Genomic DNA, 144,179 nt, shown 5'->3' on the forward strand with positions numbered 1-144,179 from the left:
AGGCAAATAATAGAACAGCTCGAACAGTCTGGTAAGTTCAAAAGAGTACATCACTTTACTGTAATGCAGCCTTTAAAACCAGGAAAAGACACCACTTATGTCATATCACGATATTACAATATCCAAAATCTAAGATGATATCTAGTCTCATATCACGATATCGATATAATATCGATACATTGCCCAGCTCTACAGCCAATTATGTCTGTTGGACACGGGGTGAAAAAAAAGAACATGTGTTCCAGAGTCTCATCAGCCATCTCACAAAATACACACGGGTCTACCTCAAATTTGAATATTTTTCAGAAAGGCCGTGTTATAGAAAAAAATATAAAAATTGACCAGCGTAGCATATATTGGCCTAGAGCACATGTGTCAAACTCAAGGCCCGCAGGCCAAATCCATCCCCTCACAGATTATGATCCGGCCCGCATATCAATTTAGCTTCACAATACAATTTGGCCCAACTAAATTCTGACATTTTTGTCACTTTTTCCGACATTTTTGTCCCTTTTTCTGACATTTATATCACTTTTTCCGACATTTTTGTTACTTTTTCCGACGTTCTTGTTCTTTTTCCGACATTATTGTCACTTTTTCCGACATTTTTGTCACTTTTTCTGACATTTATATCACTTTTTCCGACATTTTTGTTACTTTTTCCGACGTTCTTGTTCTTTTTCCGACATTATCGTCACTTTTTCCGACATTTTTGTCACTTTTTCTGACATTTTTCCGACGTTTTAGGGCGCTTCTTTTCCTATGATGCCTGAGGAACTTTTCCCTGACTTCTTTAGGACCTTAAGTGGGCCGAACTGTGAGCGAGAAGACTATATGACACGTGCAATAATACAGTCAAAGATATTTGACTTTTTCGATTAAATAAACACACATGTCACATGTCTGGCCCTTGATGTGATTCTTATTTTCCAGCGTGGCCCTCTGGGAAATTGAGTTTGACACCCCTGGCCTAAAGTCTTTTTAAATGGTCTGTGATTGCCTACTGATAGGGAAATTACAGTAAGTTGCTATACATGTAAATGACCAGCAGGGGTTGCGGTTCTCCTCTTTTTAGCAGCAAAAACAAACCTTTCAACTCACGGAAAGGAGGGATCGAGGAGGGAAGTGTGTGTGAGTGAAAAAAAAAAGAAAAACGTGCCTCCCTGATTTGTTGACATGCCGACTGTCTTCACTTTTCGGATCTGCGTCTCGTACTGAAATCACCTTTTTTAATCAAAGTGTGTGTCACTCCCAGCCAAGCGTAATGCAGAAGTTATGCGTATTTAACTTTACAGACGTTAGGAATGGATGCGGACAGTAACAGTTAAGCCAGGGTGTCGACAGGTGACCGACTCAAGAAAACGGGACTACACCTTTTACCGTATTATTATTATTTTTGTGTATCCCTTTCTTCGGTTAGACCTCTCCCCCCGGTCGCAGGCGCCTCTCCTTGTCCCTCTCCCCGGACTCCTCTTCGGTGTTTAGCCTACCTCGGCACAAGACATGGAGGAAAAACCGGATTTTCCCAACGAACTGCTCGGTAAGATAACGTTTAAGTTACTGTAACTGTCGACGAGGTAGCCCCAGTTTAACTTTAGCTAACTGACTGAATACACTGACGTTGCTGCTGTTATTGCTCTCAACTAAGTTAATAAGTTAGTTAAACTTATGTATTGTCAGGTAAAATCTTTTATTTCACCGAAAACAACATTAAGCTCACGAATAACTCACGTTAGGGGTATTAAAAAATAGCTACATCGTAGCACGCATTACTGTAAAGCATGACTAAGTTGTCACAAACTCACTATTAAAGCCACTTATTTAGGAATAAAATGTATCATGGAGCTACAGTTACAAATAAGAATTTTGTAGGAATACTGGAGGAATAAAAGCACATTGGAGGTTAAAACGCCACATCAATAATTACACGAGATAACATCTCACTGGAGTAGCCTATTGTAGAAATGCTAAAGTGATACCACAGAAGGTACAAAATGACATTTACATAAATACGGACACACTATCCTCATTATGGGAGCATACTGCTGTGTTTCCCTTTAATAAACTTGTAGGCTACAAGTGCCATTGTTATTCATATACGTGTTGCTGTATTGTTGCATTTCAGTAAGTTATTTTCATGGCTTGAGGGCAAGGCGGTACACCTGAGAGTTTCTCCTCTGCCACTTCCTTATCTGAAGTGGGGGAGAGAGAGGGGGAGAGAGAGAGAGAGAAAGCTTTGGGAAAGGGGTGTGTCCTGTGAAATTCCTTTGGATTGTGAGATATTATCATCACAGACTTGCCTGGATGACTGAGTGTCAAAAAGGAAAGAGGGGAGAGAGGGGAAGAAAACTATAAATGAGTTTCTGCTAGAGAAAGAAGCCTTTAACTGTTGGCTTTAAGTTCAACGTGGCACTCGCACAGCCAGGATTTGCTAGAAATCTGCCCCTCTTAACCCTCCTCTTGTCCTCTGGTGAAATTTGAAATTTCTCTCAACCAGATTTTCATAAAAGGGTAACGTGGATGGTTCCCTACAACGCTCCTCACAAGTAAAATGAATGATGAGTTCACTACTTTTATTGGATTTGGGGGTTTTATTAAATTTTATAGCATTTGGAGAAAAAAAATGATAAAGGAATGTTGAAAAAAGTGACAAAAGTGTAGAAAGATAAAAAAAAAAAAAAAAAAAAAAAAGTGGGACGAAAAAACACAAACACATGTCAAAAGGTGCAGAAAAAAGTGACCAAAACGTTGAAATAAGTGACAAAAACATCTGGGGGGGAAGCGACAAAAGTGTCGAAAAAGACAAAAAAAAAGTTTTCAATTTAAATTGAGTAAAGCTGCCAACATTATTCAGTTAATTGATTAGTTTTCAACTATTCAATTAATTGCCAACTGTTTGTTTTTTTAACCTTTTTCCAAGTTATTTTCTCTTTCTCTTTTGCAACGACGACCTGATCACATTGACACAGTTCCACATTCATACCTGGAAGCTGCCCGGTACAACCACAGCCTGATCGGCTGGCCACTCAGTAGCTCCACTGGAGCGGTTGGAAGTTAAGGGCCTTGCTCAAGGGCACCTCAGTGGTGGTAATGAGGGAGGGGACAAGCGCTGCTCTTTCACTTTCCCCACCCAGATTTTATCCTGTCGGACTGGGGATTGAACCGGCCTCTTTAACCTTTAGGCCACCATTGCCTGCGTTTACATACTCCAATGATCAGTTTGAGTTTGTGATGTCAGGTTCTTGAATGTGAATATGTCCTAGTTTCTTCACTCCTCTATGACAGTAAAGTCAATATCTTTGAGGTGGGGACAAAATGAGACATTGGAATAGAAGAATGGGACGGTTGGGTTTAGGAAAGAAGAACGGGACGGTGCCTTAATTTTAAAAGTGGACAGGCAACACATTCTCACTCCCATCGAGTAAAATACGGACGCTTGGTCAGGTGCCTTTGGCGTTGTTATTGATGCAAAAAGTCTCCTTTAGCGTCATATCTAAACGCGCTTGGTCGGGACTATTGGCGCCACTTTTGACGCAGTTAGGTTAAGGAAAAGATCGTGGGTGGGCTTGCGTTTCCGTGACAACAGGACAGTTGGGTTTAGATAAAGAAGAACGGGACAGTTGGGTTTAGGGAAAGAAGAACGGGACAGTTGGGTTTAGGAAAAGAAGAACGGGACAGTTGGGTTTAGGGAAAGAAGAACGGGACAGTTGGGTTTAGGAAAAGAAGAACGGGACAGTTGGGTTTAGGGAAAGAAGAACGGGACAGTTGGGTTTAGGAAAAGAAGAACGGGACAGTTGGGTTTAGGAAAAGAAGAACGGGACAGTTGGGTTTAGGAAAAGAAGAACGGGACAGTTGGGTTTAGGGAAAGAAGAACGGGGCAGTTGGGTTTAGGAAACGTGACACGGGGGACACAATCCCCGGTCTCCTGGGTAAAAGTCCTGTGTTGTTTGACCCATAGGGTTAGGGGGTTAGGGTTCGACAAAATTAATCTAAGTAAAATAAAATAAATAAAAGTAAATAATCGGTAGTCGCAACCCTGGTTAGGAGTACTTAGAGTTTGACCTCCATTGACTGTTGCAGGGTGATATTTCTGGACCGAAGCGGTTGGCATCTGGTATTTTGGACCAATGGCCCAATGGCTTGATATTTGAGTAGTTAAATGGACCAAATAGCACAAATAACAAGGTAACGGCAGGGAATTAACATACCTGGGTGTAACTGCTGTGTTCACAGCTCTCTCTCTCTCTCTCTCTCTCTCTCTCTCTCTCTCTCTCTGTCTGTCACTGGACCCGCTGATGAATGGGGCTTTTTGTTGCTTTTCAAAAGGGCAGGCCGACCTGACGCTACTCATCAGCAGCATTTGGAAAAAAAACAAAAAAAACAAAAAGAAAGACCTTATCCAGGGTTTGTCCTTCATGTGCACAGAGGCACAGCTGGTAACGAAAAGTTACGATGGTCAGATGGTGCCTTTGAATCTAGGGCTGTCCTCGACTAAAGAAATTCTTAGTCGACTAACACTTATAGGATGTTGTCGACTAATCGATTAGTTGATTTAATCGACAGAGCTGTGCGCTTTGAGAGGTGGTTAAGACTAGAAACGCACAATATAAATGTAGTTAATTAACCATCTGTAAAACTGAATTTCTCCACAATAAATCCTGCAAAAGCACCACTTTAAATCTTGTGTTTACCATAAAAGTGCTCAGAAGTTTCTGGGAAATAAATAATCAAGCATGAATAAGCATAAAAAAATGACCAATCGACTAAAGAAATCTTAGTCGACTAAAACCAAAACGACCGATTAGTCGACTAATCGACTAAGAGGTGGCAGCCCTATTTGAATCTGACCTTTGGCAGAAATACTGAAAACTAGAAAATATTCACTTTTAAGAAGCTGCAATCAGAGATGTTTTTCCCCCCCTTAGAAAATAACTCAAACTCAATCAATGATCAAAATAGTTGGCGATTCAATTTAAGAGTCGACAACTAATGTATTCATCTAGTAGTGGTGACTTAAACGTTTATCAAAGGGATTGTCTCCGCACTACTTTATAGCAGCAGGTCATCGTTACAGGACAAGCACTTGTTGTGTGAGAAAGCTGGCGATGGAATCCACATTAGTTCACTCGGTCGGTGTGGCGGTTCTTACAGGACAGTAATTAGCCGGCTGGGAGCTCCTTGTTTTCTTATGCGAGCTCCTTGGACGCAGGGAGAGCTCCATGTGTTTCTGATCAGCCTGCACGCCGCTTCCTGCTCCAATGTTTTCATCCTCCACATGACCTCATCATGTGTCTGGGCACATCGAGGAGGACGGCATGATGTCATGGAGGGCGGCCTCTCCTACTCGTTAACAGTCTGTCTTTGCTGCGGCGCGCACACACACACACACACACACACACACACACACACGCACACGCTCTCGCACTTTTTGTGCCTCAATGGGTCTTAAAAGTCTTCAAAATGTATTGGATTTAATATTCCAAAATGAAGGCCTTAACCCTTTCTGTTGTCTTCTCGGTCGACCATGCAGCTTTTTAGTTTTTCTGGGTCAGAATTTGAAAGCGAAAACGTTTTTTTTAGGGCATCTTTTTCAACACTTTTGTCGCTTGATCCCCCCGATATTTCTATCACTTTTTCTTTTTCTTCTTCTTTTTTTTAAGATTATTTGGGCATTTTAGGCCTGTATTTATATAGGACAGCTGTAGAAATGAAAGGGGAGAGAGAAAGAGAGAGAGAGGGTAAATGACATGCAGCAAAGGGCCACAGTTTGGAGTTGAACCTGCGGCCCGCTGCGTCGAGGAGTAAACCTCTATATATGGGGGCGCCTGATCTACCAGGTGAGCTACCCAGGCGCCCATTTTTATCTTTTTTTTTCACCGTTTTTGGTCACTTTTCCCGACATTTTGAAGCTTTTTTTCCACGTTTTTTGAGTCATTTTTCCCGATGTTTTTGTCTTTTTTTTTCTTGTGGCTTTTGACATTTTTGTGGGGTTTTTCCCTCCACTATTTTCCCCACAATTTGACCCGACAGGACAACAGGAGGGTTAGAAGTCTTAAAATTCTGTATAAATGTCTTAAATTTAGTTCACAAATGTCCTAACTCCTTAATTGCTTCACCCAAAGCATGTATGTATTGAGTAATACAATAAAATGTTGTATTAAATTGAATCCTTTCTGAATGCCGTAACATCCTCTATACGTTTGCCAGTATGGCCGTGAAGTTGGTATTGAATTTAATTCTAAAAAGGTCTTGGAAAAAGTCTCAAATTGAACTTGTGGTACCTTGTTTACCTCCTTTCCTTCATCTCAGTGCCTTCTTGTTTTTCCGTCTCGTCCTCCTTCTCCTCTCCCTCTCATGCTCTGTTTCTCTCTTTCTGTTACTTCATCCTACTTTTCCATCCTCCCCCTCTTACTCCATCTTTTCCTGGGTTTAATAAAAAACCGAACAGCTTCACGATACATCCAGCAGACCTTTTGCTCGGAGCAAAGACAGCCCAACAAACGCGGGAAGACTCAAATCGCTCTGTGCCGAAACGCGAAATGTTTAATGTTCCGTGTCGGTGTTTGGAATGGAAAGGATATTCCCTACAATACAAGGGATTGTTAAAATGCAAGACGCACTAGAGCCAGTAGGCTATACTTTCCGCACTGCATTCAGACTGTTTATTATAGAGGCTTTACAGTTTCGTGTCAGACCACCGAGGAACCACAGCTGGCCCCATCGTGGGGATAACACCAGGATTCAAATGGGTATTTATTTCTAATGTTTAAACGTCCCATGGCATGAAAATGTCACTTTATGAGTTTTTTTTTTAACATTAATATGAGTTCCCAACAGCCTGCCTATGGTCCCCCAGTGGCTAGAAATGGTGATAGATTTAAACCGAGCCCTGGGTATCCTGCTCTACCTTTGAGAAAATGAAAGCTCACATGGGCCGATCTGGAATCTTCCCTTTATGATGTCATAAGGGGAAAGGTTTCCTCCCCTTTCTCTGCTTTGCCCACCCAGAGAATTTGGCCAACCCATGAGAGAGAGAGAGACATCATGGCTTTCAAACGAGCAAAGTGGCAGTTGGTCAAGGCCACACCCCCACCCTCCACCTTGCCCCCCCTCCCCCCCTCTCTCCTCCTCAATAGCTACAGACACAGAAATGGCACATCCTAAGGAAAGCTCATTGTGGGACTGGCTCTAGTGGCTGTAATTCTGCACCAAGGCTGAAATTCGAGAAAAGAGACTTCAGATACAGTATTAGGGGACCACTAAGGTCTATATATAAGAGACTTCAGATACAGTATTAGGGGACCACTAAGGTCTATATATAAGAGACTTCAGATACAGTATTAGGGGACCGCTAAGGTCTATATATAAGAGACTTCAGATACAGTATAAGGGGACCACTAAGGTCTATATAAAAGAGACTTCAGATACAGTATTAGGGGACCACTAAGGCCTATATAAAAGAGACTTCAGATACAGTATTAGGGGACCACTAAGGTCTATATATAAGAGACTTCAGATACAGTATTAGGGGACCACTAAGGTCTATATAAAAGAGACTTCAGATACAGTATTAGGGGACCACTAAGGTCTATATAAAAGAGACTTCAGATACAGTACTAGGGGACCACTAAGGTCTATATAAAAGAGACTTCAGATACAGTATTAGGGGACCACTAAGGTCTATATAAAAGAGACTTCAGATACAGTATTAGGGGACCACTATATAAAAGAGACTTCAGATACAGTATTAGGGGACCACTAAGGTCTATATAAAAGAGACTTCAGATACAGTATTAGGGGACCACTAAGGTCTATATAAAAGAGACTTCAGATACAGTATTAGGGGATCACTAAGGCCTATATAAGGGAAACCAGATACTAGGGGACCACTAAGGTCTATATAAAAGAGACTTCAGATACAGATAGGTCTATATAAAAGAGACTTCAGATACAGTATTAGAGGACCACTAAGGTCTATATAAAAAGACTTCAGATACAGTACTAGGGGACCACTAAGGTCTATAAAAAAGACTTCAGATACAGTATTAGGGGACCACTAAGGTCTATATAAAAGAGACTTCAGATACAGTATTAGGGGACCACTAAGGTCTATATAAAAGAGACTTCAGATACAGTATTAGGGGACCACTAAGGTCTATATAAAAGAGACTTCAGATACAGTATTAGGGGATCACTAAGGGAAACTTCAGATACAGTATTAGGGGATCACTAAGGCCTATATAAAAGAAACTTCAGATACAGTATTAGGGGACCACTAAGGTCTATATATAAGAGACTTACACAACACAAAGAGTGAAATCCGGATAAGATATAGACCAAGGATATAGACTAAATTTAATCATGCATAATATACTTTTTTGTCTTTCAAATTTTCCAAAATCACAGGCAAATGCATAGATTTCTGCCAAATAAGGTCACACAGAGTTGCCTTTACTGGGTCAAGCTTCCTGTTTTACCTATGGTAAGTTCTTTGAGTGTTATTCATTTGTTATCCGCCCTAGCTTTTCCAACCTTTTAGACACCGATATGATGATAATAAAGGTCCAAAACGATGCGAAAAAGAGACGCAAAACTACCACAAAAAGGTACACAAACCGACTGCAAAGAGGCGTCAAATGACCACAGAGACCCAAAACGACCCAAAAAAAAAAACCAAAAAGAGGCACAACATGATTTCAATGAGACGCAAAAACCCACAAGGAGACACAATCCCACAAAGAGACACAAAATATATAGGGAAATTGCATTTTTTTTTTAAATTGAAAAACCTATGTCTTCCTCAGAGCTAGGGGAAAACCCCCCTGCATTGTGTAATATGTTGCAACGTGAGCCATCCAGCTGTTGTGACGTTAACTGTCCGGTGTCGTGTAACCTTGTTCCCCCCCCCCTCCCTCCCTGTGTGTTGTAGAGAGTGTGCGCGAGGCGGTGGGTCCGAGGGTGAAGCTGACCCTGAGGCGCAAAGTCCAGCTGGAGGGCAAAGGTGACAAGGTGGAGAACAGAGTTCTGGTGAGTGACAGATGTGCAGTTTTCTTCTAAATACCGCAAATACAGCGTGAATGTGAATACATGTGGACTCAAGTCAATCCCTTCCGCTTTCGGTTGGAGTGGGTGTTGGCGCTGAAATGCTCGGTGCGACTGTGAGCGCTGACGCCTCTCGAATAAAACGTTACAGGAACAAACAAGTCTGGTTCAGAGGATCGTACAGCGAGTCCCTGAAAAAAATGGCTGCCCAGCTTCCACAGGAAAGTTAGTCGGCCGGTTGATTTATTACACGAGTGAATCATTTTTATTGCTCCTTAAGGGGATAGAAATCCAAGAGGCTGCTTTTGGTGTGGGCGTATTGCCACAGGTTACAGGTGAGAAGATCAAATATTAAACTAGGATGTGAAGGTTTATTAGACGCCGAGACTTACAGAACAAAATAAACTTCTTAGAGGCAGATTTGATTACCCTAAAGATACATACAGTCATAGATAGATAGATAGATAGATAGATAGATAGATAGATAGATAGATAGATAGATAGATAGGTCGCACATATTGATAGATAACGGGCACACATATTTTGTACTTTGCTCAGCAATTCAGGCGTTCTGGCAAAAGGTAATGAGCGATATTAAACCTCTACCTGACATCACAGTTCCACTGACACCTGGAAATATTTTGGGTATTAATGCAAACCTTTAGATCAATGCTAGGGACAGATGCCAGTCCCTTCCAGAAAAACGCGATTATGCGATCGCATCATTCAACGCATAATCAGCCAAAGTCTGCATATTTATGCGGGGGGGAGGGGGCATGTTTTTCAAATACGCCGCACTTTCGCCGCGTAAATTGCCGATTTCCGCGCAAAAATACACGGGGCTTACATGATTTCACAATCCCCGCATTTTCGTGGGTAAAAAAGTCCCATATATCTTAGCAGAAAGTTGAAAAATGTTGCGTTTACATCACACAAGAGCAGCCATTTTCCCCTGTTGCCATGGGAACGTTACGAAGTGACGTAATTACGCGACTTGAACATTGTCAAAAAGCAGGGTATTGGGGGGATCACTTTTTTTTTCTCTTTTTCATCAAACTGCAGTTTTTGCAAGTTCATCGCATAAAATTGCATAAATATCATATAGCATATTCCATCGCATTTTTTAAGAAAACGTGCCGCATAATCAAGGATTTTTGCCTGCAACAATCATAAAAACAACTCTGGAAGGACTGAGATACAGATTTAAAATGGTCAGCTTAACGGCACTGAAGCAAGTGACCAGGCTTTTGGAAACAAGCCAAATCCCCAGCTCTTCAAGCATGGCACAAGGCAATAGAACAAACACTGGGAATGGAAAACCTGACTCTAACTGTCAGAAATGAAATAGAAAAATGGAATAAATTGTATCCAAAGCATATAGTTAGAAGAATAATTACACTTTCTAATAAGTGCATACTGTAGATCAGGGGGTGTCAAATTCAGTTTCCCAGAGGGCCAGACTGGAAAATGAGAATCACACCAAGAGCCAGACATGTAGAGATTATTGACATTGTGTTTATTTAAGAGAAAAAGTCAAATATTTGGATTTTATTATTGCATGTCTCATATTCTGTTGTCTTCTCGCTTACATTTTGGGCCTCATAAAGCCCCCAAAACAATTCGGCAAAATTTTTTCTCAGCCAGCGACAAGTATGTTGAGAAAAGCGCCAAAGAAATTGGAAAAAGGCCAAAATAAACCGTCAAAATTGTCTGGAAAAAGTGACAAAAACATCCTAAAAAGCGTCAAAAACGTCCGAAAAAGTGGCAAAACCTTGAGTAAAGCGCCCTAAACGTTAAAACAAAGTGCCTAAAGCATTGAAAAAAGCGCATAAACCGCCGGAAAAGGCGTCAAAAATGAGGGGAAAAAAAGCTTAAAAATAAAATAAAAGCACCAAAAATTTCGGGAAAAAGTGACAAAACTAGGTGGGCCTAAATTTATTGTGAAACTAAATTGAAATAAATGCGGATCCTGCATTTTGGCACGGTGCTGTTGTTGGTCTAAAATGGCCTTGGTCTTGGCCTTGGCCGTTTTGCCGCCCATAGAGCACCAGCAACAGTGTTCTTCTCTGGTCGAGCCGTCTGGTTTTATATTTTTATAGTTTTATATTTGGTTATATACTGTGTGTGTGTGTATATATATATATATATATATATATATACAGTGGGGGAAATAAGTATTTGACCCCTTGCTGATTTTGCAGGTTTGCCCACTTACAAAGAATGCAAAAATCTACAATTTTAATCATATGTACATTCTAACAGTGAAAGACAGAATCCCAAAGAAAATTCCAGAAAATCACATCATATGAATTTATTAAAATTGATAACCATCTGATGAGGAAAAACAAGTATTTGACCCCCTGGACAAACAGCAAGTATTCTGGCTCCTACAAGCCAGTTAGTCTTTCTTTAAGACACAGCCCCAATCCGAACCAATTATCTACATCAAATATACCTGCCTCACCTCGTTACCTGTATAAAAGACACCTGTGAACACCCAAACAACCAGCATCCAACATCACTACCATGGGCAAGACCAAAGAGCTTTCTACGGACATCAGGGACAAGATTGTTGATCTGCACAAGGCTGGGATGGGCTACAAGAGAATCGGAAAGCAACTTGAGAGAAAAGATCAACTGTCGGTGCAGTTATCAGGAAATGGAAGAAGCACCACACCATCGCCAACCTCCCTCGATCTGGGCCTCCACACAAGATCTTGCCTCGTGGGGTGTCCCTGATCATGCGAACGGTGAGGAATCATCCCAAAACCACAGGGGGAACTGATGAATCAACTGAAGGCAGCTGGGACCACAGTTACAAAAGAAACGGTTGGTAACACACTACGCCATCATGGATTGAAATCCTGCAGCGCACGCAAGGTCCCCCTGCTCAAGAAGAAACATGTACAGGCCCGCATGAAGTTCGCCATTCACCACCTGGACGACTCAGAAGAGGCCTGGAAGAAGGTGATGTGGTCAGATGAGACCAAAATAGAACTTTTGGCCTCAACTCAACTCGTCGTGTTTGGAGGGCAAAGAACACCGAGTACAACCCAAAGAACACCATCCCCACCGTCAAGCATGGTGGTGGCAACATCATGCTTTGGGGGTGCTTTTCAGCCAAGGGGACGGGACAACTCCATCGTATTGAGGGGAGGATGGACGGGGCCATGTATCGTGGAATTCTGGACCGACATCTCCTTCCCTCAGTGAGAGAGCTGAAGATGGGTCGAGGATGGGTGTTTCAGCACGACAACGACCCTAAGCACACCGCCAAAGCAACAAAAGAGTGGCTGAAGAAGAAGCACATCAAGGTTCTGGAGTGGCCTAGCCAGTCTCCAGACCTGAATCCGATTGAAAATCTTTGGAGGGAGCTTAAAATTCGAGTTGCCAGGCGACAACCTCGGAACCTGAATGATTTGGAGGCTGTCTGCAGGGAGGAGTGGGCCAACATCCCTGCCGAAATGTGCACAAACCTTGTCACCAACTAGAAAAAACGTTTGACATCTGTGCTGGCCAATAATGGCTTTTCTACAAAATATTAACATGGTGTTTGTCCAGGGGGTCAAATACTTGTTTTTCCTCATCAGATGGTTATCAATTTTAATAAATTCATATGATGTGATTTTCTGGAATTTTCTTTGGGATTCTGTCTTTCACTGTTAGAATGTACATATGATTAAAATTGTAGATTTTTGCATTCTTTGTAAGTGGGCAAACCTGCAAAATCAGCAAGGGGTCAAATACTTATTTCCCCCACTGTATATTTTATTTTTTTTTCTTTTTTTTTTTTTTTTTTTTATCGTCCTCGCGACATTAACTGGCGCAATAAACACATTGCGAAAGGCTGCGACATCTCGTGAAAGACACTCCGAGATTGTTTGCGGTAGCTGAAATAAAATATCAGATTCTTTTTTTAGTGGTGCCTTTTATGTTCAATTCAATGTTCAATTTTTTTTCAATAGAAGAATTTTGGACATTTTCTTTCATTTGTTTTAAATCCAACAAGCAATTTGTTGAATTTTAGCAGAAATGCAGAACTGAGTACACTTTACTAATACACTGTTTGTGTGCTGCTGCGCTTCCCTGTGTGTGTGTGTGTGTGTGTGTGTGTGTGTGTGTGTGTGTGTGTGTGTGTGTGTGTGTGTGTGTGTGTGTGTGTGTGTGTGTGTGTGTGTGTGTGTGTGTGTGTGTGTGTGTGTGTGTGTGTGTGTGTGTGTGTGTGTGTGTGTGTGTGTGTGTGTGTGTGTAACAAGCATAGTGTGAGCGCGCTGTGCACGAGCCTAGGCACATTTTACTTATGCGCTGTTACAATAACAATGAAATGCTGTGCTATTGACTTTAGACCAGGTTATTGTTGGTCAATGGCGCGATCAGTTCCCGTTGCCCAGAATACACCTGAACACACCTCCCTGTAAGACCGGCACGCCCATGGGCGCACGGATGGGCGCAGGTGCATTTGCTATTTAACCCCTCCTGTTGTCCTCGGGTCAAATTTGACCCCTTTTAAAAGTGTCTCTATCAGAAATATGGGTTTCTTTTTAACCAAATTACCACAAAAAAAGGATGGATTCTATACAATTTATCACTTTCATTGAATTTCGGGTGAAAATTTAAATGGTTTCAAATCACTAGCCTGACTAAACTCATCCACTCCACATACTGTACGTTCCTCTGATCTTAACTGTTAGTCAAAATAATTCATCATTTCTGCTTTTTTAGCTCAAATATTAGGCATAAGTCTATATAAATGACTTGGAATTCCGGGGTTAGGTTAGGCTCCTTATTTTCGTTCCGATGTGTTTCCTGTGATTTCTGCTGAGCTGGGCACGGAGTCTTTGGTCGACCCACAGAAAGGCTGCACGTGGTTGTTAAATATTTCAAATGACTGCGGCTACAGTAGCCGAGTCTGAGAGGAGCAGCTGTGAGTCACTGTCTGATGCCCTGTGTGTGTGTGTGTGTGTGTGTGTGTGGGTGGGTGGGTGTGGGTGTGGGTGTGTCACACCAGTGCTTCCTTGTTTTCCTCTGCAGCTCTTACAGATGCAAAGGTTTACAAAACCAGCTGACTCACAGTGTCTGCATTTTCATCCCTTCTTCCACCCCACAAGATTTCGGAACCTTGGCTCCCTCCCATTCATCCACCAGCGTTATTGAGCACTGACGCTGGGTGACAAAAGGGATTTGCAAGCACTGTTTAAATGCAGATCACTTCGTTTAACTACATTTGTCGGGTCCAAAAACAGGGAATACACTATACTGTACTTGTGGGGTCCCGACAGCTTTGTGGGGCCAAAATGCTGGACCCCACAACTTTAAAGGGCTGTTTGAGGGTTAAGACTTGGTTGTAGGGATAGAATTAGGTTAAGGTTAGGGTTAGGCATTTAGTTGTGAAGGTTAAGGTTAGAGTAAAATTGTATTTATTTACACAAGAAATGGCATAGAATACTAAAAGGTTACATATATTTATTGAATGATCGTGAATATAGGGAATGAGTCCTACCCCAAGTGAAGAATTTGTTCGCGAGTGAGGCGACAATGGAGCGGGAGATTAGTCGGAGAATCGGCGCTGCGTGCGTGCGTGCAACTGGCTCTGCTACCGGAATTGGCCGGTTTTCATGTGCTCAGCCAGGTTAGTCTGACATATGGCGTTTTCATGCCGGTCAACGCTAAAATTAACTGACAACATAAGTTATACGAGTTACAGTTCTCAAGGACGCACGCACACACGGATGCCACGTCTCTTTTTCGTTCTCTCAACTTTTCCGCCGCGTGTCGCGTGTATCCGCTCGCGGTGTGAAGTGTTTGTCGGCGCTATTCTCGCACATGTAGGGAACCTCGTGGATTAACCTGCAACATGTCAGCTGTTTGGAAATTCTTCAGCGTGTGTGCAGAAGATAACAAGTTTGAAATATGCAACTCCTGCAAGGAAAAAGTAGGGCGTGGAGGGACGAGACCAAAAACCCCAAATCACATTTTTTTTAATTGGATATTGGATGTGAAAAGAAGGAAATGGTTCTAACATTGCACTTTGGATGTGTGTGAATTTCCCACACCAGGACAAATTTATATAGTTGTATTTTATAGTGATCCATTATCTGTTCAAAAAATGTTTCTATGTTCTGTGCAAAATGTTCTATTAAAGAAAAGATAGAAAATAAATATCTGTGTGTGCTGTAAAGTAGGGGTGGGAATCACCAGAGGCTAACCCTAACCCTAATGATAAAATATCATCACGATACTTATGTCACGATACGATATTATTGCGATTTTAAACATATTGCATATATTCTGCGATATATTGCAATGTATTACCTTTTTTCCAACTTCAAATTTTTCCCAATTTCAAATGATGTCCCCAAAGGAAAATGTTATCAACATCTGTTTTATCGAAAAAAGATACATTTCTTTTGTTTGTTCATCTCACTTCAATTTTATTGCTGCAAAATGGGATTGTCAAGCAGACAGACTGACCAACACATATATCATAAAAGATCAATACTTGGCGTCTGTGTATCGACACAGTATTGCCACGAAAAATATTGCGATACTATACTGTATCGATTTTTTCCCCCACCCCTACTGTAAAGTGGTTAGAAAAAATGAAATCGTAATCGACTAAAATCTGTATCGGCTGGCCTAACTCAAAGAAAATCGGAATCGGCCTAGAAAGTTGTAATCGGTGCATCTCTTATACTTTAGTAGTTAACAACAATCGATGAATCGCTTCATCTTTGCAGCTCTACAAGAAATTGCGACTATGCAGGGTCCTGCCAAGAGTCATCCGTTAGAATAAAAGGATGAGTATATTAAGACAACGTTGCGGATACAATTGAATGCATCATTGTGTTTGTGTCTCATCTGTGAGTTGTTCAGAGACACTGGGCTTTAATGCAGCGGCACACAGTTGGGAAAGAGGTGGGTGTTTCTGTGGTTAGCGTATCTGGTTTCATGTAACTGCAGGTATGTGAACTCCGTTCTCTCTGTGTGAGCATGTGAATGACACGAAAGAGAAGAGAAGTTCCGACTTCAACCTGAGACCTTCTGTCTGCGCTGAACCCTCCTGTCAGCCCTTAGCCCAGGGTGTACCGTGAAACACATTTTTTTATTTCAGATTTTTCGCATTTCTTTCCTTTGACCACATACCACGGCTCTGCAGAATGGGACTGCAACTCCTGTCAGGACTTGACTGAGGCAACCCCCTCACAGCCACAGGGTGTTGAGACACACACACTCACACACTCACACACACACAAAGGTTTGTGGCACTATCCTTGTGGGGACCCGTCATTGACCTAATGCATTCCCTAGCCCCTTGCCCTAACCTTAACCATCACAACTAAATGCCTAACCTTAACCCTTACCCTCACCCTAACCATAACCTAATTCTAACCCTAATCCTAAAACCAAGTCTTAACCCTCAAACTGCCCTTTAAACTTGTGGGGTCCAGCATTTTGGCCCCACAAAGCTGTCGGGACCCCACAAGTATGCTGTAGTCCCGGTTTTTTGGACCCCACGAATATAGTTAAACAAGCCCACAAAAACACACACACATACACACACACACACACACACACACACTGGGGCGTGCGCACACGACATTCCACAGCTGTAGACCAGAAGATTAAAAACCCATGTCATCATTTCTAAAAATGAGGCGAAACCCACTAAAACGTTTCATGGCGATGTGTCAGGGAGATTTGTTTTCATTTAGTTTTTTAAAGAAAATTAAGTACAGATTGTTTCCTGGACCGCGTCACAAGAAAAACAGAGGAAGGAAAACTGCTGAAAAGCAAAGTGTCTCGAGCTAACTCAGCGGACACCTATGTCAAATAATAATAATAAAAAAAAAAGCACTCCAATATGAGGAATACAGATTTATCATGAAGCGGCCCTTTTCGCCATCGTTTATTAGGCTCGGTCTGATCCAAACAGCGACCTAGAAGCTAGTGATGGAGCACCTTAGGCCATGATCACACTTGGTGTCTTTTCTACTTAAAGGTACATTGTGTAGTTTTTTATATGTCCTGCTGAGAGGGACATAAAGCACTATCCTACCTGTCTAGCTAATCCACGGCACGTTTTCGTTCGGAGCCAGCGTCACCTGACTGAAACCAGCTGAGACGGAGAAGGAGATCAGCGAGAGGCGCTTGTCACCGCCCCGGCAAATTTGAAAGCCTGCACTGCACTTCAGTTCAGAATGGAGGATTGCACTTATGCCGAGCCACACTATTGGAAGACTTGTTGTCATAGCTTCTTGGTACGTAACGGCTACCGTAGTTGCAACACGCATTTGAAAAAACGAGGCGTGTGAGAGAGCACTTTTCGTTTTGAATGCGAAATACAATTTTGCCGCTAGATGGGAGAAATTCCTACAGTGTACCTTTTTTTTTTTTTTTTTTTTTAAAAAAAAAAAAAAAAAAAGAAGAAGAAGAAGCTGGCATTGTTTTGGTTCTAAAAAGCAGCCGAGAGCTATTTGTAGCTACTGCTACAGCATCCAAGAGTGCTACGTGAAGCAGTGCTAAACAAAGCGGCCGAGCAGTCCATCCATCGGCACATTCTCCATTTTATTCTTTTCAAACGACCGGTCTCGCAACTCCGCTTGGCATTGGTCAAATTTTTTTTTTTTTTTTTTTTTTTTTTTCAGAAAAGTTGAACACTTTCTTCAAAACGTCAGACAGTAGTCGGCGGTGGCGTTTAAAAAGCGACGTGATAAGTGTTAACACCGCCGAGGTCAAATTATTTCATTCAAAAATAAACTATTTGGGGGGTCGTGAAATTGTATATTTCTGGCTACAATATTTTACAAAAATGATGATGAGCGGTGAACCTGAACTCCAGGCTTTCAAAAGTCCCTTCAGAAACCTAAAGTCTTATCATTACCAGCGTTTCCCACAGTATAATGAACTGAGGAGGACACGCTGTTGGTTGCTGTCCTCCTCTCCTACTCTTTCTTCAGTGCCTAACAAATCTCTCTCTTTCTCTCCCAGTGACCCTGTCTTTCTGCTTGAGCAACACTGGTTGAAGCCTGAAAATATTGTAAACAAATTAATAACATAACTATTTCCACTGGTGGGACTGTTGAGCTCTATTTCAGACTGATACCTCCGGTTCAGGCTGATCCTCATCCTAAACACGTGCCTTTTTCAGTGTAAGAGTAAAAAAAATGACATAACATTGTTTATAATACGTTTATTTGATTCACAGCTGCTAATTATAGTGTTTTGACCTCGACAACCCAACTGCATTTTACTTGCGACTTAACTTTCTAAGCGGGCGCAATCGCTTGTTTGCTAAGAGTCGGGTCGGGACTCCAGCATTAACACACTGACAACATTTTATTCAGAATATAAAATATTTTTATCGGACTTTTTAATGCGTGAATGTTTAAAGGTGTTCACGAGATAGATACCAACCTTTCGTGAACTTGTGAATTTCGGCAGCCGTCTTTCTCTCCTTTAGGGAAACAAATGCTGTGTGTGTGAGAGAGAGAGAGAGAGAGAGAGAGAGAGAGAGAGAGAGAGAGAGAGAGAGAGAGAGAGAGAGAGGACAGCAGGGAAAGGAAATGCAGCTGAAAAATTATAACAATAACGAAGCGCAATATGTGGCAGCCGGTGTTGATTGTGTGGCGTGCCGCCACAAATTAGTCTGTGCGTGGGGAAACGCTGATTCCATCGCCTGAATCGAGACAGTCGGCAGTACATCAAGCAGTGCATCGTGGTCCAGATATCTCACTGTTAGTCCCTCTGTTTTCGATCCCACCGTCTGCCAAAGTGGACTCAGTCCCAGCTCGCTCACACAAATCAACCTGCACTCCCATCTGTGAGACACCTGAGCCGGGATGTTTCCAGACTTCATAAAGAACTAGTAGAACTAAAAGAACAAAAAATTGCCGGTGCAACACAGATGTCTTCTTACTTAATAGTTTTATTTCTTAAGGTGCATACCAGTGACTAACGTTTCAAAGTAAGGTTGCATCTTCATCAGAGTCCTTGGAGAGAATGGACAATGAAGCCCTTAGTAAGAATAAGAATCATCAACAGGTGTGATTGTACGTAAGAGGGACGTTGGCTATCTGAAGATACACCCATCTCAACCAAGGTGTTACACTCATTAATCAGTCATTAAAGGGCAAATGCCCACAAACGGGTCAAAAGTGATAAAAATGACATAAAAATGTTCACAATACAATGGGAATAAAAGTATATTCATCTTAAATACTATACTTTAACATACTTTGACATTAGAGAACTTTAGAACCTCTAGGTTTAAATGAAGAATTTAATCTGACTTGCTTTCTCTAATTTCAGGATATACGTCTTTTTTAAAAAATATATAGGCCCATATATTGGAATAAAGGATTTTTAAATCCCCAAATATTTGTATCATATCAGCCTTAAAAATCCTTTATTGGTTGGGCTCTATTATTAAATAATCAGGAGCCCCAGGAAGAGTGGCTTCTGTTCATTACAGACAGAAGCTGATGGGGATCGTAATAAACTAACTAACTAACTTAACAAAGTGAAAGCAGGTCGGCAGATCGCTGTTGATTTGTACTGAAGCTTCAAAGCACAAAAAATAGTATTTGGGACAGCTAGTTATGTTATTGATTGATCGCGATAGCTCCAGAAGGCAAAACTAAACCCAATATAGCATTTTTTTCCCTCTCAATATTTAGCAAGTTATCAAGTCAGTCTCAGAGTCTCACAAGCGGACAAGTTGGTCTATCCGTCGGGTTTGTCTCAAGTCTAGGGCTGTGTTATCGATTGAGATCATCCCTCTTTCTGTCTGTCTTTCTGCCTGTCTGTCTGTCTAATATGTGTCCTCCTCTGTCCTCAGGCCCTGGCATCACATCGAGCCTATCTGCTGACAGCACGGGTCCCTTCCAAGGTTAGTAAATCTAATCTTCGTTCTTTCCCTCCCTCCAGACAGAAAGAAAAGTTCATGTTTCCTTCTCATCCAGTTCCACCACATGTTTCTCTAATCTCTATATTTCTCTTCTCCTTCCTCCTCATTCCCTTCCTTTCTTCCTCTCCTCTTCTTCCTCCTTTTCTTTCTCCTCGTTGGGAATGCCTCTTTGGTCATGTCAGACATGCAGCTGCTTGTTCCTCCAGAGTCAAGTTGCTTTTTTTTCTTCTTCTCTTTTCGTCTCGTTTTCTACATTACCACAACAACTTTCCCTCCTCCCTTTCCCGACACCTAAACTCTCTTAAACGTGGAAAATCCGGTGAATAAGGTGTTTCGGCATAGGCCTAGGGATGGCTACTGACTTTGGTGATCACTTAATTATTATTTCGCGCCAACATGAGTTTCATGTTTGTGGGTTTGGGTGGAATATCCCGATAGCTCTGGCTGCATATCGGTACCGGTATTGACCAAAATAATGGTAAGTAGCAGCACGCGCAACTGCAAATCTTGAATGGTGTATCTGGTGCACAGTAATGGCAAGGATTACAGAATGAAAACACAGGCACTCAAATAGTCTTAGCCTATTTATTGCAGGAAATAACAAATGCATTTCAGCTAGAAGCTGTTTCTTTGATTGACCAAAATAACCCAATACCAAGTAGTATCGTTAGTAAAAACTTCTCCAATGAAACGATATTCATATTTGGATCCAGATCTAGAAAAAATAAATACAAATTTGTATGAGTTTTCTCTCAGCCAATCACTGCACGCGTTGGCCGGTCAGCGTGCCGAGAGGCTTCCATTCACAGGACAGGTGTCACAGAGCTGCGGAGGAAGGTCTGGCGAGTCCACGCAGCATTCCGGGATGGGAGAAAAACGTGCTCTGGTTTATCGGCATTTCTTTAAACAATCGTATTGGGTGGCGCTAAACGCCGGACAGAGCCACGGAGCCGCTGAAAAATAGTCCCGGGAAGGAACTTGTTTTGGTGGAACATGTGTATGTTCAAAAGTTGTTTTGGTAGTGCAACAGAAAACTCAGATTGGATAGTCTAGCTAGCTGTTTGGATTTACCCTGCAGAGTTCTGAGGAGCAGTTAACCATAGTCCTCACAAATCCATTGGCGTTTGAATTCCAACACCAAAGGAAGAGGACGGTAACAGACATCCGGCCTAAATGAGGGACATCCGGAGGAATTTCTGGCAGCACTGGAGCAATCCCAGAAGTGGAACTTTGTGGATATAGATTAGATATCGAATTAAGTAGAAAATAAATAGAGGTATCAAATGAAATATACTCTATTGGTATCGGTATCACTTTAAGAGTACTGGTATCGTAATTTTTTTTAAACGATACCCAGCAGGGCTGCACAATATATCGCCGCGCAATATCGTCATCACAATGTCAGCTGGCGCAATAAACGCATTGCGAAAGGCTGTGACATTTTTTTGCGTTAGTTGAAAGAAAATATCATCAGAAAAATTGCACTTTTAGTGGTGCCAATTTTATATTCAATTCAATGTTATTACCGATACCCAGACCTATCAATAACTATTGGATGGATTGACATTAGGTTTGGTACACCCATTCATATTCCCCCTCAGGGTGACTTCTTATCACTTGGGTGACTCTGGTTTTCGGGTCAAAAAGGTTTGTCAATTACTTGGGTTTGTGACCAAATAGCTGCAAAACCAGTGTCGTTCATTTCCCCCTACTTGTCCTGTCACTTGTATTTTCATTTGAACGTATTTAGCCTTTTAACCTCCTTTCAGAATGCTTTTTACGCTTTATCTCTTCCTTTATCGCTGCACTTTATAAACCCATATCGGTGCTGTGTCCGTATTTATTCCCCTACTTCTTCTTCCTAGTTCTCCATTTGTCTGACTTAATATTGAAGTGTCTCTTTCCCCTTCTCTCTCTCTCTCTCTCTCTCTCTCTCTCTCTACGTCTCTCTACCCACATGCGAAAACACGTCCCACCATATGGAGACATCTGATAGTTTTACCCACAATGCAGCTGTGAGAACACAGCCTGTGGGAAAGGAAAACAGAGAGAGGAAGAAAAGTTCAACCTGGAGGGCGAGCAACCGAGACGGAGAGACAAACAAGCTTGAAATATTAAATAAATGAAGACGAGGAGGGCCCTTATAGGAACTTATAAACTCATAAAACTCAGTGTAACAGTTAATCTTTCCACACTTTCAAGGGTTAGTGAGTGGGACGATAACCCATCTCTAGATTTCTGTGTAACAGAAGAGCTAAGAGACTAATTACAAACACCTCAGATTTAGGGGTGTAAGAAAAAACCGATACACTTGAGTATCGCGCTATTTTATTTTGCAATACTGTATCGATTTTCAAAAATGCAATATTGATTTTTTTTTTTTTAGTTTACGTGCAAAAATATTCATGTAAGACAGTGGTTCACATTTATGTTGTGTTTAAACCCCCTACCGCTAGATGGCTATGCTGAGACGCACCACTAGTGTCCTCGCCTAACTGTGCCTAGCAGAGCCTTGTCACTGCCCGATGTGAGTCAGTTGCAGATTTAAACGGTTTATGGCATACCCGATGTTAGCCGAGTCAGACCGACTCTGGTCGAGTGCAGATGCGAGTCGCGCACGCTCAGATTTAAATGTTTTACTGCAATTTGTGAAATCCATAAAATAATAAACATTTCTCTTCACATACAATAACAGAAGATGGAAGTCATTTCAAAAGCGTTTTAGCTAATCTATGATTGTTAGATTGCTAACGTTAGCTCAAAACACCATTCAAGTGACAGCCTTTGTTGTGTTTGATTGCTAACTTGTAGCCAGCAGCAGTAGTCATTTCGAAAAGCGTTTTTTAGCTATGATTGTTTGATTGCTAACGTTAGCTCATAGACTGTGCATTAGCTCAAAAAGCCGTTAGCATCTTGGAGGACACTTGTCGCAAAGTGACACGCGCGCAACTCCCATCTGCACTCGTCGCAAAGTGACGCACGCACGACTCAAAGCTGCGCTCGACTCACATCGGGCAGCGACAGCCTGACTTTTTGCTAGAAGCTAACAATGTAGTTATGGCTGAACTTTGGCCTACTTTAGCATATCAACATTGGCTCACTAAGAACCTGGGAACCACAATCGCAAGTTTGATTTTCTGTGTACTGAATTGTTTACCTAAAGTAAACTTCTTTGATTTTTCTGAACATCATGTCTTTTTTAAATATTAGTTTTTCTAAAAATAATACTTTCAAAACATCCCAATATATCGAAATATATTGAATCGTGATACGTATCGTATCGCCAGATTCTTGCCAATACACAGTCCTACTCAGATTACAAGTCACAAAAAAAGAATACTGCAGTAAACTTCCTGGTTAACTGCTTTATAAATGATGTGTCATCGGAGTCCTGTGTTATTAATGGTTAAACATGGCTCTAAAATTACTCTCGCTGTTTCCTTTTTTCTCAGCCTCTGTTTTTAATGGCTCTCTGGTAACCCTCCAGGTTTTTGGCGTCTGACTAATGAGTTTGTGAATCAGGCCAGACCACTTGTGAATAAGCGTGATGCAGAGTGAAACCGGGCTCTAGAGTTTGCTCATAAGGAAACTAAAGCTGTGATTTGATGATTCTGTTGATTGTGTTCCACTCATTCAACCACTCACTAATCCCTATATAGAGTTTTTTAATAGTGAACTATACTCTATATCAGGGGTGTCAAACTCATTTTCACTAGGGGCCACACTGGAAAAAGAGAATCACACCAAGGGCCAGACATGTAGAGTTTATTGATGTGCTTTTGTCACTTTTTTAAAAACATTTTGGTAGCTTTTTTTCCCTGATTTTTGTTGTTTTTGTTCCGACTTTTTTGTGGCTTTCTCAGACATTTGTCACCTTTTTGTCAATTAGTTGCTTTTTGTCGCATTTTTGTTGACATGAAGCCCTACAAACGTTACCTCCCCTTTCTCTGCTTTGCCCGCCCAGAGAATTTGGCCCACCTATGAGAAAGAGAGAGGCATCATGGCTTTCAAACGAGAAAAGTGGCAGTTGGTCAAGGCCACACCCCCACCCTCGACCTTGCCCCCCCCTTCTCTCCTCCTAAATAGCTACAGACACAGAAATGGCACATCCTAAGGAAAGCTCATTGTGGGATGGCTCTTGTGGCTGTAATTCTGCACCAAGGCTGAATTTCGGGAAAGAGACTTCAGATACAGTATTAGGGGACGACTAAGGCCTATATAAAAGAGACTTCAGATACAGTATTAGGGGACCACTAAGGTCTATATAAAAGAGACTTCAGATACAGTATTAGGGGACCACTAAGGTCTACATAAAAGAGACTTCAGATACAGTATTAGGGGACCACTAAGGTCTATGTATAAGAGACTTCAGATACAGTATTAGGGGACCACTAAGGTCTATATAAAAGAGACTTCAGATACAGTATTAGGGGACCACTAAGGTCTATGTAAAAGAGACTTCAGATACAGTATTAGGGGACCACTAAGGTCTATATAAAAGAGACTTCAGATACAGTATTAGGGGACCACTAAGGTCTATATAAAAGAGACTTCAGATACAGTATTAGGGGACCACTAAGGTCTATATAAAAGAGACTTCAGATACAGTATTAGGGGACCACTAAGGGCTATATAAAAGAGACTTCAGATACAGTATTAGGGGACCACTAAGGGCTATATAAAAGCATCCAAAGAGCACCATGTCATGGGACCTTCAAGGCAATAAAGTCTGGAAAGTTAATTACACAGAAATTACATTTTTAAGTTAGCAAAAATTATTGAATTCTAAATTCCTGCTTTATATGTCTGTACGTCTATCCATGCATTCATCCATTTGCTTAACTGATGTATAAAAGTTGAATTGCTTCCAGTAGTTTGTTGTTAACGAGTTGATAAAAATAACTCTTAATAATATATCTGTTAAGAAATGATTGATAGACTTTAGATAATTGCGAAAGTTTCACTGTTCCCAGATGTTAACAACCTTGCTTGTTCACAGCCTGCAGGCCTCTTACTGTGTATTTAAAAACGTTAAACGATATAATAATGAATACAGTTCTCAACAGAAATACTCACAAATGAAATTTACATAACCCTGGGATACAAATCTGGTAAACCCCGCTCTGCCAGCTGACCCCTGATCTGTTGTTTCAGAGTGCGCCAGCAGTTTTTCGTGTGTGTGTGTGTGTGTGTGTGTGTGTGTGTGTGTGTGTGTGTGTGTGTGTGTGTGTGTGTGTGTGTGTGTGTGTGTGTGTGTGTGTGTGTGTGTGTGTGTGTGTGTGTGAGTGAGAAACAGAGGGTGGTTTGTTCCTCAGTGTGTACTGTCCCGGCAGAGGGAGAGAAAAAAAAAAAAAAAAAGACAATGGAGGAATTTAACAGCTGGCAAGGAAACGGAGGGGAGGCAGCACACTTCTCTTTCTCTGCCCTCTCGTTCTCTCTCTCTCTCTTTCTGTGTTTTCCGTGGATAAAAGTCCACAACCATATTCCACCTGTTTCCTCCTTCTCTATCTCTTCTTTTATCCCTCCTATATTTTGACTCTTTCATTTCTATCTCACAATGTTATTCATCTTTCACTTTCTTTTTAATAACTTATTCATCTTTTAATTTCTTTTTAGTAACTCCCCCTTTTATTGCCCCCCCCTCTCCTTATCTCCTCCCGTCTCTGTTCATTTCCCTGTTTTCCTCCCTTTCTCTCTTTTCTTGGCAGCGAGTTTAATAAGTTTCTTATTCTTTCTCTTTCCTCTTCTCTCTGGATTCAAAGGGAAATGTGCCCAAGGCTGTGATTCCACACATTTGTTCTGCAGCTCGTGTTTTCACATTCCTATTGTCTCTGTGATTTTGTTCCTTTTTTCGCCACTTCCCGTTGTCATAATATCCATAATCATCATAATTCAGCAGCCCCGCACAGCGTTGCATCACAACCCACACCATTTTCTCGCAAAGGAGCATCGGACAGATTTCTCATCGGAGAAATGTTGATGATTGTACAGTGTTAATTCTATTAATGAAAGCCTTTTGAAGTGAGTTCTCTGTTAAGGAAGACTTGTTTCTAAATGAAGGTCATAGTGACGCAGAGAACACTCTTGTCTTAAACGCCAAACTAGAACCTGTCTTTCCAGCAGATGTTGTAACCTGGCTGTTACCTGTAAAGTCTTATTTTCTTCCACCCAGCAACAACAGGCATTAGATAGGTCCAACACTGGTCTAGATCCACGACGTTCCACTTCCGGTATTGCTCCGGTGCCGGCAGAAATTCCCCCCGGATGTGCTTTTTTTCCGCTGGACGGATGTTAGGTTACGTTCAAAGGTTGTTTTAGTCGTGTGACAGAAAACTCCGATTGGACAGATAGTCTAGCTAGCTGTCTGGATTTACCCTGCAGAGATCTGAGGAGCAGTTAACCATAGTCCTCAGAAAACAACCTAGAGATTGACATGGGGTACTTTTCATAAGATCATCTCTCAATGCAAATCAAACCAGCTATTAGGCTAACTGAAATAAAACCATGCCAATCTCTAGGTATGGTGAAGGGTATGTGATGATGTGGGGGGGGCTATTTTAATTCCAAAGGCCAAGGGAACTTTATCAGGATGCATAGTATCCTGGAACCATGAAATAACTGGCCTTTAAAAATAAAAAAATAAATAAAAATCTGCCTGCCTCTATGGGAATTTAACATATCGGTGTCTATACGTATGCCCCCTGTATTTTAAGGAAGCACATTTATTTCGTTACGATACATTATTCATTCACAAAGAAAATTGGTGTCCTTATAGGTTGCATTTTTCCTCACTTTTTTTTTAATTAAGGCATTAAGATCAATTTCCAAAAGATGATTTTTTTTTTATTCCCCTTTTTAGTCCACTTTAGCATGGGTTCCTATATTCATGAGCAGCACTGTACAACACCTGAGATCTCTCTGCATCCAGTTATTGAACGATTTGACGTGCACTCTGTCTGTGTCCGGGAGCTAAACGTTTTCCTGTGGGAAAATCCTCCGGTTCTCAGGAAGAGGCAAATTAACCAGTTTTAGATTATTATTTTAATCTTCCAGAGAAGTGTTCACACTGTGGAGAGCGAGTTCTCCTTTGGGACACAGAACTTTCCATTCGTAATTTGTTGAAGCAAAAATAAAAGCCAAAATGCTTTCCCAGAACTCAACATGTTGCCCTGGTAAATGCCTCTGTGAATAATGTAATATGTCGAAATCCAAGATTAACTTGATATATTTACTGCTGAATTTCATAATCTGTCTCCTCCTTATTTTTTTTTTGCTTATTTTAGGTTGAACACTCCTTCAGCTACCTGGATATCCAGGGAATCAGCAGCAACAAGCCCACTCAGGTACACAGACATGCAAACAATCATGCAACCATCACATTTATGACATACAAACACACCTGGATCGTAGCTTAAACGTTACACAAACCCAGATAACACTGACGTCTCTCAACACCGTTTATGTTCCAGGGAGGATACAGTAAGGAGGGATATTAAAGACTGATTGATTGGCTAAATTCTAGAGCTGCACAATGGATCTGTTTTTTTTTTTTAATCGTCATCGCAATATCAACATGCGCAATATACACGTTGCGGAAGGCTAGGACAAATCGCCAATGTTGTTTTGGCCCTGGAGACCCTGGCTGTTTTACAGCTTCTGCTCTTAGTTGGTTTACCATTTCTTATTATTTTGGTTTGCTGTAAATAAGGGTTAACACAATTGTTACACTGCAATCTTGCAGTGTCTCCACAGTTGGCTTACTGGTGTCCTGGTTTTGCTTTTCTTTCAGACTGATCTCAATAAGTAGCGTATGTATGACACGCCAATTCGTATGCCATTTTGGCGTGGTATAAAGATGCATAATCGCTTTTTAGCGTGTTTATCAACGCCTTACATTACCCTGCGATAGCGTGTCAATTTACGCCATAGCGAGTAGTATGAAAGCCCAAAAATCTGCGTAGGGAGGTTGGTTAGGGGGGGTGGATGGGTCAAACAACACAGGACTTTCACCCAGGAGACCGGGGATCGTGTCACGAGTGTCACGTTTCCTAAACCCAACTGTCCCGTTCTTCTTTTCCTAACCCCAACTGTTCCATTCTTCTTTTCCTAAACCCAACAGTCCCGTTCTTCTTTTCCTAAACCCAACCCCGTTATTGTTTTCCTAAACCCAACAGTCCCGTTCTTCTTTTCCTAAACCCAACCCCGTTATTGTTTTCCTAAACCCAACTGTCCCGTTCTTCTTTTCCTAAACCCAACTGTCCCGTTCTTCTTTTCCTAAACCCAACTGTTCCATTCTTCTTTTCCTAAACCCAACAGTCCCGTTCTTCTTTTCCTAAACCCAACCCTGTTATTGTTTTCCTAAATCCAACCATCCAAAAAGCGATTATGCGTATTGATAACACGCCAAAATGGCATACCGATTGGCGTGTCACAAATATGCCACTTATTGAGGTCAGTCTGCAACCCGTCGGCTGTATACGGCGTAGACAGACACGCGGATAGCTCAAAATGCGTACAGATAACACCCATAGACACCTAGACGTAAACTTAAAGGCCGTAACAGACACTCAGAGATTTCTTTTTTGTGTTAGTTGAAAGACAATATCAGTAGAAAACTGCACTTCATAATGTAACTATCATTCTTTTTTTTGTTTTTTTAGTGCTGCCTTTTATAGTTAATTCAATGTTCAATTTGTTCAATCAAAGAATGTTGGAAATGAATGTTTTATTTTAGCAGAAGCCTGCAGAACTGAGTACGCTACTGTTTATTTATCGTAAGTAACATCTTTATCGCGTCCTTACATTTGGCGTTGCTTTGTGTGTATGTGTCGCCCCCTGCAGCTGGTGTTGGAGTATGAGCGCGGCCCGTGGAGCCTCCGGCTGGGCTCGGTGGAGGAAGTGGATGAGGTGATCGCTCACATCGGCTGCTGTCTGACCCGGATCTGCCCCGCCGGCTCCCCTGTGTAGGTAGCAGACAGGGAGCCCTTCAGGGGCTCCCAGAGGGCTTGGGCCGGAAAGGAAACTGTTTACGCTGTAGGTTTTACATTATATCACGCGAGCGCGTTAAAACGTGCTCCACGGGCAAATTATATTAATTTACACGCGCAGACATCGGTCTTGGCGCACCAATTCAACAACCGAGAGATGTACAGGCAGCTCTATATATGACATAATCCTGACATAAGAACATGTTTGGACTGTTGGTCAGACAAAACCACCAATTTGGCTCTGGGAACTTACGATGGCCATGTTCACAGTTTTTACACATTTCATAGACTTTTTAGATTCTTAATCGGTCATTAAAATGAGCAAATGAGCTTGGATAAGTTACCATTTGTTAATTGCAGTCCATTGCATTTAAAGCTATAGTGCGTAGTTTCTGTCGCCCCCCCATGAGGAATTCTAAGTAAAGACAACAAAAAAGCTGTCAAAAGCTAGAGACACATTCGATTAGCATGAAAACAGATCCCAGAGAACGGTCGACTCGCTAACCATTTGTTATTAACCCCAAGGTTCATTTTGCGCCAGAATTGTCCTTACGCAAAAAGTTACACACTAAAGTTTTAATATAATTAATAATTTGGCTTCTCGAACACTGATCCCCTGCTTCTTTTGTCTCTTCGGTTACACTTCACTTGCTCAGTTGCACTTTACTTGAAGGTATCTACATAAGAGTGACATGACACTATCATGAACGTGTCATAAATATTATAAACAGTCATAAACGTAAAGACATAACGCTTTAGTAAGTGTTATTCGGTTTTTGTCATGACAAGTTATGGTTAGGGTTAGAGTTAGGGTCCATGTGCATTGACTGTGTCATGACAGTGTCATGTCATTCTTATGTAGATACCTTCAAGTAAAGTGTTACCCTGTCTTCTCTCTGTGAAACACCCAGTTTCTCTTTCGGAGATTTAAGAAGTTCTTTTTTTTTTTGGTGTGTGTCTTCATCCCTCTTCTTCTTCTTCCTCCCCCCTCTCTCTGTAAGGAAGGAAGGTGATGAAGAAGCTGAGTCTGAAGCCTCCGGAGAGGACGGCGTCCCTCCAGGCCATCTGGGACGAACACAGCTCAGCCGATCAGGGACCCTGCGGTAAATCAGCCTCAAAGAGAAAAAAAAAAAATGACATCCTGGCAAATGTTTAAAAGTGCATTTAAGCGCTCAAAGGTGTTGTTTTGACTCTTTGCAGGCGGGTTTTCTCATCAGTACTGGTGTGTGTGTGACTACCTGGGCCTGCCGTACAGAGAGGAGGTCCAATGGGTCGGTGCTGTTGACTGAAATCATCATTCTTTTTTTTTTTTTTTTTGCTGCGTCTCTTTTCTCTTAAATCTATTCTTTATTGTCTTTGTATAAGTTTTTCTGTTTTCTGCCTTTTTGTTCCTAGTAAGATTTTTTTTATCTGCTGCTGTTATGGTCACTTTTTGTGGTTTTTATTCTTCTGCCTTTCTTTGCTCCTACCACTTCTTTCTTTGTCTGCTAAATGTGTGCTTGTTTTTCATATAATTATTCAACATTAATATGTCATTGTTTGGCCTTCTGCTGCTTCCTCTTGATAGTCTTTTTCATTTTGTCCTCCTATATTCCCTCTGCTTCTTGTTTTTTCTTCTGCTTTTTTTTTTCCTTCAACCTCTTCATCTTCCACGTCTTCCTCTTTTTCTTTTCTCATCTGTGACGGTACGTGTCCATATACGCGTTGTTTTCACCGCACCCCCCCCACACACTTCTCAGCATTGCACGCTAGTGGGCTTGCCCTCAGTTTCTCCTCACTGACCACTGACTCAGTTTCTCCTCACTGACCACTGACTCAGTTTCTCCTCACTGACCACTGACTCAGTTTCTCCTCACTGACCACTGACTCAGTTTCTCCTCACTGACCACTGACTCAGTTTCTCCTCACTGACCACTGACTCAGTTTCTCCTCACTGACCACTGACTCAGTTTCTCCTCACTGACCACTGACAAGCAAAGAAAACTCCAGGGCCACAACCTCCTGCAACCGCGAAGGCTGCACCCGATTGGACGATTGGTCGCTATGTCTTTCTGCTCCCGTATTTCCAAAACCGACCATAATGGTGGCTCGTTTGCAATACGATCTATTATTTTATAAAAATAGTTCACTAAGAAATAAGCTATGCAATTGCAACAACAAAGGTCGATTAAAAGCTATAGTGCGTAGTTTCTGTCGCCCCCATGAGGAATTCTAAGTAATGACACCAAAACTGTAGGCGCGTCCACATGATACAAGCCTTCCGTGATCGCAAACGCACCACCACCCCCCCTCCACACAGCTGTTAGTAGCCAAAGAGGACACGGAGGTCATTATCTTCACTCGAGTTTCTACGTGGGAAAGTCGCCAAACGCCACAATCTTCTGAACACAGTCATACTGAGAAATCCAGAGAGAGTTGTGTGGAGCTGATAGTCTTAATTAGCTTTATAGCATCTCATTTGGCAACGGCTTGAATGTACCAGACGTTCATTAATATCAAAAAGTTATGCACTAAAGTTTTAAAAGATTTTCATCAGCTTTTGAGAGGCGTCGAGCCGGCCGCTCCTCATTTGCATAAAGTTGCCTGGATTCTCCAAAGTCCCTGTGTGACGCTACCAGAATGCATTGAACGGGAAGCGTTGAAATGACTCTGACAATGGACGCACACCATGACTGTTTTGATTTTATTACTGCTAAGTTGTACCCTTCTTCCTCTGCTCTTCAAGCTGCATCGGTTTACCTCCATTTGTGTTTCAATTGTCTTTGTCCGTCAGAACATTTTTGTTTTGAGTTTAGCTCTGTAATGTACCTGAACACGCCATCGTGAAAACCATTTCCTCTCATGTTTAACCACAGGATGTAGACACCATCTATCTCACTCAGGACACCAGAGAGCTCAACCTGCAGGACTTCATTCACCTGGAGAACAGGTATGTACACTTCTATCGCCTAGAGCTCATCACAGAAAGTTTGTGGGACTCTGACTAGGGCTGCGCAATAAATCGTTTGTCATCGTCATGGCAAATTGAACTGCCGCAATAAACGTATCGCGAAAGACACTCAAGACTTTTTTTATTTCATCAATAGAAAACTGCACTTTAAAATGTAAATGTCATTCCTTTTTTTTTAGTGGGGCTTTTTTTTATTCAATTCAATGTTCACACACACAATGTGCACAATCACAGAAGGCTTGTATCATGTGGACACGCCGACAGTTTTGTCGTCATTACTTGGCATGGGGGCAACAGAAACTGCGCACTATAGCTTTAACGAGAGGAAACATTTTATTAGTGATTTTAATCAGCATTGTGTTTTATGGTTTATATTTTTATTTGTTAATGACATTACTTAGTGGCAATTTTTTTGAAGAAAAATGAAGTTCATTCTTATTATCACTCTGTGACGGCTGTATCTTGTCTTTTCTCTGTAGGGACCTGGTGGCGATCATCGCAGCTCTGGAGTACAACCAGTGGTTCACTAAACTCGGCACCAAAGACTTCAAACTGGTAACCCAAATTCTAATCACAATTATGTTGTTCAATATTGAAATCACGATTATTTAATACGATTACTCATTGACTTTTGGAAAGATTTGCATTTATTGAAGTTAAAAATCACTTGGTCTATATCCTTTGCGTTCCACTTCCAGGATTGCTCTAGTTGCATGTATTTTCCGTTTCCTTCCGCTTTCTTTGTGTTGGAATTTAAAATTCTGTGGCTTTATGTATATATATGTATATATATATATGTGTATATATATATATATGTGTATTATATATATATATATATATGTGTGTGTATATATATGTGTATATATATATATGTATGTGTATATATATATATATATATATATGTATGTGTATATGTATATATATATATGTATATGTATATATAGATATATAGATAGATATATATATATATGTGTATATGTGTATATATATATATGTGTATATATATGTATATGTATATGTATATGTATGTATATATATATATATATATATATATATACACACATACATACTACCGGCTAAATGTTTGGGGTCAATTATAGACCGAATACCAGCTGAGATCAGTTGCATTTGCGTTTTTTACCAGGGCAGCAGTTTTACATTATTTTAAAAGGGTTCTCCAGTGTTTTCTCAGTTAGCCTTTTAAAATGATATCAGATTAGTAAACAGAATGGGCCTTTGGAACATTGGATGAATGGTTGCTGATAATGGGCAATGTAGATATTGCATTAAAGATCAGCCACTTCTTTCTGCAACATTCAACCCTTTTGCAATTATGTAAGCACATAATGTAATCGGAAAACTGCTGCCCTGATTTAAAAAACAATACAACTGATCTCAGCTGGTATTCTGTCAGTAGTACCGGTCAAAAGTTTGGGGTCACTTAGAAATTTCCATTCCACTCCATTATAGACAGAATACCAGCAGAGATCAGTTGGATTGTTTTTTTTTAAATCAGGGCAGCAGTTTTCAGATTACATTATGTGCCTACATAAGACTCTAATCACTCCAACAAAAAATCACTGCCATACAAAATACGTTAATCTAGTTTTGTTTTTGCTTCTTCAAAATCTCACTCAGATCAAATGAAATTAAAGGCCCGGGCGCCTGGTTAGCTAACCTGGTAGAGCGCACACCCATATACAGAGACTTAGTCCTTGACGCAGCGGCCGCTGGTTCGGTTCCAACCTACGGCCCTCCTTTGCTGCATGTCTTTTCCCACTCTCTCTCCCCTTTCATGTCTAAGCTGTCCTATCAAAATAAAGGCCTAAACTGCCCAAAACATCTGTGTGTGTGTGTGTGTGTGTGTGTGTGTGTGTGTGTGTGTGTGTGTGTGTGTGTGTGTGTGTGTGTGTGTGTGTTTCTGCGCTCCAGGCGACAGATGTGTGCGACCAGATCCTCAGAGTGGTGGCTCGGTCTGGCCGGCTGGAGGAGCTTGTGCTCGACAACACTGGACTCAGAAGGTCAGAGGACAAATAGTCTATATCCACGACGTTCCACTTCCGGGATTGCTCCGTTGCCACCGGAAAATCCGCCAGATTTCACTTGTTTAGGCCGGATATCCGCTGCCTTGGGCTTCCATTGTGTTGGCATTCTAAACTCCGGTGGATTTGTGAGGACTATGGTTAACTGCTCCTCAGATCTCTGCAGGGTAAATCCAGACAGCTAGCTAGACTATCTGTCCAATCTGAGTTTTCTCTCACACGACTAAAACAACTTTTAAACCAACGTGACATCATGACTTCGCGTAAACATACACGCCCACTTTTCTTGAGCCAAGTGGCGTGTTATCTGTACGCATTTTGAGCTAGCCGCGTGTATGTCTACGCCGTATACGGCCGACGTAAACATACACGCCACTACACTACACCACTACACGCTACGGAGTAAATTCACACGCAATCGCAAGGTAATGTCAGTCAATGGAGGCCAAATGCCGTTGATAAACACGCTAAAAACGCGAGTATCCGTCTTGATACATACGCCACTTCACAAGATCAGTCTGTTTAAACGTACACATGTTCCGCCAAAACAAGTTCCTTCCAAGCCTATTTTTCTCCGGTGCTTAGCACCGCCCAAGACGATTCTGATTGGTTTAAAGAAATGGCAATAAACCCGAGCACGTTTTCCCTCCCATCCCCGAATGCTATGTGGTCTAGCCAGACCCTCCTCCAGTGCGCTTTGGAGGAGGGTCTGGCAAAGCGAGACTAGAGGACAAATAGAACCGATGTCCCGTGATTTTCAACTGATCAGCCCATACTAACGTTTGCATATTTATTTTTCCTGATTTGATTCCTACTTCTCTTCATCAAATGAGAGCATTAAACTTTGTTTGTGACCAGAACACGAAGTCCATGTGGGATATTGAATGCATGTGTGTTTGGTTTATCGATTGTGCGTGATGAAAGGTGAGAGGTTATCGCGTTTTGATCACATCACGTAACTCGCTAACCCCCCGGTGGTCACTGAACGTCTCACTGTGTTTCACGCTCTTTCTCTCCTCTTCAGTGATTTTGCTCAGAAATTGGCCAGCGCTCTGTCACACAACCCCGCCTGCACGCTGCACACACTCAGCCTGAGCAACAACTCACTGGAGGACAAAGGTTAGAACACGTGCCCCCCCCCCCCCCACACACACACACACGCACACACACATCCTGTACACTGTTTTTATTGTCTGGACAGGTTTTGGCGTGCAAAATGAGTCATATACATGTCCCTAAATACAAACCGGGGGAACTATTCTTCTTGATATGGCATATCATGTTTCTTCTACAGTGTTTACAAAATATAATTGATTGTATTAATTGTTATTTATATTAATATGAATTGATTCTCATTCACATAGTCTCTACTACAGACTGGGCATCATTCCCATTGACAAGCTGTTGTAGTTGTTACTGCTATCTGTCACAGAGAGCTCTCAGGTGTAGTCGCGCGCCCTCTGGTGGCCACGTTGGAGCCCGTCAGCTCGAAGATAAGATAGACTTTATTGATCTTACACTGGGGGAAGTTCCCTTGTTACAGCAGCTCCAAAAACATCCACACACATCAGAATAAGACAAATACACATTGAAGGGTGACTACTGTTTTTTTTTTTTTCAACCTGGAAAACCCTATTTTCCTATGTTTTTGTGTCCAAGTGACTGATGGGAACAACAATCTCTGACATTGGTCCAGTATTAAGCGAGATCGCTGCAGTCGGCGAAATAAGCTACAATGTAAGCTAAAAGGGAAATTGTGCAGCTTGTATTTACCTTCACAAAAGTGCTAGGTTTGCCACTGATTGTTGTTCCTATCAGTCATTTACACACAAAAAACATAGGAAAATAGGGTCCACGTTGATATCCCTTTAAACATAGGAAAAATATATAAAAAGGTATTCTGTGGGTTAGGGTTAATATGTGCACTATAAACACCTCTGCTGTATACAGACAGGTAAAACATTTACAGATGTACAGATTTACAGATTAGATATGGTGCGAATGAATAGAATTGACCTATTGCACAGTAGGGGGTGACTCAGGGTAATACATGAATAAATATGAAAACATAAAGTTCTCATCGACTGGGGCTGAGTACCTAATTTAATGCTTTTTAGGCACAGAGCAAATTGTATCGAGTATCCAAAAAACGCCTCATCATTCTATAAATCAAATCAAACTTTATTTATATAGCACTTTTCATACACACAAAGGTAGCACAAAGTGCTTTACATATAAAGATAAAACAAAAAACAAAGCAGCCACGCCCCACACACACACACACACACACACACACACACACACACGCACACACATATCCACAAGAAGAGCAGCAAATGAGTAAATCAATGTGAAACGTGGAATCAATGAAACCGCAACTAATAAAATCCAAACTTGAGGAAATGCTATCCTACAAAAACCTTGAGGAAACCTTTAGGAAACGCCTGAATGCCGAACCGAAAGGATCTAAGGATCTATAAGTACCTAAGGATTAATTCTCGTCATCGTCAGTGAGCCAATCAGCACGCAGCACGCTTCTACCAAGATCTAGTCATGTCTGTCTAACGCTACACGTCGTAGAAAAACTCAACGTTAAGCACAGATGGTACATTGGATACCCGATACCCAGCGCTAACAGTGCTACTTTCTGCAGGTGTTGCTGTTCTGAGTGCCCAACTTGCCAAACTGCCCATGGGCCTAAAGCACCTGAACCTCTCCAGGACCTCCATGTCTCCTAAAGGTGAGCACAGATAACGCAAAGATGTCACAAATTGTCATCATGATCCTGAATTGTTGTTTCAGGAGATTATGTTCAGGGGGTTTCCTCCCGATGTATTGGAAGCCTGGTGGCCCACCGGGACTAAAGGCCCAAAACGTACTGGACGCGATTTTTGACGCCCCTTCAATTGTGCTTCTATGGCGCACCGCGGGCATCACCGCAGAACCAGCAGTATTTTAGAAAAGGTCGATCTTTAGGCAAATGTTTTGTACGTCACATATACACCTACCAGCGGGGGCATATGACTTAAAACGTAAAACCTCTGTCAACCCTGCACACTTTTTTATCACGAAACAGATGATTGATTTTTTTCTTCTTTTTTGCAGTGACAGCGCAGGTCACTAAAAACATTACAAATATGTAGTTATAATATCAATTTTGATCCGGATTACATTATTACATAGAGTGTAACGGTTACTCTCTCCAAACATGTACTGCGGCTGCAGAAAAAAACAAAACAGCTTTGGTCATGCTGGCTCCTCATTTTGACGCTCCAAAATCGCCAATGACAAAAAATGCGTGTGTCAGACGCTTTCAGTGCATTTTGGGCCATAAAGGGTAACTACCGCTTTTTTTCAACCCTATTTTCCTATGTTTTTGTGACTGATGGGAACAACAATCTCTGACATTGGTCCAGTGTTAAGCAAGATCGCTGCAGTCACCAGCAGCGAAACAAGCTACAATGTAAGTTAATAGGGTAATTGTCCAGCTTGTATTTCATATTTTAAGTGTCTGACAACATTATGGAAAGGATTTCTAAGGAGGTCGACCTTTCTGTTAAAGAGTAAGATCCTTTTTTTAAACATAAAGACATCCGCAAAATTGCATTCGCTAAACCCACCAGACTCCATGTAAATAAACTGTTATTTTATCATCGTAAAATACACTTCATTCATAGACGACAGAAACAAAATAAAACTGTGAAAAGCCATTTTGGGTCATCCTTCCACTTTTCCAACCATCACAACTCTAGTTTAGGTTGAAATAAACACATAGTTTACTGATTTACTTGTGACAACATGTTGGCTCTATACACATTTAAAGTATTGCTTTTTTTAAACGGAGTCTGGTGGGTTTAGCGCTAGCGACTTCAGAGATGTTTCTGGTTAAACAGAAAGGTCTCAGAGATTTTAAAGGTCTATCTCTGAAGGGATCCTTTCCATAATGTTGTCAGACACTTAGAATATTAATCTGAGTCTGTCAGTGGCAAAACAAGCCCTTTAGGTAAGGTAAATACAAGCTGGACAATTGTCCTATTAACTTACATTGTAGCTTGTTTCTCCTCTGCCGACTGCAGCGATCTCGCTTAATACTGGACCAATGTCAGAGATTGTTGTTCCCATCAGTCACTTAGATACAAAAACATAGCAAAATATAGTCTAGGTTGAAAAAAAACGGTAGTTACCCTTTAAATCTCTGCGATTTGTTTTTTTTCAAATGTATTTTTTGGACGTTTTTTAAAGTACAGTTACAGTGGGGCGGCCCGATTGGACACTTAGACGTCATATTTTCAAATCTCCAGTTAGCTTTAAGCACTGACTTAATGTAGGGCCCTATGGAATCTGTCTTTTAGCTTTTTTTAAATTCACATTTTTTGCGATTGCAGTCCATGATTCTGTCATCACAGCCAGGCCCAAGTCAGAAAAAACAAAAAAAAAGACACTTGCTACGGGGCTGAAGAACTTTTCTGGGAGGGAACCCTGATCTCTGTTGTTTCTTGCAGGCGTGAACAGCCTCTGTCAGGCTCTGTGTGCCAACCCGGCCGTCGCCACCTCCCTCACACACCTCGACCTGTCGGGCAACTCGCTCCGAGGGGACGACATGCCGGTACGCTTTCCACCCTCCACTGCCGTCCCGTGCAACTTCAGGACAAACTCTGCAACCCCCACAGCTTATTAAAGCTTCTAACAGTACAAAACCTTCTTTTTGAAATGACAGCAGCGATGTATTTGTGTGTTTTTTGTTTTAGAACCTGCACAGCTTCCTGAGTCACCTGAACTGCCTGGAGACTCTGGATCTGTCCAACAGCGACTGCTCTCTGGAGCAGGTACTGGAAAAGCAGCTCATGCACAAAACTAGAGCTCCAAAGATAAATCGATCACTTGATTAGTTGTCAACTATTAAAAATAAAATTCGGTTTAAGTGACAATTCTCTGATTGCAGCTTTTTAAATGTGAGTATTTTCTAGTCTCTTAACTCCTCTGTGACAGTGACGGAATATATTTAAGTTGTGGACAAAACTAGTGCTGTCAGTTAAACGCGTTATTAACAGCGTTAACGCAAACCCATTTTAATGGCGTAGATTTTTTGTATCGCGAGATTAACGTTCTTTTTGGCCTAGCAAACTTTGTAGTTTTTTTTCACATGCTGTTGCAACAACTAGTAACGTTAGAAAAACTACAACACCACACCGGATCTAGCTAGACCGGAAACTAAACAACAGGCACGCCGCACAAAAGAGTAGCAGGCTAACGTTACGTTTTGAGTGGATGGCGAGCGTGAGACGCCGAAAAGGATTCTGATTCTGAATGGAAAGTTCACTTTTAAAAAGTTGCCAAATGGTTCCATTGACAAGACCAAAGTGTTCTGTGTGTTTTGTCGTTGTGAACTGAAGTCTGAAATACAACTTGATGGCCGAGCACACCGCTGATGGCCGAGCACCCAGCTGATGGCAATTCTCCACCCCCCATTAAAATGAGAAAAAACTGGGGACCTTTAAAATAGATAAAAATGTGCGATTAATTGTGATAAATTAAAATAACTATGACATTACTGCGATTAAACATTTTAATCGTTTGACAGCACTAGACAAAACATCTTGGGCTTTGGAGATTTTTCTTACATTTTAGAGACCACACAACTAATCGGTGAATCAAGAAAAATAACCACAGATTAATGGACTTTGAAGTTGGCTGAAGTTAGGAACTTTTAAAAATATGGAATACAATTTGCATATACAGCCTCTTTCCAATAACCAATGCAAGTTTTCTGCGTCTGCACTTCTAACCTATATCAGAGTAAAGTAAATAATACCGTGTTTGTATTTCTGTGGATGTTTTTGTACAGTTTGTTACAGCCTTTTTTTTTTTTTTTTTTTTTTTTTTTTTTTTTTTTGCTGAAGTTGAGTTTTCTGTTTTTCAGGTGTGTGCGTCTCTGCTCAGAGGATCTCTGAAGCATCTCTCCGTCCTTAACCTGTCCAAGTCAGTCTTCTCTCACAGGTCAGAGATTAAACATCACGCCCATCCTTCTAACCGCAGACAACTCCTGAACAGATATATTACAGACTACGTTACAGTCTGTCTGATTTTGGACTGGCAGATTACTTCTCCCAACAAATACCACTATTAAATAAGTTTAAAGGTACACTGTGTAGGAATTTCTCCCATCGGTGACATTGTAGGCCTATTTTGCATTCAAACGAATAGTGCTCTCCAGCGCCTCGCTTTTTCAAATGCGTGTTGCAACTACGGTATCTCCTTCTCCGTTTCAGCTGATTTCAGTCACGTGATGCTGGCTCTGAACGAAAACACGTTGTGGATTAGCTAGACAGGTAGGCTAGTGCTTTATGTCCCTCTCAGAGATTTCAGTTTTTAGCCTTCTTGGACTTGCCCTTCCAATGTAAAGATATGATATGAGATATGAAATTCTTCGCTTACGACGATAAGTCAGATCATTGGCAGAGGTCATTTTACACCAATGAGGACATATTTATGAATGAAAACATTGATTTTAGCTAATAAAAATACTTAAAACACAACACAGTGTACCATTAAATGTACATTTAACATCACTAACAGTTTGCGATGTACAGTAGTCATTGTGAACAGGGCTTGAAATTAACACCTGCCAACCCAACCCAAGCTACTAGCCATTGGCCGGTGATGATTGAAACAAACTCTTCGTCAGTTTGAATCGGCAGGCTGCAGGAACGATGCGACGGGTCAGCGTTGCCCGATTAGTCTGTTTTCCGCCAAGAAATCTGGGCGGGCTTTAATCTGTAATCTTTATCTGGCAACACCGTGTCGTGACGTGTCAAACAACCGTTGGCTACGTGTTTTGGGATTGATTGCGAGCTAAACGGTAAAACGGAGAAAATGTACAGAACGGCGCAAAACAAACCAGAGGGGCTGAAATAAAGTAGTGAAGTGAGTTAGGGAAGAAAAAAAAAAAACTAACGTGGAGATATTTTTTGGGGGTTAAGAAACCAAAAGAGGAAGACTGCAGACACGGGGCGATGAAGAGTTTGTACGCAAATACCGAGCAGCCGACCTTTTTAAGTCACATGTGTCGATCTCAAGGCCTGAGGGCCAAATCCGGCCCCTCGCAGGTTTTGATTCCGCCCCGCATTTCAATTTAGGTTCACTATAAATTGAGGCCCACCTAGTTTTTGTCGCTTTTTCCGGTGGTTTATGCGTTGTGTTTTTTTCAATGCTTTAGGCACTTAACATTTAACGTTTTGGATGCTTTACTCAATGTTTTGCCACTTTTTCAGAAGTTTTGGGCACTTTTTACAATGTTTTTGCCACTTTTTCAGACAATTTTGATGCTTTTTTTTCTGCCTTTTTTCAGCATTTTTTCTGCCTTTTTTAAACTTTTTTGGCGTTTTCTTCAACGTATTTGTGTCTGGCTGAGGAGACTTTTTTGCCGACTGTTTTGGGGCTTTATGAGGCCAAAACTGTAAGTGAGAAGACTACAGTATATGAGACATGCAATAATACAGTCAAAATATTTGACTTTTTCCTCTTAAATAAAAGCATGACAATAAACTCTGCATGTCTGGTCCTTGATGTGATTCTCAGTTTCCAGTGTGGCCCTCTGGGAAACTGAGTTTGACGCCCCTGTTTTAAGGTGTTTCTACATGATTGTTTAGAAAATAAATGTTTTTTTAAACATTTTAATGTATATCTGCCGCCCAAATAAAAACAATTTAAAGAAAAATTGATGTTTAAAGGTGCTGACAAAATTTGAACATCGACAACTTCTCATCCCCCTTTCCGCTAAAGCTCAAAACGGTCTCCTTAGCCCCTCCCCCCACAAGGGAGAATGAATGCGTGTACATGAGCAGTGATTGACACGTAGACACCCCCCCCGATTGGTGCATCTGAACAGGGAGAGGAATTGCACTACAGGCTGGAGGTGGTGCCAGAGGAACTGGATTTCTTTTTAAATTATGTGCTTCAATGTAGTTCTACTGGAACATAGGGGCAGTTTCAGCAAATATGACAGTATAGTTAATATGTATTTATAATCTGTTTTATTTTCCCTGGAAAAAGAAATGTGGCTAGTGGAAAATCTGATCCAGCTGGTAACTTTGAAACTCTACTAGCCATGTCGGCTGGTTCACTTTAAAGCCCTGATTGTGAATGCATATAACTGATTTGAACACGTCTCTCCTCACATCCACACAGGAAGTGTAAAGAAATCCCATCGTCCTTTAAGCAGTTCTTCAGCAGCGCTCTGGCTCTGAGCTCAGTCAGTCTGTCGGGAACCAGGCTGCCTCTGGAGGCTCTGAAGTAAGAAAATAGCCACCGAAACCTGCAGACGCACAGCAGTTCACTTCCTGTAGGCCAACAACACAATCAGAGAAAGAGTCGGTGTGATGGATTGGTACACATGAACTGTGCGAACGTTGCATTTTTTCTTCTTCTAATTTTGGCTTGTAGCTTTTGGGAATAATAACCGTCATACTGTCCTTTGCTGCTTTTTCCCATTCATAACTGGTTATATTTATAGCGTGCAGAGTAGTAGTAATAGTAATAGTACAGCAGATAGCTACTAGCAGAACATGTTCAATAGAGAGAGAGAGGGCTTCTTTAAGGAGTTGCCTTATTGCATCAACGTTCAAGTCTTACGTGGAGAAATCCATTAAAGACGAGGACACAGAATAATTTTTCTGCTTAAGTTGGAGGAGAGAGACATGAAAAACAACGCAGCCACAGTCTGAGTAACAGGAATTATGTTTTGTTCTACCTTTTTAGTTTTTTAAAAATATCTAATAGCTCAAGCAATGCCATTGTTTTCTGTAAGCTGCTGTTGAACTGACTTCTTTTGTGTCTGCAGAGCGTTGTTGTTGGGACTCGGCTGCAACCCGAACCTCAGTGACGTGTCTCTGGATCTCAGCTGCTGTGAGGTAGAACTGTTTTCAACCTTAAAAGGTAACTACCGTTGTTTTTTTTTCAACCTGGACCCTATGTTCCTATGTATTTGTGTCTAAGTGACTGATGGGAACAACAATCTCTGACGTTGGTCCAGTATTAAGCGAGATCGCTGCAGTCGGCAGCGGCGAAACAAGCTACGATGTTAAGTTAATAGGGTAATTGTCCACATTGTAATATATTTACCTTACCTACAAGTGCTCGTTTTGCCGCTGACACGCTCAGATTAATATTCTAAGTGTCTGACAACATTATGGAAAGGATCCCTTCAGAGATAGAGCTTTAAAACCTCTGAGACCTTTCTGTTTAACTAGAACCAGATCTGAATTCGCTAGCGCTTAACCCACCAGACTCCATTTAAAAAAGCAATACCTTTAGCGTGTGTAGAGCCAACATGTTTTCACATGTAAATTAGTAAACTGTGTGTTTATTTCAACCAAAACTAGAGTTGTGATGGTTGGAAAAGTGGAAAGACGACCCAAAACGGCTTTTCATAGTTTTATTTAGTTTCTGTCGACTTTGAATGAAGTTTATTTTACGATGGTAAAAATACAGTTTATTTACATGGAGTCTGGTGGGTTTTTTATGTTTAAAAAAAGGATCTTCCTCTTTAACAGAAAGGTCAACCTCCTTAGAAATCCTTTCCATAATGTTGTCAGACACTTCGAATATTAATCTGAGTCTGTGAGCGGCAAAAACAGCACTTTTGTGAACGTAAATACAAGCTGGAAATTGTCCTATTAACTTAACATCGTAGCTTGTTTCGCCGCTGCTGACTGCAGCGATCTCGCTAAATACTGGACCAACGTCAGAGATTGTTGTTCTCATTAGTCACTTAGACACAAAAAGATAGGAACATAGTGTCCAGGTTGAAAAAAAGGGGTAGTAACCCTTTAATGCCCAGTTTAGACTAAAGATTCGAGACACAAAGGACACGAGACGGCGTATCGTCTTCATAGCAACAACTCTCTGTACTTCCATTTTAACTTCTAGCTTTTCAGGCTTTTTTCTGGCTGGATATACTTTGTAGCGTCTTTAAAATAGAATAGAATGCTTCATTGTCATTGCAAGTTTACATACAGCGACATTTTCCTGTCTCTCATAAAAGAAAATCTGTTCTAATTCACACATTCACATACTCACACATTACAATTAGGGCTGGGCAATATATATCAATTTTATATTGTTATCGTGATATGAGACTGGATATCGTCTTAGTGTTATCTGTCCCTGGTTTTAATGGCTGGATTACAGGAAAGTGATGTCATTTTTTGAATTTACCAGACCAGCTTTTATATTATTTGCCTTTACCCACTTAGTTATTATATACACATTAATGATGATTATTTATTGGAAATCTCACTGTGTAAATATTTTTTTGTAAGCACCAATTGTCATCCCTACAAGATCGACGCAATATCGATATTGAGGTATTTGGTCAACGATATCGTGATATTTGATTTCTCCATATCGCCCAGCTCTAATTAAAATACAAAAATAGCTGTTAAAAGAGGTAAAAATGTAAGATAAATTGCTCTAAGATAAAGTTCTTATGTGAAAATATGAATAAGGATAGTGAGAGTGAGATACCTGCTACACTTCGCATCGCCAGACCTTCCCCCACAGCGCTGTGGAGGAGGGTCTGGCTAGTCCACACAGCATTCAGGGATGGGAGAAAAACGTGCTCTGGTTTATTGGCATTTCTTTAAACCAATCATAATCGTCTTGGGGCGGAGCTAAGCGCTGCTTGTTTTGGTGGAACTTGTGTAACGTTCAAAGTTTGTTTTAGTTGTGCAACAGAAAACTCAGATTGGACAGATAGTCTAGCTAGCTGTCTGGATTTACCCTGCAGAGATCTGAGGAGCAGTTAACCATAGTCCTCAGAAATCCACCGGAGGTTAGAACGCCAACACAAAGGAAGAGGAAGGTGACGGACATCCGGCCTAAAAGAGGTGCATCCGGCAGATTTTTCGGCAGCACTGGAGCAATCCCAGAAGTGGAACATTGTGGATATAGATTCAGACCGCTGCAACTTTTCCCTGCAGTGTTTTAAAAAGGTTTTGTCTCTTTGCAAATCTTCGGTTCTAAACTGGGCTTTTCACAATTTAACCCCGTTTTTGAACACACTGTCGGTGCAAAACACCAACAGATTATCGAGCAGCATATTGAGATCTGACTTTTTTTTACTCTCAGCTGCGTTCAGGAGGCTCTCAGATCCTGGAGGGTTGTGTGGCTGAGATTCCCAACATCTCCAGTCTAGACATCTCTGACAACGGTGAGGACTAGTTTTACATTTGGGAACATTTACGAATGGCGCTCTGTTGACTTTGATTGCAGCCCGTTCAACGTTTATGTGCTGCTTTTTTTTTCCCCCATCAGGTCTGGACATGGATCTGACCACCCTGCTGGTCTGGCTGGCCAAGAACCGCTCCATCAGACACCTTGCACTGGGCAAAAACTTCAACAACATCAAGTCCAAGTGGGTGACAAACGAACCAGGGCTGCACAATGTATTGTTTATTTATCTTCATCGCGATATCAGCTGGCCCAATAAACACATCGCGAAAGGCTGCGACATATCGCTAAAGACCCTCATAGCCCGACCCAAGCTCATGGCGTGAAGCGCCTGGCACAGGTGCGTTTAGGGGTGTGTACTGTTGTGGAAAATCTCTTTGGTGTTCGATGATGAAGCTGGAGAATAAGTTTGTCTGACAAGCTGGAGTTCTCTAAGTTATTTTCTTTATTCTTTTGCAAAAGAAGGAGACAGTTTAACAGACCGACAAGCAATCTGAGAAAGTGTGTCAGTGAACAAAGAAACTTCAGGGTTTTTATAGCTGAGCATGAGATGGGAGGGACTGTTTTCCTGCCGACACTGCTTCTTTAACTGCTGAGTCTTGAGCTTTTTGTGGAAGGCTTCTTCAGGTTGCAGAAAACCTCCTCATGTAGAGCTGAGCCCTGAGGCTTTCTGTGGGAGGTTTCCTCTAGTTGCGGAAAACATATTCAGCCCTCTGCTTCATGTAGAGTGTGCATGAGGGAGACAGAGGGGGCCGCATAGGCTTGCATGACAGATACAGGAGAAGCTATGATCACTTTTTTAGAATAATAGAGTACTATACTAAATCTTTATTACTGATATATTATATAAAAACAGTAAATATTGTATAGTATAAAGTTAATATATATAAAATGATGAGAATATAAAAAACATGGAGTAATGGATAAAATATGAAAGAAATATCACACATCAGTCAACAGACAGATAAATCCACTTTTTCTAGTTTAACGGTGAAAAAAAGGGTCCGTGCTCCAGGCGCATGGTTCAAAAGGGTTGTACTTAGTGTCTTAATTAATTCATAGGTGTGTTTTGGGCGTAACATGCAATAAACCAATCAGAGGGTCATCTCCCATTCCCTTTAAAAGCCAGGCGTGTTTGGACCTTGGAGCATTGCTATTATGATGGCAGATTTGCTGAGCAGAAAGGAGAGATTTTCAGGAGAAGAAACTGATCTGCTTGTGGGTGAAGTGAAAGTGCGCGAGCAGATCATATCATAATACTATTTCACATTGTAATATTTTTATTTATATTTATATTTGTCTTTTGCATGTTTGTATGCCGCTGCCTGTCCCTGTGTGTGTAACAAGCACAGTGTGCACGCACATTTTACTAATGCGCTGTTAAAATAACAATGAAATGCTGCGTTATTGACTTTAGACCAGGTTTTTGTTGGTCAATGGCACGATCACTTCCCGCTGCCTCGATGATAGCACTACGCCCAGAATGCACCCGAACACACATCCCTGAAAGACCAGCACGCCCGTGGGCGCACAAATGGGCGCAGGTGCATCTGCTATTTAAAGGATGTGGGCGCTGGACGGGAAATTAACGACTGCGTCGGTCTTAAACTAGCAAAGACACCTGCGTTGGGCTTTGCGCTGCGCCGGGTGCAAGATAGGGCCCTAGGAGATTGTTTGTTAGTTGAAAGAAAATATCAGCAGAAAACTGCACTTTATAATGTCATTCTTTTTTTTTATTGGTGCCAATTTTATTTTAAATTCAATGTACAGTTTGTTTAATAAAAGAATGTTGGAAATTACTTCATTTCTTTTAAATTCAATTTGTTGTATTTTAGCAGAATACTGAAAAGCAGTTTGTTTATCACGAGTAATATGGTTATCGCGGTGTTCAACAACGTGATTGCATATTATCCTGATATTGTGCAGCCCTAAAACAAAGGAAGAAAAGTCTTCCAGCCTTAATGAATGACATAATCTTAATCATGCATCTGTTTGGTGCCATATACATTTAAAAATTGAATTACTCAATACATTGGTTTGCCACTTAATCACATAAGTGTATGTTGACTATTTCTTTCTCCAGAAATGTGTCTCAGGTCCTGGACAACCTGGTTCACATGATTCAAGAGGAGGAATCGGTGAGTGAAACTTAAAACATCCCATCATGTCAAAAAAAAAGAAATGTCTTTAAGGTTCTTTCTCGTAACTTTTTTTTTTTTCCTACCCGTCTCTTTCCGTGTGCGTCTTCTTCCTTCTTTCACCTCTCTTATCCATGATTTTTGGGCATTTATTTTACAATGAAGCGTGCATTTGACACTTTGTTTAAAAGGATTCAATCGGCACTTCATCATATTACTATAGTCAGTTAAAATACACAATCACGGAAGGCTTGTTTCATGTGGACGTGCCAACAGTGTTGTTGTCATTACTTAGAATTCCTCATGGGGGCGACAGAAACTACGCACTGTAGCTTTAAAAAGGAAATTAAAAAAAATTAAAAAACACATTTTGGAGCATCATATTTGTAGAATGCCATAGATTTGGGAATCTTATGTTTTTATTTTTATTTGGACTCATGTTTAATGTCAGTTTTAAATGTGGACCCCCAGGATCTCATGGGGGATCCTAAAATAAATTAAACTGAACAACCTGCCGTTGCAGCCGCTGACCTCGCTGTCCCTGGCTGACGCCAAGCTGAAGACGGACCTCTCCATCGTCCTCAACGCTCTGGGCAGCAACACCTCGCTGACCAAACTGGACATCAGTGGGAATGCCATGGGAGACATGGGGGCCAAGATGCTGGCCAAAGCCCTGCAGATCAACACCAAACTCAGGTGAGCAAGGAGACAGGATTGTCTTGCACGGAAAAGGGCTCATATTATGCTTTTTGGCTTTTCCCCTTTCCTTTATCGTGTTATATCTTTTTTGTGCATGTAATAGGCTTCCAAAGTAAAAAGGCCAAAGTCCCCCCCCAAAGGGACTTACCATCTCCAACAGAAAACACTGTTCACCAACTACTCCAAACAGCTCTATTGTAGTCCAGCCTTTACTTCAGAAACAAACGTGGGTCACTTTGTAACACACGTTATAATGCTCACCTAGCTGCTAGCGTAGCACGCCCTCATACTCTGCTTCTGACTGGCTAGTAGTCCTTACCGAGCTACTGTCAGGGCACGCCCTCATACTCTGCTTCTGACTGGCTAGTAGTCCTTACCTAGGTACTGTCAGGGCACGCCCTCATACTCTGCTTCTGACTGGCTAGTAGTCCTTACCTAGGTACTGCACAAGTGCGACTCCCAAAAAAGATGTAACAGAAGTGAGATGTCTCACTCTGTAGCTAAAACAGAGAGCTCAACACACAGGGTGAAAAGAGGAGCTGCAGAAATACTACAAAAATATGGTGTTTTTCGAAAATGAAACCATGTAAACCTATTCCGATGTAACCCCTAAATATAATTGTAAACCTGAAAATTAGCATAATATGAGTACTTTAAGAAACCTTCATTTTGGGAGCTGTTAAAGCCGTGTGACTTTCAGAGGGAACTGTTAGAAAACGTCTGCAAAGTGATCTCTGTCTGGATCTGAGACAAGTATTTACTCATGTATTCTGTTCGCTTGAAATGTCAGCATGTACTGCATGTAATTTACTCATTGTTTCCTCTTATTTCACTCCTGCTATTATTGCTCTCAACAGCGGCATCTCGTAACCCGTTCTCCTTTGTGCTACGTTTTGTTGCTAATCGTTTTGCTTCTGTGCTGTGTCCTGTTGTGTGCTAAGTTTTGCTTGGCTTGTGTTGTCTTTCTTTCTTGTTGATTTATATTTGAAAAAGCCTTTTTTTAACATCTAGGCAAGGGGACTACAGATGAAAAATAGCCTTTTGGCTAATTCTGGCATTTTTAACCCTTATACATCATGCATTTTTATTAATATGCACTGAAAAAAGTGAATTGAATCCGAACAGAAGAGAAGAAACATCGGCCCAGCTCCCTCTGGCTAAAGTCCTCCATTACTGATATTAGGGATGATGGGTAGAAAGAGGACTACAATATCCTTCTCAAGTTAATGTAGCGTGAACGGATTTAAAAATTTGAATAAATAGGAAGTGGAAAATACGTAGCTTTTTCTTTCTTTTAAGTTTCTGAAAGATCATGCTATGAGTAACACACAAAAAGGAAAAGGGAAAAAAAGGAAAAAAAAATTCCTAATTTAAACCCTGCTGTTGTCCTTGGGTCAAATTTGACCCGTTTTCAAAAAGTTTCTATATCAGAAATTTGGGTTTTCTTTTGACAATTTGGTCGAAAGAAAACCCAAATTTCTGATATAGAAACTTTGGCTTGGATGGTTCCGTACAATGCTCTTCACAAGTACATTAAATGATCAGCTCGCTACTTTCATTGAATTTGAGTGTTTTAGTCAATTTTATAGCATTTGGAGAGAAGAAATTGATAAAAGAACGTCAGAAAAAGCGGCTAAAAAATCGGAACAAACATCAGAAAAAGTGACAAAAAAACTAAAACATCAAAACAGTGTCAAAAAAGACGACCAAAACATGGAACAAAAGTTAAAAGTTTTACACAGAAAAGCAAAGTTGCACGTCAGATTTACATTTACCACATGGTAACAGTTCCAGTCTGTGGCCAAGACCAAAGTTCTCCATTCCCAACATTCCCATTTTTTGTAAATATAATAAGAACACATTGGGTTAAATGTTTTTTTAATCTCCGTGGTTGGTGCCTGTGTGCAGGACGATAGTGTGGGACAGAAACAACATCAGCCCTCAGGGTCTGCAAGACGTCGCTGCTGCTTTGGAGAAGTAAGTATGAGGCCGTCCGGTAAGGTAACATGTAAGAGGCGGGGGTTGTTGCATGCTGACTCTGTACTAGCATTGATTCTTATTTACTATTTTCTCAGGAACTACACCATTCGTTTCATGCCCATACCCATCATGGATGCTGCTCAGGCGCTGAAGGCGAGCCCAGAGAAGACAGAGGACGCCTTACTAAAGGTTGTCATCCTGTTTTTTGTTTTTAAAGAGTACTCAATCTTTCCTCTATGTTGATTTTGTAGTGGCGGCCCGCCATGGCAAAATTTCTGCCGCCACGGTATCAGAAATAGGGCAGGCGCATAATGTACTATAGTTGTTGTTCGGACAGACCTGCCCCCACTGCTAAAAAAAATCCGAAAGGAAACACCGGTACTCCATAGCCTCCACTGTATTGCGTTAAAAGTAGGGCTGTCAATTGAATATAATATTTAGTTGCAACTAACTCGCACATTTTTATTTGTTCTATATGTACTTTAAAAGGGATATTTTTCAATTTTGAAATGTTAAAGTTGTATTTGAGACTTGACTCTGGTGGTAACTCTGTTCACATCGACAGTACACTTTATTCCCGTGGAGAGAACCATCTGAAAAGGCTTTGAAGCTCAACTTGCCATTCAAAAGACCCTTTCCTTTATCCATTTCTGCTCAAGAAAGTTTCTTTTTCTTTCTTTTTTGGGGTCTTGAGCTTGAAATCTTTTTAATGATCACTGATATAAATTAAAATGTAAGTAATAAAGCCTGTTAGTCAGAATGGGAAGTCTGTCTTTAGATTAAGTACGTGGCCCTTAAAACAAACCGCCTTTTATTTGAGTCAGTATCAGGTTTAACCTCCAAAGCGTTAATCGCGCATCAAAAACATTAGTGGCATTTGCGCTAACTTGTTATTATCGCGTTACTTTTGTAAGCCCTAATTAAGCGTATTGAAATGTTATCCAAAATCACATTTCTGAAAGTCATTTTAAGAGGTGAATTTGAGTTTGAGGAGTGTTTTGTGGGAACCAATTGGTGGGATTGCTGTGGACGAAGTACACACAGCAATATGTAGGGATACCATCCATCTAATTTAAATAGCTCACGTTACTGTATTGTGTGAACAGTAGGCTTAATATTTGAATGAGGCTTTTTCTTAAGCGGGGTACAAATGTTCCACCAAAACAACTTCCTTCGTGAGATTATTTAGGAGAGCCACCGTCACTGCGTCCGGAGCTTAGCTTAGACCATTGTGATTGGTTTAAAGGAATGTTTTGTGACCCAGATGGAGCAGTACCTGCTGAGGAACCATGAGACGCGGAAATACCTGCAGGAGCAGGCGTACAGGCTGCAGCAGGGAATAGTCACCACCACCACGCAGCAGGCAAGGGCACACACACACACACACACACACACACACACACACACACACACACACACAGGGAATAGTCACCACCACCACCACGCAGCAGGCAGGGGCACACACACACACACACACAGGGAATAGTCACCACCACGCAGCAGGCAAGGGCACACACACACACACACACACACACACACACACACACACACACACAGGAATAGTCACCACCACCACCACGCAGCAGGCAGGGGCACACACACACACACACACAGGGAATAGTCACCACCACGCAGCAGGCAAGGGCACACACACACACACACACACACAGGGAATAGTCACCACCACCACGCAGCAGACAGGGACACACACACACACACACACACACAGGGAATAGTGACCACCACCACGCAGCAGGCAGGCACACACACACACACACACACACACACACACAGGGAATAGTCACCACGCAGCAGGCAGGCACACACACACACACACACAGGGAATAGTCACCACGCAGCAGGCACACACACACACACACACACACACACACACACACACACACACACACACACACACACACACACACACACACACACACACAGGAATAGTCACCACCACCACGCAGCAGGCAGGGCACACACACACACACACACACACACACACACACACACACACACACACACACACACACTCAGGGAATAGTCACCACCACCACCACCACGCAGCAGGCAGACGCGCACACACACACACACACACACACACACACACACACACACACACACACACACACACACACACACACACACACACACAGGGAATAGTCACCACCACCACGCAGCAGGCAGGGACACACACACACACACACACACACAGGGAATAGTGACCACCACCACACAGCAGGCAGGCACACACACACAGACACACACACACACACACACACAGGGAATAGTCACCACGCAGCAGGCAGGCGCACACACACACACACACACACACACACACACACACACTCAGGGAATAGTCACCACCACCACCACGCAGCAGGCAGACGCACACACACACACACACACACACACACACACACACAGGGAACAGTCACCACCATTACGCAGCAGGCAGAGACACACACACAAACTCACACACAGGGAATAGTCACCACCACCACACAGTAGCCAGGCACACACACACACACACACACACACACACACACTCACTCACTTACTCACACTAAACTAGCAGCCCTTTTGATTTGAGTCTTGTTGTTTGTCGGCTGACCCCTAACCTCTCTGTGACGCAGATGATGGACAGGATGTGTGTAAAGGTGCAGGACCACCTGAACTCTCTGAGGTTCACAGAGACCAGCTCCATCCAGGAGGACATGAAGGCCGCAGGGAACCTAATGAAAGACGCCAGGAACTCCAAGAGAGTAAGAAGACATGATTCGCGGAAACGAGACCATGTTTAAAGTGGAACTTTTATGCTTTTCCGTATTTTCCTGTTATATCTATAATGTCAAATGGCCAAAGTTGGTAATTTCTTGACATTACTGCAGGAACATGTCCGGTTGTGAGACTCGCGGACATTTCAGAAAACACGCTGGCCAATCAGAGCAGACTGGGCATTTTCAGGGGGTGGGGGGTGGGGGAGCTTAAAGAGACAGGCGGTCCGTCTCATACAGAGGGTGAATACAGGTGCAGCAGCCATGGGCAGTATGAGAAAAAATAATACATTTTTTTAACATTAAAGCATGTAAACATGTTCTAGTAGAATCACAGAATTACAAGTATGAACCTGAAAATGATATATAATAGGTCCATTAACGCCTCAATCCACAGACTCCCATAGCTGGCAAACCGAACACACAAAAAACACCCCCCGCTGCCTGGCACACAGCACACAAAGCAGTGGATCAAAGTAATAAAAAGTTTTTTTATCTCACTATCCTCATTCATATTTTAAAGTGCTCATATTATGCTAATTTTCCGGTTCATAATTGTATTTAGAGGTCGTACCAGAATAGGTTTACATGGTTTAATGTTCAAAAAACACCATATTTTTGTTGTACTGCACACTGCTGCAGCTCCTCTTTTCACCTTGTATGTTGAGCTCTCTGTTTTAGCTACAGAGTGAGGCATCGCAATTCTGTTTTATCTTTGTTGGGAGTCGCACATGAGCAGAATCTCGGTAAGGGCTACTAGCCAGTCAGAAGCAAGAGTATGAGGGCGTGCCATGCTAGCAGCTAGGCGAGCATTATAACGTGTGTTACAAAGTGACCCACGTTTGTCTCTGAAGTAAAGACTGGACTACAATAGAGCTGTTTGGAGTAGTTGGTGAACAGTGTTTTCTGTTGGAGATGGTAAGTCCCTTTGGGGGGGACTTTGGGCTTTTTCCCTTTGTAAACCTATAATGTGCACAAAAAAGATATATAACACAATAAAGGAAAGGGGAAAAGCCAAAAAGCTTGGTCTGAACTGACTTTAAGAACAACCTGTTATAACACCTGCAGTGGACAATCACTGAACTGCTGTTGCATTTTATTTTGGGGATTTTTAGCATTCAGGCGCTACAAATGTCACCCGGCGTTTTCTGATATAAAGTTGAAATATGCAAATTGACTTAAAGCTGAGCAAAGATTAGGCCACAAAAATGCCTAGGATTTCAAAAAATCTCTGTACCTCACTCATCTCTCCAGCTGCTCCCCAACCTGTACCACCTGAAGAGTGGGGGTTCCAGTGGAGCGTACATCGAAGCCATTCAGGACAAACTGGAGTTGATGGCTGGAGAGGTGTCCCAGGTGATGGATGGACAGCTGCAGGTACTGAACTGAACGCACTCAGCTGCTTTTTTCACCTTGACGCTAACGGGAACGTGCAGTCTTCTGTGCAACCATTGTTTGGAGTAATCGTATACGTAGGTGAAGTCTCGATCAACGGAATTACATTTGCAGGATACTAAACTGTACTAAATCGTCTTCCCCAGACAATGCTGGTGTCCATGGTGGAGGCTGCAGAGAGTCTGTGTCCTCACGTGATGAAGAGGAGCAACCTTCGCCAGGAGCTGCTGAAGGCCGGAGCCGGGAGGATGACTGTTCCCCGCAGCTTCGTCACCAACACGCTGCTGGAGCAGTCCGGGGTCGACATCGTCAACAAGATCAGGTGTGTGTGTGTGTGTGTGTGTGTGTGTGTGTTCTTGTTTAACTTCATTCGTGGGGTCAATGGTTAGGGTGAGGGTTAAGGTTAGGCATTTAGTTGTGATGGTTAAGGTTAGGGTAAGGGGCTAGGGAATACATTATGTCAATGACTGGTCCCCCCACAAAGATAGTGCCACGCACTGTGTGTGTGTGTGTGTGTGTGTGTGTGTGTACTTTCCTCTTTTAGCAAAAGCTGCCAAAGCACCCCTGAGCGAGGCACTTAACTGGTGTATGCTCCTGCTCCAGCGTTTGGTGATGGTAGTTTGCTGCTGAGATGGCATATCTGCTCTCTGTCGACCTTCATGGATAAATGAGGGTTTAAAAAAAGTGTGTGATGGGTCAGAAAAAATAATTATGTGTCTTACCAAAACCAGAAGATTTCTTTAACCGCATGAAATTTCCATTTACAGTAGAGTTCCCGGACCGCAAATGTCCGTGAAAATCAGTTTGCTCTGACGAAATTGAATTCCATCTGACTGTGTGTGTGTGTGTGTGTGTGGGTGTGTGTGTGGGTGTGGGTGTGGGTGTGTGTGAGCTTGTTTACCTATATTGGTGGGGTCCAAAAACCGGGAGTCCAGTATACTTGTGGGGTCCCGACAGTTTTGTGAGGCCAAAATGCTGGACCCCACAAGTTTAAAGGGCTGATTCAGGGTTAAGACTTGGTTTTAGGATTAGGGTTAGAATTAGGTTATAGTTAGGGTGAGGGTAAAGGTTAAGGTTAGGCATTTAGTTGTGATGGTTAAGGTTAGGGTAAGGGGCTAGGGAATGACGGGTCCCCACAAAGATAGTGCCACAAACCTGTGTGTGTGTTGTGTGTTTGTTTACAGGGTTAGCTTAGCTTAACCGTCATCAAGTGTTTGGTTATTGAGTTGTAAAGTCCTGCCCCTATCTCACGGTCACCAGACAAGAAGGTAAGTCCAGTGTTTAGCAGAGTCACTGCAGCTGATGTGTGATTTCAAGGTGACAATTCCAGTTTTTTTTTCCTCCAGACATCTGTCATGTGCTTCCATAACAAACTGGTTTTCTGTGACGTCCCCCGTGTGCTGATTACTGTGACATTACAGGAGTCAAAGATGTTTATTCTCCTAGACAGCATTTTTTTTTTTTTTTTTTTTTCATGGTCCCACTGACTCAAAACCTGCTTTTGGGTTCACACAGAACTGATCTGGAATCAGTTAATGTCACTAATCTTTTAATCGCCGATCTAAACCTTCTTTGTTGATGTTATTTGTTGTTTTGTAAAGTTGTTGGCCTTGTGTTGTACAATCCTACTTGTTTGAATCCTTACTTTTATTGTGAAGCAGTTTGTAACTTTGGTTTACTAAATAATCAAGCAAGCACTGTACTTGCATGCCATGTATAAGTATGCAAGAGCCCTGCAGGACTTGCAAATGTATCATCTGTTAAACCTTACCCTTCCTCCATTCACAGTCTTTGTTTAAAGCGTAACTCTGGCCAAAAATGCAACCTAGAGTCTTTTTGTGAATGTTCCCGAGTTAACTTTCGTTTTAAAAGCATAATTAGACCGGAAGCACCACTTTTAAGATTGACCGTATTTTCGTTTTCGGTCAAATGGCCAACAACTCACTTTAGCAGTTAGTTTTTCCTTTCCCTGCCATTAGCTAGTGTGTATATATATATATATATATATATATATATATATAATAATCTGAGCCTGTACGCGACAAAAACAGCACTTTAAGTGGACAGAAATAGAAGGTGCTCAATTGGCCATTAACATTACATTGCAGCTCGTTTCTTCGCTTTCGACTGCAACATTCTTGCTATACTAGACCAATTTAGACAGAATAAAATGGAAAATAGGGTCCAGGTTGGAAAAAAGTTACCCTTTAGCACTGAACACTCTACAAATAAATGAGCACCTGTAAACAAGACTCACACAGCCGACAAGCAGACCATTATTTTGTAACATCATTTTGGTCAAATAGAGATTTTGAAAACTAAATGTGATTTTCTGTTCTGTGTTTCATTTGTGTGTGTGTGTGTGTGTGTTTTCCTGTGTGAAACAGTGAACTGAAGTTGAGCATGGCGTCATTTCTGTCTGATCGCATCGTGGATGAGATCCTGGAGTCTCTGTCCGGATCACAGCATACTCTGGTTGGTGTCCTCTCTACCTGTGTGTCTGTCTTACTTTCTGTCTGTTTTTCGGTCCATTCATCCCTCCCTGCTTCCTCCTTTCTGTCTCCAGGGCGACCATCTGATCAGGAAGAGTCAGCCTCTGCTGCATCACGAGCCCCACATGGAGACGGAGGTTCTGGATGAGACGGTTCTGCAGCCAGAGAAACACAACCAGGAACAAAAACACAGCCAAGGGCTGGAGGATATGGACACCTGCATGGTAAGAAAACACAAAACACCACAAACTCCTTTACACCAGTCGCTGCGTATCAGCCTGGATAAAACGGGTTATGAATAGTCTTACATACAGTATATGAATAGTCCCCCTGACAAGGGTTCAGTTTGGTAAAAACAAATATACAGTATGTATTATCATTGTCTTAGCAGCTTTGCAGAGTGGAGCGCACGTTGATGTGGAAACATCCAGAAGCACTATACAGTTGTTTTAAAAGTCTTCTGTAAAACCGAAACATCTTCATGTACCTGTTCAAAAACTGAGATAACAAACTCTTTTGGTTTTTAGATGACTCCTAAATCCAAGAGGAAGAGTATAATGGTACGGATGCTGCGCCCAGTCTCTGTGGCGTTTGGTGAGTCTCTCAACATGTTACTTCATCTAGCTAACTATAGCGTATGCAGATGATGTGGTAATCATTTGCCCATATAATGCTGGGTTGCAATCATTTTTGAAGGTTTGTTCTCAGTACGGTGTGAATTTCCATATCAAATATAATGCAAATAAGAGCAATATTATGATTGTTAGAAGTAAAGAAGACAGGAAATTAGTATTTCCTGATTTTATCTGGTACAGCCATTGGTGAGATTAAATAGCTTGGCCATCATATTGTTAATGATTGATCAGATGATAAGGAAATAATGATGGCATGAGACTGATTCTAAAACAACTGAGATGGTGTAGTGCTAATCAAATGTTTGTTAGCTTTGGTGGGCCTACATGTTCTGCCTTAATAAGAAACTTTATTTATCGATACATGTGTAGAATGTCTCAGAAAGCCCTTCATAATTTCTTGCTCAAAAATCTGTCTACTGTACAGTATATAAGTTACCTTACTCTCTGATGTTTACACTCATTCTACAGCTAAATGGCTGTGAAAGTTTTTTATGTAAACCAAGTGTCTGATAAGATAATATTGCACCAAGAAATAACCTTTTTATTTGTGGTGATTGTTATTTATAAAGTCAGAAATGCACAGTTGGTTGGTTGTACAGTAGTTCAACACAACCAGTGGTCCAGTTGGTAACAGCAGTGGCGAAACATGGATTCCATTTCCCTGTGCAAAGGCCAATGATACAGTATAGCCATGATATTTGATATTGTGGTAGGCTAATTGATTGTTAACTTTCCCACGTGCCTTTGCCTTCTGTTTCACTATCAGAGATGGAGTTTGACCTGGACAAGGCTCTGGAGGAGGTTCCCATCCATGTTGAGGACCCTCCTCTTCCTCCTCCTCCACAGCCATTGGACAGAATGTCAGCCTACTATGCAGACCTCCCCGCTCCCCCTACTCCGCTGGATACAAAGTCAGTCATTTTGGGCGAGCTGCCACCTGTGGAGCACAAGATGCTGGAGCATCACACCAAACTCCGCCCAAAACCCATGAAGAGGACAAAACCCAGCCGACCACCTGTAGGTTTTCCTATGGGATTAATCTCCAAATCATCAATGATACCAATCATTCTCTTGTGTTGTCTTTTGTTTGTTTGTTGTCTTCTGTTCACCACCAGCATAGATTTATCATTTATTTATTCACATTCACTGTATAATCTCTATATAATGTAACTATGCTAACATAAGTGGTCATGGCAAAGCTGATAGAAGGTAAATTATTGTTTCAGGTCGTTTTGGTCTTAGTCGACTAAGATTTCTTTAGTCGATTAGTCATTTTTTATGCTTATTCATGCTTAATTACTTCTTTCCAAGAAACTTATGAGCACATTTATGGTAAACACAAGATTTAAAGTGGTGCTTTTGCAGGATTAATTGTGGAGAAACTCAGTTTTACAGATGGTTAATTAACTACATTTATATTGTGCTTTTCTCGTCTTAACCACCTCTCAAAGCGCACAGCTCGGTCAATTAAATCAACTAATCGATTAGTCGACAACATCCTATAAGTGTTAGTCGACTAAGAATTTCTTTAGTCGAGGACAGCCCTAGTGTTTATCGATCATGAGGTTGTATTGCAGTGCTTTTCATGTTCAACCTATTAACGCTTGATTTTATTAAAAAGGTTGAAAAATATTTGTATCAATACTGGTGATCATGACCTTGGTAATGATGGGTAATCAAAAGACAAATCAGGGTTAGGGTCTCCTTCTGTGGAATCCATACTGTGACCCTTGTCCGCAAGACATTTTAAAAAACATTCAATAATAAAGATAGTGCCACTTATTCTGCTGTCAAAGTCGTTAAAAGCTGATAAGATTACTGACTAAATACCTCAAATGTAATTGAATAACATCTCTCTGTCTCTGCCTCTCTTCAGCTCAAGGCCACCGGCAGCTCGACGCTACATGAGGCAGAGCAGAACAGCATCATGGGAAAGCTGGACGAGGGCCTGGATGACTTCTTCTCCAAGAAAGTCATTAAACTCAGCTTCAAGTGAGACCACTCTGTACAGTTGTGTGTCATCAGCATAAAAAGAAACCAGATGCTTTCTGACAATGTAAAAACCCTTGGGATTTGGTTGCCGTTTAAGGCTGAAAAAAAATATATTGTTTATCTAATACTGTTACTAATTTTTCTCTAGACTTCCCACTGTGAGAGTTCCGACCTCCAGCCCGCCGGAAGCTACAGATAAGAAACGTGAATCCAGGAAGAGCGGTTTTTTTAACCTTATCAAATCCCGGACGTCCCGCACCGAAAAGAGCCATGGAGCCCCCTCCATCACGCCACCCCACCATGCCTCCACCAACACTGCTTCACATTCTCAGTCTTTTACACCAGTAATTGAGGAAACTTCTCCAACGCTTCCGACTCCGCCCGCGAAAAACTCTGGCACTGTGTCGGAGCCTCATCTGGAGCTCCACAGGGCTCAATCCTCGGACCACACGGATTCTAAGATGGAGGCCCCTCCAACCGCTGCCGAACCTCCTAAGAAGGAGGAGAAGAAAGAGGAGAAGAAGAATGCGGAGAATAACGAGAACCTGGGGAAGAAGGAGAACCTGGAGAAGAAGGAGAACCCCCACATTCCCCGCCATATTGGGGTCCCTATGATGGGCATGGACCTGCTGGCTGAGATGAAGGCCAGACAGGGGAGAATGGCTGGAAAGAAGGTGGGTGGAGCCCAAACTGGGTCAACATTTATAATAGTATTTAATTAGCCTGGATGCCAGCCGATCTTAGCCCCGCCCACAACATTCAAGGTCGGGAAGTTCTGAGTATGACCACGTCAGGCTAGTATTTAATACCATCATCAACCAAATATGTTGGTATCAGCTAGCTGCAGTCTTCTCCTGAACAGCAGTGGCGCTAATGAGCAAAGGCTACCGACGCTGCCCTTTCTACGGACTAGAAGAAGAAGAAAAAGATAAACAACGGCAAAACTGGCAGCAGCATTGCCGTCAATGCTTCGATTTGATTCACTGACCTACTTCGTCGGATCGAGCCTTTCATTCACCATAAAATAACTCCTCTTAACCAGTACGTTTACCAGAGAGACCTGCAGTCACTCTGAGAGTCCTGGCATCAGGTTGTTGGCGAACTCATTCAGGCCTCCTGTTTCCGCTGTGTCGCGCGCCGCTGAAAAAAAAGAGCTGTGCGCGACCTCGGCCGGATATTGCATCATTTTGACGTCACGATGTCGCGCGCCAACTTGGATGCATGCGCAACCAGATGTTCGAATAGTTCGAGTATTCAGTTATTTTAGAGGGAATATTCGGACGTCATTTTTACGCAATTTTGACAGCCCTAGTTGACAAGGGCCCATCTCAACATTTATATTTCAGATAATGAAACCGCTTTAATGTGACAATGTGTCATGATAACTTTTATAGTGAAGATGAACACTTCTTGCTGCAGTTAATACATGGAAATTGAGGATTGATGTACATGAAATCATATCAGTTAAAGTTTACATGAAGTCTTACGTTCAGTGACATTGTCTTGATTATAATAAAAGCTCTCTGTTTTCAGACTGAGACGCAATCCTTGCTGGACAAGGTGGGCGATGACAAAGGTGAGTTCCGTGTTACCCATGGACCTATGTCGGATTTTCTAGCCGAAGTTAGAAGGTTAAATGTTGAAGTTTCATTATATATACAATGCAAAGACTATGTAAAAATGTTTAAGTCACATTTCCTCAGTAATTAGTTCGCTGTTCATAACCCACAGTAATTAACACCTCAGTAGTGGGATTAATAAGTCCGTAGTAGCTCTTCCAAAGTGCGACCATGACTCTTCGTGACTCCTAAACTGTCTTTTTTCTGTCATTTTCCTGTAGCCAAGTCAGACGTCCATCCCGTTGTCCCAGCAGACGCTGATGAGTCCAGACCAGAGCTGATTCCCAGGTCAAAACCACCCGGCGTCAACCCCAAACCCCCACCCCAGCCCACCAAACCCCCACTGGGGCGCCGCACCTCTGGGCCCCTCAGTCCTGCCAGTCCAACCAGTCCCAGGCCGAGCAGCACCTACAGCTTTGGTAGGCCAGGTTCCCGCAGGGTCTTAAAAGTATTAAAGAAGTTTTGAATTTAATATTCTAAAATAAATAAATGAATAAATAAGGCTCTAAAAGTATTACATTTCAAATTTTCAGAAGTCTAGGATTAAATAAATGCCGTAAAGTCATGAATAAATATTTTGTGCAACGTTTAAATTATATTTTATAATAATATTTTGTATTTTTGGTTTCATAGCATAAGCGCTCTAAATGCGACATATTTTATACATTTTACGTTATAAGAGTACAAGCACACTTTACAAAAATGTTTTATTCAATTCAGGTAATGTTGTTGGTAAATACTTCGTTTCTCTGGCTTTTAAATTCACACTTACTTTCCATTATATGGCCCTACAGTTGGCATTCAATTTTATCCTATGTGGTAATAAAAAGCTCTTAAAAACCTGGAGAACCCTTGGGGGGACCCTGGATTGGGATCAACAGGGATTAAAAAAAATAACAGGTTATCAAAAACAAACATCACTAGATCAGATAGACATGAGGAGCTGTTTCAAAATATCCTAATTACCACAAGCAGTAGTAATCCCTTTTAATTCCATGTATGTGTGTAATTTTTTAAATTTTTTTTTACTGAAAATCAATTCATGATCAATGTTTTATTGATCTCTGTTTCTCAGATGACTCTGCTGCAGCTCCAGCAGGAAGCGCTTCTGCCAAAGGACCACTTCCTGCCCCTCGCCTGAAGAGGGCGTCGTCAGAGCAGGAGAGAGGGAGCGCCAGCAGCAGCCCTGCAGGACCCCTGTCTCCACTGGACGGTTGGTATCTCCTTAGAAACAAGACATTAGAGACATTAGAGAAAAGTTCTCAACTTGTGTCTTTCCCGACGAGGGCCCGGCTCGGCACCAGTCCCAGACTGATGGCAGCATTAATGTGGAGCCCACTAGTTTCTGTGATAACCGAATCATGGACTGAATTGCGAATTTAAAAAAGCTATAAGACAGATTCCATAGGGCCCTACATTAAGTCAGTGCTAAATGCTAACTGGAGATTTGAGAATATGACTACGTCTAAGTTTTCAACTGAGCCGTCCCACTGTAACTTTACTTTAAAAAACATCTCAAAAATACATTTAAAAAAGATTCCCAGAGACTTAATACAATACACTGGGGAAAACCCTGTTCTCCATATGCCTTTTAAACGCAAACAATATTATTTGAGTTGCTTATTTGTTGCCTATATGTTGCTGATGATCGCTTTTTTTTTATTGCTTATAAGTTTTACTTTGGTCGGTCTCGAACCCTGGACCTTCTGGGTCGAGGTTTCAACCTTTGTATATGTGCGCCCGCTCTACCGACTGAGCTATCCTGGCCACGAAATTGGTTCTTGTTATTTTTCCTTTAATCTTTAACACTCCAGAAATATACTTCAGCATACGGTATATAGCTTAAATATCCACAATGTAGGATACAGTATTAAATAATTATATAGTTATATCATGTAGCCTTATCATGCACAAACTGAATTTGACTTGACTTTAAGCACATTATTGGGACCATCTCTGAGGAAAGCTAGGTGAGATTTTGATACAGCAAGAGGGAAGACATTGTTGTGATTTCAACTAGCTTTTCATTTATTTGGCAAAAAAAGGAGAATGTGTATTGCCATCTACAGGAACTTATGTGCCTTTTTTGCACATGAATATTGAAATATTACAGAATATGAATTGAAATAACTTGCATTTATCAAACTGCCAACTTCAGTGTAGCTCTTACAAAAATGTATCCTTTAAAAGAAAAATAGAGGAACTCTTAAAGCTCCGTCTTTTGAATAAGTCAGAATACGTTAAACATAAAAACAGTTTACATTGTTAGTTCATTTCCTATCCTGAGCTGGGACTCACAGTCATACGGTTTGATAAAGTACTTTTTGGAGTTTAACTTCTCATTGCACTTACAATAACGAGCGTAGCTCTCAGGTCCTCCTGTACGTCTCATCTTCGTTTCTTTCCTGCATCCACCGTGTGTGTTTGTGTGTGTGCGCGCGTCAGTCGCGGGGGGTACTGAGCAGCCCGGGGGCCCGCTGCAGGGACCCGACAGGATCTAAACAGCAGCCGCTTCAGCGACTTTAGAATGAAAAAACGTTACAGCGTACATTGATGTTAAAATGTTTACAGGTTGGCAGGACGGCCTGAAATGTTTTGCACGGTCTTTCGCTGTACGTTTTGTTGGTAACTTGTTCACACCTCTTCTTTTGCGCCAAAGGGAAACACAGCTGTCTGAGGTCACATACGGGGCACCTGACGGGCACGAGGCCACATTGCGCATGCGTCGAACCGTGCGGCACACACACACTCCGAACTGAGACAAGCGGACCGAACGGTTCGGATGTTTTTTCATGAACCGTACCCCCTAGTATCTTCCTAAAATGTGTTACATTTTGGGGCGTCTTGGTGGCGTAGTGCTTAAGATGCACGTCATACAGTAACAGAACAACCACGACGTCTCCGGGGGACCTTTCCACTGTCCCTAATAAATAAAGGCAAATATTTAGTATAGTCTTTGCAGAAATCCTCATTTTATGCCACTAAACTATTAAAAGTACTTACATTTTAATGAAGAATGGACTAGACTTCTATTAAATTAACTTTTCAGATTAGAAACTGATCTGAATGTTGATCCTGTTTATTTTGGCTGCAGGGATGAACATCATGACAACTGATTGATTAGTCCTGATATAATAAACCGGCTCTTTGGGGCTTTTTGCAGCACGATGAAACATGACTTATGTCATTTTGGTGTTGCGCTTAAATCATTGGATCTTCCATAAATATAAACTACTGATCTATCTTCTTTACATGTGACCGTTTGCTGTACATGTATGCGGATATGTGGTGCGTGTACTGTATATAGGCTCTGTTCTCTCGAATGCCCAAGACAAACATATCCTAAGAGAGACAATAAAGGCTTATATTATCTTACATTCATTCCAAAAATCTGTTCAACATTGAGCTTATTTTCACAAATTTAAGAAGATAGATCATTTCGTAAGCCAGAGCAGTTTTAGCATGCTCTGACGAAGGTCATCCTAAGACTCTGTAATATGTCTGTCTTTTATTTTTGCATTATTCACCTGATTTATATACAAATCATATACCCCAAAAACACTGTAGGGTTAGGCGGGATATTCCCCTCTTATATGTTCTTTCCTTAATGACGAAGGTTGCATGACTCAGCGCTCAGTGCGAGCCGGAGCATAGCTGAAAATATAACACTCGATTTAAAAGGTGACAACTTGTTTAATGAATGCTTTCAAGGCCATATTTGACGCCTCCACACACACCACACACACACATACATAGAACATCTGAAGCTAAGGTCCTAGCCTGTACTTGGCATGTCCAAGTGTCAGTGTGCGTGTGTGATTTTGTAGTCGGACTCTCGACTTGTGTAATTAACGCTTACAGGGACTCAGTATTTTTCCTTAAAACAGCGTTTCTTCTATGTAATCAAAAAGGCGAGTCGTCTTTTGCGATTGTCGTGCAAAGGGATGTGTTTTTAAAATCAAAGAGACAAGAAGAAAAAGGTCTTTTTCACATTGTTTATTGCACACTTCACTCCGAATGACCGTGGCAAAGTTATTTCAGTTTACAGATCGTTAAGAATATCCTTCACTGCAGTTACATGGTCACATCTTCAACAGGAAACCTTTTATTGGAAGAAACTGTTGGATTCAGCGTGGTGGACGGCATGGATTCTGGCCTAGTTTTTTAACCTACTTCACAATGTTGTACGTAGTCATGTAACAAAATAATACAAAATGAAGGATAAACAAATAAGACCACAAAAAAACACAATTGCATGATTGTAACAGACAGAAATTCCGGTCCTTATATGTTAAGACGGTCATCATTTTGTCACCCAGAGACATCACTTGTTCTACCTTTTATTTTCTGCTTTCCATCATTTCAAAAGAGTCGAAATCTTTCCTTAATTTCGTACTTAAATCATATAACTGAATCGGTGTAAACTCTCTTTTCAACAACGTTTTTGCATTACAACCTTTCCGTATTGCACGTTTATCTATTTATTATTCTGTCACCTCCAACTGTGCAATATCTCATCTCTATTCATTCGCACCTTACTCATCTGTATATCTGTGTTTATATACTGTTTGTTTCTATAAGGTTGTTTATTGTGTAAATACGGTTCTTTTATTACTATTATTATAACTAATTTTATTCTATTTTTCCATTTCCTATAGTTCGTGTATATTTTTTCTCCTATGTCTAATTAATGTGTATTTGTGTTATCCTGATGTGTGTACATTTCTCTTTTGAGCTGCTGTAGCACAGGAATTTCCCCAGTGTGGGTGTAATAAAGTCTATCTTATCTTATCTTATCATATCATATCATATCATCACATTAATATACTTGTATGAATGTATTTTTCTGTGTTGTTTTATTACCTACTTTCTGTCTCAGGTCCACATTAGAAAACAAAATAGTTATCAGTTTAAAATAAGTGTGTGTGTGTGTGTGTGTGTGTGTGTTGGATGTAAATGATCTATTACTACGTTTACATCCACATAATATTCCGTTTTTTGCCCTTATTCCAAAAAAGACGATATTCACACCAAGCTGTTTACGTGGCTCATGAAAGGGAATATTCCACTATTATTTCCGGGACATCCAAACAGAATATACTGTTTACATGACCCGTATCAAATTTGGAATATTGCCATATTCGGAATACTAGTGAAATATGGGTGTGCGTGTAAAACATGCTCAGTGTTTCCGTTTCTTCTCTCCCTGCAGTTGAGTTTCACGCAGACGGCGATGCGTTCGAGCCGCCCAGTCCAGCTGTTGAACCCGGCGCCGGTGGCAGACAGTGGTCGTCTCTGAAGAGGCCGACCAGTCCTCCGGCGGCGACGGAGGACGAGCGAGAGCGAACCAAGTCCCTCCCCGCCTACGGTTCGACCAATCACAGTCTTGTCCATCTAATACATCCTGTTTCCAATGTAACGAGGATTACATTTCAGAATGTCTCCTCTGCTTACTCACTTCATTTACACATTTCTATGTCAAGCATCAAATAAATAGTTCATTATACAGGGTTTCCGCAGGGTCTTAAAAAGTCTAATATTTCAAAATGTATTTATTTTATTTATTTTTATTTATTTAAAGCTTTTATTTTGAACATGTAAATACAATACAACATCCAAAGAAAATAGTAATGATAAAAAAAATAAAACTCCATAATTTCTTGTACTTAAAGACCTATTTACACATTCAAAAAGGAGTAGGAAGAAGTAAAACTTATGTACTCCTACCCCTTTATACCCTTTCTTTCCTATTAAATGTGTTATACTAATAATATAATATAATAATAATGTTATAATAATAAGTCAACAGAGATATAAAAAAAAATTGTAATTAATGGAAATTCATATATTTACCTATAAACAATAATTATACACATACTACACATTGTTCAATGTAAGCCCAGAAATAAACTTTTAAGCCTTAAAAAGTGTTAAGTATTGTTTTCTAGGTCCTAAATCATTTTAAACAGGCCTTCATTTTCCTACGTCCATGCAACTCCGCTACATTTCAGAGAAAAATATTGTACTTTTTACTCCACTACATTCATCTGACAGCTTTAGTTACATTATTACATTATTATTTTTCTACACACTAAACACATGAAGTTTATAAAATCAGATGTTTTATTATAAATCACACTACCCAACAATATAATAGCCTACAAGTCCAGCTGACATGATTAGAACATTAAACACACAACCGTTTGGATCCTTTACACTTTCTACAAAGGGAGGAGTTTTCCTCATCGAGTACTTTTACTTTTAATACTTAAAGTACATTTTCCTGATGATACTTACATACTTTTACTTAAGTAAGATTTTCAAAGCAGGACTTTTACTTGTAACAGAGTACTTCTGCAGTGTGGTATTAGTACTTTAAGTGAAGGAAAAGATCTGAATAGTTCTTCCACCACTGCCTGTTTTCTAATCTATATTCTCTCTCTCTCTATCTCTCTCTCTCTCTCTTTGTCTGTCTGTCTATCTGTCTCTCTCTGTGTCTTTCTCTCTATCTGTCTCTCTGTCTTTCTCTCTCTCTATCTGTCTCTCTGTCTGTCTGTCTCTCTCTCTCTATCTCTCTGTCTCGCTCTCTCTATCTGTCTCTCTCTCTCAATTCAATTCAAGGGGTTTTATTGGCATGAAAGTTTCATGTTGCCAAAGCATCAGACAAAACACAATATTATAGGATGGTTTTATCTCTCTCTCTCTCCAGTGAGGCCTCCATCTCCGGCAGACTCTGATCTCAGTCCAGCTGAGGAGGAGGAGGAGGAGGAGGAGGAGATCCCATCTCCGACCACTGATCTCAAGTCTGACAGCGTATCGGAGGGCGAGTCCGACGACGTCGCCGCTCCAGTCTGACGCCAATCAGATGTTTACAGTCTCTAAAAATCCTCTCTACGCCGGGGAGACGTTACGCAGCTCAATCACAAGAATACATAAAGTCCAAAGCAGAGACAGTGGACTATATATATATATATATATATATATATATATATATATATATATATATATATATATATATATATATATATATATATATATTTTTTTTTTTTTTTAATAATTCCTGCAGAGGCACATGTAAGCAGAGGGGACACTGTTCAGCATTTTGCACGTGTCACGCTGTTATCAGAGCAGTCTTCAGACCTTGGGTCAGTCCCAAGCTGTGCTGCCAAAACGGACACCAAAACAGCTCCATTACCGTCTCTGTCAACAGCTCTAATGGGACCATAAAGAGCAGGCCAGATGCTCTGGTTACAGAGACAATCTGTAGTTGCTTAGATAACCAGGTCCAGCTATAAAAACAAATAAATGGAAAAAAAGGTCAGTTAGTCCAAAGCACTGAGAGAGAGGAGTCTGAGCTTCTGAGTCGGTCCAGACTGAAGCAGGTTTTTTCTGTTCTATTGGTGAACTATTGCTGGTTAGTCAGTGACTTCTACCAGCAGGTCTTCTGGAGATAAGATTTTTTTTTTTTTTTTTATCCTGTAAACTGTCCAAAATGCCAAAATGATGAGCAGCTGGGAGAGAGGAACAACAAGAAAGTGTCCAAAAAAAACCAAAGATAATTCTGCTGCTTTTTTTTTGATATCTCAGAAGCTCAAACTGACATTGAGACTGGAAACAAATGAGTCAATTTTTTGTCTTTTGGGAATCAGGCCACTTACGTTAGTTACAGCGAAAGCTCTGCGTGGAGTCTCCGCACGACCATAAGTCAGGCTTTATGATGCTAATGATGCTAAGCAGACCAGTTAAGAGCTGCTTTCAAGGAAACCCAGATGATGGGAAACGTCACCTTGAACATGCATCGGAGTTGGCTATGTAAAAATACAACCACAAAAAAAGCCCAGATATTATAAATAGCCATAGGTTTATACTAGGGGTGGGACATAATATTGATACGGCAACATATCGCTGTCCTCCTCCGTGCGATACGCGAATCGATACGCTGGCCACAAATATTGATATTTTAACGAGTAAAAGACGGCGCTCTGAATAGATTTCCCCGCTCCCAGCGGTGCTACTTCACGGCTCCTTCGAGGTGGCGCTCAACACGTGAACGAGGGAAACTTGAACACAAGTTAACTAGCCGTAGAGGAAGAGGTTTTCAACGGGATGGTGGACAGCAGTTTGAGGGAAATAACGGGTGACCCAGCCACGTTTAGGTCCAAAGTCTGGACCAAGAGTTGCTCTAAAGTTGTGTAATTTTAATGTACAGACTGACAATTTTTTTGCTGTAGAATTGTTCTGTTTTCTAACAGTTCGGCCTTGCAGTAAGGCCTCCTGCACACTGGCTGCGTGGCGTGTCCGATTTTATTTCGGCTCCCATGTTAAGAGGTTAGAGCTTACACACTGCCTGCGTGACACGCACATCCCAGGCGCCGAAAACGCATGCATGCTAGAAATAGGACCAACGCCTATTTTTCACATGACACGCAAGCGTGTTGGAAGCGTTTCCAGGCAAAATAGAATCCGAGAAGATGTTTATGTGTCATTTTGACACGAATACATTTCATAAATGACATGTTGATGTTTGAAAGTCTCCAGGTTTTGACAAGAACTCCTTTTTAAATTGTATTTCAATCGGATTCTGATAAAACAACGACATGGACTTATTATCTCAGGAAAAGGGAATTGAAATTTAAAAATATATATATCGAAATATGTGCAAACAAGTGTACAAACACAAAAATATTGACAAAATAATTGTCATTTTATCAACGGGAAACATACATGTGTTCAGGCAAGGCTAGCAGCAGCAGCGCCGCGTCAGACACGTTTCTGATGTGCAAAGACGTAGAAAACGCCACGCACCCGCCGCGCACCAGAAATGCCACGCTCACGCCACGCAGCTAGTGTGCAGAAGCCCTAAATAAGGAGAGAACAACTGCACTCAACCTTTTCAAAGGGCATTTTGTAGGGCTGAATGATTTTGGGAAAAAAAAAATCTTAATTGCGATTTTCCTGCCAGATATTGCGATTTTTTTTTTTTTTTTTTTTATCTACATATTGCACCTTCAATGATCATGTAATCAAATATAAATGAGCAATTTACTTCTGTAAACAATCTGTGATACGTATGTAAATGCTTCCAGCATTTATCTTGTGAAAAAAACATAAATATAATAATGAAAAGAGGAATACAAAAATGTTGAATCAAATGTTGCACCAAGCATTCAACTAAAAAAAATTCACTTAGCTTTGTAGCTCATGATCATTGCAAGTCATTTGGCTACGTCTTGAAGGTAACGGGCGTTCATTAATATCAAAAAGTTACACGCTAAAGCCAAGACGCTCAATAACAAAGTTTCAGGTCAACAGATATTTCTTACATTGTAAAAAAAAAAAAAAATCCTTAATTGGTATTTTTTTTTGAGTCAGCCGCAGAAAAACAACTCTCTTGGTTGAGTTAATGCTGCATTCATGTCGTGTCTGACGTGGTTGAAAGCTCTGGAAAAAGCTAGTAAGTGGGCCTTGATTTGAGATTTATTTCATGATTATATTTCGAAAATTCAAGACGCTCAATGACGTAGCATAGCTTCAGTTCTACAGATATTTCTTACACTGTAAAAACTTTAGATTTGACGGTGTAGATTCAGAGCGGCAGAAAACCAGCTCTCTTGGTTGAGTAAATGCTGCGTTCGTGTCACGTCTGATACACCGTTATTAACAGTTTCTGACGTGTAAACGTTATAACAACAGGGAGTCTCTAATTTATCCAAATTGGTGCCTTTATAGTGCCTCGAGAGGCAAATCCTGCAGACGCCTCTAGGGCTGTGCTCGATTAAAGAAATTCTTAGTCGACTAACACTCATTCAATTGTATCGACTAATCGATTAGTTGATTTAATCGACAGATCTCTAAATCTGAGTTTCTCCGCAAAGAGTCATGCAAAAGCAGCACTTTAATTCTTGCGTTTACCAGAGATGTGCTCGTACGTTTCTTGGAAATAAGTCATTCAGCGTGAAAAAAGCATAAAACATGACTAATGGACTAAAGAAATCTAAGTTGACTAAGACCAAAACGACCGATTAGTTGACTAATCGACTAAGAGAGAGCAGCCCTAGACGACTCACATCAGAAAAGAGCCGAAAAGCTCAAACCTGCAATAAAATCCTGTAGTTTTCTTTCCCACGGAAGACATACATAACTCGCCTCTCAACACTGCTGCTGTATCCTCGCCATATCACACGGCTTATTACGTTCTGATTTCTGTTAATCATGTACTGCTGCACTTACTGATGCGTGTGTTATGTATCCACGTAAATATGTACTAACTTTTCCTATGCGCGTATGGTTCTGAGGATAAAATAACATGGGGTTGAAATCAAGAGTTAAATGCACAAACTCTGGGGGGGTTTATATTGTATTATGAGCAGAAATCTGGATTTATTATCAGAGAATTGTGCTGTTGAATCTGCATGGATTTCCATTTAGGAAACGCGGTGATGGTTTTTATTGTATTGGGAAATATTGTTTTATCATTGTCAGAGATTCTGTTAAATAATGTGTTTTATTTTTTATGTGCCAGTGGACCTACAAGCCTGGAAATGTGACATAAAGCTGTCCAATATATCTGTATTTGTATGTTCATACCAATAAATTCTGTTTACCGTTCAGACTCTCTCACTCTCTCTTTTTCTATCTCTCTTTCCCTCTCTCTCTCTCTGTCTTTCTCTCTCTCCCTTTCCTTCTCTCTCTTTCTCCCTCTCCCTCTCTCTTTCTCTCCCTCTCTTTCCTTCTCTCTCTGTCTCTCTCTCTCCATCTCTTTCCCTCTCTTTCCTTCTCTCTCTCTCTCTCCGTCTCCATCTCTTTCCCTCTCTCTTTCCCTCCCTCCCTCCTTCCCTCTCTCTTTCTCTCTCTCCCTCCCTCTCTCTTTCTCGCCCTCTTTCCCTCACTCTCTTTTTTTATCTCTCTTTCCCTCTCTCTCTCCTCTGTCTTTCTCCCTCTCCTGCTCTCTTTCCTTCTCTCTTTCTCCCTCTCCATCTCTTTCCTTCTCTCTCTCTGTCTTTCTATCTCCCTCTCTCTCTCTTTCCTTCTCTCTCTCCATCTCTCTCCGTCTCTTTCCCTCTCTTTCCTTCTCTCTCCATCTCTTTCCCTCTCTCCCTCCTTCCCTCTCTTTCCCTCTCCCTCTCTCTCCCTTCTTCCCTCCCTCTCTCTCCCCATCTCTCCCCCTCTCTCTCTCTCCATCTATCTCTTCCTCTCTCTCTCTCCTCCCCCTCTCTCTCTCCCTCCCTCCTTCATATACAAGCTGTTGAATCCCTCTTTAGTCTCATTTCGCTGACTTCAGGAGACGCCTGAAGGTGAATTCAGCGTACACTTTATTTCAGTGGATAACGCGTCGTCTCCCTGAGCGTCTGTGGAAGAAGCGTTTTCCTTTTGTCCCTCCGTCCCCAGCTCGACCTCTGCTCTGGTCTCCAGCACCATGGACAGCGCCTTGGACAGCCTGGACGCTGCACGCTTCTTACAGATCTGGCAACATTTCGACGTAGACGGTAAGAAGAGTTTTAATGACTCTGGTGTCGATGTGTGAGTCAGTTAAGTGGACGTAAATCATGTGATCAGATGTACGTATAAATGTGTCACAGATATGGACACGTTATGGCATTATGAACTGGCAGCTGTGAGTTCACAGAGGACGTTTTTGGATTATTGTTTATGGATAATTCTGGTAATTGTACGACAAATATAAAAGTCTTCACATCAGATGACAGCTGTTTTTTGGGGGGGGGGGGGCATTTCCGCCTTTAATGGACAGGACAGCTAGGTGAGAAAGGGGAGAGAGAGGGGGAAGACTTGCAGGAAATCGTCACAGGTTGGACTCAAACCCCGGACCTCTGCGTCGAGGCATAAACCTCTGTATATGTGCGCCTGCTCTACCAACTGAGCCAACCCGGCCACGACCGCTGTTTAAATGCAGGTTTATACAGGACAGCATAACATGTCATCGATAAAGAATTTCTATCTCCAAAGTTAAAGACCTGCAGGGGAGACGCCCAATGGCAATAGAGAAGTTCAGCACAACCTGAATTTGTGTGGCGGACTACGCACAACAGTAAGCATGAACGGTTGGTGAACAGTAAAGGCTATGAGTCAGTGTAACCTTGTTATTTCTGACAATTTGATAAAAAATATGCTTGAGTAAATGAAACCCCAGGCAATAAGATATATATATATATATATATATATATATATATATATATATATATATATATATATATATATATTTAAAGACTACCGTAACAATCACTCGAGGGGTCTGACACAGCCCGACTCTGGACGGTAAAACTGCTTCTTCAACACTTGTTCGGTAAATTGCTATTAAACAAATTACTATTTTTTTCCTCTCAATTGTTACGATTTTGCTGCTGGTGATTTCGTACACCACCCCACCCCCCTAAAAATAATAAAATATAATCTAAGGAGGATTTCTATGCATTTTGAATACATTTATTTCCCCAGTAGTCCAAACTCACGACAGCCTTTACAGTGATCGTTGAGGGGGTTTATCACATGATGACTCTAGCAGCCAAAAAGGATAAACCGAGATATGAGATTATATCCCCAACATCTACTTTCAATCAGAATTACATAATGTGATAAATGAGACCCCCAGGTGAAATATTAAACATTTATATGGTTTAATTTCTAATTAATTTTTTATTTTACTTCATTTATTTTTATCCAACCAGGTAAAAGACCCATTGATATTAAAATCTCTTGTGACCTGGTCAAGACGGCATCGTTACAACAATAAACATCAAAAATACTAGTCACACACCACAAATGAGCAGAATCTCCAGTTAATATGTGATTATATAAAAAAAAGAAGGAATAATGCATAAATAGGTATCATTTTTGGTATTTGCTTTGATATCAATCATGTTGTAGCAGTTGATATTATATTTGGATAATGATGCTGTGTGCAACCAGACACATTTTAGAAGAGACCAAAACAATGTGAATGTTTAAAGGTCCTGTATTGTAAAAAGTGAGAGTTCCATTTCTTTTATTTATTGATTTATTTATTTATTATAAATCAGGTCAAGGTGCTACATAAATACTGTGAAATTATCAAAACTTCAATCCACATAGCAATGCGCACTGCCCTTATTCAAAAACTGTGCCTTTAAAAGAGCCGTCAGGACTTCCTGTACGGTTGTGATGTCACAACTATAATATAGACAGATAAAAAAGTGCCTCTACAGTCGTTCCCCGGCTGCAGTGATGTAGCAGAGACTCAGAGAGCGCAGATGCAGGAGATCTGGAAACGCAGACCAATTAGGCAAAACTGGGCTTTTTCGGGAGGGGGAGTCTTAAAGAGACAGGCACTTAAACAGAGCGTTTCAGACAGAAGGGGAATGCAGGTATATTCAGACGGACAGTATAAGAAAAATAATGAGTTTTTTTAACATTAAAGCATGTAAACATGTTTGAGTATAAACCATACATACAAGTATGAACCTGAAAATGAGCATGAAATGGGACCTTTAAAGATTTCTACTTGACAGTAGCGGTAATAATGAGTTCAAAACTTAACCATCCAGTTTGCTAGCTTCACTTGCTAGCCAGAAGCAAAACAACTGGTGTGTGGTTTTTAAAACTTTTACATTTTTTACATTATTATTTTATTTTCTATAATAAAGTCCAAATAAATTAAATGATCTGTATTCAGTTAATTTGACCAGATGCCTGGTTTGTTTTTTTTTTTTTTTAGATAACGGTTACATCGAAGGAAAGGAGCTGGACGCCTTCTTCCAACACATGCTGGAAAAATTTGGGATGAAGGTAAAAAGAGATTAAAAAAAATACATGGCTGCATTTTAAGTTGATCATCTTTCTACCCAAATGGTGAAATGGAAATGGAAGCCAACAACTCAACTTTTCCATTTCATCTTCATCAAGTTCTTGTGCAGCAGTATTCTCATGGCACAAGTTTGTATAAAAATCAGAGAGTCTGTATGCAGCTTTCAGCCTTTCATTTTCAGATCTACAGCTGTTTCCATCCACTTTTCAGTAGAATTATCTGAAGTTTGCTAAAAACATTCACAAGAATAAAGCCGGTGAAAGTGTGTTTCCATCCAACGGCTTTTAGGCCAATAAAAACATGTGGCTAGTGACGTCACATGCTGTTTCGCGATCAAATTGGTTTATCGGATAGATTTGAGACATTTTAAGATGTTTCCATTCGTCCTGCACTGAATCGCACAAGATTCAAGTTAACGTTTGCGAGCAAAGTTTGCTAGCCAAAATGGATCGCGCCATTTATCTACAAATGGTTCATATTGCACAAGTTGTAAAAGTGCTAATGTGCCAGCTGATGGCACGGATAACCGTTATATTTCGCTCGTAAATACAATTTTAAAAGTCTCTCGTCTCCTCTTTAGTCCACTTTTATCTATTTTTGTTGACATCCGGCGTATCTGCAAAGAAAGCGGAAATACGTGGCGGGAATGAATACATCCTTGTTTTAAGGCGGGTTGCAACCATAAAATGAGCTAAAACGTTATCGCAATTCATTATTTATTCGGCAAATTACATTTCCATCAGCATTTTTTTGCGTAACCCATTTACCGATTAAGAGAAACTCCGATGAGATCCATGAAGTTCAATCAAATTTCACCGTTTCCATAAACTGTTTTTCAATGCAATACTACTTAATTTGCATTAAAAACGTGTTGATGGAAACACGGCTTGTACCAGTGTTCATTGCTCTCTGCACAGTGTTATATTTGTTACTACCACGAGGGGGCCCTAGAGTCAGAAAATGTCAAAATGTACACATGGTGGCTTTAAAAAGTTTTTTTAGTGCGCACCAGCGCAGTAAGCATCGAACTACACTCACATCCATTCATTATTCAGTTTTTTGGAAATGTCAACACATTACATGCTGCCTAGTAGGAAATCACCATGGAGTCCATGTTGTTTCAGAGGGAGGAGATGAATGAGGATAAAATCAGAAGACTGAGAGAACGATTTATGTCTGCGTGTGACACCACAGCCGACGGACGTCTGCAGATACAAGAGGTACGTCTGAGCTGTTTCTTCATAATTTATCTCCAGTGGACCAGCAACCCTCGGTTCCCAACCCAACTCCCTATGTGCTGAACTACTACCACCCGCTATTCTGGCATTTATAAAAGTCTGTACAGACATTTTCGGCCTGCAATCACCAGAGATGTTGGGTCATGTGTCGGCCGTCCAGAGGAATAAGACACAGCACACTATACAGATACAGTAATACGGTGTTATACAGTGACTTCTGACCTCTACAGATAAAGATATTTGTTGCCAAACAGAGTTCAGTTCAGAAATTCTTGACATGATCGTGGGGTTCAGATTTTGTTGTAGATCAACTTTCATAATCAGGAGGTTTTCCTCCGGCCAGAGGGGTCAATGACCTGTTAGTAGGGTTGGGCATCTTTTGGATTTTAAAGGTCCCATGGCATGACAATTTCACTTTATGAGTTTTTTTTTAACATTAATATGCGTTCCCCCAGCCTGCCTATGGTCCCCCAGTGGCTAGAAATGGCGATAGGTGTAAACCGAGCCCTGGGTATCCTGCTCTGCCTTTGAGAAAATGAAAGCTCAGATGGGACGATCTGGAATCTTCTCCTTATGAGGTCATAAGGTCCTCTTATTTTTACAAATAAGAGGAAATGATTCAATGGTGGTTTGCAGTTTTACCGTGCTTTTTCAATGTAAAATGAAGCCACACTAGCGCCTGGCCCTGTGGCGGCGCCAGAAAAGTTGTTTTGCTGGTGCTTTGGGGTTGCGGGACCAAAAAAAAGAAATTTTGAGTTTCCCTTGACACAAACCGTCTTTAACGTTACACACACTCGCACAGATGCCCACCCACCTCCGCCACGGTTTACTAAGCGAGCGAACGAGAGAGATTGAATTAAAGTTGCCGATACAACAGCACCATAGAACTCTGATTTGCCCACCAAACATATTTCAAATACCAGCCAACAAGCCGGGTTCAAACAATCATTACTGCAGCTCTCATACAGTGGTTCAGAAGATTAATGCAGCAGGCCAAATACACCACACATAGCCAAGCACACACATAAAAATACACGCGCATATATCCTCACACAGTTTTCACACTTGCACATATGGTCAAAATAATGTAGTCATATCTGTAGAGATTTAATATATTTAAATAAGCCACTGAGGACGAACATGTTTTTTTTTTACATTTCTGTAAAACACATGTTCACTTTAATGTTCTTCTACGAGACCGAGATAAGAGTAAAGTTCTTGCATGGACCCCTATCAGTTGACCCCTATCAGCTTGAAAATATAAATATATATGAAATTGAATTGAAAGATGCCTTCAGTGAGTTTTTTTCCCCCCAGCTGGCCACCATAATGCTGCCAGAGGAGGAGAACTTCCTGCTTCTGTTTCGCAGAGAGACGCCGCTGGACAACAGCGTGGAGTTCATGAGGGTGAGGGTCAAAGGTCAATAAATAATGCAGAAATTGATCACGATTGTGGGTGTCTGTTATAGTTTATTGTGTTGGTTTATCCCCGGTTCCTTGTTGTTGTTTGTCTCTTGGGTTTCTCTGTTGCGTGTTACCTTGTTTTCATCCTTGTGTATGTTTATGCTTCAGTTTCCTGTTTTATTTTGGTAGTCTGTTTTTCTCCCGTGTCACGTCTTGTCTTGCCCTGTGTTTTCCCGCCTTTGTGATGGTCTGCCCCACCCTGATGTGTTTCACCTGTTCCTGAGCCCTCGTGTCACCTGTCCCTCGTTTCACCCTCGTTACCTCGTGTATTTAGTCTCTGTCTAGTCTTTGTCTGTTGTCAGATCGTTGTATGGTTTGGTGTTAGCGTGTGTGTAAGTCTGCCCCCTTTGTCTCGGCGGTCCAGTTTTTGTGATTCCTGTTCTTTTGGCTTCCTCTATGTGTTGGAACTGTTTTTGCCTGCCGTCACCAGGACTTCTTTTGTTGTATTGATTTTTTAAATTTTATTAAATCATCAACAGTGACGGACTGGGAACAAAAAACGGCCCTGGCATTTCCACCCACCAGCGGCCCACCGGTGGGGGGGTGTCGCAGATAGAACTTTTGACGCACGGAAAGAACACGCACTTTTGATAGCCCCTGTGATGCTGAACGTAAACTCCCATGCTATAAACAACTGCACCAAAACATAGACTTATAAAAAAAAAAAATGAATAAATCATCAGAGCCAGCCGCTCCATAATAATATAATATTCTGAAGTAGCCAAACTTACTGTACCTACACTCCCTGCTGCAGCATTGGTCTCCATCTCTGTTACTTCTGGTAATCCACATTCAGACCCACAGCAGGCTTGTTGTTCTGTGTTGGTTAGTTCCATAGATTTGTTATCCATGTCATCTCTTCATCCTCCTCTTGCTCGTTTTGTTCTTCCTCTTCCTCATATTCCTCACTGTCCTGTCTTTCTCCCTGGTGTGCTGGCTCAGCTGTGTCACTAACATGCTAGCAATATTAGCGCTAATGCTAGCTGAAGCTGCACTTGAGTTTGAAAACAAATCAGTTTGCAGCATTTTTCAAGGTCAGCAGACAGTGCTCTCTTATGTTTCTCTCTTTTTCTCTGCCCCCCCCCCCCACCCCCTTTCCTTGTGTAGCTTGATGCCTCGATTAATTTTTTTGTCAACAACTTCCAACCATAGCTTCCAGCTTCCAATTTTCAACTTCCAACCACCACGCTGACGCAGACAATAGACACATAAAGACGCGGTCTACTCGGCTCTACTTGATTCTGTCTTGAAATTCCCAGAAGGCATTGCTTCATTTTAACTTTTGCAACCAAATATTCAAATAAAAGAAATGCAGGTAGATTTGTTTTATTTCAAACCATGCATGTTTACGTTTTTGAACATCTGATCTGAATAAATAACTTTGGTACGAAACAATACAGACAGATGTAAAAGTTTGTGACTGTAGAGGGTAACCATGACTGTGATATCGAGTGACTCATAGGTGGTATAAACACAAATCAGATTACGTAACTAATAGGTGTGAAGGATTGGATACATTTGGCTATCGTTTGGCAAAAGATCTTTGTTATTGATGCTTGAAAGGGGGCCAAGAGAAATTATATGGGCCGCAGTTTATAATTAAGTGTAAGTGGCCGCATGGCTGTGACAATCATGCGGCTCTCTGATTGGCGGGCCCAAACAGCCCATGAGGGCCCGCGGCCCCTCTGGCATCTGCCCAAATGCCAGATTACCAGTCCGTCACTGATCATCAAGCTCACCACTGCCCTGCTGTCTCTGCCTTTGGGTCCGCCAATTCTCTGACTCCCGTTACAAGAAAGTTCAGTATTAAAGCTACGCAAGACGTTACAGGTTTGGCATTTAGCTCTCTGTGTCATTAGGACCACCAACATGCTAATGTGCTTAATTTATTAAACCTTTTATTATAGGGATAGACCGATTATCGGCCCTGGCTGATTATCGGCCCGTTTTGTTTTGCCCGTTTATCAGCATTTTATTTGCCTGATAACCGATAAAGTTAATGATTTAAAAAGTGTTCTACTTTGGCTCGGCTCCAGCTCTGTGTCTCTCCTTCTGCTTCGGTTTCACTCGCCACTGAGTCTGACTTAATGTCCCGCCCACAACACTATCTAACTATCTCTTACTGTGTATTATGTTGAAAGTTTCTCATTTATTGAATAATAGCTTAATGCAGTTAAACAAAGTTTTGTGTTGGGGTTTGTGACATTCCAAATTCTCAATTTTGACTTCCCACGATGTTCCACTCCAGGGATTGCTCCGGTGCTGCCAGATATTCCGCTCGATGTCACTCTTTTCGGCCGGTTGTCCGTCACCTTCCTGTTTCTTTGTGTTGGCATTCTAACCTCCGGTGGATTTGTGAGGACTATGGTTAATTGCTCCTCAGATCTCTGCAGGGTAAATCCAGACAGCTAGCTAGACTATCTGTCCAATCTGAGTTTTCTGTCGCACGACTAAAACTACTTTTGAACATACATATGTTCCACCAAAACAAGTTCCTTCCAGAGGCTATTTTGCAGCGGCACCGTGGCTCTGTCTGGAGCTTAGCCCCGCCCCAAGACTATTTGGTTTTTGGTTTAAAGAAATGCCAATAAACCAGAGCACGTTTTTCTCCCATTCCGGAATGCTGTGTGGACTAGCCAGACCATAGCGCTCCTCCGCAGCGCTATGGAGGAGGGTCTGGCAATGCGTGACTAGAATTAAAGTAAAGCTACACAAGGCATTACAGGTTTGGCATTCACCTCTCTTTGTCATTAGGACCACCAACATGCTAATGTGCTTAATGTATTAAACCCTTCAGTTTTATCGCGATGCCAGATGGAGGGGGACTCGGACAGTCAACCTTTAGAAAACTAGTTTTGATGCTCACGAAATTCGCGGTGAATATTCGTCTCCGGAGAAAGATCCCTAATGTTTTTGGGGGGCAAAAAAGTCCGCCAAAATGTCCGCAAAACAAATATCATGATCGAATAGCCAGATTGTTTCAAACCCTTTTGACTCCATTTAGTACCTTTTTTGGTTACACTTTACTTGAAGGTATCTACATAAGAGCGACATGACACTGTCATGACCGTGTCATAAACATTATAAACATGTCATAAACGTATGACATAACGCTTCTTTTAGTAAGTGTAATTCAGTTTTTGTCATGACAAGTTAGGGTTAGATTTGGGTTTGGGTTAGGGTTCATGTGTCATGACTGTGTCATGACAGTGTCATGTGTTCATGACAGTGTCATGTCACTCTTATGTAGATACCTTCAAGTAAAGTGTTACCCTTTTTTTTCAATTTGGACATTGTATATGTCTTTTAGCACCACCATCAGACCAAACGTTAGAACAATTGATTGGCGTATTCATATATATTCTGTTGTAATAAACATTGCTCAAACTACCCTCTATTTAGTGAAATATTTATTGCTTTTTTGGGGGGGATTTCTGTCTTGTTTTTCGCAGATCTGGAGAAGCTACGACACGGACAGCAGCGGCTACATCTCAGCGATTGAGCTCAAGGTAACGGCTGAGATCACGTTGTGTCGCTGGAACAGATTCTCATGTCAAAGAAAAGCTATTTAGATAGATTCTGTTTCCTCCGGCCGGAGAATGACACAGTGGCGTGCTATAGCTTGGAACTTAGTGCACACTAAGTCTACGGTACTTTTCAAGTCCAAATGTTGAGCTACTTGTCCTTTCCTTGAGTCTTTTCTTTTAATGCCACTTTCTACTTCTACTCCACTACATTTCAGAGGGAAATATTGTACTTTTTTACTCCACTACATTCATCTGACCGCTTTAGCTACTTTACAAATTCAGATTTTTGCACACAAAACACATGAAGTTTATAAAATACGATGTTTTTATTATAAATGAAACTACTCAACAATGTAACGGTCCAGCTAAAATGATTAGACCATTAAACACAGAATTCTTCTTTTTTACGCTTTCAACCCTTTCTTCATTTCCAGTTTCTAAAAGGGGAGGACTTTTCTGACTTGAGTACTTTTACTTGTAATACTTTTTCTACTGTATTACATTTCCTTGATGATAATTACATACTTTTACTTAAGTAACATTTTCATTGCAGGACTTTTACTTGTAACAGAGTTTATGTTTTTTTACAGTGTGATATTAGTACAATTCTGGGACATTTTTGAATCATTTACAATCCCATCTGTTAAAGCCTGGCCGAGTGACTCGCGTTACTGCCTGTCGTCTATCACTTTCCCTTTCCCTTTTATCTTTTAGTTGTTCTTCGTTCGGGGAATGTAAGGTCATGTAATGCTTTGAAGGTAATCAACAGGATCTCATACTTTATTCTGAATTTTACCGGAAGCCAATGAAGGGATGCAAGGATAGGTGGGATTATGAGACAGACATGTGACTCCAAATGGCAATGCCTCCAGCAATTCTTGGCCATTTTAAGTTTAGTGTCTTTTTTTCTTGTTGTTGTTGTTGTTGTCCCTTCAGGGCTTCCTCCATGACCTCTTCCTCCAACACAGGAAGTCCATCACCCCTGAAAAACTGGAGACGTACACTGACACCATGGTAACAGGAGGGGGAGAGGGTTCTAGTGTTCAGATGTTATCATTGTTATACATTGATAGAATCAGATTTTTTTTTTTTTCTCGTAGATGAAGATGTTTGACAAAAACAGGGATGGCCGACTGGACTTAAATGACCTGGCCAGGTACTGTCGAACTGTGATGTGACCATTAGGAGAATCATTAGATTTAAAAAACATAAATAAAATACCTGATCTTCTCATGGCTGTGTAATCAGAAAAACATCTGATAGCATTTGATTCATATTGACATTCTTCTCTTGTCTCAAGAATCTTGTCCCTGAAAGAGAACTTCCTACTGAAGTTTAAGATGGATGTAAGTTTGAAGAGTTTATTGAGGTGTTTTTTTTTAATGTCTTCCCGTCCACCATGAACTTGTCCTTCCAGGTCAAAATTGAAAATGAACTTCTTTTGGTGCTTTTCCCGTCACTTTTGTTGCTTTTTTTTCCCCAATGCTTTTGACATTTCTTTTAAAAAAAAATTCCAATTTTTTTCAGGCTTTTTTATTATTATTATTATTATTCATGGTTAATACATCTAACTTATATGACATTATACCTTTTATTTTTTTGTTTTTTTTTAAAGCAGAAATGATGAATTATTTTGACTAATAGTTAAGATAAAGGGATGTTGAGCGGATCACAGACTGGTGTATGTTAAAGTTTAGTCCGGAAACTGTTTCGCGATATGTTTAAAATTGCAATAACATCGTATCGTGACATAAGTATCGCGATATCGTATCGCGAGGCCCTCTGGTGAAGATGATTATATGCTGTCCTGGTCATGTTTTTATGTAAATATGTAATGCCAAATTCTTTATTTGGTGTCAGGCTTGCAGTCAAGAGGACAGGAAGAGAGACTTTGAGAAGATATTTGCTCACTATGACGTTGTAAGTCTGAATTTATGTCCATGTTGGTTGTTTACTGTCTGACCGAAGGGAGACCAAAGGGAAGACATACTGTAGCTATCCATTAAAATAACGCTTGAATATTAGCTTTAAGAATAGGTTTTCATATTGAACGCTGATTGAATGCCAAAAGACTTAATTGTAATTTTTAACTAAATAAGGTAGAAGTACAATGAAGTTAATAGTGTAGTTTAGTTTTTCCTCCCTCCTGATAATCATACAAGCTTATTCACTCTGTGTGTGTGTAGAGTAAGACGGGCGAGTTAGAGGGCCCTGAAGTGGATGGATTTGTCAAGGATATGATGGAGCTGGTGAAGGTAAAAACCTTTTAACCCTTGTGTTGTCTTCCCGGCAACCGTGCAACTTTTTGTTTTTCCGGGTCAAAATTAAAAATTTAAACTTGTTTTTTTCAATGTTTACGTCGTCTTTTGTCACTTTTCCGCCAATGTTTTTGTCACTTATTTCAACGTTTTTTTATAAAAAAAATTCTCCAAATGCTATAAAATTTAATAAAACACCCAAATTCAATGAAAGTAGTGAACTCATCATTCATTTTACTTGTGAAAAGCATTATAGGGAACCTACGGAAGAGTCACTGTAGTGAAAAATGTATTTGAGTTCTGACTTTAAACTCTGATTCTGAGAATAAAGTCAGAATTCTGAGATTAGAAAAAGTCAGAATTCTGAGAATTAAATCAGAACTCAGACTCATGCACATCACAGTGCTGAACTAAGTGCAACTTGCACAAACATACTGTAGGTTATACTTATATCTTTATACGCATTTTTATATGCCACTTGTGTATGCGTTTGTACATTCTTTCCTTTTGTATTTTTGTATCCTTATTTTTGAATAGATCTTGTATTCTAGCCTATTGATTATTTCTTGCATATTCTGTATGTGTGCTGTTTGCTTATATTTTTCTGCTGTGGCACTGACATTTCCCAATTCGGGGATTAATAAAGTCTAATCATAATCTAACCTCTCTGTTAAAATCTTCCGAACCCCAACCCCTGTCCTCCAGCCCAGCATCAGTGGCACTGACCTGGACAAGTTCAGGAAAGCCCTGATGAGTCACTGTGACATCAACGGAGACGGAAAGATCCAGAAGAATGAGCTGGCTCTCTGTCTCGGCCTCAAACTCAGCTAGTGGACCCTCACAAGATGTCCCACTCGTGGCTTTCTTTCAACCCCCACTCTTCCATCTTCCTGCTTCTTATTTAAACTTCTGTTTTCCTCCCCCCCCCCCTTACAATTTTGATGTTTGTCTTTTACTTTTTCCACCCGTCTAAAAGGTGTATTCTCCTCCCCTACTGGCTCTCACTTTGGTGTTTAAAAAGGCCAACTTATCTGCATGTTTTATGCTCGTTAATATAAGCACACTACGTTTCCATAATTTTATATATATATATTTTCTGTATTCAAATTCCCAGCCGAAGTTAGAGTTGTTAAGATTCCAAAAATATCTAGTTGCTGTTTTCATGACTGCATGGCTTACTTCTTTGTAATGTGGTATTATATGACACGCTGTTTGCATGACGTTATTGTGAAACCAGTACCATGAATGATGGTTAATAAAAAGTATTAAATCTTTGTCACTGGCATCTTTCTGTTTTGACGCAAAAAAATACGCAACAAAACCTGCGTTATTAAGTCACTGCAAGTGGCTTTCATTGTCCTTTGTGGTAACGTCTGAAGTTCTACCATGGACTCTGTAACATTTCTTGTGGAAAAAATCCCCTGGTTTCCTTGTTTCAAGCCATTCTGGCGTGGTATAGAAAGCCTGCAGGAAGACTCCGCTCAATTTGTGACAGTTCTCATTAATATTCAACGAGCTAGGCTGTTTGAATCTGATTGGCTAACAGCTAGCCAATGAGAGCCTGGCTGTCAGAATCCTTTACCCAGCCCAACTGGGCGAGCTCATGAATAGTAATGAGCTCAGGCAACATGATGTCAGAGTGACCAGCTTTTGTAGAGCTGACAGAGGAGGTAGCACTTCATTTTCACATTCACAACATAACACAAACACATATGGACCTCACATATTTCAAAAAATGCAAGTAAAAACGGTATGGTGTGGCAGGGCACCTTTAAATCAATGACTGCCTGGTTGTTAGAATGATATGCTTTGGAAAATTATCAGCTGATATATACAATAAACACAAAAAACCTAGTGAAGGCTCTTTTCTGAACTACCAATGTCAAGTTTGTTTTAATACAACTGGCAATTTCATAGTGTTGTTCGTAGATGAAGAGCTAAATAGGAGAGCAGCAACCTTCTTCTTCTGCTACTGTCTAGTTCCGTTGTTACCTCTGTTGCATTTAGGTTGAGGTAGAAATCTCAGAAGTGGAAATCTTAAAACCAAAACTACTTCAAATTTGAATTGTAAGGAGACATTTGTTTTTCGCAGGTGGTGAAGTTTGTAATTTGGGTGAATTGACCTATAAAGCAGAGATAGTAACTAAACGGTTCTTCGCTGACAGAAGTGAAACGTAGACGTGCGAAATTAGCGGTGCGAAGTGCAAACACCTGCCCAAGTCTGTCAGAGGGGACTGACATCCCAACCTGATGCCAATTACTTCATCAGTGTGAGACATGATTGGTCGACTCAGGTACCTTGAACACTTGAAAAAGGGCCACCGTCTTTGCAATAGTCAGAGCTGTTTGTTTCAGAGGTTGTTGGTGTCCTGCTCAGCGCTCGGCTTGAAGGTTGTTGGGCCTCATCTGTAAAAGAAATGTCTTCTGGATTTTGTGTGAGGTAAATTACTTTTCTTTATTTCAGCAGATACTGTAGGTTATTGTGCTAACCTTCTGTTTTGCTCACGTAATCATCATTTTTCAGAGTGCTTGTGCTTTTGCTGTTGACTTTTTGCCAGCATGCGAAGGGTAAGAATTCATGCTACACAAACTGCAGTTCAATTTAGTATCCGTAACAAGCTGACCTTTTTTTTAAATTGTTTTCTAGCACTCAGCTACTCTGATTTTCAAAGAAGCCTCGAACCTGCTTCATCTGAGAACCTGGAGCCAGCTGCTGCACCGGGTGCAGGAGGTCCTAGTGGTTCTTCTGGTAGGCAAGTAGATGGATACAGTCCAGAGGGAAGTGTTTCTAGTTACAGGCCTGGCCCACTGTTGATTCAGAAATCCAGACAAAAACTCCAGCAGCCACTTCAAAATGACCCTAATGCAGGAGTCCTTCAGACGGAAGCTGAAATTCCACAGACTGAATACCGCGAGTCGGGTATCTCGTCAAGATATGGGATTACGCTGTATTTTCCCGAACCGGAGTCCACTTGGCAGGCCAAGCCCGAGCAGCGCTCCTACCCAGCCAAGTCCCAGCAGCTCCCCTCCTACCCAGCCAAGTCCCAGCAGCCCCCCTACCCCGCCTACCCAGCCAAGCCCCAGCTACCCGCCTACCCAGCCAAGCCCCAGCTACCCGCCTACCCAGCCAAGCCCCAGCTACCCGCCTACCCAGCCAAGCCCCAGCTACCCGCCTACCCAGCCAAGCCCCAGCAACGCGCCCACCCGGTTAGGCCCCAGCAACATGCCTACCCAGACTACCTGTCCAAGCCCCAGCAACCCGCTGACCCGTTTAGGCCCCAGCAACGCGCCTACCCAGACTACCCATCCAAGCCCACGGAGTCAAACCCAAAAATGAATCTTGGTCCAAGAAGTTCAATTCCAATGGCCTCCCCGTACCATCCTAGGTGGAAGCAGCCACTAATACCGGTGCCTGTGCACAGCAGATATCCTTAACCTTTGGTATCCTAACTGTAAGTTGGTTTAACTTGATGTAACAGATTAAAATTTCTTAAATAATCATTGTGTTATGCTGACCTTAGGGTAAATGATTGGTGTATTCCAAACTTGCTCATTGTTCTCAGGTTCCCAACTCTTTCTGGAAGCTGTCCAGTCGTGTGTGTGGGTTTCCCCCAATAAAGTATTGAAACTGCCAATGGTTTGTCATTTGCAATTTGAGTACTGTAAGTGACGGTCCTGCTCACTATTATGACCGAATAGTAATGTTTTTGCTCTACACCAAATACCAGATGTTCTGTTTAACTCTGGGGTTCTTCCTAATTAATTAAATGAGGAACATCAAGATTCTTGTGTGTTAAACCTGTTCTGTCCTCTGGAATGCCCCAACAAGAGGGAACATGGGAACTGATGGCTACAATCTAGTTACAGTGCCAGACAAGGTCCAATAGACTGAACTAAAACATCATTAAAAAAGAAATGGTCAAATTGCAACTACAGCCAACTGGAAAATGTGGAGTTGGTTGGTCTAAGGCAGTGGTTCCCAACCTGGGGTCTGGGAACCCCTCAGGGGGAGGGTGACGGTCACAGGGGGTGCGCAAGTCTTTATCTGGTTTGAGGTTTAAAAAAAAAAACTTATGTTAAATACACTAGAATATGTGTACAAAAGTCTGTATTAAAAACTTTGTTCTCGCTTAAAAGGTGGGGGGCGTCAAGGAAAGAAGGTTGGGAGCCACTGGTCTAAGGAAAATTAGACGATGGACATCAAGAGTCTGAGTCCCTGCCCTATGCTGCCGAGAGTTCTGCAAACTAAGATTGTATCACGGCCATTGACTGTGCTTTCTGATTACAGAGGCTTTATTTTCTAAGGGCTTTGTATTCTGCTATTGGTATTGTAAGATTGGTGGAGCTAGGTACATTTGACAGGGTTGGAGTTTTGATGCTGCCCCCACCACCACCACTGTGAGTAAGCCATTATGGACAAGGGTATGGTATTATATGCATATCAAATAATGTATTCGTGAAATGTCATAATTCTCATGAGACTCAAAATACCTTCTGTACTTGATTTAACTTGCTGTGAATCGTGAGTCTCCAGCTCAACTTTTCACTTACCTCCCACCTCTCTTTCTTGTTCCCCTCTGGTTTTGCAAAGTTTTTCCTTTCCAAATATAGAAACTAATTATTTTACTGTCCGACAACATTTTTTTGTCATTATTATTCCAGATTTCATTGTGTGGGTTTTGCTAAGAAAACCAGCCTTTTTACGAATAGTAAAGGGTTTAAGGTTGAAAATGAAATAAGATCACCAATTACAACAAAGTGTGAATTTCAACTGGTTGACATTAGATCAACTAATCACGATCTAATTACAAAAGTGTGAATTTCAACCAAAAGGGTTTTTAGCAAAGTTTTTTCCAAAGAAAGAAACTAAGACTTATAGTGACAACTATATTTTAAAATAAAAGCACTTTTTCCACGCCAAGATGGGTGGCAAGCAGAGTAAACCACACGTCCCAGAGGGACCAATAGTGGATATGATGACGGAAAAGCAAATGGTTAAGGGAAATAAAGGAGAGTAAAAGTAATCTCGTATTTTATCTGCTTTCATATGTTTGTTTTTTTTTGCGTTTTTATGTAAAGCACTTTGAATTTCCTTGTCGCTGAAATGTGCTATAGAAATAAAGCTGCCTTGCCTTGCCTCTCTCTGATAGCTGTTATTAGTTAAGTATTCTCCTGTTTGGGGGAGATAATGACAGAGTGCTGCTTTTTGTGCACTGACTGTGTGTGTGTGTGTGTGTGTGTGTGTGTGTGTGTGTGTGTGTGTGTGTGTGTGTGTGTGTCTTGTTGCTCCCTGTCATTAAGCAGCAAGTCTTTGTGGTTAAAATGACACAGCTTTGACTGTTTGAAGCTCCGCCAGCTTCACCATCTGATCCCAGATCTTCCTCCAGCAAACCTCCAAAGCTTCAGTTTAGGGCCAACAGTCTGCACTCTGAGCTGCTGTAGTGGCTGTTCAGCACTGCTGTAGAGGGAGGGACACCAGCATTTTACTTTGACTTGAAATAATCAGTGATATTTGATTTATCGTACTAACTAACTAACAAAGGAAAAACAGATCCAAACACATGACCTCCTAGCCTGGTCCTACCAGACTCTGGTCCACTAGCCTGGTCCTACCAGACTCTGCTCCATTAGCCTGGTCCTACCAGACTCTGGTCCACTAGCCTGGTCCTACCAGACTCTGCTCCATTAGCCTGGTCCTACAAGACTGGTCCATTAGCCTGGTCCTACCAGACTCTGGTCCATTAGCCTGGTCCTACCAGACTCTGCTCCATTAGCCTGGTCCTACCAGACTCTGGTCCACTAGCCTGGTCCTACCAGACTCTGCTCCATTAGCCTGGTCCTACCAGACTCTGGTCCACTAGCCTGGTCCTACCAGACTCTGCTCCATTAGCCTGGTCCTACCAGACTCTGGTCCACTAGCCTGGTCCTACCAGTCTCTGGTCCATTAGCTTTAACTTCTGGATATTCGGCACCGGACCGAACGGCTTCACTCGCATCTTTCTCCGCCGCCGTTACGGAACTACAACTCAAACTACCGCACGGCCTCGACGTCATCGTTCTCAGCCACTCCCTCTGTTCGCTGATTGGACCGGTAAAGATCTGGCCGGAGAAAACCCACGAATATACCGCAAACCCACACTGAAGGGAAATGAAAATTGAGCGGAAGTACGTAGGAGGGCGGAGCCAGGCTAATAACCTCCTGCGTAAGCAGAAAAATAGGACACAACAGTTCAGGAATTTTGTGTTTTTTAGTTTACAAAAATGTCTGGGATAGATCATTAGATCAGTAGGCTATATCTAGATCAGTAGATCACTCAACTAACCATCGACAGAAATCTGAGAGGACATGTCGGGTTTGATGGTGCTAATGAGTGGATCTGGTGAGATTATTAGTCTCTGTGGCGGCGACCGGTGGCTCATTTCATTCACAAGTAGCAACAGAGTCTTAAACAGAAACAGAGTCGCTTGCTCCCTTCCTGTTTTCTCTGATGCTCATTTATTTACACATACAGTATACAGTACAGACAAAATAAAATCAATAATTACATAAGGCACGTATAACCATTACCTCTGCTAGTTTAGAATGAAGGTTTAAAGCTGCCAAGGTCAATCAATAAGTCGATGAGTTGTCAACTAGTAAATGAATCGCCAACTATTTTGAAAATCCATTAATCCGTTTGTTTTCTCAGACTCCAGCTTGGTAAATGTGAATATTTTCTAGTTTCTTAACCCGTCTATGACAGTAAACTGAACAGCTGAGATGTGGACAAATCACAGCCCTATAAAGGTCTCATTTTGTAGATATGTTGTCTGATGTCTTTGATGACCCAGAAGCAAAGATACAATAGAGATTTTGAAAAGAGTAAATTAAAGGGCGTGTACCCGTGGGAGAATGAGAGGCACCCTGAAGGTCTTTGGGATGAAGAGGGTTTATGGTCACTGTAACGCTTATCAGTTACATTTTCTAAGCACAAATAGACATTTGGAAAAACAGAAAAATATGTTCCAATATACTATTTTTCTTTTTTTTCCGCCTTGACAAATTAAAAATTTGGATTTTTAAACTGTTTTTCCAATTTTCAGTTTTTTAATCAGAGGATCAGAAATTTAGAAAATTACAAAATTGCCTCTGGGCTCCAATTATTCAATTACTGCAATGGTATTCTCTCCCTCGTTCTCTTCTCCCTTTATCCTCTGGATAAAAAACTGAAAATTGGAAAAACAGTTTAAAGATCCAATTTTTTAATTTGTCAAGGTGGGAAAAAAATGAAAAATTGGATATTTGAACCCATTTTTCTGTTTTTCCAAATGTCCGTTTGTGCTTAGAATATTGAACTGATAAGCATTACACTGGTTGTTTATAAATGCAGCCCCATTTAGTTTGGGGAAAAGTTTTCCTCAGGATACAACCGGTGGATCACTGACTACATTTTAACACTAGGTGGCCTCCAACTGACATAAAAGATCAGCAAGGAGAATTCATCAAGTTCACATGAAATCAGAATCTGATGGGCGAACTATCACCAGCGGTGGGCGGAAGAAGCATGCTCGCATCTTTTCGTAAGGAAAATGTAGAAATACCACACTTTACAATTCAAAATGTAATAGTACTCAGTATGCAGAATAGCTCCTTTCATATTATAGAATAAAACCCTATTGTACCATCCAAGGCCGTAAGCATGAAATTTTGATATTATTATTGTGCAAATTTGAAAAAATGATTATTCTGGACAGCGGTGCATAGTTGCCTGTCGTAAGAATAGCAATTATACAGTGCTCGGCATGAGTGAACATACCCATGCTAAAGTTGACTAAAAAGATCATCTTTTGGAAATTGATCTTAATGCATTAATTAAAAAAAAAAGATGAAAAATCCAACCTTTTAAGGACACCAATTTTCTTTGTGAATGCATAATGTATCGTAAATAAATAAATGTTCTTCCTTAAAATACAGGGGGGCATACGTATACATACCCCTATGTTAAATTCCCTTAGAGGCAGGCAGATTTTTATTTTTAAAGGCCAGTTATTGCATGGATCCAGGATACTATGCATCCTGATAAAGTTCCCTTGGCCTTTGGAATTAAAATAGCCCCCCCCCCCCCCACACACACACACATAATAATTTACCCTTCACCATAGCTAGAGACTGGCATGGGGTGCTTTCCATAAAATCATCTCTCAATGCAAATCAAACCAGCTATTACTGCCTTGATACTGTCAGAAGTAAATGTAAGAAACATGAATTCAACTTTGAACAAGTCTGTAAAAGGAGATGGAGTTATATACTTCTTTAAATAAAGGACATCATAAAATATGGGCTTCTACTGTCTTTGTTAGGTTTAAAAGCTCTTGAATGTGGACACTCATCTTCATGAACGGGTTGGACTTACCCCTTTTTTTAATTCTCATTGTCCTTCTTTGTTATCTCCTCCCTGCCTCTCCTCTTGTCTCTTATCCCCGACTTGTTTTCATCTTGTCCAGTTATTGTTACAGTTCAGTAAAAGGCTCACTAGGTGGCGATGTGGTTTTAAATATGTGAGGGAGTCTGACGGTCAAGGGCTGTGCCATAAATCCAAATTTGAATCGTGATTATGGATTCCGGCTCCTAATGATCACAAAAGCAGAATAATGGAGAAAAACGATTCTTTTTTTGCACAATACATATTGCAAATAGAAAGACATCTTTAGGAAATGATTCATTATGTCTTTTTTTTAAGATTATTTTTGGGCATTTCTGCCTTTATTGGATAGGAAAGCTGAGACATGAAAGGAAAGAGAGAGGGGGGGAAGACATGCAGGAAACCGTCACAAGTTGGACTCAAACGCTGGACCTTCTGCGTCGAGGAACAAACCTCTACATATGTGCGCCCGCTCTACCAGCTGAGCTAACCGGCCACAGGAAATAATTCATTCTAATACATTTGTATGCACCAATTTATGGTGGAAACGTCTTTATTTATGTGAATGAAAACACAAAATTCAGAAGGCAGGTGACAATTCAAAAACAAAAAAATATATAAGGGAATAGAATGCAGTAAAGGGGCATTTCACATCAGGGACCTGGGCCCGGGTCAGAGTACACTTGACCCCCATAGCACCGTTTGTTTGATTAGTGTGAACATTGCATTCCGTACCTTGGCCTGGCTTGTTAAAACCAAATGTACCAAAACGAGGCAGTGAACTTTTGGAATTTTTTTTGGCATTTTAGGCCTTTATTTATATGACAGCTGAAGACATGAAAGGGGAGAGAGAGGGGGAATGACATGCAGCAAAGGGCCGCAGGTCGGAGTTGAACCGCTCGCTCTACCAAGTGAGCTACCCAGGCGCCCATCTTACATTCAATTGATCTACTTTTATTTTTCTATCTTACATTATTATCCTATTTTTTAATTTTAAGTGGTCTTTATTTATTAGTATGGATGAATAACTTTTTATGCTTTTATTTTTTTAGGACTTCTATTCCTTCTATTTCAATGTCCATAACTTTATTTATATTTTTTTTCATTTCACCCTTTATATGTACGACTTGTCTTGAGTATTCCTAATCTTACAATTATTTTATCTAGCCTACTTTTATTTATTTTGTTATCTTACATTTTTATTTTGTAATTTTTAAGCGGCTTTTATTTTATTTTAATTTTTTTTATGAATTACATTTCACCCTTACGGATTTTATTTCACCTTCTCTTTCCATTAACAAAAAGCTTCTTCAGCTGAAGGCGGGGCCAAGCGGACGCGCGTTCACGTCCCCCCCCTCCGCGCGCTCCCGTGCCTAGCGTCTCTTTCAGCAGAGCCAGCCAGCCAGCGCGGAGCCCGCTCGCCGTGTAAAGTTGAGCCTCTTCCCCGGTAGTCTCGTGCTGTTTCCCCGCTGTCAGTTCCTCTCTCTCCCCCCCCGCCGACGCTCCAACATGCTTCTCCACCTGCAGACAACAACGTGGGATGTATCCGCTTCGAGTGGAAACTAACCGCCGGCTCCGCTGCTGCTTGTGTCCGTGTTCTGGTCTCCTTCAGCCGGGGAAACTGAGCGTCTTTATCCACCGCCGCCACTTGAATTCATTTGTCCCACCGCCGCTGTCATTTATGGACCGCGGGAGCTCCGAGTGACCGTTTGGAGCCGAATTCCCGTTCACGCACCAGCCGAAGATGGAGACGGTGATGGAGAGGGAGTGCAGCGCGCTGGGGGGGCTTTTCCAGACCGTCATAGGAGACATGAAGGTAACATTATAATTTCCATCTGTAGCCAATGATAAAAAAAAAAAGAAGAAAAATCAATGTTACACCGCAAGGAATTTTATTTTTTAACGCAGGGGAGCCTGGGAAAACATCCCTCCGTACACCCTGTTGAATCAAACCAAGTGAAAGCAGACATTTGAGATTTCAAGACGTCATCATTAATTTGCTAAAGAAGGGTGGTGGTGGGGGGGGAGTGAAGTAGAAGAAGTGGGTGTGTCCAGGCCCTGGTGCCTTGATTTTTTTTTCATTATGTGACCGCCTGCATCCTTCTTCAAAAGCAAAACAAAGGTTCAAAGGGGGGTGAATGACAGTGACAGACAGGGTTGCAGTGAAGTCTTCCCTGAACTTCACATACACACACACACACACACACACACACACACACACACACACACACACACACACACACACACACACAGGAGTATGGAATTAAGAGGGGCTGTAAACAAGGGTGGACTGATTTGGATCGTCTGATACAGATGTACCTGTAACCCAGAGAAATCTGGGCTGTACTATTTGCTAATTTCTGAATATTTATAAAAAAAAAATGAGACAAAATGCTGCAATAGAACAGGAATCATGACTTTATCATACATAATAGAAAAGGTTGCACTACTTTGTTCCAGCTTCTGAAATGTTATTTTTTTTTAAGATTATTTTTCAGGCATTTTATTTGACAGGAGAAGGGATAGAGAGTGAGGGAATGACATGCAGCAAAGGGCCACAGGTCGGAGTTGAACCCTGGGCCCCCATGCATCGAGGAGTAAACCTCTATATATATATACGGGCGCCCCACTCTACCAACTGAGCTATCTGGGTGCCCAACAGCAACCCGGCTTCTGAAATGTGAGGATTTGCTGCTTTTTCTTTGTCTCTTGTGATAGGGACTGAATCATTTTGGGCTGTTGGTTCGAACAGAACAAGCGTTCACTTTTGGGCTTCAGGAAATTGTGACGGAGATTTCTTTCACCATTTTCTGACTTCATCAGATCAATTTAAAAAGATAAGTTGGCAGATGAATTAAAGGTCCCATGGCATGAAAATGTCACTTTATGAGGTTTTTTAACATTAATGTGAGTTCCCCCAGCCTGCCTATGGTCCCCCAGTGGCTAGAAATGGTGATAGGTGTAAACTGAGCCCTGGGTATCCTGCTCTGCCTTTGAGAAAATGAAAGCTCAGATGGGCCGATCTGGAATCTTCTCCTTATGATGTCATAAAGGGAAAGGTTACCTCCCCTTTCTCTGCTTTGCCCGCCCAGAGAATTTGGCCCACCCATGAGAGAGAGAGAGAGAGAGAGAGAGAGAGAGAGAGAGAGAGAGAGAGAGAGAGAGAGAGAGAGAGAGAGAGAGAGAGAGAGAGAGAGACATCATGGCTTTCAAACAAGCAAAGTGGCAGTTGGTCAAAACTTTTTTCCTGTCAAGGACCGCTAAATTGACACAAATTAGACCACGGACCCCCATTTGATAGGATCTCAGGGTCCCTCATCTGGTAGCAGGGTTTTCCCCTCACCATTACAACCCTTCAGGCCGTTTTATGCTTCTGCGTCAACTCCACGCCGTCGCTACGCCGTCGCTCCTACAGCGTCGCGACCCGTTCGGGGGTTGAACGTGTAGGGTCAATCGTGAAACTCTTTGTTTACTTGTGCGTTGGTATGTGCCTCGTGCCGGCAGGTGTGTGTGTGTGTGTGTGTGTGTGTGTGTGTGTGTGTGTGTGTGTGTGTGTGTGTGTGTGTGTGTGTGTGTGTGTGTGTGTGTGTGTGTGTGTGTGTGTGTGTGTGTGTGTGTGTGTGTGTGTGTGTGTGTGTGTGTGTGTGTGTGTGTGGGGGAGTGTGCGGTAGAGCGAGTTGTTGTGGAGTTGACCTTTTATTTAAAGGTTTAAATTCCCGTTGTCCTTCCTGTCCAGTGGTTCTTTTAACCTCCTTTTAATATCTGGCCGTTTGTTTCCTAAACAGCCGCGTCTTTTTTATTTAACCAAACCTGTTTTTTTAAGGAGTTCTTTAAAGTGTTTTATTCACACCAGTGGTCCTCTTGTGCCCGTGCCCATAACCCTAACGATAACCAGTGCCAGTGAAGGCACCGTTGCCTGGAAGGCACCGTTGGGGGCAAAAAAACACAGATAAACGCTACGGCGTAGGTTTGTGTCTCCACGTACCTACGTGCGTAGCAACGGCCCAGATTTTACGCAGAAGAAGGCGCAGCACCCGAGCCATTTTGGGCAGCACCTAAGCCGAATGAATGTAAAACCAATGGGAGCATCCAAACTAACTAAATTATGGGCGCCTGGGTAGCTCACCTGGTAAGGCGCGTGCCCATATAGGGGTTCGCTCCTCAGCCGTGGGTTCGACTGTATCCGTGGGAATACTCAAGACAAGTCGTACATATAAAGAGTGAAATGAAAAAAAATATAAATAAAGTTAATGGACATTGAAATAGAAGGAATAGAAGTCCTAAAAAAATAAAAGCATAAAAAGTTATTCATCCATACTAATAAAAAAAGACCACTTAAAATAAAAAAATGGGCTAATTATGTTAAGATAGAAAAATAAAAGTAGATAAATTGAATGTAAGATGGGCGCCTGGGTAGCTCACATGGTAGAGCGAGCGCCCACATACAGAGGTTTTACTTCTCGACGCAACGGCCCCGGGTTCGACTCCAACCTGCGTCCCTTTGCCTCATGTCATTCCCCCCTCTCTCTCTCCCCTTTATGTCTTCAGCTGTCCTATTTTAAAAAAAATAAAATAAAAAAAAATGCCCCTAGAAATATCTTAAAAAAAACTAAAACTGACTTCATTAAATAACTCCGCTCTAATGATTGTAGTCTGTCCCAGTGGACTTCTTTAGCAAGTTCTGTCTTAAATCATCTGCTATCTAGCTTTATGGTAATAATAATGGTCCAAAATGATGTGAAACTGCATTCTTTCTTATTGATAATCGACAATAGACACCATGTCTTTCACAAACATTCGGAAAACTCTGGTAGGATTTTCGCTGTTAAATGTTCTGTTACAGAAAGTGTAAGAAACCCATGGCCAAAATAGTCCTACCTTCTGTCATCGTGTTACTTAATGTATGGACGGAATTATAGTGAAAATAAATCAATTACCCCCCTTTTTGTTGGGGACCCCCTGGAAACCTCTCGAGGACCCGTGGGTGGGTTCCTGGACCCCACTTTGAGAACCGCTGGTTAAGCAACACTGTTTTTCCCGGCTTTAAAGTTAAAGTTTGGTTTGTGTGTGTGTGTGTGTGTGTGTGTGTGTGTGAAGGTTGATGGTTTGCAGTGTGTGTGTTGGGGGAGGGGCACCATGTAGACACACACACACACACACACACACACACACACACACACACACACACACACACACACCTGTTTTATTGGTGACGTAATAACACGGTAACAGGTGTGGTGGGGTTGGTTCACAAAGGGAGGTCTGGGTAATCTGCCACTCCCTCTTCCTTCATATGTCTTCCTCCTCCTCTTCTTCTTTTTTCTTGCTACTCCTCCTTGTCCTGGCTCTGATGCTTCTCTTCTTCCTTCACTTCCCTTTCCTCTTTTACTTCATCTTCTTCTGTCGTTTTTCTCTCTCTCTACCGAACACTCCGCCTCGCGTCCTCTCCTTTTCTCCCTCTTCCCTCATTTGTTTTTCCTCTTCTTTTCAGCATTTTGGCCGTCCTTCCTTCCTGCTCTTCTGTCCATATTTCGATCTCCTTCAGTTTGCTCTCCTTTCCTCTTCTTCCTTTTATTATATTCATCCTCCCCCATTGGCCTCCTCCACCTCATTCTCTCCCTCCTCTTTCTCTCCCCTCTCTTCCTTCCTCTGACATTTATTTATTTTGTAAAGAAGAGCATAACTTAAAGATTTTCCTTTTGAAGACTTTCGCTCCGTTTTGGTGGAAACAGATAAGATGTAGATGCTGTCGGTGGTACCGTATAAACCGAAAGGTGAATCATTCATCAATTTCTGGCTGGTCCAGAACGAGCCAATTTGAACTACTTTTATACTTTTGGGTAGTTTAATCTAAAATGAATGTGACTCTTGCTTTCAACTTAAATTGCAAACGTCACCATCTAGGTTGAGTCAAATGCACCCCGCTGTAGGTCGGCCTGATGCCTGATTCATACACGTGACTCGCAGACAGCCAGATGCAGGTTTTCCCTTGTTAGTATATTACATTACATGTCATTTAGCTGACGCTTTTATACAAAGCGACTTACAATTGCTATATATCAGAGGTCGCACGCCTCTGGAGCAACTTGGGGTCAAGTGTCTTGCTCAGGGACACATTGGTTGATTTATCACAGTGGGAATCGAACCCAGGTCTCCCACGCCAAAGGCATGTGTCATATCCACATATTAGCATGTGTGGGTGGAGAAAGACTTTGAAAGACCTAGTGTGTCACTGTGGAGGCGACTCCAGTCTGCTGCTTCTAACCTCTGTTTTCCACCGGGCGCGTCTGCGCTGCGTTCAGGAGGCGCCGCGGGCCCCGTGAGCAATCGCGGAAGCGCGCGTGAAGCGGCTCTCCGCTGCACTAAAGATGCGCGCCAGGTCTATTTTCACAGGAGCCACAGAGACAGTTCAGTTCAATTTATTCATACAGCACATTTAAAAACAACCATAGTTGACGAAGTGCTGAAAAAGCTAAAAAAACAATATACACAAACAATACACAATACAAAATAACTAATAATAACCGTAGAAAAAAAGGACAAGGTGTCAAAGCTCAACTTAAATCGAAAGTCAACGAATAGTAGTGGGTCTTCAGCAAAGACTTGAATGTTTCAGCGGTAAGTCTCCTACAACGCCACGGACGGCCACAGATCCATCTTGGAGGTGGAAAAACATAAGACATCACAGATGTCTTCCATCAGGACAACGGCAGAAACGAGAAGGCATGGAGTTTAACCGTAGGAGTGCTTGGAGTGGAAGGTAGATACCAGGGATGCACCAAATCCGGGATTCGGCTTTGGATTCGGCCGAATATTGGGCTTTTTGACGGGGTTCAGTTTCTGCAGAACCTTCCAATGTTTTTCCACTGAACCGAACCCTAAGCTTGCGCTACGCTGGTTGATGTAATGACAGCGCCGTTGATCACGGGAAGGTGTTTACGTAGGTGGAGCGTTCAATGAAGTAGGCTGTGAGAAAGTAGAAATGGAACTCATGAGCAGAAAAAGTGTTGTTTGGCAGCACTTTCAGTCAAAAGTCCAGCTACATGTTCAATTTGCAATGCCGATTTGTCTCGTGGTGGCGAGGACCCTAAACGATACACAACATGGCCGCTGTAACAACATCTGGTATGAAACATCCGAAAGAATATGAGTTGTGCATGAAGGAATCTCCAGACATTAATGTGTTTACTGTGTTAATGGCCCGAGGATGGGAGTAGGATTCGGTTTTCGGTTTCGGATTCGGCAGAATCTTCACCAGTGGATTTGGTATTTGGCCGAACCGGAAAAATCTGGTTGATTCGGTGCATCCCTAGTAGATACTAGCTTAGTAAACATGTGATTGTTCTGTAAAGTACTTGTAGAGACAACAAAATCGGTGTGCTTCTGAGACGCTCCCGGTGTGGTATGGCGCGTGGCGGAGGTCGGGAAAACAAAACCGGAACGCAGCACAGACGCGGCCAGTGGAAAATGGATGTAATGGTCTTCTTCAGCAAACCAGGGCTCTGAAGCCCTGCAGCATTCATCAGTTTTATTTAGAAAATCCCACAAAGCAAGCTTACAAGCGTATGACCAATAAAATCCTTGTTGTCCACCTGCCACATACCCATTCATTTCCTCTCTGCAGGTCACTGTGTGGTACACCCGCGTGTGTGTTCGTGTGAGCGTGTCGGGCTGTGTGCTGTTCAGCATCCACACATCACTGTGCTGGGTGAATTGAAGACCCATTACTGTTGATCCGTTTAAGTGGAACCGATCTGCATGTTTTTCCCTGGAGGAGGAACTGGCTCATCCTTTAAAAACTGCGAGCTACCTCACATCTGCCTTTTTTAAACTGTCTTTTTATATATATATTTTTTTTCTGTTGCATAGACACTGAACTGAAGGTTTAATGTTGCTGCGGTGGATTATTTGGAACATATTAGTATCTTTAGCAGACTGATCTCATAAAGTGGCGTATGTATGATACCCCAATTCGTATGGCATTTAGGCGTGTTATCAAGACGCAAAATTGCTTTTTTAGCGTGTTTTTCAACGCCGTTCGGCCGCCATTGACCTACATTACATGTGAATTTTTGCCGTAGTGAGTAGTATGAAGGGACGTAAGTCTGCAGAGGGAGGTTGGATGGGTAAAACGCAGGACTTTCACCCAGGAGAGCTCGGATCGCATCCTGCGTGTGGCGTTTTTCAGCCGTTTTTTTATTTGTATTCATTTTATTTTTTAAGCCTTCGCCAATGTGTCTTTCCTTAACCCAACCGTTTGTTTTCCTAAGCGTGTTTTTGTCTTTTTTTTGTGTTCCTAAAGCCTTTCCCGATGTTCTTTTCCTAAACCCAACTTTTTTTTTCTTTTTACACGTTTGTGACGTTCTCGCGATAACATGCAACGTGGCGCGTATGTTTACATACGCTGTATACAGCGTAGACATACACGTGGATAGCTCAAAATGCGTACAGATAACACGCTATACTTGGCTTTAGGCAATTGGCGTGTATGTTTACGCAAAGTCATGATGCCAAGTCGTCTTTAGAATGCATGAAGTGACTTTCGGCCATAGTGAGCAGAAACACCCTCAATCAAACTCAGAAACTCAGACCTTTTGAGATAACGACATCATCGTCCTATCAAAGTTTTACACTCAATCTGTTAATGCAGTGTGTGATTGATTGGACAACAACAGGAAGAGGATCTGTAACCAGAGAATAGTTTGCATTTTTGCTTAAAAAATAACTTAAATGTACAATATGTCATTTTCTAGAGGGTCTCTCAATCTAATTAATAACACAAGACGGAGCAATAGCCGTCATAGCAGTTAGCTTCTCCCATTTAGGATTCACTGCAGCTCATTCAGAATAGCCTGACAAGCCAGACCCACATCAAGATGTAGGGTCTGGGAACTCACCATTGGTCAGGGCTCAATCCGAGGGGCGGGATAAACGGTTGTCTTTCAAATTCCCTCTGCACGTAATAGGATAGCGCTACAACCAATCAGAGCAATGCTAGTTGATAGATTCAACTTTTGCCGTATCCGGTCGACAAAACTCCGAACACATGTTCCTTTTTTAAGAAAGACTTCAGTGCCGTTCTTTGTTCTTTTCTCAAAGGAAAGCTTAACTCCAAGTCTTCCAGACTCGCGGCCAAAGCCAATTCCAAAGACCGATATGGATGGATGGATGGATATATACTGTATATATATATATATATATTTATCGATTTGAGATATATGTCTGTGTGTCCAAACTTTTGGCCTGTACTGTGTGTGTGTATATATATATATATATATATATATATATATATATATATATATATATATATATGTTAAAAAAATAAAAATAGGAATGTCTCAACCTTGTTTGAAATGAGCAGCTTCTCAGCTAACAATGGGTTTGTAGATGAAACGTCATGAATGTGAGGCAGCATGGGACCAGAACAGACTCCCAGTTCTTCCTGTGACAGTCGGACAATTGACAGGAAGCAGAGAGAATTGTAATGTATTGTGTGGAACATCTGTGAAAAACTGCTCTGATGCTAACTTAAAAGAAAACTCTCTTGTAGCTGTTTTAACCTCCTTTAATGCTGCAAAACAACCAACGTGCCTCTGAGAGTATTAGCTGAATCCTAATCACCATTTATCTCGGACTGAGCCGTCGTCTTAATCACCTCCCTGAGCTAAAATAATCCCGGTCTCCTTTTTCAGCTGGCTGCTGTGTATCAGTATGGGGATCGTCATGGAAACATCACGGTCAGAGCGGCTGTGATGGCCTCGCTGCCTCGGCCAATTGGGCACACTGTTTGGTTTTTTTGTGGGCCTAGTTATTGGCTTGGACTCTCTGGCCGACATCATTCGTTTCTGCTCTGATGTGTTTACTACCTGTTTGTTGTGCAAAATGCACTTAAGCACTACTATTACAATTATTCACTCACACAATCCTATTTGAAATGGGCATATTAGGGATATTTTTAAGTTAGGTTTGTAATGCTCTTATCAACATGGGAGCGGACACACACACACACACACACACACACACATATATATATATATATATATATATATATATATTTTGTTTATTAATGTTGCAGAAATCCAAAACAATAACGAATACTGTCTAGTGTATTATCCAGAATTACCTCCAAAGGTCAGCGTAATATGGCAAAATCCAGCAACAACAGACTGGCATGTTGACCTGAATGTAACATTACTCGGTGATACTAAGAAGATGTAGTTCGCCACTTTTAGGGCTGGGTATCGTTCAAAAAAATTTCGGTACTGATACCAATTACCGCAACTTCGATACCGGTTCCTAAACGATTCTTTTTACGATACCAATTTTATAAAACAAAACTGAATTCCAACATTACGGCAAAATTCTTTTGATAAATTTTTCGGCTCCTACTCTAACTACTACTCCTTCTCTCCATCAGCCGTATGCTTGGCCAGCAAGTTGTATGTGAGACTGGACGTACTCCGGTGGTAACGCAATTCACATCGACAGTACATGCAAATAACTTTAGTCGTGTGGATAGAACCATCTGGAAGGGCATTTAAAACTCAACTTTCCATTCAAAAGACCCTTCCCTTTATCCGTTTCCCGTAGGAGGTTCTTATCTGCTAGCCATCCACAACGTTGCTGCTGCATAGCTTCCTAAATTCCCAAACTATGCAGCGGCCCAAGCCCAAAAAGCGCCGGGATAATGTTATATATAAAATTAAATAAAAAAATGATTGAAGTGGGATTTTTTTTTGCGAGAATCTGTACCAAAACAAAGATTTTTTCTTTAGTCTGTAGGATACGATTTGTAGGCCGGGACGTCTCCGCAGCACCACGATACTTTATTTTAGAATGGTTTGAACCATATTTTGCCTTTGACAAATATTGCACCCACCTGCGATTTGGATATTGCACTAGTTCATACTGCAATTTCAATAAAATTGCGATTAATTGTGCAGCTCTAGTTTGCACGGGGTCTTAAAAAGTCTAAAATTTCCAAATAGGCCTTAAAAAGTCTTACATTCGCTTAAGTATTATTTTCAAGGCCTTAATTTTCCTTTGTCAATGGAGCGCTACCTCTAATGCTCATTGAAATGTTACCGCAGCGCCGTGGTGTAGTAGTTCTTTCTGTCGCAAATATAATTCGCTGTGTTACGACTACAAATGAGACCAACATGCAACTTAAATTGCCGCCAATCTAGACACCAGTCCTATGATGCCAATGAGGAAATCGTGGAATTGTTTCAGACAATGTTTCCAGGTTTCTGACATCTGACTTTGTCTTGATATACAGTAGGTCTTAAATTTCATTCATAATGGTCTTAAAAAGTCTAATATTTGACTTGTTGAAACCTGTAGAAACCCTGATAAGAGAGAATGAATGCCATAGAGTCATAACGGAATAAGAACATCAATAACCTACTTTTAAACTAGATTTTCTTTTCAGGGCTAAATAACATTAGCCTGGCTCCGCCCTCCTATGTACTTCCGCTCAATTTCCATTTCCCTTCAGTACGCCGTCTGATTTCGCGGTATGTTCTTGGGTTTTCTCGAGCCAAATATTTGGCGGTCCAGTCAGCGTTCAGAGGGAGTGGCTGAGAACGAGGACATTAGGATGTGCGCGAGAAAGACGCGAGCGAAGCCATTCGGTCCGTTGTGGCAACGCTGCTGAATATCCAGAAGTTGAAGCCCGAGCAAGAACAATCTTTGCTGAGTTTTTGTTGGTGGCCATGATGTTGTGGCCCTCCTCCCCACGGGGGTTCGGGAAAAGTTAGATTTTTCAGCTCGCTCTGTTAGTGGTGAAGGAGTTAGCTAAGGCTAATGCTAGCAATGCTAATGCTAAATATAAGCGGATAGTTGTCGGTCTCCCCTCTTGTTGCACATGCGCATGACATACGTCACGACCAAACGTTAGCGATTGGTTATGGCAGATCCAGAGTGGCTCTGGGCAGATCCAATGGAGAGTGGCCAGACTCTCTGTACAAATGAAATGGACCAGAGTCTGGTAGGACCAGGCTAAAATAACATAGTATCAGATCGTTGCATGGACCTTATCGATACCAGCATGTTAGGCGGTATCGGAGGTATTTCCGAAACTGGTATCGGAATGATATCGCGACCTTTTAGAGAAGTTAGATGCTTGAAAATCCTCACAGAAGAAAATGAAGTCTGGACTGAAGATTTAGGCTTTTTTTGTCTTAGCTTTAACACCACAGGAACACACAGTCTGATGCTGAAGTTTGAGGAATCAGATGAGAGTTATTTTCTCACCGGATCAGTGATAAAGAAGAAGCAAACAGGGGATATCTCGTTTTAAGGCGTGAGCCAAACAAACCGAGCAGAGGATTCCTGAAGGACCTGCAGGCTGCTGCTGCCTCCGGTTGTTGCCACGGTGACAATTTATGTCCTCGGTGACTGATTGATGCAGCGGCCCTGCCCTCACCTCAGTGTGCGTTCGACAGAGAGAGAGGATGTAATGAGATGTGGGTATATATACAGTGTATCAAAGAAGAAATGATGAACAGGCCAAAACGGAATCTGCAGATTTCAGAGAGAGTGTTTTTACCGATTGGGGTGGAGATGTGTTAACGCTCTTATTTTTATTTTTATTGTCTTCATTTGTTTAAAACCTGGGGGGAAATTTGCGGGAAATGTTTGCGGAAACATTGTGCGTCTGCAGATTTTGTGTTGCCCTGATGATGAATGAGTAACAAAGGGCAGAGGATGAAACTACAGTGCATGATAAAAATGCATAAAATTGTGTGTGTGTGTGTGTGTGTGTGTGTGTGTGTGTGTGTGTGTGCATGAAAGCAAGAGGAGAACAATACGTGTTGAATATGAAAGAGAGAGCGAGCGAGAGAAACGAAGAAAGCTAAATGTGTGACACTAGGGAAAAACGTTGTGTGTTTGGGTGAGAATGCATGCACGTGTGACCCCCCCCCCCCACACACACACACACACACACTCCCCACAATATCCCCCTCCGTCTGAAGCCTCTCTGCAGCTGCGTAACCATAGCGACGGTAGCCAGGCGATGACTCCGAGCATCACTCTCGCCAGCAGAACAAGGCTGAACACACCCAGCCCAGTTAGAGGAGGATGATGCTGCTGACGCAATACGCTTTAATAATTGTTGAGTGAGTTATTAGTCGCTGTAATTGTCCCTCATTTTCATACTGGAAGTGAAGAAATCGGCTCTTAACACGGTTACAATATCAATATCAATATATATATATATATATATATATATATATATATATATATATATATATATAAATAAATATAAATTTATAAAATCATAAACTGTAAAAATAATGGATGTAGCAGCAGTGACGTCACCCATTGGTCTGTGGACTGCCGTTTTTGAAGCATGCATGTATAATAAGAACTGGATGTAACGTTCGAGGCGGAGCCCTGTTCATTTCTATGAGAGTTAGTCACATACCTGCAAACTTGTTGTAACTTGTGTCTAGTTACGGTAACAATACACTCGACAGCAGGTAACGTTAGCCTACCGTTAGCTAGCAGCTGGAGATGTTGCGTTCACTTGAAATGCGTCACCTTTTTCAACCCTTCTGAGTTTGCAGGTATGTAGTCAGTGGCACATGAAGCCAAAAAAGTTGTGCAGCCCATAAAGCCAGCGACACTAGTGACCACCGCCGGCGAAGCCGTCTACTTCCGGCTTAGCGCTCCCGCTAACTTGGACAGGGATTAAATTCAATTGTGCGTTAAATTCAAATGTTGTCGGACCAAATGGATCTAATTCTGACAGTTAAACTTGTCATTTCATGGCGGGTTGGGACACTAAAAAAAAATGTGTCAACTGATTTACAGACTTCTCTCTTGCCACGTCAGCCAAAGAAAGTCTTTTTGTGCCAGAGGGCATCACGTTTATTGGTGTTTTTAGCCCCCAATGTCTCCCCAACTGGGATTAGGCAGTGGTTATGGTTAGGGTTAGGGTTAGGGTTACGTGCCTTGAAGACAATGGTCGCAGCACTGCCTGGAAGGAGGCGTTGGGGGCTTAAAACACCATCGAGCGGGCATCACGTGATGGACACTGACGTTGTAACTCCACCGTTTTGATGCTATGTCAAATTGGCTTCAAAGCCTGGCGCACTTTCTTGGGAGCCTGTTTTGAAGCCTCGAGTTTGGCAATTTGGCTGTTCCCGTCCCACTGACGAGAGCAGGGGAGGATGACACGGCCAAGCCAGCGTTGTTTATGGTTGCAGTTGCGCAGCGCTAAGCTAAACGCTAAAAAGGGAAAGTTGCAACCCTCCTGAAGTCATCCAGCAGAGTTTTACCGGAGGGTAAACATGGACATGTGGGCACCGCTGCCATTTATCTGTACGGCAGTACAGAAAATCTGCAAACTTTCCCTTAAGTTACCAGCTAACGCTAGCTTGGTTAGCAGAACGCTGAACAAGACATTTGTAGGGCGACTAAAATGTTCCATCAACTTTTGAGGGAAGTGAAAACACACAGTGAGAGGGTCAAAGTTTAGGATGAAATCATGGATAATGACAATGGACAATGCTTTACAAGTACAAATAGAAATACAACACCATAAATACCATATAACACAAAAAAATCTCTTATAATGGCCATTTTTGGCAGAGAGATGTTGATTCATCTCCATGATCTTTGTTTCAGGCTGTAGCTTTAGTAATTCTATCATTCCCCTTTTATATTTTAAGTATAATATATCCATACACACGGAATAAGATTTTAAAAGTGAGTTTTAATTCTAGCATTCTTGTAGTATTTTATTTAAATAGGTGTCTACACTACAGAAACCACTGTGTAGAAGCCTCAGATGTTTCACTGCAGTGAATAAAAGAAGCCCCACCCACCCCAAAAACTCCTGCTGACATGAGAAGCGTACCCCAGTTTCATCTGTCTTTGTGTGTCTGGCTGCGGCGGCTCAGTGTTTCCATCTTTGCAGCCTAGTTTCTGAACACATATCCAGCAGTACCGCACTGCAGCGCTCAGCTCTGTCTCATGTTAGACCCAGTCAGTGGACCCAAACTGTATTTGTATGCCTGGGGGGCGCTTGTTTGGCTTCCTCTAGACGTGCCGGGGGGTCGGTGAGGCGTATGGATCCGTGTATTGATCGGTCTCCTTGTTTTCTGTTGGCTCACTGCTGCATCTGATGCTCAACGTTTGTGTGTTTTGGTTGAGGACTTGGGCGAACTTTCTATGAGGGATTTGTTTGGCTGTTTTGTATTTGAGCGTGAATATTTTTAATGTAAATTCTATGAAAAGAAATGGGTGAAACCCAAACTGTGTTTTCAGTATTGGTAGTAGAGCTGCAAATATTAATCGATTACTTGTCAACTATTAAATGAATCGGCAATTATTTTGATCAAGGGACGGTTCGTTATTTCTGTCAGGGGCCAACGGAAGAGTTTTGGGATCTTTAGTCAAAATAGACCTGACCCTCCCTTCACCAGCAATACATTTTGGATGACCTTCCAAAATGACATGGAAAAAAGGGATGACCCTAAGATGAAACTAGTATTCACATGAAATAAAACATTGAGACCACTGGGTAATAACAAATTCAACACTGGTTGCTATGGACTCGTCACTAGGCTTCCTCAGTCATTGTATATTTTATATGCATAGGTAAAGCTGCCAAAGCTGAACGTTATCCAAAACTCCATTTCTCATATGAGAAATGTTGGGAGCTTGCATGCTACCACTCCTTCCTTCTCAAAAGACTTGACAATGCTGTTGTGTTTGTATGTGCAAGCAGGATTTATTCAGTTTGGGAAATCCCACGGTCTCTAAAGCTACAGCTCAAATTGTCTGGCTGACTAAACAGGGAGGGACCCATCTGCTAGCGATAGGGGTCGAGACTGAGAGAGCTACATGGAGCTACATGGATAAATATGCACCAAACAAGCGACTTTGAAATGTTGCTGTTTTCATGAATACAAAAGTTGGGTGACCCTCCCCCCTAGACTAAAAAAATGTGGATGACCCTCCCCTCAACAAAGCATAAAAAGACATGACCCTCCCCTATTTTCCTCCGGTGGTCCATGCCATAAATACAGAACGGTCCCTAATTGGTTAGTCATATTTTATTAAAAAAGTTAGCAATCTCGGATTCCAGCATCTTAAATGTAAATATTTTCTCATTCATCACTTTCAGAATGATATAATAATAGTCAAACACCAAAATGTTTAATTCTAGTCTAGACCTGCAATGATCAATCGATTAGTTGTCAACTAAGAAATGAATTGCAAACTATTTTGTTACTCAATCGGTTTGAGTCATTTTTCAAATTTGGAGTCCTTAATCTTATTATTATGAAAGGTTTATACAGTAGTGTTTCTATGATTTGAAATTGTTTCTGTGACCAAAAAACTGTTTAATAATAACAATATATTCTATATAATATTCACATTTAAGAAGCTTGAATCCGAGAATTTTAAAAATTCTCTGATTCAAGCTTCTTAAATGTGAATTTTTTCTAGTTCATTCACTCCTCTGTGACAGTAAAACTAAATATCTTTGAGTTGTGGACACAACAAGACACTTCAGGACGTGATGTTGGGCTTTGGGAAAAAACATTTTCGACATTTTTCTAGGGCTGTGCAATTAATTGAATTTCGATTTCAATTTCGATTTTGGCTCCCAACAATCACCAAAATAGTATAATCGAGAAAAAAAGATTATTTTGCCATGTTCTGTTTTGCAAGAACACTCTTATTTTGTCTTGTGTTCTGAATAACAAGCGCATGCGCACATCCGCCCCTCCTGAATCCATAAACTCTCTCAGCCTATACAGTCAGGGAGGCAAGTTGTGTGCATATCATCCGCAGGAATTTAAAAACTCAGCGCGAATAAAGATGGCAGAAGGAGATCAGCCACAGCAGCGTTTTGGTGAGCAAAAAAGGCAAAACCAACTTGGTTGTCTGGGAGCAGCTAACGTTAGCTAACCCTGCGGCTGCGGTCCCTCTGCCACTGCCTCCCCGCTGTAGTAAACTTTGTATTCTCCCGACACGCTGTATTCACTTACTTAAAAGTTTTTCCAGCTTAGTGGCGGTGCATATAGGCATACTGCTAAAAAACAACATGAAAAAACATAGTAACGTTCCCTCAGCATTTAGCGTAGTTGTTAAACTGTATGTAAAATGAGCAGGGACGTTAAATCAGCTGTTTCACGTAACGTTACTCTAAGGTACCGCCAATGTGCTGGATTTTTCCTTAGTAAATAAGCGACATTATTTTTGTCACAATGTTTAGTAATGAAAGTAGTAGTGGTCATAGTGAGTGAAAATGTGATGCGAGATGCACATTGTGTTATGTATCTGGAATTGTTCATTAGCTGTGTAAATTATGTGTGATATCTGTAAAGCTGAACCGACTCACAAAACAGAATTTATTCTGATCCAAAGAGTCTTTCTTTGAGATAAAGGACACTAACAGATTATACCCTGGACATTATCCATTATATCCAAAGGTTAATAAGTAATCGTGTTAAATAATCGTGATTTCAATATTGACCAAAATAATCATGATTATTATTTTTTCCATAATAGAGCAGCCCTACATTTTTCACAATTTTCCGACATTTTATAGTCCAAACAACTAATGGATTAATAGAGAAAATAATCAACAGATTATTCGACAATAAATATAAAGTAGAGCTGGGCAAAATATCGATATTATATTGATATCGGGATATGAGACTAGATATTGTTTTAGATTTTGGATAGCGTAATATAATATGGCATTGTGATATCGCCCAGCCCTAATAAAAAGGTTAGCCTTAATTGGTAGTCTGATACCACTACTTAGTGTTCCCATACGTAACTCCCAGTGACACGCTGACCTGATAACAGTTCTATCAGCACAGACACTGACCTTATTAAAGGTTTTTTACCAGACATGATCAATCCAGAGTGAAAACTGTTCTTTGGTCACAGAAACAATATGAAATCATAGCAACACTATTGTGTAAACCTTTCATAATAATAAGATTAACTCCAAATTTGTATGTTCACTGCTGTACAGCTCTGCGTGTGATTCAAGCTTTAAAGATATACAACCAACAGTTGTTCTGATGTAAATTCGATCGTTCCCTCCGACAAGGAGGTTATTTTTTTTAACTGGCATTTGTCTGTGGTCTTTCAGCAGGATAACGCAAAAACTACTGGGCAGATTTTCATGAAAGTTGGTGGAAGGGTCTAGCATGGGCCAAGGAAGAACCCATTACATTTTGGGCTGGATCCAAATCACAGAGCGGATACACCAATTATTTTCCACTTTCATTAACATTAAGAGAGAGGGCATTAGTGCTGCATTTACGTGGTGTCAAAATAATTGGAAAAATCTGTTTCACGACTGGGAAAATTCACGTTAACGCCCCCTCAAGTCGGAACGTTGACATTGTGAGATGGGGCACGCCTTGGAGGTCTTTGCTCTCCGAGTGATCTTCCAGTTCTGATATGATTTTTTTTCTCTTTTCTCTTTCAGGGCAGTTCTCCAGTTTGGGACGACTTCATCAGCAAGGCCAGCAAGCTACAGTCACAGCTCAGGTAATGATAAGTCATCTTCACCACTCCGACAACACACAAGTCACAAAACACAACACGCAAAAGAAGAAAACAGCAACACAGACTGTAAAGAAACGTGCTGAAAACGCAAGTCTTTTTCATGGGACGTGAAAACAATGTATTAGTAAAAGGCTAATGCTGGCCGTACACGCAATTAGGGGTGGGACTAAATATCGCTATGGCAGCATGTCATCCTTGCGATACAAGAATCGATACGCTGGTGCCAAATATCAATATTTTAATGAGTCAAATAAGGCACTCTGAAAGGAACATGCTGACTTATTGGGATTTTAGCTTATTCACTGTATCCCCCAGAGTTAGACAAGTCCATACATACCCTTCTCATCTCCGTGCGTGCTGTAACGCTGTCTGACGCTCCCAGCGCTAGCTTAGCCTAGCACAGATCCTGCAGGTAACCGGTTCCAACTAGCCTACTGCTCCCAATAAGTGACAAAATAACGCTAACATGTTCCTATTTCCATGTTGTGATTTGTATAGTCACAGGGTGTTCAAATAACAAGGTCACATGAGACACAGTCATCTTCTAACCGTACACATACTGGGAACTATATTCTCAGAAAGGTGAAGCACTGCTACTTCTGCTTCTTGGGCGGAGTGATTTGCTAGCAGCACCTGAAGCCCTGTGGTGAGGAGCAGAGAGTTCACTCAGAGTTGGAGTAATAGAGTCAACAATTACTAGATAGTAAAAGCATAGTGACCTTGTTATTTGAACACCCTGTGACTATACAATTCACAACATGTAAACAGGAACATGTTTGCATTATTTTGTCACTTATTGGGAGCAGTAGGCTAGTTGGAACCGGTTACCTCCAGGATCTGTGCTAGGCTAAGCTAGCGCTGGGGGCGTCAGACAGCGTTACAGCACGCACGGAGATGAGAAGGGTATGTATGGACTTATCTAACTATGGGGGTCACGGTGAATAAGCTAAAGTCCCAATAAGTTGCCGTGTTCCTTTTTTAATAGATTTCCCTGCTCTCAGTGTCACTACTTCATGGCTCCTTCGAGGGAAACTTGAACATAAGTTAACTAATCAAGGGGGAAGTGGTTTTCAACGGGATGGCGGACAGCAGTTTGAGGAAAATAACCGATGCCCCAGCCACGTTAAGGTCCAAAGTCTGGACCCACAGTTGCTCTAAAGTTGTGTAATATTAATTTACAGACTGTGCTGCAGAATTGTGCTGTTTTCTAACAGTTTGGACTGAATAAAGGGGGAACACCTGCAGTTATACTGCACTTAACCTTTTCACGGGCAGTTTGCATTCATAGTTAATTCGTAATGTTTTATTATAGGATTCTCTAGCAATATATTGATTATCAAAGAATTGTTGTGCGCTAATTTTATCAGTATTGTGAGGTACCCTGTGATTCCCAGCCCGACAGGCAATATCTTTTAATTTAATAATTAATGAAAGAATCAATTAATTAGGTTTTAACGTCTGTTTATTTGCTCGTGTTATCTGTATTTGAAGCACATTTATGTTTGTGTTGTCAAATTTGTAAATGTGTTTCCTTAAATTGCACTGTAGTAGTTAACTAATGTAGTTAACACACTGTTATTATTTATCCCACATGTGTAACCCCATATACAATGACAGACCTGACAACCACAGAAATCATAACTTTTGTAATGCATTTGAACAAATAAACACATTTCTGTGACATTAAAATAGTTGCCAATGACGCACAGAAAGAAACGACAACAAACATTGTTAAACTCCGCTGCTGATGTCATTACTGGTTGGCCACTCCCAACAAAGTGTAAAAAGCGTTTAGGGAAATGTGTGCACAGGTAGTACACACAAACACACACACACACACACACACACACACACACACACACACACACACACATACGTGGAGAGTCTGTACAACTTGAGCTCATGAAAATCCAATCAGTCGGCTTCACTAAGTGTTTAAATGTCAGGCTCACCTGTTCTCTCGCCTCGGCCCACACACACACACACACACACACACACACACACACACACACACACACACACACACACACACACACACACACACACACACACACCACTGAAGGTTGTGTACACACACGTAAAGAGAGACATGCACATAGAAAACGCAAACATACACTTAAACATGAATTCATCATGAACAATAACACAAAAACACACACACACACATACACACACACACTCAGACACTCACAACTCAATTAACCTTCTGTGGCTGGCAGAGATTAATGTTATCAGTGAGACCGATCAGCAGCCACCTCCAGAGATTCTGCACGGGGCCAGAGATCAGCAGAGGCTACAGCTGATTACAGACAGACAGACAGACAGACAGAGGCATCCTATAGGCATCACTTCTGTCTGGGGTTAGTTAGTTAGGGTTTATCCTGACAACTAACTGCCCATCTGACATAACACAGGGCACATTTGTAGTGCAGTTCCCTACGACATACATTTTTTTTACTTGAAAGTACTGTAGCACCGAAATGAGGTACTGAAAGTATCTGCTGGACTGATTGGCAAAGTAGATTTTGGTACCAATTTAAAAATAAATAAATAAATCGAAACCCGTATTTATCGTGATGTGTGATTCCTATCCCGTTTTTTTTTAACCAATGATTCACCTAAATATTTTCTGTTCATACAGTATCGCAAACGCGATTACATCATAAATCATAATGTTATCAATCAAATCCTAGAAAAACGTAGCTCAAAAAATAACAAACAATAAGTTGACTACTTTACAAGCAGCATTTCACATTAACAGCTAGGGGGCAGTAGTAGTACCATACACTAGCAGGCTCTTTTTTTTTTTTTTTTTACTGTCAATGGCTGTAACATACCAAAGAATAATAGGCAGTGATGCGGTCATCTTTACGACAGCAGGATGCTAACAAACAGTGATAACTGAGACTATCTACGTGTTGCGTCTAGCAACAATTAAAACACAAGAAGAGTGTCAACCACACCTCAAAAATAAGCACCTTAACAGTAAAGGGGAAAGGAAGAGCCAGTTTTTTGGACTGTCATGCTGTTAAGTTAGTCTTGTGTGAGACGTGCTATTAGCTGCAGCCTCAATCGACAGCCTCCCCTCACTATTGATAATCTGTATCCAGGAGAAGTCGAAGGGGACATGGAGGTAGCAGCTGAAACGCAGCTGTTTGCCATCAACAATAACGCACAGCGTGCAAGGATAACGGAGGAAATACTTCCTAGAGCTGGGCAATATATCGATATTATATCGGTATCGTGATATGAGACTAGATATCGTTTTAGATTTTGGATATCGTAATATCGTAAATGGCTTAAGTGTGGTCTTTTTCTGGTTTTAAAAGCTGCATTACAGTAAAGTGATGTCATTTTCTGAACTTACCAGACTGTTGTAACTGTTCTATTATTTGCCTTTACCCATTTAGTCATTATATCCACATTAACTGATGATTATTTATCAAAAATCTCATTGTGTAAATATGTTGTGAAAGCACCAATAGTCAACACTACAATAACGCTGTGTTATCAATATCGAGGTATTAGGTCAAAAATGTCGTGATATTTGATTTTCTCCATATCGCCCAGCCCTAATACTTCCTGTCGAGTTCACGAAGCTTGCGTTTGACAGGATCAAAGCTCCGGCTCCTTCTCCGTCGGGTCAGCACTAAAGTTGGGGTAGATGGAGATGCTGGACCCGTTGTACTCCAGCTTCTTTTTCATGCGGGCAAGGCAAAGGATTTTCACCTTCTCCTGGAAGTTGAGAAGATTGACCACAAAACAGACCCGGGGCCTAGCTCTGTTGCCTTGCCGGACAGTCGGAGAGCGATGGGCCCCCTCTCAATGACCGGCGGATTGGGGGGGAAGTGGTCTCGCCCCCAAGAAGCTGTGAAATCAGCCGGGACATGAAACCAAACGATATCACTGCCTTCAGCGGACTCTGGAACACCAACGAAGCGGAGATAAGAGCGTTGCGATGACGAGGAAACGTGGTTGAATAGATAAAAATGACGAGAATACACAAATCGTATGAAAACATGGGGATTAACAGCAGCACTGGCGTGTGATGGAACAGCCCGGTCTCACAGCAGTTTGCGCAATGGTCACGTTTTTTTTTTTTTTTTTTTTTTTTTAAAGGAATAAGCCACCGTTTGTTGAACTAGTGCTTATCATGGTCTACCCTGGCTGTAGATAGGTGGGCCAATGCATTTTTTTGTCTCAGTGCAAGTAATTAGGTTTTTTTTTTTTGTCTTTTGTTGGCTCACTTTTACTCACAACATGCTAACCGGCAACATAGGATTCCATTCACCACGCTAAGCTAACTAGCGGCGGCGCTGCCGGTGTTGCACCGGGCTAAAACGATGCATGCACAAAAAATGCGTTGGCCCACCTATCTACAGCTAGGGGAGACCGTGATAAGAACTATTTCAACAAACGCTGGCATATTCCTTTAAATTAATTTGTGTACCGGACATAAATTTTTTTTTTTTTTTTTTTTTTTTTTGTGGTGCTCAGCACGAAATGGGAAGCCTCTATACGGAGGTCGGGTTTAGAAGAACGGGTACAAAGTCATGGGGACATACTGTATATAGATAAGGAAAACGGGTGAACAGCTTAAAATTATATGCCTGTCACCATTTGTTTTTGCTCTAACAATATTTCGTTGTTAGGATATAGCAACGACAAAATAAAACTGAACTGAACTGGGGGACGTGCGACAACAACGGGACGGTTGTGTTTAGGAAAAGAAGAACGGGGGAAAGGAACAGTCAACCGTCAACAACAGGGAAATAAAAAGCCACACGCGGGACGCTATCCCCGGTCTCCTGGGTGAAAGGTCCTGTGCTGTTTGACCTATCAACTAGGGCTGCTCCCTCTTAGTCAATTAGTCGACTAATCGGTCGTTTTGGTCTTAGTCAACTTAGATTTCTGTAGTCCATTAGTCATGTTTTATGCTTTTTTCACGCTGAATGACTTATTTCCAAGAAATGTACGAGCACATTTCTGGTAAACACAAGAATTAAAGTGGTGCTTTTGCATGACTCTTTGTGGAGAAACTCAGATTTACAGATCTGTCGATTTAAATCAACTAATCGATTAGTCGATCCAATTGAATGAGTGTTAGTCGACTAAGAATTTCTTCAATTGAGCACAGCCCTACCATCAACTACCCGAACCAACCTCCCTACCCGGATTTTCGGCTTTTCATACTACTCCCTACCGTTGTCGTGCTTTGATCACAAAATATGCATCCCATTTAAATACATTACGTTAACATTCGTGCTCAGCACCACGAAAAAAACGACCTCAATACATTACATGACCAGTCTCACCGCAGGTCGTGAAATTGAATATATTGATCTTAATACATTTTCTAAAGATATTACATAGAAACTGTATATACTATTTTATAGCATATTCTCCTCCCTGACCAAACTTTCCCCTTTCATGTCTCCCAGGACGACGGTCGTCGCGGTAGCAGCCTTCCTGGATGCCTTTCAGAAGGTGGCCGACATGGCGACCAACAGCCGAGGTAGGCTGGAGACTTGTCTGTCTGTGTGGTTGTTTCCTTCTGTTTGGTGTCTCATTTTGTATATATATTGGATAGGGCTGCTCCCTCTTAGTCGATTAGTCGACAAATCGGCCGTTTTGGTCTATGCTATTTTCATGCTGAATGACTTATTTCCGAGAAACGTACGAGCAAATCTCTGGAAAATGCAAGAATTAAGGGTTGACATTTTACCTAATAGATATCACTGTGAAACCTGCTTTAATTACTTTCATTAAGGCAATTATTTGTTGTATTACACGTTTTCTGAAATGTTGTGTTTAAATATGCAAAGGAGGCGTTATCTTATTCAATATATGCATCCTTTTGCATGACTGTTCGTGGAGAAACTCAGATTTACAGATCTGTCGATTAAATCAACAAATCGATTAGTTGATACAATTGAATGAGTGTTAGTCGACTAAGAATTTGTTCAATTGAACACAGCCCTAATATTGAAAGATTTCAGATTGTTGTACTTTTTATGATCCAAAATCAAAGCGTCTCCAAACTTTTGGGAAATTTTACTTTGTTATGCATTCGTGCAACGCGTTTTTTAAATTTTTTTTATTTGACTGACTCCATGGAAGTGTGTGTTAGGTAAACACGAGTTGTTTGCCAAGTCAAGCCAAGCAGTAACTTTTTAAAAAATTTTATTTTTGAAAGAACTTTTGCTTGTAAATATGATTGCGCATAGAGAACCAATGGGATCGCTGTTTTTATTGGCATCGTTTGGAAAATTTGGTTTTGAATCCGATCATCGGTTCCCAAATTCCAACGTGCGAAAGTTTTGGTCCTCGTAGCGGCCACCGCATGTATCCTAGAAATGTAGACGCACCCTAGTGGCAGCAAATTTAATTTGCACAGAAGTCATTCTTAAAAAACGAAGATGTGTTCAGAGTTTTGCCGCCCGAATACGGCAAAAGTTGAATCTATCAACTAGCTATCGCTACCTTCTTCGTTGCTCTGCCTGGATGTAGCCTAACCTATTGAGTGCAGAGGGAATTTGAAAGACAACCGTTTATCCCGCCCCTTGGATTGAGCCCTGCCAATGGTGAGTTCCCAGACCCACCATCTGGATGTGGGTCAGGCTAGCCACCGTATGTCCAGGCGCTTGTTGCGTGTCGCAGGACTGGAGCTAAGTTAGCAGCCCTCTAAGGTGTGGCTTTATTTTACATTGGAAAAAGCCCGGTTGAACTGTAAATCCTCATTCAATAAAAAAGGCATGTGACCCATTGCAACTCCTCCTCCTCAAAGCAACGGAATCGAGAATCGATAAGAACCGAAATCGAAAGGAAGAATCACAATTGGAATCAGAATTGTTAAAATCCAAATGATGCCCAACCCTACTCACGAACGCTCCACGTTATACTATCACAGCTTTTTAAAGATAGAAAGATGCGAACAATAAGAAATTGGGACGAAATCAGGAGAGAAGTCAGTGGATTAGGTGGATTTTATACACAAAAGTGGTCGTCAGCTAATACGGATTCCGTTTAACCCTCCTGTTGTCCTCGGGTCAAATTTGACCCATTTCCAAAAGTTTCTACATCAGAAATGTGGGTTTCTTTTAAGCAAGTTGCCCAAAAATAGCATGGGTTGTTCCATAAAACACTCTTCTCAAGTCAAATTGAGGATCAGATGATTACTTTCATTGAATTTGGGGCGTATGAAAAAACAATGGAATGGTTTCTAAACAGTATTCTGACTAAACTTTGACAGTCTGTGATTATCCACTCAAATCATAACTAATTGTCGAAATAATTCATAATTCTAGGGTGTGTCACTTTGTAACACACGTTATAATGCTCGCCTAGCTGCTATCGTGGCACGCCCTCATTCTAGCCATATTCTGACTGGCTAGTAGTCCTTACCTAGGTACTGTCAGGGCACGCCCTCATAGGGCTGGGTATCGTTCAGAATCTTTCGATCCGGCGCCAATTTCGATACCGATTCCTAACGATACTTTTTTCGATACCATATGTTTTAAAATTAATTTCAACATCAACAAAAATACATTAAACACAAAGCTTTTATTTTCCACCTTAATTGTGAATTAAAACAGTTATCAAAATTAAAAAAATCTTGTAACACTGCTCACTCAGAGTAACATTAATAAAAGTGCCTTGCCTTACAAGCTCAGCCTGTCAGTCAGCCATCAGGGCATAGAAACCACCGTTGTGGCTAATTGTCTAAGAGGAAGTGTAACGTCAACAGCACCGCGATCGCTTTCAGCTCGCCATTAATATCAGCTCGCCATTAATATCACCTCGCCATTAATATCATATCGCAGAAAACGCTGCCTGCGTGAAGTTTCAAAAAACTATAACCACACTTGAGACCAACGGTGACTCTCTGTGACTTCAACAACACTGCAGACAGTTTACTCCGTCCGCACCTGTGTGTGTGTGTGTGTGTGTGTGTGTGTGTGTGTGTGTGTGTGTGTGTGTGTGTGTGTGTGTGTGTGTGTGTGTGTGTGTGTGTGTGTGTGTGTGTGTGTGTGTCGGTCGGTCGTGTGTGTGTGTGTGTGTGTCAATATGCAGAGAGGACAGATAAGCTTGCGCTTATGCGCTCAGATGCTTTTGGCACCGAAATTTGGCACCGAAAGATAAAGAATTTATTAGTTTTACACTTCATTTTGAAATTCATCAACTTTAAACCTCATTTTTATAAAATGATACCTATTTGTCATACATACCTGTAGTGCTCAAAGCTGAAATTATGAATTATTTTGACTAAGTTGTTTTTTAGTTGCTGCGCCACCTTGTTGCCTCCTCCGCCTGCTGTGGGATGGATGGATGGATGGATGGATGGATGGATGGATTCAGACGTGAACACTAATGATGGACTCGTTCTTTTGTGATCCGTGGCCGTCGGTCACAGAAACAGCAGGAGGTCTTGTTGTCATGTTGGTGAAAGCACGTTTCCTCTATCGGTTTGTACTTTTCCGTTATTGACAAATGATCAGTGGGGGTGGGGGGGTGGTGGGTGGGGGTGGGGTGGGGGGGCTGTCGCGGGGCTAAACTGGCACGCGAATCGAGGTCGCTTCCTGGATTGAATTTGATGAAGCAGGAAGTCTTGATGGGCAGCTCGGTTTGCTTGTGTGTTCTCTGCGCGTTTCCATGTCGTTATTCCGGCACAGCGCCCAGTGTTGATTCCTCTGCTTTTCTAGGAAACTGCAGTTTGTGGTGGGCTCTGTGTATTTTGTTTCGGGAAACTTTCTCTTTAAGGATGTGTGTGTGTGTTTGTGCGTGTGTGTGTGTCCACAGTGGGATGTAGGCCAGCTTCCTGTCGAGGCGACTCACTGTCACAATGACAACAGTAGCCGAGGAAACAATCAGTCAACGCTACGATGATTCTAGGGCTCTGGGTCACATCCGCTCTGTAATTGACTCTGTGTGTGTGTGTGTGTGTGTGTGTGTGTGTGTGTGTGTGTGTGTGTGTGTGTGTGTGTGTGTGTGTGTGTGTGTGTGTGTGTGTGTGTGTGTGTGTGTGTGTGTGTGTGTGGATACCTTCTACACCTGGAGCAGAGCAGTGTGTACAATTATTGGTTTCTTTCAGCAACTGTTGGGACAATTAGAGGTTAGTGGAGCCCCACCTAGTTCCTCTTCGGAACACGAGACAAAAATAGGAGCTTACTTGCAAAATGGAACGTGTGCAAAATGATCGTTTTTTTCTCGAGTACATTGTTTTGTGACCTGCGATTTAAAATCGGATTAATTGCACATCTGTAGAACATAAGCGTATTGTTTTGCAAGCTTGGATACTTTGGTGAAAAAACTAATAAAACATGTTCATGTTATAATGTAGATAAACAGCATTATTGCAACTTTCCAGCTACTTTAATTAACATGGTGAAACTGTGATCCCATCTGCATTCCGTTTCCCTCAGTACATATACTATGCTGTTGCAAGCGTTAGCGTCCCCCCACCTCTGACCCATGGAATCAAACCGTACATGCTACTTTTTGCTGATTTTAAAATATAATAAAAATGTAAATAGTCCAAAAAAATGAGAAAAAAAAACGGAGACTCAGACTCCAGACTAGGGCTGTGGGAACGAATTCCGAAAGTCGAAAATAATTTGAATAGTAAAAAAAAATCCATTCTGTTCGAATGCTGAAATTACTATTCACATTTTTTTTTTAGCTAATCTCCCTCTTCTAATGTCTGATGAACAATAAGATACGAGAGTGAAAAACACAAGGCAAGTATTTTAAGTGCAAACAGTTGATTTGATCTGTGCCTCATCTTCAGTTACCGGTGAAATATATACATGAAATACTGGAGAGTTTTTAAGTATTGCTACACTTTTAAGGGTCTAAAAGTGTGTGACATTTTATGCCAAAACGGATAAAAAGGCAGATTAGAAGGCGTCCAAAAGAGCCGCTGATGTGCAGTAGAGGAATAAATGATGGGAGAGAGGAAGAGCAGGTAGAGGAGAAAGACAGAGGGCAGATGGCGATGGGGAGAGAGGGAGAGAGAGAGAGAGAGAGAGAGAGAGATGATGGATGGAGGGGGGAGGGAGGCTGTTGGCTGTCATGTCCAGTCGGCTGCTGCTGGTGCTCATGGCAACGAGATGGAAATCACTGCAGGCTTCAGTCCCAGAAAAAGAACCAATATCTTATCTTAACTCATATTATCTTATTTCTTCTAATCTTATTTCTTATTTCTTATTTCATCTAATCTTATTTCTTCTAATCTTATTTCATCTAAACGTATTTCTTCTTATCTTATTTCATCTTATTTTATCTCAATCTATCTCTTATCTTATTTCTTATCTTATTTCTGATTATGTTATCCTTTTTTATTTTATCATATCTTATGTCATCTTATTTCATCTAATCTTATCTTAATGCCATTACATGATCATTCTGTAGATTAACTGATTCATCACTCAGAAAAATAATCCATAAACTTTGATCATATATGTGAAATTTAACCCAAAAGTTCAGGTAAACCGACATTCAGTCACGTTGTCATCCTGTCTAACAAACCATGTCCATGTTCATAAAAAAAAAAGCAGCCAAATTACATTTCTTTTCTCTCGCTTAAATGACGAAAAGTAAAAAGCAAAAGGCAAAAAAACCCTCCACGTATTTTTCCCATGAGGGTCATTTAGATAATGTATTCCTGTTGATAGGCCTACTTTTTCCTTAAAAACATTCTACCACGTGTGCAGTCACGTGACTTCGCCCCAGAACCATTCGGCCGCATGGAAAGCATAACTGAGGATAATTCAAACACCGAGTCCGAGTCAGCTGAGCAACTTGGGCCCAAAAAAAAACACTGTCTGTTGTCTGGAAACATTTTGGCTTCAGAAAAGATGATTTTCAGAACAACATGATTAATTATCGTTCATTTATCGTTATCGAGGTAAAATGTGCAATGAGTCGTGATTTTGATTCGTCCTATCGTGCAGCCCTAACTTTATGACCCTCCTACTTCAGGAACTCTCCACGTTGATGGGAGTTGACAGCTGGGGAGGATTCAAACATGGTTTCTTAATTGGACAATGGACAATCTCCATCTGATCTCATCTGACGCACACAACAAACACTATGGAGATAAGACGCGGCCTATCCTGCTCCTCTCTACCTGCTATTGTGTGTGTGTGTGTGTGTGTGTGTTGGTCTGTGGTTACCATAGCAACCTGCTGCCGAGGAGGATTGCGTCCTTAAAGGGCCGGTGAGCGCCGGCGCTTTGTCAGGGGCCGCGTCAATGTGTCAACACCCGATAACTGGGTCGGACAGAGGAGGAAGGAAGGAAGGAAGGAAGGAAGGAATGAGAGGAGAGGAGATGAGACATCAGAGAGGGTGAGGAGATCGAAAGTGAAAGGAAAGGGAGGAGGGATAACAAGGAATGAAAAGAGGTGGGGGAAAGGAGAAGACACAGATAGGAAAGGAGGGAGACGGAGAGTGAAATTTAGGCTTCGTTTATGCCGACCTTACACCAAACAGCTTCAAGCGATTCCAACTATCGCAGACAAATTTATAATATATATATAATATATCGGAACCCTGCGTGTTACCCTGCAAGATCCCCAAGGTCTTTACATATTACGACAGTCTTTAAAGGTCCCATGACATGGTGCTCTTTGGATGCTTTTATATAGACCTTAGTGGTCCCCTAATAATGTATCTGAAGTCTCTTTTATATAGACCTTAGTGGTCCCCTAATACTGTATCTGAAGTCTCTTTTATATAGACCTTAGTGGTCCCCTAATACTGTATCTGAAGTCTCTTTTATATAGACCTTAGTGGTCCCCTAATACTGTATCTGAAGTCTCTTTTATATAGACCTTAGTGGTCCCCTAATACTGTATCTGAAGTCTCTTTTATATAGACCTTAGTGGTCCCCTAATACTGTATCTGAAGTCTCTTTTATATAGACCTTAGTGGTCCCCTAATACTGTATCTGAAGTCTCTTTCCCGAAATTCAGCCTTGGTGCAAAATTACAGCTAGGGCTGGGTAACGAACGTCGATACTTTTATGGCACAGAAAAATCATTTATCTTTCGGTGCCAAATTTCGGTTCCAAAAGTGTCTGAGAGCGTAAGCGCAAGCTTATCTGTCCTCTCTGCATATTGACACAGAGCGGAGCTCGGACCGACACACACACACACACACACGCACACACACGGAGAAGTGTGGACGGAGTAAACTGTCTGCAGTGTTGTTGAAGTCACAGAGAGTCACCGTTGGTCTCAAGTGTAGTTACAGTTTTTTAAAGCTTCACGCAGGCAGCGTTTGCTGCGATATGATATTAATGGCGAGCCGAAAGCAGTCGCGGTGCTGTTGGTTATATTTCCTCTGAGACAAGCATGCACAACGGTGGTTTCTCTGCCCTGATGACTGACTGACAGGCTGAGCTTGCAAGGCACGGCACTTGTAATAATGTTACTCTGAGTGAGCAGTGTTACCAGAATTTTTCACAATTAAGGTGGAAAATAAAAGCTTTGTGTTTAAATGTATTTTTGTTGATGTTGAAATGGATTTTTAAACATATGGTATCGTTAGGAACCGGCATCGAAACTGAGGCACCGAAATTGGCACCGGATCGAAAGATTTTGAACGATGCCCAGCCCTGATTACAGCCACTAGAGGCAGTCCCACAATGAGCTTTCCTTAGCATGTGCCATTTCTGTGTCTGTAGCTTTAAATGCTATTGAGGAGGAGAGAGGGGGGAGGGTGGGGGTGTGGCCTTAACCAACTGCCACTTTGCTCGTTTGAAAGCCATGATGTCTCTCTCTCTCTCTCTCTCATGGGTGGGCCAAATTCTCTGGGCGGGCAAAGCAGAGAAAGGGGAGGTAACCTTGCTCCTTATGACCTCATAAGGAGAAGATTCCAGATCGGCCCATCTGAGCTTTCATTTTCTCAAAGACAGAGCAGGATACCCAGGGCTCGGTTTACACCTATCACCATTTCTAGCCACTGGGGGACCATAGGCAGGCTGGGGGAACACATATTAATGTTAAAAAAACCTCATAAAGTGACATTTTCATGCCATTTATCTTTAACGTTAGATGTCTGATTATTGTCTTTATATGTGAGCGCGGCTTAAAACGTACAATAACACATCTGATTTTGTCGGAATGTGAAGACGGGAAAAAGACTGACTCGGACTGAGTGTTATGACCACCTTACACCAAACGATTGAGACGACGGGAGCGCGCCCCCCCAACTCTAGCAAGACTCGTGATTTCATTCCTGTCTGCGACGGCGGAATTGCTCGAAAAGTCGTTTGGTATAAGGTCGGCATAGCTTTACCAGATAGTACGCAACTGTCCTGCTATTTTTACAAACGTGTGAACTCACCACAGACACTTGCGTTGTTCACGGTCTGGCGCTGCTGAGAGTGAATAGGGGGAACACTGGAATGGATACTTGACGTTATTTTTAAACAAAATGGAAACGCCGATGTATGAAATATACGTAAAATGCATACAAATTACAGCGCGTTCCTTTTCTGTGGCTATATGTACGAATGGTCCATGAGAACATCTTGCCTCGAGCAAGACACTGAACCCAAAGTTGCTCCCGGTGGGCAGACCTGCACCTACCGTGCCTGGCAGTCCATTTACCATTTCATATAAATCATCGAGAGTTACAGCCCTAGTCTCATGTAAATGTTTGTTTTCTATTGTCTCACCTTGAAAAAGTCTTGGAATTCCATTAAAAAAAAACTCATCTGGAAAGTGACTTCCAGATGAGTTTTTTAATGTTTAATTTTTAATGACACTGAAGTGGACCCTTGATATATTCCCAGGTTAGTCATGTGCTGTCACAACTTCTGTACCCCATCAACAGCCTAACTGCTGGCTGTAAAAAAGAAGAAGAAAAAAAGCCAGTTTATGAGCCACAAAAGGCTTGTAAAGGCCAGATGTTGTTTTTGGGGTTTAAACATTCCCACCATGTTGCGGTGAATCTGTGTGAGCAGAGCACATGGAGCTGATACGAAGCTGCGGGGTTAAATCCTCCTGCTGGTCCTCCTCAGTCGCAAATGACAGCGCTCGAACTGGCGTCCAGCACTCTTTCAGCTCCCAGTAAGGGCATATACCAGCATCAGCTGGAGCTACAGCAGCATACTCTAACATTAATCGACCATAACTCTAAAACTGTCGCACAAACTTTATTTATTCACGTGTGATGGTTAAACATCTCACTCCAAAACCATAATTCTGCAGCTCTAACCGCCTCCACTCTTGTGGTTTCAGTCTTTCTTTCATCTTTCCACCAGATGTTGAACTGTGCTGCAGTTTGAAAGATTTTTCGCTCCCATTCAGCCACATTTTTGTTCCAGTCTATTTTGCTATCTTGAATGGCACTACCAAGTTTTGAAGCTTCGCTTCGCTTCGCTTCGCTTCGCTTCAAAACTCAAACCTCCTATGGCGCCATTTTGATGCTACCAAATGATCACCCGATGTTAGCATTCCACTGACTGCCAATGACTTTGACTTCACTTTGACAGCGAATAACTTTACATCAGAAGCGTTTAAAGACTTTTCTTGTCCATTGTTTATTTCTAAAGAAACATGACAATTTATAAAAGGCCCCATTACCTTTTATCTCACATTATGGCTCCGTAGCAGAAATCTTTATAAAAATATGATTGTGTCATAACCACGCGACTTACTGTTGCACAGTCGAGGAATTACCGTATAGTACAGGAGAAACTTGCAGGCAGTATCGACTTACATTAACTGTTTAAGATTAATTACTAATGTTAACTAGCATTTTAGTTAGCAATAATTAGCCTGTGCCTATGTTCTCTCCTTACATATACCTACGCTCTCCGTCTCTGTAAGATTGGGAATGATTGAGATTTCTCTCGGCACAGCTACCATTAGACTTCCAACTTTCAGACACGTTGCTCACGTTACATTTACGTCTTCGAGCTCAGTTGGAGGCTGCTCAGTAACGCTCAGCCAGCACCGGGAAAGTGCTTCTAATATCCTTCACTGGTCTCCGTCCAGAGCAACGGGATCTGTTGGTCCAGTTTATATACTGTCTATGGGCTCTACAGTACCCATAAGCCTCAGCAGCTGCAACTCAAAGCTGTAAGTAATAAGTAAGTTGTAACCCGTGTTTTCTCAACCTTCTGCTGGTGAAAGTGCCCTGGAACGGCAGTCAAACCCCTAACTCACTACCTGTAAACTGGTACCAGATCGGACCAGTCCCAGTTTTTGATGTCACACACATAAACAACAATGGCGACACCCTTTTGATGCTGTACAGACGCCGGCGATTAACGGTGAGAAATAGAAATAAATAGACATAAATAGGCAACGTAAAGTAATTCCGCACATTGCAATCAAAACAATACACATACGATTGTGTACTACTACAGGTTATGTTTATTAAATGAAGCCCAAAATATGTCGCCGACTGGAAATCGCTAGTATCAGCCAGCGCTAGCTAACGTCAACGTTAGGTAGCCGCTAGCTAGCGCCTAGCTAGAAGGGTCTGTCGTGACCTTGCCTGGAACGCTACCAGGTCGTGAGCCGTGACTTGAAGTCGTGACTTACGGGCTAAAAATTGGGTCTGGAAACGCACCATAAATGGCTACATCTGCAAAATGCTTGTGTACTCCAAATCTGATCCAAAGCCTCTCCTCCATTAGTGGTACAGAAAAAAACTAAGCTTGTTCAGATGACATGACACATAGCTTTTTAAGTGTTGTTAACTGAGCAAAAAAAAGACTGTGTGTGTGTGGGCGGCTCCCAGATGGCCTCCTTTGGCAGCTCATTTACTGATATCATCTCAGTCGAAGGTAAGTGATGTCATATCTGCAGAGTCCACATGGCAGCGTTTTTAACATTTTCATCAAGGTCAGAAAGACGCTCAAAGTGAAGGGGAAACCCTGTTGCGGTCTTTCTTACACAAACTGATGAACCATTTCCTGAAATGAATGTCCCGATGCAGGCAGTCACATTGTTCTTTTTCTGTGCTTTTCAAAATAAATTTCCGAAAATGCTGTGGACTACCATGAAGCAACCTCTTTTATGTGGCTTTTTTTTCCCTGTGCTTTTGAAGCTTTTTTTAAAGGTTTTTGTCACTTATTTTAACGCTTGTATTTATTCATGGTTAATAAACCTTATTTATATGACACTATACCTCATTTTTGGAATTAAAACAAAGCAGATTGTGGGTATGTCAAAGTCTAGTCAGGATACTGTTTTGAAACCATTTTCTTTTCAAATGCTGTAAAATTGTAACCTAGAAATCTAGACGCACCCTAGCGGCAGCAAATGTAGCCAGGGTCAGTCTAGCAACTCTCCGTTGGCTTGCGAGCTGGAAAAACCAAACTCTGGCCGGGCCAATCACATCGTGTATAGAGTCGGTGGGCGGGCTTATAGCTGCTGCTGCTGCTGGCAAACGGCGGTCTTTGGAATGGCTTTGGCAGACTTGGAGTTCAGCTTTTCTTTGAGAAAAGAACAAAGAATGGCACTGAAGTCATTCTTAAAAAAAAGGAAGATGTGTTCAATTTTGAGTTTTGCTGACCGGATACGGCAAAAATTGAATCCATCAACTAGCGTTGCTCTGCCTGGTTGCCTCGCTATCCTATTGCGTGCAGAGGGAATTTGAAAGACAACCGTTTATCCCGCCCCTCGCATTGAGCCCTGCCAATGGTGAGTTTCACACCATCTCACATTTTCTTCTGAGCCACACACGGAGCTTTTCACTCCACATTCGCGTTGATCAGACGCAGTAGCCGTGTTTTAAATGTTTTACGTGGTTTTGCATTCAGCTGTCTCTCCTGTGGGGCAGCAGGAGCAAAATAAGTTTGACAAGCAGCCAGTAATGGAGACATCTGGGGTGAATTTCTGTGACCTTCACATAATTTAATAAGAGACGGAGAAAATAACTAAAGATCGGAGGGTGGGGGGGTGGAGGGTGTTACATTTAAGTTTTTATAACCAGATCTTGATCATAGATCAAATTAAACCTGTGAGGATCAATAATTAACAGGGTTCAGGACCAGATCATGAAATACACTGCACACCTTTTGATGCAAATTCACAGTTAGAATCGCACAGTATCTTAAAGGTGCAATATGTAATATTGTGTGTAATACTGGCAGCTAGCGGTTAAAATAGTTACTGCACTACCAATTCAAAATACTGGAGAGTCGTCTCCCCCGCCCCCTCCTGCCCAGACTCGAAGTTCACGGGGGTTGCCAGGCTGAGACCGCAGCATTCACAACAATGTAGCTGGACGCTTTTCTCACATAGCCAGTTATTACTCCACAGCACAGCGGAGTAGCTAACGTTAGATGCTAGTCTCACATAGCCAGACATTACTCCACAGCACAGCGGAGTAACTAACGGCTAACGGTAGATGCTAGCTATATTGACAGTCATAAAAGCCCGTGCTCACGTGGAGCTCTGTAACCAACTAACAGACACACTTTTTCGGCTTAAAATTACAGTATGAACCGCTAAAAACACAACAACCTCACTGTTCTCTCCACACGCCAGTCAGGCACACTTCCTCGGCTTACAATTACAATACGAAACGCTAAAAATACCACTACCTTGCCGACGGAACATGGACGGCAACAATCGCTAAACACACTGCAAACTCATAGTCCCCTCTTTCCGATTTACAGCCCCCCTTAAAATAACTCACCGTTGTCGGCTCCAGCCGCTGAAGAGGCTACACGCTGTAAACAGCCATGGGCTGTTTGCCTGGTCCTCCCGGTAACGTTAACAGTTAGCAGGGTTAGCTTGGCGGCGTTAGCCAGGACCAGTCGGGATCACTTTACTGGCTATGTCTCAATTGTTTTTGCGAGTAACCAACTCGGTTACTCTAGCTATATAATTCAATGTGAGTACACAAATGTTGAAATGACAAAAAATGCCCATCCCTAGTAGCTGTGATAAATTAGCGTGGAGCTAATGCTTACCGGTTCAGGAGAAAATAAGCCAACTCTGCGTCCTTTTGGGCTCTAAGCTGTCTCCATCTTTCAAATACAACTCCAATATTTACCAGGGGGTTGTTACGTCTCTGGTCACGCAACTGTTAGAAACATGCTGTTTTCTTTTTTTTATGTCATGTAGAATCTATCTCCGTTGATCCTGTTGGTTTGTTTGCTGCTTTCATGGCTGTACTAACGTTACAGCTGTAGCGCGCTGGGTTTACGTTTTTACAGGTATATCTGGCAACCCGGCCTGCCTGTCAAACTGGGCCGTTGATAACAACACACAGATCAAAACATAAACATAAATTCCGTCACGGAATGTAAATTTCAAAAAGAAAAATATTGAAATTAGCATTGTTGTCAGAAAAGATAGTATTTCAGTTTAACATGTTTCCTTAATATCTGATGAGGCATTGGTGTCATTTTTGGATTTATTACAGTACAAATATTACATATTGGACCTTTAACTAAGTTAATGGTATACAGGATCGTACTGTAAATGGCAATGCCATCTGGGAGAAACTAATATTACAGCACTATCTGCGAATGTTACAATTACAAGTATTTACTGTTAATACCAATGCACCTTGGGAAAATAAAGGAAAAGGCAGGAATTAGTTAATTAATTAGTTAGTTAATTCCAATAACACAGTAGGAAACTTTTGTCTATTTACAGTAAAATACCTTTAAAAACAGTATGAATAATGTATATAAACAGTAGTTTACTGGCGAAGCTGCTGCCAGTAAATTACTGTAAATTTATGGTAAAAGTTTTACATAGTTAAAAGAAAGTACTTTGTTAAATAATTGTACAAAGCCCTGCAAGTATCTGTGGTATACAAGTTTTTGATTGCGAAATTGTGAGTATTTTTTTTTATAAAGGATTAGTACCGATTGTACCTTCATATCGATATTTGCCCAAGTTTAGCTTCCAAATGCTGCGTTTTTTAGGGCTGAACAATTAATTGAAAGGTTATCTAAATTAGCAATCTACGCTAAAGGCGAAATGTGTGTCAAAATACCATTTTAAATTTGTTATTGACACGCTGCGGAGATGTTCTGGCCTACACATCTTATTCCGCAAACTTAAGAAAACATCTTTGTTTGGTACAGATCCGTACAAAAATCGCACCATAATGATTTTAAGGGTTTTCATGAAAATGAGACTTATTTATTTATATTTTGTATCGCAAATCATATTGCAATTGCAGTATAATTAAAAGATTATTGCAATTAGATGGGTTTTTGTTATTTTTAAAATTGACATTTTGGAATATTTATTTTACGAGAGCACTATAACCGTATCCTTTGTGAGTTTTATGTAAAAACATCTTAAAAAAAGACTAAGTGGAAAAGAAACGATCGGCCGGATGTCGGATTAAAAACTTCTGAAGAATGTATTGTTACCAAAAAGTGGATTTCTTAATGAAACATAATAAATCAAACTTTAAAATAATATTTTTTTTCATTTAAGTTTGTCAAGTAAAAAAAATATCTTAACGTATGATAATTTATTACTATACCAGACCATTGAACTGGGATAATATTCTCATAGTCTTGTGCATCTATTTTTGTCCTGTCTGCACACAGTACCTTTTACAAGAATATAACGTGTGTGTGTGTGTGTGTGTGTGTGTGTGTGTGTGTGTGTGTGTGTGTGTGTGTGTGTGTGTGTGTGTGTGTGTGTGTGTGTGTGTGTGTGTGTGTGTGTGTGTGTGTGTGTCAGCCAGCCAGCCAGCCAGCCAGCCAGCCAGAGGGTGTGTTTGAATTATTAACTAGGGTCGCCCAGTGGGTGAAGCTGTGTGTGTTCTTTTCATCCCCTGTACAAACTGCTGCTAATTAGTTATGAAGCCCACCCGTCTGAGGGAGCATGAGAGAGAATAATTAAGCGCTCCCTCTGCAGGCCTGGACCCGGCTGTGTGCAGGTCGCTGTGGAGAAAGACGATAAAGGAGGGACAGGTTTCCTGCAGCAGATGACCTATGGTCGTAATACAAGGTTTTTAGGGGTGTCACGATTTTTCAAATCCATGAATCGATTTTATGGTCATGATCAGATTCAATTTTCGATTTAAACTTTTTTTTTTTTTTTTTACAGCCACTAGATAGCAGAAGGATACTTTGCAATAACCGTTGCAGATTTCTCCGAGTTAACAGGTGCAATTGAATTCACCATTAGTTTAACGAGGTGCACATGAAGGCACCCATGGAATGCCGTCGGAGCCCACACGCTTTACCTCCGTTGTTTGTTTCCAAAACTTACTCATGGGAAAGGCAAAATGTTGCCAAATGGTGACTTCATGGAAGCTACCGCTAAGCTAACATTATCCTGTGTCTTTAGCTGCGTGCTACCAGCAGGTAAGCTACGCTGTGTCTGTTTTTTGACATGCCCAAGTAGCAGGTGTGACGAGAGAAAGAAATACTCCAAGGATTGCCGATCCTGCTTTTGATTTTGATAGCTGAAGGGTCATTTCGATCAATTTGCAATTTTTAAAATCAAAATCGTCACAACCCTAAAGGTTTTAAATACAAATTTTAGTTTATCATCCAAATAAACACGCTTCTTTTGAGAAAATTGGTTGTAAAATCCAAGTCAATTCTGAAAATGAAAGAGCTGGAGAGAACAAGAAGTAAAAGTAGGGCTGGGCAATATATCACTATTATATCGACATTGATATATGAGGCTAGATATCGTCTTAAATTGTGCATTTAGTAATATAACACAAGTGTTTTTTTTAAAGGCTACATAACAGTTAAGGGATGTGATTTTCTGAACATACCAGACTTACTAGTGGTTCTGCTATTTTGCCTTTACCCACTTAGTCTATCCACATAATTGGGGATTATCCATCACATCTCTCATTGTGTTAACATTTTGTGAAAGCACCAGTAGTCAACTCTACAATATCGCCGCATTATCGACATTGATTTATTTGGTCAAAAATACTCTGAAGTAAAGTGAAAAAAGAGGAAACCCAGTCCCAGTGGCAGGAGACTCCAAGTGTCTGTCTGTCCTGCTAGTGTTGGTGGTGTTTGTGGTGGAGGTTACCAGCAGGAGGTCAGAGCCATTATGTAAAGGTTGAGCGGCTGATAAATAATTCACCGCGGCGCTGTCACGCTGCAGCGATGAACTCCCTGCTTTACCCTGTCCATTTCATACCCCCTTCACTTCATTCCTCCGGCTACATGTGTGCTTTTACACTTTGTGGTGTTAGCCCCTCTTACATGTATCTGACACTTGGCTAATTCATATATATTTTTAATGTTATAATGAATCAAATGAATACAGTGCATGTAACATAGCAGGAACATTAAGAGCCATAGATAGTTGGAGCAGACCAAACCAGAACTAAAAGAGAATACAGATTGAACTTACATTCATGGATCATGACTTCTTTCTAACATCACTATGGAGTTCTTCTAGCCCCATATATACAGAAAAATCAGTTAGGGCAACTTTAAAAACCTTTTATATGTCAAGTTACAGTATGCTAGCTTGCCTTTTTGGTCAACTTAAATGATGAGAACATTGCTGAGCCGCTAGGTTAGGGTCTTCATGCTGACACGTTCATATAATAGCTGCTGTGCTAAACTCTATCCGCATGCTTTAATGACCATAAAAGCAGTTCAACGTAGCTTTAAAAATGCGAATAGTTTTCTTTCTTAGACATGGAGAGAGAGGAAACCCCCTTTGTCTGGTGTGTTTGTGTGTAACAATAACTCTATCTTGTCTGAGCTGTGATACTAAAACAAAACTGTGTTAGTTCAAAGACAGAGTGTGTGTGTGTGTGTGTGTGTGTGTGTGTGTGTGTGTGTGTGTGTGTGTGTGTGTGTGTGTGTGTGTGTGTGTGTGTGTGTGTGTGTGTGTGTGTGTGTGTGGCGATGGGAGGATCAAAGTGTGTCTGGTTTTTAACAGACAGCCAATCACAGAGGAGGGAGAACTGCCTGAACAGGCTTTTGGTAATGAACCCACACCTGAGTACACCAACAAAACCACTACCGTCACATAGACCTCCCACACAGTTCATTACTGACACAACACACACACACACACACACACACAGACAAAGCTACAGTATTATTAGATCGTCATGCTCAGCATCACAAAACAGAAATAACTTCTATAATTTAAGATAGTATAATAGTAAGGCCTGACATTCCTTCAAGTAGTTTAAATCTTTCTTTTTTTTTGACTTTTTCGCTATATTTCTGTGTTTTGTAGAATTGAACTTGGTGACTTTAGACGTCATCTTTCAAAATCGAAAAAGACTTGCAACTCAACTTTGACTTTAACACCGACTCCTGACTTCGCTTTGAGCCAAATGTACAGTAAACATGATGCATACACATACAAAACCACGCTCCATTTCCCCACACACAAACTGGTGTTTATAAGACTCCTAAAGTCTTTACGTAAAACAGAGTTTGAAATGTGACATTTCCACTTGAGTCTTTTGACTTTGAAGGACTTGAGATCTAGGGCTGCGTATCGAACTTTGATACTTTTTAGGCACCGATTAGTGTTTGTGGGGAAAAAAAAGATGGTGCTCTTTGTTAGGGGGCATAAACAAATCCAAAAGGCATCAAGGAAAAACCCAAGGTATCTGTCTTATGAAAAATGTAAAATGCCTTTAATACATCTTGCACATTCTTAATAGAATCAGATTAAAAACAACTGCAACTCGTTTTGGCGTTTTTAATCTGATTCTATTAAGAATGTGCTAGATGTATTAAAGGCATTTTAAATTTTTTTCTTTGGGTTTTTTCTTAATGTCTTTTTCCTTGGATAAGCAAGTACCAAGAGCTAATAATGCTGGTGATTGGCTGTCTACACGTCATAGAGGCAGGACAAACTAGGTTACGCACAGAGACTTACGTGTGCGTCATTGTATTTTGAGAGACTTGACTACAGTGTGCGTCACATAGGTGTTAAGGAGCTGAAATAAAGAAGAAAGGTATCGTTCATGAACCGGTATCGAAGTCATGGTATCGGTATCGCCACAGGTATCGCAGATTTTTGAATGAGACCTAGCTCTATTTATATCCTCCCCAAGCCCAAAGATTAAGCTTAAAGGACAATTCCGGAGCAAAATGAACCTAGGGTTTAATAACATATGTGTACCGAGTCGACCGTTCTCTGGGACATGTTTTCATGCTAATCAAATGTGACCTGTTTTAGTGCAAACCGCTAATTAGCTTATAACGCTAGTCGTCGGGGCCACGCAAAAGTAAAAAGAAATCACTATTTCTACACCACTAACAAGGCTTAAAATAGCACCACACTTCCACGGTAGCATAATGAGGGTCCCTACATGTAAACCGAAGCATTGAGAACTTTGTAAGTGTACAGACAGTTTATTAAAAAGATAGTTTAGAAAGACTGTAGCGTTCACGTATACAGGCGGGCGCCATCTTGGGAAAACAGTCACGATCAGTCGAACAACGAAGCCGTGCAACCACTAACCAGAGTGAGCTTAGAATTATAAGGTTCTATCTCCGTTTAGGGTAGTTCTGAGATATTGAGCATCAACGTTTTTACATCCCAGCTATTTTGTGAGATGGAACCTTTTTATTTTATTAATAACTAACTAAGAAAATATCTTTTTACAAAAATAACACCACACAGGCATTAATAAACACCTAAGGGATCAGATTATGCGAAAAACTCAATTTCAGCCAAAAGTGGAGATAGAATCTTATAATTCTAAGCTCACGCAGTAACATTTCAGTAGCGTTTCGTTGTTCGACTGATCAGTTTACATGTAGGAACCCTCGTTATGCTACCGTGGAAGTGTGGTGCTATTTTGAGCCTTGTTAGTGGTGTAGAAATAGCAATTTCTTTTTACTTTGGCGTGGCCCCCGACGACTAGCGTTATAAGCTAATTAGCGGTTTGCGCTAAAAATGGTCACATTCGATTAGCATGAAAACATGTCCCAGAGAACGGTCGACTCTGTAATTATGTGTTATTAATTAAGAATTGTCCTTTAAGTGGTTTTTGTCTTTGTGATGTTTTTCTTGTGCCTTTTAATGCCCTGATCAGGAACAGCACTCCTTAATTATGTTGCATTTAATACAACAATGGCAACAAAGGCATTCTATTCTTTCTATTCTGGTCTGATAGTAAACTAAATATATGTGTGTGTGTGTGTGTGTGTGTGTGTGTGTGTGTGTGTGTGTGTGTGTGTGTGTGTGTGTGTGTGTGATGAACGTTAAGTGCTCTGCTTGTGTACACGGACGTAAGGTAGAGCTACAAAGAGACACTTTGCCTCTTCTACTCTCCCAACACACTGTTATTATCTTGGCCCGTTTAAATCGCCTCTCTTTCTTCTTCTTTCTCTCTTCCACGCTGACAGAAAGCTTTTCTTCTTCTCTTCTCTGCGCTCCGGTAGCTGCTGTTTACTGTCAACATGTCGCCGCGGTTTCGCCATGCTGTTGATAATTACAGCCGAGTCGGTTAAACAGCGACGCCTTTTTGGTTTAAGTTTGAACGGCTGCAAAAAGATTCATGTCGACCCTTCTTTCTTCCTTTTTAAATTAAATTTTGTATATGAAGGTAGCATATATTTTATATTATATAACCATAGCAAGATAACAAATGTACATTCAAAACATATATAATTTAAACCCCTACCAAACAATTTTGGCATTTTGCACCAAACAACCCATTACCCTAATCAGTCATTCTAATAACCCGCCCTTCTTTAATAACCCCCCTATGAATTCTTTAATCGATTAGTCTTTTTTTTTTTATTCATGCTGCATGACTTATTTCCATAAAGCTTGTTATGAGCAAGATTTAAAGTGGTGCTTTCACATGATTCTTTGTGGAGAAACTCAGGTTTGACAGATCTTTCGATTCAATCGGCCAATAGTCGACAAAATGGTAGGAGTGATAGCCGACTACGAATTGTCTTTAGTCGAGGACAGCACTGTAAAAACAAAGGTCAGGACTTGGATAGAGCTGGAAGTTATAATAATAATATTAAAATTCAGTTATAATAATAATATTAAAATTCAGTTTATAATAATAATAATAATAATAATAATAATAATAATAATAATAATAATAATAATAATAATTTATATAGCAACTTTGTAAACAAAGTTTACAAAGTGCTTTGACAGACAAGGCAAATGAGTTCAGTGAAAAAACAGACAGCTAAACAGTGAGGCCGAACAACGCAAAACAAGGTAATGAGAGGACTAAATATATATATATATATATATATATATATATATATATATATATATATATATATATATATATATATATATATGGAATAGAGATCACTATTGGATGTATTGAACATGAACGAGAAGTTTTTTTCCCCCTATTTTGAAGGGTTGCCCCCCCTCTTTATCGATTAGCCGACTAATCGATCGGTTGTTTAGGTCTTAGTCGACTGAGAATTCTTTAGCTTTTTTATGCTTTTTTTTTTAATGCTGAATGACTTCTTTCTAAAAAACGTATGAGCACAACCAGATTTAAAGTGGTGCTTTCGTGTGATTTTTTTTATTTTTATTTTTTTGCACAGAAACTCAGCTTTACAGATCTTACGAATAAGTCAACTAATCGCTTAGTCGAAAAAAAAATCACAAGTTAGTCCAATGACAATTAACGACTGAAATGACATTGAGATTGCAGCAAGCCGAGCAGCATCTCTGTGACACACACACACACACACACACACACACACACACACACAGAGGGCAGGGGGTGTACGCAGTCAGCCTGCTAACGTTTTTCAGACTACAGATTAGCGGTGAAATAGGAGCTCTGGTTTCACTCAGGGGGCTGACAGCAGCTCGGGTCAAACAAATCAAACGCTCACTTTACTTTGTTTTAGTCTCAGTTCAAAGAGTGTGTGTGTGTGTGTCTGTGTGAGTCAGTGTGTGTGTGTGTATGTCTGTGTGGGTCTGTGTGCGTGTGTGTTGGCTGAAACTCGTCAAGGCTGCGGACGATACCGCTGGCCGTCGTGTTTAAACACTGGGATTAAATAACGTCTGATATCAGCGGGCTCGTGTTTCTGCGCTCCAGTTTCTCTGTAGATCCAAAACGTGTTTCCACTCCTTCCTGAGCGCCGCTGTCGCCGGGGCTGTTTTCTCAGCTGCCAGAGGAGGAGAAATAACTCAACTGTTCATCTCAATCTACGAACGTCTCCCCAAATATTCCTCCCAAGCTCCACAGAGGCTGATTAATAAGCCGCTGTGTGTGCTAAGGTTCAGATAACGATAGGCAAATGATATTGCGGTGTGTGTGTGTGTGTGTGTGTGTGTGTGTGTGTGTGTGTGTGTGTCTGTGTCTGTGTGTGTCTGTGTGTCTGTGTGTGTATGTGTGGGCTTGTTTTACTATATTCGTGGGGGTCCAAAAACCGGGGAATACAGTATACTTGGTTCTTATCTATTCTCGATTCCGATTCTTTGAGGGGTGGAGTTGAAACGGGTTGGATGCTTATTTCACAAGTAAGAGGAAAGTTTTATTTTGATTCATAGGTGGGTTGCAGTTTTACAGCTTTTACAATGCAAAATAAAGCCACACTAGAGCTCAGCTTACTGTGCTGCACGGCTGCAACACAACAAGCACCCGGCTGCTACGGAAACCAAAACTTGCGCATATTAAATTTGGAATCCATGATCAGATTTGAAACCAAATCCTCCAAACGATTCCAAAACGATTCCAATAAAGAAACGATTCTGATGGAATCGTAATTTTTGAAACGATTCCGATTAGGAATCGGTTCTTGATGCCCAACCCTAGTTAGTAGTTCAAGCACTGTGTGCAATGGGCAGATGTATAGTCCAGGATAGAGGTTAGTGCAAAGAAGATCTAATCTGTGTCCTCTACCCGCAAGTATCTTTTTCTTTTTGTTTTTTTTTTTTGGGGGGCAGCAGCTGACGGGACCTCAGCTGTCCCGTCAGCTGATGATTGACAGTCATCACTGTCCGTGAAAACCCCTCCGCTCCCACCGGGATACCAGCTGTAACAGGAACCAGAGTGTCCGCTAGAACCACACTGACTATCATAGGCGTAGATTTTAATAATTTTAATAATAATAAGTAATATTTAGAAGAGGTAGATTTGTCCCCCATAACAAAAAAGAACAATAACCTAATCCCCAAAAGAGGTAAAACAATAACCGTCAAGGAGGCTCAAAACGCTTGACGGTGTTTTAAGCCCCCAACGTCGACTTCAAGGCAGCGCTGCGAACAAAAAATTAAGGCTACCCAAAACTGAAAAATAATGTACATTTCAATATTTTACAAAAAGGCCTTTTTCAGGGAACAAGAAATGGGTTAACAACGTAAAGCTGTTCTGCAGCAATGGAGGTTGATCAGGCTTTGAAAGTTGGTGCTACCAATTCCCACCAGTGGTCCCCTTTGTGCCCGGGCCCCTCGTAGCACCCATCCTGGGCACTGCGTTTGAACCCAAACCTAACCATAAGTAGAGATGGCCCGATACCATTTTTTTGCTTCCCGATACCAATTCTGATACCTGAACTTGCGTATCGAGTAGGGCTCTCCCTCTTAGTCAATTAGTCGACTAATCGGTCGTTTTGGTCTTGGTCAACTTAGATTTCTTTAGTCGATTAGTCATGTTTTATGCTTTTTTCACGCTGAATTACTTATTTCCAAGAAACGTACGAGCACATCTCTGGTAAACACAAGAATTAAAGTGGTGCTTTTGCATGACTCTTTGCGGAGAAACTCAGATTTACAGATCTGTCGACTAAATCAACTAATCGATTAGTCGATACAATTGAATGAGTGTTAGTCGACTAAGAATTTCTTTAATCGAGCACAGCCCTTGTATCGAGTCATATCCCGACAGCAGCAAACTGATACATCGCTGTAACTCCTGGACGTAATCAGAGAGGGGAGTTATTCCCAGGGCGCCTATTTAAAGAATCCTAAGACTCTACTGTAAACCCCCCAAACAAACACACACACACACACACACTCCTGCAGAAGGCATCCCGAGACTGCCAGGCATCTCTGGACTGCTCCACTCCCTGGTTCAGTGTGTGGTATCCCAGGAACCGTACCGCACGACCCCGTCAACCTCCAAGACGAGCTGCGAGGAATTCTGGACTCGCCATAACCTCCCTGCTCACATCTATGCCAACAGGTTTTTTTTTTTTTTTTTCTTTAGAAAGCTATTCTCCTCACTGGGGAGGGATGTGACGGGGGTATACAGTTTGGCACCGTCAACAAGGCACTGAAACGGTTGATGCCTTTTGCATTAGTTCTGAAGCGTAAATCACCCTGTGGGTGCAGCGCCACGGCGCAGATATCTGCATGTAAATGCTGATTTAAAAAAAAAAAATATATATATATATATACTTTTATACAAATAGAGGGGGTTGTAAGTAATCCAGACAAGTTGGAACACCTGTGAGAATTGGTAGCACCAACTTTCAAAGCTCGATCAACCTCCATTGCTGCAGAACAGCTTTACATTGTTAACCCATTTCTTGTTCCTTGAAAAAGGCCTTTTTGTAAAATACTGAAATGTACATTATTTTTCAGTTTTGGGTAACCTTACTTTTTTTGTTAACCTCAGGCAGTTCACCACTTACCTTTTTATACCATTTCAAGCTATTCATTGGACTTGAACTGCTTTCTAAAACTTTTGACCAGTAGTGTATTTATGAACCAAATCTCCGTATATGGCTGGATCCAAATATATATATATATATATTCGGATATTGGGTAGGTATTAAATCTTCTATGTGGTGATTTGAATATTAATTTAGTTTTTAGTTTTTACTTCAACACTGAGAAACGCAATCTGACGTCACGCTGCGGCAGCCAATTGTGTAACCGGTAATCAGTCTCGTCAGTGTGAGAGTCCCGTACAGGAAACAGGAAACAAAGCTGCCTCTATTACTGCCACAGGAAAGTTTTAAAACCCCAAACACAAGCACGGAACGGCCCGGGAGTTTGAGTAACAGCTGACCGTTTCCTCTGTCGCTCCGTCTCCTTTTGTAAATACTCGGGCCTGGTGGTATGACTATTTCAGAAAAATAAATAAATTAAAAAGTCCACATGGGATTTGTTTTGCTGCGCTGGATTTAACCATACTGTCTATTTAACCAGTAATCGAACTTCCACCAACCAATGAAACAAGTTCCACCAACCAATGAAACGAGTTCTAGCCAATTGAATTCAAAGTAGGGCGGGTCTTTGCCGAAATGAGTGCTGTGCCATTGACATACAGTGAGGAAAATAAGTATTTGAACACCCTGCTATTTTGCAAGTTCTCCCACTTAGAAATCATGGAGGGGTCTGAAATTGTCATCGTAGGTGCATGTCCACTGTGAGAGACATAATCTAAAAAAAAAAAAATCCAGAAATCACAATATATGATTTTTTAACTATTTATTTGTATGATACAACTGCAAATAAGTATTTGAACACCTGAGAAAATCAATGTTAATATTTGGTACAGTAGCCTTTGTTTGCAAGTACAGAGGTCAAACGTTTCCTGTAGTTTTTCACCAGGTTTGCACACACTGCAGGAGGGGATTTTGGCCTCCTCCTCCACACAGATCTTCTCTAGATCAGTCAGGTTTCTGGGCTGTCGCTGAGAAACACGGAGTTTGAGCTCCCTCCAGATTCTCTATTGGGTTTAGGTCTGGAGACTAGCTAGGCCACGCCAGAACCTTGATATGCTTCTTACAGAGCCACTCCTTGGTTATCCTGGCTGTGTGCTTCGGGTTATTGTCATGTTGGAAGACCCAGCCTCGACCCATCTTCAATGCTCTAACTGAGGGAAGGAGGTTGTTCCCCAAAATCTCGCAATACATGGCCCCGATCATCCTCTCCTTAATACAGTGCAGTAGCCCTGTCCCATGTGCAGAAAAACACCCCCAAAGCATGATGCTACCACCCCCATGCTTCACAGTAATGATGGTGTTCTTGGGATGGTACTCATCATTCTTCTTCCTCTAAACACGGTTAGTGGAATTATGACCAAAAAGTTCTATTTTGGTCTCATCTGACCACATGACTTTCTCCCATGACTCCTCTGGATCATCCAAATGGTCATTGGCAAACTTAAGACGGGCCCTGACATGTGCTGGTTTAAGCAGGGGACCTTCCGTGCCATGCATGATTTCAAACCATGACGTCTTAGTGTATTACCAACAGTAACCTTGGAAACGGTGGTCCCAGCTCTTTTCAGGTCATTGACCAGCTCCTCCCGTGTAGTTCTGGGCTGATTTCTCACCTTTCTTAGGATCATTGAGACCCCACGAGGTGAGATCTTGCATGGAGCCCCAGTCCGAGGGAGATTGACAGTCATGTTTAGCTTCTTCCATTTTCTAATGATTGCTCCAACAGTGGACCTTTATTCACCAAGCTGCTTGGCAATTTCCCCGTAGCCCTTTCCAGCCTTGTGGAGGTGTACAATTTTGTCTCTAATGTCTTTGGACAGCTCTTTGGTCTTGGCCATGTTAGTAGTTGGATTCTTACTGATTGTATGGGGTGGACAGGTGTCTTTATGCAGCTAACAACCTCAAACAGGTGCATCTAATTTAGGATAATAAATGGAGGGGAGGTGGACATTTTAAAGGCAGACTAACAGGTCTTTGAGGGTCAGAATTCTAGCTGATAGACAGGTGTTCAAATACTTATTTGCAGCTGTATCATACAAATAATTAGTTAAAAAATCATATATTGTGATTTCTGGATTTTTTTTTTTTTGATTATGTCTCTCACAGTGGACATGCACCTACGATGACAATTTCAGACCCCTCCGTGATTTCCAAGTGGGAGAACTTGCAAAATAGCAGGGTGTTCAAATACTTATTTTCCTCACTGTATGTATAAGTGCTGTGCCGGTGTGGTCTCCGTGGTAACGCAGCTAAAAAAAAAAAAATGGAGGCAAAGTTTATCAAACTTGGAGCATACAGGCAGCTCTGGAAAAGGAGTTAAAATAAATGGCGGTGGGCATGAATAGAGGACGAGAGGAAAAGGGTGGGGACGGGAAGCCGTTTAGAACTCGGTGTCTCAAACTGAGGGAGTCGGGAGCTTCTGCAGCGCACGTTTTGGACGGCAGCAGCGGTAAAACAGGGCTTGCTAGTCATTTGATGCTAGTCACAAAGCTTCGGTCCGTGCACTCTGTCATACGAGTACGTTACCGGCAACGACTGCTACCGTTAAGACTGCGACTGTTCCTTTACTGACCGACCGTGATACACGTGTGTGCACGTTCATAGCGGAACATGATTAGTCATTAAAGATGGCCACTGTGTAAAAGCTATCTGAAGCCCAAACTGCCTTTACAAAGCTGTCTGTTTGGAATCAGCGTGGCAGCTGTTTAAACATCGGCCTTGTCCCAGAGTCTAGACGTCTAGCTATATGAAAAGATAAACAATGCCACGTTTTTAATAAATGTAAATAAAGCAGCTACTATCAACATGGACAAACTCATGAATGTACTAATTCTCTTTTTTGATGATGACCTGGCCAAAGTAGTAAAGTTTAGTTTTCACAATGATTCATTGTAGGATTATGATATTATTGCAATATGTAGCCTAAATCCACATTGACTCTTTATTTAACATATGGTTGGAAGAAGTAAAAATTGATCCAAAACGTTTTAGATTTTAAAAAATTATGACTTGCATTATTGTGTAATGTAAGAAGGACTTTAACTGTTTTGCCAGTCAAATTAACTTTAATGAGTGCATATTGAAATATTACACTGTTGGTTGGCAAAAAATGCATCTCAAATGCATCAGATTGATGCTTTAAAATATGGAATATTTAAAATTTTCTTCCGGGGGAGCATGCCCCCGGACCCCCCTAGAGGGGTAATATCCTTCTCACCTTTTTCACCCCTGACCCATTTTTATGCCTGAATATTTGTTAAAGGCAAAAATATGTGTCAAATCATTGGGAATGAAGTATCGTGCTGCTGCAGAGACGTCCCAGCCTACAGATCCTATCCTACATAATTTCTTTCATTTTTATATTTTTCAGTGCAAATGAGAATGATGATACAAAAATGAGCATTCCCTTCAATATCGGGAATCATATCGCGATTGCAGTATCAGTCGAAATAATCGCATTGAGCTGACAAAACAGGGGCAGCGCGTTTTTTTTTTTTTTAAACGGAAACGGAGGTGCGTTGGACACACTGTTGTGTGTGTGCAGGCGCTCGGGCCTTTGTATTACCACAAGTAATCATACGTGTCTCCGCTGATTGGGCGCCACCTGTGACGCAGCCGATCAACGAGGGACACACCCGCCAAACGAGAGAAGACGTAACTCAACCCCCACCCCCACCCCCCACCCCCTGCTTAAAGGTTGTAAAGATGCCTAAGGAAACTATTTCTGTGCAAAGTATTTGATGTGAAATAGGAGCTGGGGGGTGCAGCTTGGTCCCCCCAGCTGAGCTCCCTGTGACCTTTCCGACGTGTCACTAATCAGCTGTAACTCGGTATTTGGGGCCTCGGCATTAAAGAGACACAGAGACACTGCTGCTGCTTGTTGACATGAGAGACGGCTGAGGTGGTGAAGTGACCTTGTGAGAGAGAGGGGGAGGGAGAAAGGGAGGGAGAGAGAGAGATACAGAGGGAGAGAGAGGGAGAAGGAGAGAGGTAGAGAGAGAGGGAGAAGGAGAGAGGGAGATAGAGAGGGAGTGGGAGGGAGATAGAGAAGGAGGAGAATGAGAGAGAGAGAGAGAGAGAGAGAAGGAGAGAGAGGGAGAAGGACAGAGGAGAAAGAGGGAGAAGAAGAGAGGGAGATAGAGAAGGAGGAGAATGAGAGAGGGGGAGAGAGGGAGAGAGAGGGAGAAGGAGAGAGGGAGATAGAGAAGGAGGAGAATGAGAGAGAGGGGGAGAGAGGGAGAGAGAGGGAGAAGGAGAGAGGGAGATGGAGAGAGAGAGAGAGAAGGAGATAGAGAGGGAGTGGGAGGGAGAAGGAGAGAGGGAGGGAGATAGAGAGGGAGTGGGAGGGAGAAGGAGAGAGGGAGGGAGATAGAGAGGGAGTGGGAGGGAGAAGGAGAGAGGGAGGGAGATAGAGAGGGAGTGGGAGGGAGAAGGAGAGAGGGAGGGAGATATGGAGAAGGAGAGAGGGAGGGAGAGGGAGATAGAGAGGTAGTGGGAGGGAGAAAGGGAGGAGAGAGAGGGAGATAGAGAGGGAGATGGAGAGAAAGAGGGAGATAGAGAGGGAGTGGGAGGGAGAGAGAGGGAGAAGGAGAGAGGGAGATAGAGAGGAAGTGGGAGGGAGGGAGAGAGGGTGAGGCAGGGAGAAAGAGGGAGGGAGAGAAAGAGGGAGAAGGCGAGAGGGAGATGGAGAGGGAGGAGAATGAGAGAGAGGGAGAAGGAGAGAGGGAGACGGAGAGGGAGGAGAATGAGAGAGAGAGGGAGAAGGAGAGAGGGAGATAGAAAGGGAGGAGAATGAGGGAGAACAAGAGAGGGAGATAGAGGAGGAGAATGAGAGAGGGCGAGAGGGAGAAGGACAGGGCGAGAGAGAGAGAGGGAGAAGGAAAGGGAGAGAGGGAGATAGAGAGGGAGTGGGAGGGAGATGGAGAGAAAGAGGGAGATAGAGAGGGAGTGGGAGAGAGGGTGAGGGAGGGAGAAGGAGAGAGGGAGAAAGAGGGAGATAGAGAGGGAGTGGGTGAGAGAGGGAGGGAGAGGAAGATGGAGAAAGAGAGGGAGAAGGCGAGAGGGAGATAGAGAGGGAGGAGAATGAGAGAGAGAAAGAGGGAGAGGGAGATAGAAAGGGAGGAGAATGAGAGAAAGGGAGAGAGTGTAAGAGGGAGAGAGGGATGCTGTGACTGATGCAACCACCGGGCAACCCTATGCAGCTATTTGACCATTACCTGATTGGTTACTTTTGCCTACAGATCAGCCAATCAGCAATGCAGCACACTGTGACATCAAAACTGAGAGTTTTTGTGGAACTTTGACACATTTTATTTTTCTCTTCTTCTTCTTCTTCTTCCTCCTCTTCGTTGTGGGAATTGTGGCGCTTTTCGATTGGGTCACAGCGATGATGGTGTCACCGGGAGACGGCACAGTGTCAACCTGACAACAAGAATGCATTGTGCCGTCAAGTGGACTTTTAAAACAGAAATAAACATTTTCCACCATCGCTGA

General features: G+C 41.5%; 4 protein-coding genes across 7 annotated transcripts in view; all 4 read left to right on the plus strand.

Moving 5' to 3' along the window:
- Positions 1-1,147: 1,147 nt before the first annotated feature.
- Positions 1,148-67,832, plus strand: carmil1 (capping protein regulator and myosin 1 linker 1). The gene is made up of 38 exons (XM_028597370.1): positions 1,148-1,540; positions 8,930-9,027; positions 19,880-19,930; positions 27,232-27,291; positions 28,790-28,911; positions 29,941-30,038; positions 30,136-30,206; positions 31,791-31,864; positions 32,365-32,440; positions 33,818-33,906; positions 34,952-35,046; positions 36,581-36,667; positions 38,430-38,533; positions 38,676-38,753; positions 39,848-39,924; positions 42,115-42,219; positions 42,767-42,836; positions 45,055-45,136; positions 45,241-45,340; positions 47,240-47,294; positions 47,818-47,990; positions 49,902-49,970; positions 50,069-50,162; positions 51,238-51,336; positions 52,610-52,738; positions 54,005-54,127; positions 54,292-54,467; positions 56,533-56,620; positions 56,712-56,861; positions 57,165-57,231; positions 58,039-58,289; positions 59,149-59,264; positions 59,413-59,938; positions 60,798-60,840; positions 61,105-61,302; positions 61,959-62,096; positions 66,096-66,251; positions 67,593-67,832. Exons 1-38 carry the CDS (start codon positions 1,504-1,506, stop codon positions 67,736-67,738), a joined length of 4,371 nt encoding a protein of 1,456 aa, XP_028453171.1. The 5' UTR covers positions 1,148-1,503; the 3' UTR covers positions 67,739-67,832.
- Positions 67,833-72,045: 4,213 nt separating this feature from the next.
- Positions 72,046-84,380, plus strand: LOC114568393 (secretagogin). Of its 3 annotated transcripts, none has more exons than XM_028597997.1 (11): positions 72,046-72,369; positions 74,592-74,662; positions 75,806-75,901; positions 77,237-77,326; positions 80,836-80,892; positions 81,847-81,924; positions 82,011-82,066; positions 82,211-82,256; positions 82,771-82,830; positions 83,097-83,165; positions 83,874-84,380. In XM_028597997.1, the coding sequence occupies exons 1-11, from the start codon at positions 72,300-72,302 to the stop codon at positions 83,997-83,999; spliced, it is 819 nt and encodes a 272-aa protein (XP_028453798.1). In that variant the 5' UTR covers positions 72,046-72,299; the 3' UTR covers positions 84,000-84,380. The 3 variants fall into 3 exon arrangements, with proteins under 3 accessions (XP_028453798.1, XP_028453799.1, XP_028453800.1); XM_028597998.1 differs by lacking the exon at positions 72,046-72,369 and adding an exon at positions 72,510-72,545; XM_028597999.1 differs by lacking the exon at positions 72,046-72,369 and adding an exon at positions 72,848-72,929.
- Positions 84,381-85,486: 1,106 nt separating this feature from the next.
- Positions 85,487-86,774, plus strand: LOC114567933 (adhesive plaque matrix protein). 2 transcript variants are annotated; one of them, XM_028597210.1, is made up of 5 exons: positions 85,487-85,608; positions 85,693-85,736; positions 85,816-86,209; positions 86,246-86,620; positions 86,732-86,774. In XM_028597210.1, the coding sequence occupies exons 1-4, from the start codon at positions 85,586-85,588 to the stop codon at positions 86,601-86,603; spliced, it is 819 nt and encodes a 272-aa protein (XP_028453011.1). In that variant the 5' UTR covers positions 85,487-85,585; the 3' UTR covers positions 86,604-86,620; positions 86,732-86,774. The 2 variants fall into 2 exon arrangements, with proteins under 2 accessions (XP_028453011.1, XP_028453010.1); XM_028597209.1 differs by lacking the exon at positions 86,732-86,774 and having other exon boundaries at positions 86,246-86,669.
- Positions 86,775-92,952: 6,178 nt separating this feature from the next.
- Positions 92,953-144,179, plus strand: part of LOC114568535 (metastasis suppressor protein 1) — a 98,977-nt gene continuing 47,750 nt past the window's right edge. Inside the window, exons 1-3 of the mRNA XM_028598151.1 lie at positions 92,953-93,386; positions 110,040-110,101; positions 115,561-115,634. Of these exons, the coding sequence (XP_028453952.1) occupies positions 93,315-93,386; positions 110,040-110,101; positions 115,561-115,634 (208 nt within the window). The 5' untranslated portion in view covers positions 92,953-93,314. The remainder of the gene's footprint in view (positions 93,387-110,039; positions 110,102-115,560; positions 115,635-144,179) is intronic.

The sequence above is a fragment of the Perca flavescens genome, chromosome 14 (genome assembly GCF_004354835.1).
Source record: "Perca flavescens isolate YP-PL-M2 chromosome 14, PFLA_1.0, whole genome shotgun sequence".
Taxonomy (NCBI): domain Eukaryota; kingdom Metazoa; phylum Chordata; class Actinopteri; order Perciformes; family Percidae; genus Perca; species Perca flavescens.

What these genes read in the sequence shown, in the direction of transcription:
- carmil1 (XM_028597370.1), top strand. Translation starts at nt 1,504, where the DNA reads ATGGAGGAAAAACCGGATTTTCCCAACGAACTGCTCG. An exon ending in AAGTCAGTCTTCTCTCACAG is followed by an intron (nt 39,925 to 42,114) that starts GTCAGAGATTAA and finishes ACATCCACACAG; the next exon opens with GAAGTGTAAAGAAATCCCAT. An exon ending in GTCATTAAACTCAGCTTCAA is followed by an intron (nt 59,265 to 59,412) that starts GTGAGACCACTC and finishes ATTTTTCTCTAG; the next exon opens with ACTTCCCACTGTGAGAGTTC.
- LOC114568393 (XM_028597997.1), top strand. Translation starts at nt 72,300, where the DNA reads ATGGACAGCGCCTTGGACAGCCTGGACGCTGCACGCTTCTTACAGATC. An exon ending in AGACGTACACTGACACCATG is followed by an intron (nt 81,925 to 82,010) that starts GTAACAGGAGGG and finishes TTTTTCTCGTAG; the next exon opens with ATGAAGATGTTTGACAAAAA. An exon ending in GACTTAAATGACCTGGCCAG is followed by an intron (nt 82,067 to 82,210) that starts GTACTGTCGAAC and finishes TCTTGTCTCAAG; the next exon opens with AATCTTGTCCCTGAAAGAGA.
- LOC114567933 (XM_028597210.1), top strand. Translation starts at nt 85,586, where the DNA reads ATGTCTTCTGGATTTTGTGTGAG. An exon ending in TTTTTGCCAGCATGCGAAGG is followed by an intron (nt 85,737 to 85,815) that starts GTAAGAATTCAT and finishes ATTGTTTTCTAG; the next exon opens with CACTCAGCTACTCTGATTTT. An exon ending in CTCCCCTCCTACCCAGCCAA is followed by an intron (nt 86,210 to 86,245) that starts GTCCCAGCAGCC and finishes CTACCCAGCCAA; the next exon opens with GCCCCAGCTACCCGCCTACC.